The sequence below is a fragment of the Megascapheus bottae genome, chromosome 6, assembly GCF_031878675.1.
Source record: "Megascapheus bottae isolate mThoBot1 chromosome 6, mThoBot2.hap1, whole genome shotgun sequence".
Taxonomy (NCBI): domain Eukaryota; kingdom Metazoa; phylum Chordata; class Mammalia; order Rodentia; family Geomyidae; genus Megascapheus; species Megascapheus bottae.
Genome location: NC_143514.1, coordinates 30717353 through 30861531, shown reverse-complemented (window position 1 = coordinate 30861531; position 144179 = coordinate 30717353). Strand labels below are relative to the sequence as shown.

Here is a 144179-nt window from a genome sequence, read left to right as displayed (position 1 = left end):
CATTTAATAAATAATAAAAAGTTATAATCCACACAGGAAAAAATATTGCTGGCTCTGATTTGATATATTCAAATAATAACTATGATAATCAAATTGATACAATTTTGCTGGCTAAATAATGAAGAAAATAGCAAAAGGTAATGATTTAAAATGATTATACATTTAGAATTTTTGTGTGTGTGCTGGTCCTGTGGCTTGAATTCAGGTCCCAGGCACACAAGCATTTTTGCTCAAGGCTGGTGCTCTACCGATGGAACCACAGCTCCATATCTGGCTTTTTTTAGTTAATTGAGATAACAATGCCAGGATCTTTCTTGCCAGGCTGGATTTGAATGAATGCCCTCAGATCTCAACTTCCTGAGTAGTTAGGATTACAGACATGAACCACTGGTGCCTCGCTGTGACACTTTATATGGTACATTTTTCGTGGTATTCAAGTGTAAGGTATTTGACCTAGTGCTTGCTATGCAGGCACTTCATTTGGGAGCCATACTTCCAGAATATTTAGGTGCTGGTTAATTTTGAAGTAAGTTCTCTCTGCAGCCTGGACCACAACACTTCTGTTTTATTTTTATGCTTCCTGTTGTTGTTGGAATGACAGATTTGCATTATAAACTTGGCTATTGCAGCTGAGATGGGGCCTTGTGGGTTTTTCTGCCTGAACTGGTCTTGGGACCCTTCCACAAGTTTCTAGTGACATAAAACTCAGGACCAGGAATGGATGCCTCACTGCAACTAGATCCTTGTACTTCCTTTACTGAAGGAAAGCTTTGAAATGAGTTGTCTCTCATCTCCTTTGCTGTGCCTTGATTTCCCATATTGTTATAGTATCTCACTTTGTTATCTGATATATTGAATTTATTTGTATTTGGATATTTGAAATTTGATAGGGAAGGGGGGAAAACCAAGATGGGTGTGGGGTGTGGGAGGGAGGGTAATGGGTACCAAGACATGTGAAAGGGTATCAATGTATGTGAATTAATGCACCTTCTATCTGGCAAATATCATGTAACCCTTTTACTAATTACAATAAAAAAAGATTGTTGAATACAAATGTTTAAAAAGTATCTGTGTTATTTTAACATGCTCATTCTTTATCATGTTTGTTCTCAATAGGAGTTCAAGGAGCTAATAGTGAAAATCAAATCAACTAATATATATGAAATAGTAATATATGTTATACTTTCCCCAAACCATTGCATTTGCCTTTAAATGGTCTTGTTTGCTTCTATCTTTCATCATATTTCTCAGAAAATCTCTGTTGCAGCACTACATAAAAGTTTTTATATTTATGCTTAAGAAATTGATGAGCTTTTCTTGTGAAGGATTCCAAAGAGCTCTGTTGCTAGTATGTACTTTGTTTTGGAGAGGAGGCCTACCTAGTATCGATTCACTATGCACTACTGAGCCAAATAGTCTACCTGTTCCCTTCAGGGACAAAGAGCAGATAGATAATTCTGAAAAAAATTAGTGAGGTCAAAAGTTAAAATCTAGTATTAAGCAGTGGATGACAGCTTGTTTTTGTGTGTATTAATGACTGTACAAATTGAGGACTAAAATCTAAGACTAAAATGAAATTTCCAAAGAAAAGGGAGTCATTTATCTTCATCAATAGTAGTAAAATAGAGTGAAAAGAAATGAGACTTTGAGACTTACAGTCATTTTCAGATTTTGTTAAAATAGTTTGAGACATTACAATAACTTCTATACTGGTAAAGAGACGGGCTTAGTAACACAGATAGAAGGAAATAGACAAATTTTGAGCAAGTAAATTTAATTATATTAAATTCAAAATGAATGCACATCAGAATGCAAAGATTTTTTTGTGTATTTTAGCACCACAATAAATGCTGTTTTTAACTTTTTCATGTTACAAAAATGAATCACACAAGAATTCATAAAAAGCTCATATAGCTACATCCTTCAATTCTTGAGAAGATACATTGGAATAAAACAGTATTTTTCAGAAATGATGTTCTTACAAAAATTACCGACTTTTCCAAGATAGTAACTGCATTCCTACTACACACTGCGTAAACATTAACTGCAAGATGTTCCAAGATCTTAATGTAAGCTTTGAAACTGTTCCTACTATCTATACCTCTAGATATAGATCTGGGCCTACACAATGACTTTCTGAATACTATCCTGACAGCTCAGAAAATAGGAGCAAGAATAGAAAAATTAAAAAGCTTCTATACTGTAAAGAAACAGCAGTATAAAGAGAGAGCCTATACACTATTTACCATAGCAAAAATATGGAACCAACCTAGATGTCCCTCAGTTGATGAGTGGATCAACAAGATGTGGTGTTTGTACACAATGGAATTCTATGCTACGACATGCCCCATTTGTCAGGAAATGGAAAGACTTAGAAAAAATCATATTAAGTGAAGTAAGCCAGACTCAAAGGAACTTAGGCTCAATGGTTTCCCTCATTTGTCATAATCAGTAGAAACCTTGGGCTCTCCTAGCAGAGATTTGCAATAGAGCAAAACCTTGATACATAAGGCCATATAGTATGACGCTAAATGAAAGGACCTCTAGGATATAGAAACAAAAGCCATATAATGAATGATTGTTGTCCTTAATGTACTACGTTATCTCTCATCTCTTTTGCTGTCCCTTGGTTATCTCATATTGTTACAGTATCTCACTTTGTTATCTGATATATTGGATATATTTGTATTTGGTTATTTGAAATTGGATAGGGAAGGGGGGAAAACAAGATGAGGAGTGGGGGTAGGGGGGAGGGAAATGGGGACCAAGACATGTGAAACGGTATCAATGTATGTGAATTAATGCACCTTCTATCTGGCAAATATCATGTAACCCTTCTATTAATTACAATAAAAAATATATGAAAAAAGAGAAAAAATACAGCTTATGTAACACACAAAAAAGAGAGAGCCTATAAAATGGGGAAAATATTTTTCCAGCTATTTCTCTGACAAGGGTCATTTGAAAGAATACATAAAGAACTAAATATAAAAAAAATCTAACAAACCAATCAATAATTTTGAAATGGACTGAACAGATAGTTTTAAATGAAGAAGTATAGCTGGCCAATAAATACGTAACATTGAATATTTTTAGCCATGAGAAAAAACTGCATATTAAAACTGCTTTATGGGGGCCGGGAGTTTGGCCTAGTGTTAGAGTGCTTGCCTAGCATGCATGAAGACCGGGTTCGATTCCTCCATACCACATACATAGAAAAAAGCCAGAAATGGTGCTCAAGTGGTAGAGCTCTAGCCTTGAGAAAGTCCAAGGACAGTGCTCAGGCTCTGAGCTCAAGCCCAGGACTGGCAAAAATAAATAAATAAATAAAACTGCTTTATGATTACATCTCAATGTTTTGCTGAGTTGCTAACAAATAAAAAAACAACAAAAAAAGAGGAGGATGAGGATAGGATTTTGTTAGCCTATGCACTATGGAACTAAGAATCAAGATTACTAAAAAATGACTACCATATAATTCAACGATTCTATTTTTGGTGATCAAAGGCTTAAAAGAATTAGTAAGATTAACATGGAAGCCATTTATAGAGTCTAAATAAAAGAGCATATCCATATACAATGTATATTCATACAGATAATATATGATTTGTCAATGTACCTTATGTATGGATGAATATGTGTATTTTACCACATATGAGGAGGAAGTGGAAATATACAGAGAGCTTGATCAGGGAATAACAGGAAGGTAGAAGAATTGAAAAGAGAGAGAACAATGTAGGGATTAAGATGATTAAAATACAATGTACAGAATACCATGATGAAATGTAATGTATTGTTTCAGTAAAAAAATGAATGATTAAAAAACAAAGTATGAGAGTTTGGGCAGGGAATAGAGAGGGTGAGTAGTAATGGTTATGATGTACTTTATATTAATATATGAAAATAGAACAATGGAACCCAGTGAAATTATTTTAAGAAGGGAAAAGAGGATGAAGGATAAAAAGGGAGAGATTGAGATGCTGGGCCCTAGTGGCTCACGCCTGTAATCCTAGCTACTCAGGAGGCTGAGATCTGAGGATCAAGGTTCAAAGCCAGCCCAGGAACAAAAGGACCTGTGACTCTTATCTCTAATTAACCCCTAGAAAATGGGCAGTGGGGCTTGGTTCAGGAGTAGGGTGGTAGCCTTGAGCTGAAGAGGTAAGGGAGAACACCCAGGCCCAGGAGTAATGTGCTAGCCTTGAGCTGAAGAGGTCAGAGCCAGTGTCCAGGCCAAGTTCAAGTCCCATGAACCACACACACACAAACACACACACACACACACACACACACACACACACACACACACACAAAAGTGGAGAGATTGAGATTGATCAAGATGTGTTGATTATATGAATTGAAATAATATTTTCTCTATAGAACTAATACATTACAATTCAAATCATGGTAGAAATTAAAAGAAGGAAAGAAGAATGAAATTTGCTCAGAGGAGGAAATGAGAGAGCAGGTAGAATAAGGTTGAATGCAGATCCTCATACACCATAGGAAAAGAGTATTTCATAAAGGAAAGAAGTGAGGCATAATATCAGTTATTCCCAGAGAATGGGGGAATGAAAAGCAGAATTAAATAATTTTATTATGTAACTTTCAGAGAATAATGTGCTTAGAAGATGAATGACAAGACTCTGAAGTCTGAGATAAATAATATACACCATGCATTTAAAAAAATGCTAGAGCAGAGTAATGAAACACAATAGAGTAAACAAGGTTTTAAGAAAATGACAAGAAGATCTAATGCAAAAAACAGTAAGTAGAATATTCTTTTATTTTCATATTTTCAAGAGATTATAGCCTGAAGATTTCAGCTTGAAGAATTTTGTTTCAGGCACTTTGAAAATCTGACTTGATCTTCTTTTTTCTTCAAGTTATACAGTGAAAATATAGAAGGACTAATTTATTAACCCTAAAGCACAGAATATTTCATTACAGCAGGTTTGAAGACTTTGACTTGCTTTCCTCTTACTTTAGTAGATAGTTTCAGCCAGCAGCTAGATAACTTCAATTGTCCCTTGCATAGCAACTGTGCTCTAATGAACTTTCCATGTAAGAAGTAAATGTGAAGGAAGATGAAATCATTCATCAGGAAAGCAGGGATATATAGAGAAAAAGCAAGATATGTCATACCAACTTAACAAATAATTCACCTCTTATAGCCATGAGGAGACACAGCACAAATTCATAGCTCATAAGTGCCATTCTTATCTTGAGATGTAGGCTTGAACAATAAATTGTGGGTCAGTAATTCTCCAAGGGATGATTCCTGTGTCTTATCAGAGTCATCCTGCTCCAACCTAGATATCAAATTTTTCTCTTTAATATGCTCTCTTACATGCAGAGCTATTAAGTTTTCAAGTTTTTCCATAGTCTGGTACAGAGTTAAGATTGCCATTCATTCAGTTAATCGTAAGGTCATATTGGCCTTATGCCACAAATTTACTATTTTTGCCCCAAATCAATGAGTAACAGTTATATCGTACAGTACAACACACCACTAGTTAGGTGATAGACCTAACTGATAGCATCAAATGCTCCAATTAGTATTGTCATGTTTAAATGGTCTAAGTTGAAATAACATAATTAGTTTGTGCTCAATTTCCAGGAAGGAATTACATTTCAAAAATAAAAATTACTCTGGGCCAGTAATATCTTGCTCACATGTTTGAGGAGAGAGAAGAATATTGCAATGTCTCCAGGGATTGGACGATTTTCCATGTGAAGGAGTAATATTTCTTTCCCATCTCAAAATATGAATTAATTATATGTGTGTGTTCATATTTTTTTGGTCAGTCGTGGAATTTGAATTCTGGGCCTAGACCATTTGTGGGGCTTGAATGTAGGGCTTGAACTCAGGGCCTGAGCACTGTCCTTGGACGTTTCTCAAGGATAGAGCTCCACCCTTGAGTCACAGAACCACTTCCAGCTTTTTTCTATGTATGTGGTGCTGAGGAGTAGAATCCGGGTCTTCCTGCATGCTAAGCAAGCACTTTACCACTAGGCCAAACTCCCTGCCTGACCACTTCATTTTATTTGGTGAATAATTGGAGAGAAGAGTCTCAAGGATCTTTACCAGAAAAAATAGGAGATACACTAGGACTCTTTGGCACAGGTCAAAACTTGCTTAATAAAGACCCAGAAACACAACAAATTAAAGAAAGCTTGGACAAATGTGATTGCATTAAACTGCAGAGCTTCTGGGTGGCAAAGGACATAGCTAGAAAGTTAAATAGAAACCCCACAGAGTGAGAGAAGATCCTCACTAACCATACAACAGACAAGGGCCTCATATCTAAAATATATTTACAGCAAAAACAATTGAGTCTCTCAAAAACAATCCTTAAAGAAACAACCATCCAATTAAAAGGTGAGCTAAAGACTTAAAGAGAGACTTCTCTGAAGAGGAAATAAAAATGGCTTATGGACGCATGAAGAAATGCTTGATATCCCTGGCCATAAAAGAAATACAAATCATGGGCCAGGAGTTTGGCCTAGTGGAGAGTGCTTGCCTAGCATGCACGAAGACCCGGGTTCGATTCTTTGGTACCACATACACAGCAAAAAGCCAGAAGTGGCGCTGAGGCTCAAGTGGTAGAGCTCTAGCCTTGAGAAAGTCCAAGGACAGTGCTCAGGCCCTGAGCTCAAGCCCAGGACTGGCAAAAAAAAATAAGAAATACAAATCAAAAGAACTTTGAGATTCCACCTCACTCCAGTGAGAATGGCCATGTTTAAGAAATCTAATAACAGATGCTGGTGGGGATGTGGCCAGGAGGGATTGCTGCTACACACTTGGTGGGAGTGTAAACTTGTTCAACCACTCTGGAAAGCAGTATGGCAGTTCCTCAAAAGATTAAGCATAGAGCTCCCCTATGACCCAGCAATTCCACTCCTTGGCATTTACCTCAATGTTCAGAAACAAGGGCATATTAAAGCTAGTAGCAAAACGATGCAAATATCAGCATTATTTACCATAGCCAAGATATGGAATCAACCCAGTGGCCACTCAGTAGATGAATGGATCAAAAAGATGTGGTATTTATACACAATGGAATTCTATGCTGCCATCAGAAAGAATGGCATTGCCCTATTAGTGAAGAAATGGAAAGACTTGAAAAAAATCATTAGGTGAAGTAAGGCAGACCCAAAGGAACAAAGGCTCAATGGTTTCCCTGATTTGTAATGATTAGTACACATCTAGGATTCCCCTAGCAGAGGATCACAATATCTCAAAAGCTATTTACATATGGTCGTACAGGATGAGACTAAACAAAATGAACTCTAAGATATGGAAACAAGAGGTTTGTCTTTCTGATTGCTGTACTATGTGCAGTTTTTTCTGTTCTCTTTTTTCCTCATATGGTTAAACTCATGTGGTTACTGTATCTGACTTTGTTACCTGGTGTATTGTACAGATGTTTATTTGTTTATTTGAAATAGGGACGGGAAGGGGGAAAAACAAGATGATTGGAAAGGGGGACAAAAACACAAGAAAGGGTATCAGTGTTTGAGAAGTAATGCACCCACTACCTGACAAATGCATCTGTAATCCCTCTATACATTACGCTGACAATAAAAAAAAGTCTCAAAGACTTTTGTGCCTGAGCTCTCTTTGAACTATGATCTGAGGTCCTGAGTAGCTAAGATTACAGACGTAAGCCACCAGTACAAGGCTTTCAAATTTTTAAGTTCTCAGTTAAGAGAACATATAGGACTATATGTCAGTGAAAAATTGAACAAACTGAATTCCCATTTCCCAAAGCATTGAATGCATGGCATGGTATAATTTACATTGCTGCTTCCAGCCAGTGATTTTGTAATTTTGTCATTTTATGGCAATATAAGAAAAAAGAGAAAAGTATCTTGCTTCCCACAATGCCAGTCAATTTGTGTTTTTTTTTCTGTGATCTGTGAAGTTGAACTCTATTGAGTGAACTATCTAATCAAGAGATAGAGGCTTGGGCTGGGATTGTGACTTAATGATGGAATGCTTGTCTAGCATGCATGAAGCCCTGGGTTCAATACCTCAGTATAGAATTAATAGAAAAAGCCACATGTGGTGTGATAGCTCAAATATTAGAGCAATAAATTTGAAAGGTCAATAAAAGTACAAGTTTAAATTAATGAGATATAAAAGAGATACAATGGCAAGAACCACTTAGCATACTGGGCATGGCGGTTCATACTTACTTTCTCATTTTCCGAATGAAGTAGAACACTATCTCAAACACAAAACACAGACAAATATTGGAGGCATAGTTCAAATGGTAGAGCACTTGCCTAGTATTTGTGAGATCCTCAGTCCAAAACTCAGTGCTATTAAAAAAAACAGGAGACCCCACATGAATGGATACAGAAAACATGGCATGCATATATATATATATATATATATATATATACATACAATGGAATTCTACCTAGCCAACAGACAAGATAAAATAATGGCATTTGCAGGGAAGTGGATGAATCTAGAGAGAAGCATGTTGAGTGAGACAAGTCAAGACCAAAGGAACAAAAGGTGCATGGTATCCTTAATATGTGGCTATTAGGTCCAAGAGTGAGGACTCAATATTGCATACCCAATGCTATGGACATGGTATGGGAAATATAAACACAACTACATAGACATAAAAACTCATGACTCTATAGACATAATATATAATTATGGTTTATAGACATAAATTAACATTATTATGCTTAATGTAGAATTCAAGAAGATCATGTTTATCACATAATCAGATTATATATTTCCTTTTGGTAATACCCTGCTAAACTGCAAAATCAAAGTTGTACTGACTTCATAAGTTAGGAGATATTTGCTTTCCTTTACGCTACAAACTATTTTGTAGTGCTAGAATAATTTCATTTTGAGCTATTTTAGAAAATCTCATAGGTGATAGCATGTGGATCTCTACTTGTGGGGCAGATAGGACCCTTCTATTTAGTGGATAGAGAGATTTTGGAATGGAAAATTCAAGTGTTAAATATAAAAAGATATTCATGTTAGAAGTTTCAAATTTTCCCCTTTTTTAAACTGTATTAACCTTTGGTAAGCTTTTCCCAGAAATTGTCATTATGGACTAAATTTTCAAAATTTTTTGGCAAAAATACTGGTTATAAAATCCTCATGTTATTATTGGAATGTCTAAGATCTGTGATAATGTATTATTTGCAATTCTAATACTGTTCCTAGAGGAAAAACTTCCCAGATAAAATTTGAATGTTTCTTCTTGGATTATACAACCATCTTTGCTGTCAACCTACAGAGAAACCAGCTTCTGCTAGCTAAGTGTGGTTACTGGAAGTAGCTACCAAGACAAAAGGAAGCATAATCAGTAGGAATAAAAATTCAGTGGACTAAAAGACTACAAAAAGACTCTAGTAAAAGTAGAATATCAACTATATGTACTGTAAATATTTTCTCCTGGTATGTGGCTTGCTTGCTCATTTCCTTCATTGAGCCTTTTTGTTTTTCAAGTTTTATTATACTCTCATTTCCACAAATACTGACTACTAGGTTTGAGGCTCAGTACTTCAAAAATACACACATATCTCTGGATTTATAGCGTTTAACTAGGGCTACACAATGAGCTACACGTGTACCATGTGGGATATGTAATTTTCTTGATCTCAAAGTATTAAAAGTGGAAAAAATATCAGAGCAATAATTCTTTTGGAATTCATCTTTTTCTGTGAAATCTCATTAATTAAACCTTAGCAGCTCCTTCATCCCCTGAGGCAAACAAAAACACTGATCTAAATCATATTATGAAGTCTGATTGACAAACCAATTTTCCAAAGGCTTAGGGTTTCTATTAAAGTTTTTCTTCTGGCCTTTGGTCTTATTTTATTTTATTTTTCTGCTGTTGTTCATTTCTAGATGAGAAAATATGCTACTATAGGTCACACACATTTGTTATATGGACCTTAAAACTTCCCCTTCTACTCACAGCTTACAATTTTTCAAAGTATTAACCAGCCCCTAGGTATAATTTCAGCCACTTTTTTGAGGAACCGGTACCAATTTTATCAACCATAGTGAACAGTAACAGTTGGTTCTGCAAACATCACTTTCTGTTGTCCCTTTACTTAAATAATCTTAAGGGAATTCTTTTCTCTTCAGACGAAGCTTATGAATGAATTTTCATTCAATCATTTTGATTGACAGTAGAAAGAATTGTTAGGCTACAAATGACCCAAAATAAAGTAAGTCTCAAGTTTTCAGAGCCTAGTTTGCTATATAGAGAGATTTCTCAGACATATATTTCTTTAGCAGTTCACATTCATTTTTAATATTTTAAATATTGACCTGTTAATCAATAAGCATTCTTGTACATCTAATTAGGGTAGGATGTCATTGCTGAACTTGTGTGGTATTTGGATACAAATTGAAATGAGCTATTACATGATTATAAGTAGGAGAAAGATTTTGAGGTTAAAATTTATTTGACTTTAAGGCATGGAGATAAAATTATTTTATTAATGAGGTGTATAGAAGAACATAAGAAAGGAGCATGAAATCTATGCACAATACTCAGCAACCAGTAATGACATACTAGATGAACTATCATGTTCTTGTACTGAGTATTCCTTGGGAATCTTCTTTCAGGAATCATAGTAAACTCCAATGGTAAAGATGCAGAAGCTCAAAATATGTTTCTCTTTGAAGTTCACTTTGGGAGAATGGTTTGGGCAAAAGTGTAGAATCCTAGGCTCAAATTTTACACATATTTCTCTATTCTTTTATTTATTAATCAAATGTAAAGTGCATATTTATTATGTGCCTGAAACTTAGGTATCGGGGTGACCAAGACAGTTAAGACATGAACTTTACCTAGAAATTACTGTCATTTAAGTGAAACAATAGTTGTATAAAATCTTCCAAACTCAGTCTTTTAAGATCTTCTTTTACAATATGGAGAAAATGGAGGCCTTTATAATGATTCCATTGATATGAATCTCAAAGATTCATACTAATGTATAGTATTACATATGTATAGGAGCAAGAGTAATTTAACCTCAAGAAAATGACTACATGTTTTTGGTAGACACCAAACTCTTTCTAAAGTAAGATAACAGATGTTAAAAATCAAAGCAGCATAGTTATTAGTTATATTTCCTTTCAAAGCAAAAGTGCATTAAGGATCCTACAAAGATACAAAAATACAAAATAGCAACATAATGTCATATCTGACATTTGTGAGGCCCTGTTTTCTTTCCAGTGAAAGAATATGCTAATAGCATGAGTGAATGCATGCTGCAGACAAAACTGTCTATTAGCTTGTCTTTACAGTCTAAAAGTCATGGTTAATTCCTTCCAGAGGAAGTGGGAAAAAGATACAAAAATATTATTGGCTAAAATAGTTAGAAAGGGAAACGTTAGACTTTTATCATTTTTCCCCAAGGTTTTCTAGGTGTGGACAAGTTATAATAGCCAAATTATGAAGTTCAAGTTGCAAAGGGAAGTCTAGATGAAAAATCCAAAACCACTTTTTTAAGTTCATAATTAGTAACTGCAACTCCTTGGTAATCACTTTTTAATAATAATTTAATTTTTTAAGCTCCTAATTAAAGCTCTTTAACAAAGAAATCGCTGAAGTAGCTTCTTCAACTATTGTGGTTTTGTATTGATTATTGAAGAGATTTTACTTAGCATCATCTATATAGATATATACATTTAAAATATTAAATTAAGGGCTGGGAGTTTGGCCTAGTGGTAGAGTGCTTGCCTAGCATGTACGAAAACCCTCAGTACCACATACATAGAAAAAAGCCAGAAGTGGTGCTGTGGCTCAAATGGTAGAGGTCTAACCTTATGAAAACCAAAGGACAGTGCTCATGTCCTGAGCCCAAGCCCAGAACTGGTAAAAAAAAATAAATATAAATAATGTATTAATAGTAATGATACTATATAATATATTACATAAATATATTAATAATGTATTATATTAAACACATGACATACATATGTTAAATATATATTTAAATATGTTAGATATAGATATAGCTACAAATATATAGGTACCTATATATATATTTATATATAGGTAGATACATCTACCTATAGATAGGTACACACAAATATACATATATAAGTATATGTACACCTATTTCTCTCTCCCTCTTTATCTCTTTCTCTTTACACACACACACACACACACACACACACACACACACACACACACACACACACACAGATATAGAAGAAATTGTCTGTTTAGGAAGTGACCACTCCATACAGAATTCCAGTGCTGTATCTATAGTTGCTGCAGCATTTTCCCAGACTCCATGATGATAAGCACATTTATCATTAGAAGGTCTCTCTTCATTTATCATACTTCATTGATCATACTGATTCTAAAGGATGTAGCAGATGAGCTAAAACCATTTGACTACAAGTTGATTCATAGGCTTCTAAAAAGAAAACTTCACTTTGTATTTTATTAGTAAATTGGCCAGTTCATGAAAACTATCTTTTTTGATGTATTTAAACTCAATGCCAACACTAGCCAGGTGCTGAAAGCAGCATTTGTCAAGCAAATGACAAGTAAATTACCAACTAAATAAATGAAAGGAGACCCTGAAACCAGATAGGGCACGGGGGTGGGGGGGGGGTAAATAGAAAGCCCTTAAACAGTGGTAGGATGAGAAAGTAGAAGCCATAAAATAAGAGAGTAGTCAGTAGCCCATCAGGAAATCTTGAGTAGAAAGTTGAAAAACATCTAAAATACCCAGTTGTAGTTGTTTAGTTTATTAAAGAAATAAAAATAAAGTACATCTTCTCCCACAAACCTATTCCTATTTACTGTATTTCTACCCATAGTCTATATCATTTCTAAAACTATACTGTGCTCATGTCTAAAGTGAATCTTTGTATAGTTACCTCTTTTCCATTTTATCTACCAAATTATCTTATCAGAATTTTCTTCTTTCCCTTTTATTCAGTCAATTTTTCCTCTCCAGCCAATCATTGCTAGCAGCAATGACCACTTTTCTAACAGAATTATGTGGAAAACTTTTATGATTGCTGTCTGAAGTTCTCAGTTTTAATTTCCCTTTTTAGTAGTTTTTCAAGATAAACTGAAAGAGTTATGCATGAAATCCTGTATTGCTACCACTAAGCTTTAATAATTATGGATATTTTCCAGTCTATTTTTTACATTAATATTTTCTACATCTATCTTATCTCTTTTTTCTCTTTTAGCAGACTCATGAAAAAAAAAACATTAGACACATTATTTAGTTTTCCACACAAGTTTTCTTCCATTGTACCTTCTGTTGTTAAGGTTGACTATCATTGCTATATTAGTAAGTCCAGTGGTCAAATCTCACATTTTATACTTAGCTGTGTGGTTATTATTATTTGTCAAGTGAATCAGAATACACTATGATGACGGAGATGATAGATTGTGGTCTGTAGATGTGTCTGTGAGAATGATTCTGGAAGATTGTCATCTATACCCTATAGAGGTTCCGTGTGAACCAATCTGTTGAGGTTTCATATTGCACATTGAAGTCTCACTCTTTATAGAACTGTGGGCTGAATCCCATGGTAAGTTGGTCGGTCTATCTATCATCTGTCTGTCTGCCTGTCTTATCTAATCAGTCTGTCAGTCTACCTGCCTGCTTGCCTGTCTATTTATCCACTTATCAACCTACTTTTAGCCTCCTGCTTCTGGAATATTCTGATTAACAAACACTACCATTTTATGAAGTCAGTTGATTTTGTTTAAATCTTTGCTGCAATCCTCCCTCTCTGAGATCCCTCTTACTACTGTTGCACACTTCTTTATAAATGTTTTTCTGGCACTTAAAAATCTTAAAACTGTGACAATCTCAAAACTCATTTTCTTCAATTCTTCTGTCCTTTGGATAGACTCATTCCTGGAAGATATGACCCTACCTCCTAGGTTTAAATATTGTCTAAATAATAATTTTCATACTTATTTCATCAGTTGAGTGTCTTTCTACATGTGTTTCGAACACTTTTCATATGTTCATTTATTTTCTTGGAGGTAAGTTGGCTTGGTTATGTTGTGAGGTTAACTGAATTAAAGCATATTGAGATTGTGGCAAGACATTATGTGTCAGTATATTCATGAGGTTGTTTCCAGAAAAGATGGTCATTTTAATCAGGGAACTTAATAAGGAAATTTATTTTCACCCAGTGTGAGTATGTTCTACCCAGTTGAATTGCTTCTAAACTTTTACCAGAGTAAAAGTGAGGCTTACAGTATTTATAGAAAAATATATACATCTTATAAATCATGGTACTTTAGGGAACAAAGGAGAACCATAAAATACTAATTACATGAAATTGATTGAAGCAAATGTTGGCATAATGATAGATATAAAATTATTATATTCAATAGAGTTTTCAAGAATGGTAAAAGCAGTGACACTGATCAAGATACATTGTATTCATAAACTGATTTGTTGACTGGCAACTCCTGTGTATAGCTACCTTAAGCTAATAAAAAATACTTGAAAACTAAAGTTCTGTCTAAAACTATCAAGCAAAATTGAGATTAATCTTAATCAAAATGAACATATGTATATATATATATGTATATGTATATATATATATATTTTTTTGGTTGTGGGGCTTGAACTCTGGGACTGGACACTGCTCCTGAATGCTTCAGCTCAAGGCTAGCACTCTACCACTTGAGCCAAAGTACCATTTCGGTTTTCTGGTGCTTAACTGGAGATAGGAGTCTCACGGACTTCAGTGTCCACGCTGGCTTTGAACGAGGATCCTCAGATCTCGGCCTTCTCATTAACTAGGATTACGGGTGTGAGCCACCGGACCAGGTGAACATAATCTTCTTTTGGGGTTGGGGGCAGTCCTAGGTCATGAACTCAGGGTCTGAGCACTGTCTTTGAGCTTTCTCAAAGATGGGGCTCTAACACTAGAGCCACAGCACCACTTCTAGATTTTTCTATGTATGTGGTACTGAGGAGTTGAACCAGGGTCTTCGTGCATGCTAGGCAAGCACTTTACCACGAAGCCAAACTCCCAGCCCCGAACATGATCTTATAATTATTTCCACTACTCTTTTACCCACTTTAAATTTTATTTAACCATAAATAGCCCTAAGAGAATCTTGCTATTATATATTTAGATATTATATATTAAGAAACATATTACAACTATGGCTTTATTAATTTTATTTAAAAAATTAAACCACTTTTCAGATATTTTCTTTGTATGGATAGTTTCGAAGTGATAATTTTAATGTGTTCCTGTTTACAGTAAGCTATGTTTTCAATTATCTCAACATGTTAAAATCCTTAATTTGAAATTGTAGAGGGAACTCCATTGCTAAATTATTTATTTGACTCATTGTTTCAAGTAATTGATAAAGAATCTCTAAAACAGATTTTAATAACTTTCCTGTAGTCAGGAAAGTTATTGTCTCCTTTCATTATGGTCTCCATAGTAGACAACAAGCATTGATGATAGCAATAAGAAAAGCATTGCTTTACTAACATTACAGATGTTTTAAAAATGTAGGAACTAGGAGATAGCATACATTTATGAATGAATACTGAGCAGAAGCTTCAAATTGAAGTTTAGTGATGAGTTTTTCTATCTTTGTTGAATATTGAAACTACAAATCTTTATGAGGAATTGTTGTAAATATGTTTTATCTGTGTCTCTCATTATTGGGTTGAAAGAGCACACCACATGCCCCCCCACAACCCATACACACACACTTGCACACATATAACTATGAACAATTGTCTATATAGCATTTTCAGTATTTATTTTGTTAGTTGCTCAATATAATAAAACAAAGCAGCAGAAGAAAAGGTTTTAAATATATACTTAGTAGCTTAGGAAAAAATTCTTAGTCTATGAATATAAATTACATGCAAGTTTGAATATAGTATTTCAAATATCTGTGTTGATGAATATCCTGTATTTGAAAATTTAGAATTGGATGAGATTGTAAGACCATGGTGGCATATCATGGTAATCTCAAAATGTAATACATTTTCAGGATTGAAAGGCCAAATTGGTAGGCAAGTGGTAATAGATAGGAACCCTTCGATGTCCCACTTCTTTAAACCAGAGCACTTCCCACTGTAGCTGTGAATTTACGTAGTAGGCCAAAGTGAATGGGGGAATCATTAGAACCTTTACGTTTTTTGGCTTCACTAAAGTTTAGCAAAGAAAAAAAGTAGAACCATAAGGAAGAAAGAAGGAAAAGCAAGATGAGACAGAAAAACAAGAGGAGAAAGAAAAAAAGACTAGTCTGATCTATCAGAAAAGGATGTTGCCAGAAAACAGAGGACATGCCATGAAAGAGTGTACTACTTGGGTGCAGGCAGAATTGTTTTGGTTATTCTCTGACTTATAAAAACAAGGGAAAGCTTATCACACATCTCAGAGCTATTTCACATCTCAGAAGACTGCCAGAACTTTGCAGATGATAGATGCCTTGCTCTACTATTAGCAGTAAGAGTTCAGAAGGAACCACCACAGGCAAGTGTGAGACACAATAAGTAGTGGGGAGCATGGAATTCTTTAAGAAACCATTTGTGAAAAGGCTGTAAGCAAGTTTGGTGATGAATTTAAATATGTGGAGAGGGAATTCTGGAAAGGGCAAGAATTATCACAAAATACTGGGGCAATGCTATTAAGATCCCATAATCTAAGCACAAATGACCTGGCTTTCACTCTTGCCCTTGGGCTATTGAGGCATGAGATGGAGACATAGCTCATAGGAAGCCACTGACAAAGTGGTTTACATTTCAAAATTCATGTGAATCCTGCTAGGTTTAATCCTGGCTTCACTAACTACTCAATTGGTGACCTAGGTATTTTCAGTAATGTTTCATACCCAATATTCTTTATCCACACAACTGATGCCCAAGAGTTCCTGCCTCATTGGCCGGCTGTACAATCCAGGGTCTCAAGTTTTTGTGGACCTCTTAATGTCAACAACAGGTGCTGTGCAATTAAGATATAAAAAAAGGAGAATGAAAAAGAATGAATATTATAGCCAGGTCTTTAAAAAACTGAGAAGGGGCTGAATTTGTTAGTATTAAGTGAATATCCTTTTCTTGGTTAACTTACCTAACTGCAGGCACAAATCAATTAGTTTTTGCAATAGATGAGGCAATCAGAAAGGGATGCTTGTTAGTGTTCATTTGTTATTATAAAGAATCTTACCTAGACTTGTGCTTGGATTGACATTAGCTTAAACATTATTAAACATGTAGCAAAATATGTAAAACATAGTCTGGTTGCTTGGTAAATGATAGAGGGCTTCTGTCCAAGATTCTCCTATTAATATTCTTAGGGCATTGCTAGCCAGTGAAAAGCAGTACTGTAGTAGATAAGAAATTGTCCATGAAATCAGAACAAATGTTTATTTTATATGGTTGTTAGGAATATTTAAAAAGAACACACATAAGAAGCCTAAAAATAATAAGCTCATTGTAGGTACCTGTCATTGCATTTCTTAAATAATTTCTCTTTGTTGGTTTTCTAAGATATCTGCATCAGTCAAAAACTAAGTACTAATGACAAGTGCTTTGGGGAGGCATCAAGGCATAATGGCTAAGCATTCAGACTCCAGAGACCTATTCCTTGTATTCAAATCCCAGCTCCTCTACATTCTGGCTGTGAGACTGTGGGTAGAATCTCTACGCTTCAGTTCCATCATCTGTTAAGTGGGAATAATAACAGCTCTGGCTCCACAGGATGATTGTGAAGATTCACTGAGTTAATACAAGTGAAACCCCCAGAACACTGCCTAGTGCATAGTAAGTGACATTAATAGATGCTAACTGCTATTATTAATATAATAAAAAGAGAACAAAACACCAGAAGAAGAAATTCTATGAGGAAAGACTTCACAGAAGATGTAACAAGAGAGTGACAGCCAGTTACAACTTTTGTAAGTGTTCTGATAGAAGAGTCATTTTGTTGCTAATTATCACTATCAGTGGTTCCTGTGGGATCATAGGCAAGAAAAAGCTAGGGTAAGGACTGGCATGGCAGTAGTAATAAAAGGAAAAGCAGGAAGCATTTGCTAAGTAGATGCTCATAATGAGTATAGAGTGGGCAGTTTGTTTAAAAACCTATTGGCTTTGAGTCTGAAATCTACCATCCTAACCCTAAATCTACAATATCCTGGTTGCTCTGTGCAGTTATCCAATTTTTCTGCTCAGTTTTACCACCACAGTCCCTCACCATATACCTGCCTCTTCTTTTCCTTAAGTATTCCAATCATGTATCCATTCTAGCCACAGATTACTGCACTTGAAATTGCTTCTGAAATGTTGCACCCATGGGCCTCTGCTTAGTTCTTCAATGTTACCTGTCAGAAAAATACTCTGACCAGTTATTCTAAAACTCTAGCAGACTCATGAGACATTCAAGTTCAAAATCTTACTCTCTTTTCTTTCTTTTTATTTATTTAACTTATCACTGGAAAAATATGCTTGTATAATAGACGTACGGGCTTTATCACATTTATATCTTGTCTACCATTCTTAGAATAGTGCGTAGCTGTTAGTAGAAGAGGGATGCGATATGGATGAAAAGCACTGTGTTATGAGCAGAAGGTAAGTGGAAGTTGTAAGCAGAAAATGTTCAGCTGAATGGGGCTGACACAGTTAGAAACAGACATTTTTGAGGGCTCTCAATGAACGCTCCTGTCCGTGACTATGATTGTTCATGTTTATGTGAAATCTTCCAGCAATAATGTGGCCTCTACTTGATGTGTTGCCAGCCTTTCTCTTTTTATCATTTGTATTTTGAAACATAAGACTAATGCAAGTTAAACAGGCAAATTCAAAAGAAGGAGAATTCGGGACTCGTTTTCAGTTCATTTTGAATTTTTAGCGTTTTGTTGATGTAACATTTGGAATTCATGGATAATAGGTTGGCTATTCAACAAATGATGTTCAGAAAACTAGTTAGCCTTTGGGGGGAAAATGTAATGAAAATCCATACTTCACTGAAATCAATTTCAGACAGAGCAATGAATTTCATATTAAAAAGTAAAATTCTGAAAACAGTTGAAAATGGAAGTGAATATTTTAGAAAGTTTGATAGAAGACAGCTTTTCCATGCATGACATAGAGCCAGAAATGTTAAAGGAATTGGTTGACAGAGCAGCCCAGAAAAGCATTAAAATGCTCTGTTAGGAATAATAGATCTCATAAATAATCTGAGCTACAACAAACTAGCAAAACACAAATACGAATAACTTGATGTATATTTAAGACATATCAATATACAAGAAACACACATAACATCACTTAAAATTTAGTAAGAAGAGGATACTTAGCTTCCTAAAGAAGACAATTTTGATGGCTCACACACTGGTCATCTCAATTCTTTTTCACTTCCTCTTGTGACAGTGCAGCTCAGATTTCACTACCAATGCTGAGCTATCCCCAGCATCATTTGGAACAGCCTGTAGGCTGGGTAAAATCTTACACTTCAGTCTTGGGCAGTAAGAACTGAATTGCGATTTTCTGAGCCTCTTGTAAATTACTTTTCCTTCTAATTAGAAGGTTTTGTAACAATAAAAAATGTCCCTAATATTTTAAGCTTGTACTTTTTTTAATCTATCAGGGAGCATTATGGGCTACTTTGAGGGGAATATGACAAAAGTTTCTAGCTTAAAGACCAAGTGTACATGCCAGCAAGCTGAGGAATTCAACTCCATGTTGGATTTGAGAAACTATTGATCATCTTAAAGTTGAAACAGTATTTTGCACTTTTGAATTCTTTCAACTGACCAAATCAGCTGTCTTTCTTTTATGGCATCCTAGGTAGATATTATCTGTCAGTAGTCTTTAAAGGTTTTTATTAATCCTGAATATTTCCAATACTTGAGCTCACTATCATCTAGAATCATTCAAAAGTGAGTCTCCTGTTTCTGGCAAAACACATTGCCAAGTAGCCTATATATTGAATGATTAAATAAACAAACCTCTAGTCACAAGACTATGTGCACCTGCTCATAGCAATAGGAAAAGAGAAGGAGGGAAGAGTTTGAGAGGAAAGGAAAGGAGTTGAGAGAAGAGAGGAGAAGGATGAGGAGGAGAAAGAGGGGAAGGAGGACAAAGAAGAAAATGTGGAGAAAAAGATGAATCATAAATTATAACCAGGAACCCATGAAAATGGACAGGAAAGAGTAAGTTTTACAAATTTTGTTTTGAAGGCAATCCAAAGCTTGGATAATTTCTTATGAGAAAGGAACAGTAAACTTTCAGCCAAAATACTTCCTATGAGGCTGGTCGTCAAAGCCAGTGTCCCATGAATTCTGAACATTTGCTCTGAAAAACACTTTTAGAATGATAAATCTGTGTTTTTTATGACAACTGTTGACCTTAACAAGGTTTTTCTTGAATATTTTCAAAGGAGAGAGGAGTTTGGTTGAAGCAGGAGGCACATGAAGAGCAAGAGGGACAAAAGTGAAGTCAGGTGACATGAATATCTTCTATTAGCACTGACAAATGAGTCTGAGATCTGACCTTTAGGACAATGGGAGCTACAAGTTTGAGAATTATTTTTGTTGTTGAACTTGAGTCAATGTATGTGCAAGTCAGTGGCTAAAAAAACCACTGGAGAATGGACAGGCACACCCTGGATACTTTTAGTTATGCTATTGAGAAAGTCTTTTTAAAACATGGCAGAACAAACTACAAAGAAATAATATGACTGACAATAGGGTGTCTTAGAAGCTTTTTTGCCTTACATTTTTGTGTATTTTCAGAAATATCTATAGGAAAACTAGGGAGATTTGTTAGAGTTAGAGGTATTATCCATGAGGAATTATGTATTAATGGGCTTTTTACTTATACACATTGCTCAGAAGGCTAAGGAAAAGCATATAATCACCCTCTTACGCACAAGAGATGTATGTTGTATATAATGATAAAGATAATGTATGTAGAGACATCCATTGGGGGTTAGTCTTATCTTTCCATACGCCAATTTCAGATGGTGATAGTTTGAAGCCCATCTACTTGTCCATCCATATCATTTTAGGAGGGCCAATCTGTTTTCATGAGGTACATTAATGGAAACATAACCCATTTTAATGCACTGCTAAAACATCCGGCAAGCACATTCCATATTCCCATCTGTAGAGCGAAAGCTGCTCAGGGCTACTGTGTCCTCAGGATGTCTATGTGGAATCACCATCAGTATTTAATAGAAGCTGGGCATGTGCATCAAGAAGATAATATTATAGTACCTGAAATGGGGAAAGAGCTATATAATATTAGGGCTTTTCTTGTGGAATAGACATAAAAGTGATTGAAATCCTGGTTTTAAGAAAAACACATGTATTCATTTGAACTATCTTCTTTGGTGGTATTTATAGAAATAGCTTTTATTCTTTTTTCCCAACAGCTTTTCTAAATGTGGAGAAAAATGATCTCAATACGATTCAATATAACCTACAAATGCTCAGCCTGCAGTTGTTCCAGGAACTATTCAACTAGAAATAACACTTGCTTGGAATCTGAAAGAGACATCAAGGAGGTCTACCAAAATTTTGTTTTAAACTGACAGAATTCAATATTCTTTTGTGTGTCTTTGTGCATGTGTTTGTGTTTATATGTATTCATGTGTGAAATAATTGTATAGAACATGAAGATTTGGAGGTAAAATAATCAGTTCTCCAATTCAAATAAAAATATCTCATTTTCTAAGTTCTGGGTTTGGCCAGAGAGACTGTCTTTTCAAGGTTGTTGGCTTATAAAAACATGCCATATGTTTTAATCCTTTCTTTTTATATTTCAACTTTTGGCTTAGTTTAATTTTTGAACATGCTTTAATAAAACTGTGAACACTTGAAATGAGGAAATTAAAAAATTCTGAGGATCCTTTTATGATGATGATTAAGCATAGTGGGATGAAATGTAGTAGCTTCTATTTCATTAAAAAAATAACATGATCCAGATTCTCACAAAAAAATTCAATAAGAGTTTGGGTGCAGGATACCAGTATTTATAAAAGGTTGTTTTATTTATTTTGTTTTTTTTTAAGTGAGTTATGTGGGCAAGATGGAGGGTTTCCCTGCATTTTGTCTGGAAGGTGTCAGTAAATATGAGGCTGGCCTGGAAGTTAAAAAAAAAAAAAAGAACAACTCAGGTCCAAATACTGATCAGTATATTAGATAGTCAAAGCATTCACTGAGGAAGTGTATCCTCCAAATCTGCTGTCTTTTATCACTCCCATATACTCTGTCATAAACTGTTTTTTAAAACTGAGATAAATCAACACTTGCTTCTACTAAGGATTGTGTCTTTGCATTTATTCTATGCCAAACTCAAGGTAATTAAAATTTTAAAATTTAATTTTCTTTCTCAAACACCATGTGTGCTGTTTTGATTGTGCTTCTGTAAGGGAAATTCATTTATAAAAAAAAGTCAATCCTATTATTATTTAAATCTATTTAAATTTCAAATTCTCCTGTTACTTATTTGGGAGTTCCTTTTAGTAAATTCAAAGTGAATTTGACCTTGGATATATAAAGTTCCACATTTTTCTTTTTTTGAGATAACTCTTTTTAATATTTTATTTTCACATGTACGCTATAAAACTTAAAATTTAAATTCATATTGATATTTTGTTTTAAAAACTGCCCATTGAATATACCTAAACACACACACACAAAAAACAACCAAACAACAAACAGTTGCATTAGTCTCACTGTTATTTATTCTCCTATCGCTGACCCCTTCCATTTTCTCCACATTCCTTAATTCTAAAAAAAAAGAATTCAAAAAAGAAATTTATTTTCCATTAACCAATTCTGTCTTTTTTCTTTAAAAGATTTTTATTATTATTATTATTTCATTTTATTGTGAATGTTAGTGGAAACTTCAGCTAATCTTTTTCTTGACTTGGAAAACGTAACATTTTCCTTTTCTGCAGGTTTTGTTTTTAAAGTTTTTTTCCAGGAGGTGGCACTAGTGCACTGTTAAAGGTTCTGTCACAACTGTCAATTAAAACAACAAAATGCTACCTAGAAAATAATCTGTAAGAGGTCATGAGGTTTTCACAGGTAAAGAAGGAATGTTTGTAAACAAAAAAATTTTGCATTTGAAAAATCCTAACACTACAAAGATTTAAATTGCTACCAATAGTGTCTTAAACGTTTCCTCCTTATAAAATATTGTAGGAATACTTGGATTTTTGTATGAATATGGGTCTCTGTTGGAAAGAATTATTAGACAGAATCTTTGCCTCCAAAGGGTTTGCTAAGTGTTGTATAAAATATTATGTTAAATCTGCATAAAATCAGAATTAAAAATGTATTTATTAGCATCCATATGGTTGTGTTCTCATTTCAACCCAAGGGAATTGGTGCACATACTCTAGCTCCTATTAGTGTTAATGGGAATTATATGTGTAAATCCCCAAGTCCCAATGCACTGAGATGAAAATCTCCACCCGGATTTTAAAATTGGTATTTGTATTGCTTTTGGTGACTAAGAAATGAAAAGTCTGCTGGTTGCTCTTAACTCTTTGAACTTAGTAGGGGTAAACTGCACCTGAAACAACAGACCCTGAAGTGTTATTTATTCCAGTTAAACATTCAGTTTTATAGGATGATCAATTTAAAGCCAAGAGTTAGAGCGGTTTCTCAGATTGCCAACCCTGAATCCTGGAACCTAGTCATCCCCAAAGAGCTACTATAGCTGTTCCCATGGTAGCAAAGGTTGCTTCTGGGTCTACTTTCCAAGAGGCGGAAAAAAATCTTTTTATGATGCCAATGCAAGCACATTAAAAGCAGTAGAGCTTTCCTCTCCCTCCTGACCATTTTCTCTACAGTGTCTTAGCTTCACACAGTGGGCTGCCTCAAGATGCCTGTTACTCCCTGCTCCTTGGAACACTTCCTAGAATTGGAGCAGGTCAACAGTGGCTCTGAGCCAAGTAGCTCTTTCCAGAATGCCCCAGGCCCAGAGGCGAACAAGAGTAAAAAGTAGCGATAGCATAGTAACCAGCAGCTCCAGACTGACAGTCGTGGTTTGGCACTTAACCAGATGGTGAAGACAGAGTTTTAACTGCTGGGAGATCCCTTGCCCTGCAGACCTAGAAGATTCTTTTGCCCCCCCCTCCCAAAAAGAAAAGAAAAGAAAGGAAAAGAAAAGAGAATCCTTCCATCCTGAAAGCAAGGAACCAGCAGGTGTCTGTGTCAGGCTGTCTTCCCCCTCCCTTTCCTGCCTCTGATTTCTTAAACTTTACCCTGCCTAGGTGGCTAATAAGTAAGATGGCTGGAATAATCTGTGTGGTCTCTATGCAGCTGCATTCTCTGCCTCATGTGGTCCCCAAGGCTTTCTGGCCTTAGTTAAAAGCTCTTCTGCTCTTAAGGACTGACTTCATTTTTCTCTCAGTGGGTAAGGTGATTCACCAATATTTATTGAGTAGTTGCAATGCGGCCAGCAATATTTGCTTATATAAGGGCTACAGAGGAAAATACCCACTCTTAGAATTATTTTCCCTCAAGTCTCTTGATTTGGACTAATCAGTTTTGAATTAAAGTAACCTGCATTTCCTTTTCATTTCTAGGTTAGCTGTATCAACCATTTCTGACACCACTTGCTGTATTTGCCAAGGTGGCAACTGTCACATATCTATCTGGCCTTCCTATTTCATGAACAGTTGTAAAATGCATGACCGAAGGCATGGCCTATCATAGATAGATAATTCCCTTTTGTTTATGTTAGCCTAGAAATTCATTCTCCTTTATAGTTCCAGGTTTTAATTTATAAAGTAAAAGGAAACTATTTTGTTCTTTTGTCATCTCATGCTCAAGACATGATGGAACACTATCATTTTAACATCATGTGTTTAGTACCGACCCACTCCTGATAAAGGAGATAATGGTTGACTGAAAGTGACATTGCCTGTTCAAGGATAGACACATTTTACTGATTGTAGATTATAGAACAAAAGTACCTTTTCCCTTTATATTTTGTTGACTCTAAATTGCAGACTTCGGGCGTCGTTTTTTTCTACTTTCAATATTTTTATGTGTAAGTTAATTTCACAAAAGGTTTTGCTGTGATATTCTTATACATGAATACAATGTACTTGGATCAAATTCAAGAGTTCATTAACCCCCTGCTCTCCTGTTAATAGTATCTAGTAGATTCATTATGTTATTTTCATATATACATATGCAATGCTTTTCAATCATATTTACCCTCCAGCCCTCTGTTTTTTTTTTCTTTTTGCCATTCAACAAAAGCAGTTTATGAATACAATGCATGTTGATCAATGTCATCCCTTTCAGCATTCCCATTCATCCTTCCCAATCCACTTTGAATTCAGTCTGCTATTAAAATTACTTTTCCCCATCCCTCTATTCATGTTCTCTAAAAGGGCATACACTTTTTTATCCACAGAAAAAGGTACTACTTCTTAGCAGACACTTTGCTCAGCAGTATTTACACATACTCTACATACAAAGTAAAACTCAAAGAAAAAGATAAATACATTTTTATTTTAATGGATACTCTGAGTTTATAACTGAATGTTAGAAATTGTCTCCAATTTGAATATAAAAAGCAATGTTTCTTTAACACAAGATTCTCAGTCTACATCTCATTTACCATATTTAAATCCTTAATCCTGGAACTCCAATTCAAATAACAAGTCCATTCAGTAAATTCCAGCTATGGGTCATTGTTCTATGTGAAGTGACAGGTAGTGAAATCACTAGCTGGAGAGATAATGAATATCAAAGGAAGCCCTGGGATTCACAAGTATCCAGAGTTTATAAATTATCCAGTAAAGTCTGGAGCGGTGGCTTATGCCTGTAATCCTAGCTTCCAAGGAGGCTGAGATCTGCGGATCAAGGTTCTAAGCCAGCCAGGGCACAAAAGTGTGGGGACTCCAAGCTAGTGGTGTAGGAGCCCAGGCTGTTTGCCACCTGTGCTTGGTGACTCAGTGCTGGAAAGCATGTAAGCTCCTGAGCACATTCAGTGACACATGCAGTCCCAGCCAGAGGGTGCCTGGCACCTCCCGCCTCTCAGGACACGATTGAGTGACACATTCTGGACAGACCCAATAACTGCCACCACTCCATCTGTATGTAGCCAGCATGTTTTCTAAAATAAAGTTAGATTTGCACTGAGAGTCTGGTCTCTGGAGTCTGTGTTCCCGGGATTATTCGTGGGCTCCATTGCCATTTTATCTCTCTCCTGGACATCCGAGAAGGACCCCAACACAAAAGGACCTGAGGCTCTTATCTGCAATTAACCTTTGGAAAATGGGAAGTGGGGCTATATTTGAGGGTAGGGCAGTAGCTTTGGGCAGAGGGGCTCAGGACAATGCCTAGGGCAAGTTCAAGCCCTTGACCTACACACACAAAATTATCCAGTAAGCAAATATTTTCTAAACAGTGACCAATATAAGCACCTATAGGAACTAACTCATAAACCTAATGATTCCAAATGTCACTGCATCATACTATCTTCACCATCTTGTGAATCCTCTTGGCCACCTCATGAAATCTCTGTTATTTTCATTTTGCCAATGAGATAATTAAGTTTCAGAAAGGTTAGGTTACAAGGGTAATATATATCTTCCTAAGGGGTAAAGGCATCATTTTAACTCAGCATTGTCAACTTCCTGAGATGGAGACCTTTTTCTACACCTTGCTGGTTCTTACTCTTGGGAATGCAAATGATCAAGTCAAATTTTCTGCAGAGAACACTTCACCCTAAGGTGGTGCAGGTGAGACTTCACAGATAAGCTATCCCTTGGGAATGGGGAATAAATTTTCTTGGCACCTTTCATTGGATAATTAAAAAAGAAGTACTGGAAAGTTTCTAGATAGTTTATATCTCATTCTATTCAAGTTGGGAAAATACCTTGCTTTAAAGCTTTGTTTACACACACACACACACACACACACACACACACACACACACAGTGGAGTGGACCACAATGTAGGCAATTTGAAGGAAATGTTTATACTTATATAGGGTGAGATCTGGCCCTTCCCCAACACATATTTTAACATATAGAAAAAAACCCCAAAACATAGTCACATTATAATCTTGCTGTTTCATGAAGCAAAGCTTGATTTGGGGACATACAAACAATAGAGCAACTATAGGAATTATGAGTTAATCCTCTCACAGTCCTTAGCCATAGAACTTCATGTATATAATTGGCTAAAGCGATTCAAACAAGATACATGGACTATGAGAGAATCCAGAGGAAAATGTCAAGAATGATGTAGAGATTCCTGCATTTGCTTTATATAAAAGAATGCAGTTCAGCAAATGGTCTATTTATAAGATGCCATGGGAAAGTGAGAGCCCAACAGGATTGGTCCCATATCTCTTTTACTAATCTCCAGTTCTGGGTACAAAGGAGCGCCTTAGACCATGCTTGCTGAACTGAAAGTCAGGACAGGACTTACTATGTAGTAGGGATTCCAAAGGAAGAGGAGACGAACAGTGCATAAATCAGGAAATAAACAATGCAATGAATATACAAAGGAGAAAGGAAAATGGTTCGTTCTGAGTGGATAATTATTGAAGGTGTCCTAGAGAAGTGTGATCATGAAGTTGGGCTCTGGAAGAATTTATCTTTTCTTTTTTGCCATTCTGGGCCTTGAACCCAGGGCCTCAACACTGTCCTTGGGCTTTTGCAAGGCTGTGGCTCTACCACTTGAACCACAGAACCATTTCTGGCTTTTTCTATGTATATGGTACAGAGGAATTAAACCTGGGTCTTAATACATGCTATGCAGGCACTCTACCGCTAGGCCACACTCCTTGTCCTTCTGAGGGAATTTTCTACAGGCTCTTAATAGAATGAGAATTCCTGATTTGTTCAGGAATTTGTCCTGGTTTGTATAGAATCAGAGAAATAGAAGAGTCCACTATATTTTTGTAAGGTAGGATAGTAGCGCTGCCATGTCAAGTTCATGATGAGGGGTGAAATTGGGAAAACTGACAGAAAATCATGGTGACTATAGACTGAAAAGTTTGCTTATCATGTTAAGAGTATAGTGGTTTATTCTTTAGATTTTAAAAATATAAACTAAATTTTGGGACTATCAAATTTACAGTGAGTAGATAATTTATAAATATTATCTTACTTCATCTTCAAGACTATGCTGAGGCTTAGGAAGTTTAAGTAATGTTTCCAAGATATATATCTTGTTAACTGAATCTTGACCTGCCTGCTACAGATCCATGACTTTATTATCAATAGTTCTTTTTTTTATTTTTATTTTTATTTATTTATTTTTTTGCCAGTCCTGGGCTTGAGCTCAGGGCCTGAGCACTGTCCTTGGACTTTCTCAAGGCTACAGCTCTACCACTTGAGCCTTAGCACCACTTCCAGCTTTTTTTCTGTGTATGTGGTACCAAGGAATCGAACCCGGGTCTTCATGCATGCTAGGCAAGCACTTTAACCACTAGGCCAAACTCCTGGCCCCTATTATCAATAGTTCTCTTAGGACGAGCTGATACCATTAGAACCAGATGATCAGTTTGAGGGATGCAAAAATGCAAGATGGCGAAATAATAAAATTAGTAAGAATATTACAATAGTCCAAAGAAATGATCATTTAAGTCATATACATAGAAGTGACAAATGAAGTGAAACAATGTCAAAGTTAAATGTGACCAGTATTCCCTTTAAATCTGAGGCTATAGATATTGTTATTGCAATCCTCTATTGCATTCCTTTCTGTTTCTATAGACAGTAGCTGTACTTCATAACCCCTTATCAATGAGTAGAAACATGAGAGTTGGTAGGAGGGAAAGTGGGAGAAAATAAGGAAACAAGGGAGGGGCTAACGTAAAAAAAAATGTACTCATTACCTTATTTATGTAACTATAACCCCTCTGTACACCACCTTTATGATAAAATAAAATAATAAAATGAAAGTATTCTTACTTCCAGTCAGTAGGAACATGGTAGTCTTGACTTTGTGTGCTCTTCCCTGCTGTCTTCATGAGAATATGCCCATGATATGGTTAACTACAGATATTCCTCAATTCCCATTTTTTGCTGTTCATGCACTGGCTCTAGCAGCCACACATAGGTTTCCTTCTTCTGTGAACATGCAAGCATACTAACATGGCTAGTTTTTTTCTTCTATTTTCTATGCCAAGACAATAATACCAAATTATAAAATATTTATTGTATAAGGCACTGTGATATGAACCTTAAATATATATGAACTATTTTTAAATCCAGTATTAAATTTCTGAAAAATATTGTGTTTTTCCAGTTAGTACTAATTCAAGACAAGGTATCTTACCCAGTATCACACAATCAACCCTTCTTAAGTATTTTCTCAATCATTCTTCATCCTTTGTAATATTGTATTTCTGTCGAAGCATTTGTTGTCAGTACTTGGCAATGTATTATATACTTATTGTATTATATTGTATTATTATTGTATTATATACTTACTGGTTGTTGTCCATGTTACATATTAAACATGTACATTCAATGAGAACTGAGACTTGACTTATTTGCTTAACTACCTGGCACATAGTGACATTCAAATATTGGTTGGATCAACTGAATGACTGAACTATTGCATATTTACTCTCTGCCAAGCATTATTGTAGATATTTGGTCTACCTCCAAGATCCTTGCTTTTTTGCAATTCACATTAGATGAGAATTTGGAAGGAAGGAACCAAATAGTAATTATCATATAAACAAATTTTTAGTATGTGCAAAGATTATAAATTCTATGAAAGAATAAGGAAGTAAAATGTTAAAAAAAGAAAATCAGAAAATGCTGTTAAGGAAGGTGGCTTCTAGTTCTAAACTATAACTTATGGAGTGACAGTAAGCTGTGAGAAGATGAGGGTGGGGAGTTGAACTCATATAGCAAGTGATAAGTCCCTAAGGCTACAATTTGACTGGAGAATTGTTGCTACTATAGTTGAGTGACAGGTGAAGAAAGTTAGAAGTAGAAATAGAGATGCAGGAAGTCAGAGCCAGGGGAGAAAGAGAATGCCAGTTCAGTTTCAGAGAACTACAGCTTTAACATTGTAGGTAGCTGGTGTTCATGTATATAAGTGACATGATTTTGCAGAATGAATAAATGAATAACAGTGAAAAGAAAAATCTATATTATTCTAACTCCTATTTAAATGAATACTTAGAATTATGTCTGAACAAATTCTCTCATCATGATCAGAAGCCTACATAACAAAATGAGCTCAAACTTTGTTATTGCTCATTTCTCAAAATATTTTAATCAAAATACGAGTTTACAGTTTTATTATATTTTGTTAGGTTGGCAGAGAAAGAATAGTTTCCATGATGTTGGAGTGGGAACTCAGATATGGCATGGGACAATAGATATTAGCAGAGGAATAGCTTGGACAAACTGTGAATTCTGACTATATTATAATACTCTTTTTATCTCTTGTAATCATTGGGAAATCTATTTGTACTTTGCGGCATCAACTTCAGATTCTCTTTCATTAAAGTCACTGTTCCAGGCACTGGGGACATAAAAGTAATTGACCAAGACATGCCCTCAAGAAGCACATAGTTTAGTGAGACAAAACACAAACAAATCACACTAATATTAAGTGTTCCTTGACATAAAATATACATGCAATGGAGGCATGCTGGATGGAACACTAAGTTCATTTTCATTGACTCTTTTCCTGCTGCACTGTCTGGTGATCACTTGTATGATATTTTCCAAGAAGAGTATTCATTGAAATGCTGAAATCAAATACTGAATGCCAAATACTGAATCAGAATGTCTAGAATCTGATTTTTATCATATAACTCTTAATGATTCTTATCTACACCAAAGCCACAAAATTATTTCCACATATTTCTTTTCTTTTCTTTTCCCCCAGTGGTACCTGGTAATGGCATTGAGCACAATTTGTTGCTTTACAGCTCTGCAGAGTCTCTTGGGAAATCCAATGATAGTATTGTCACATGTCACACAGATCTGGAAATTCTGAACTGAAAATAGAACAACAAAGACCCTCAAGTTAATCTTCAGATTATAAATTGATGCTGTAGCTGCCTGTGTTTAGAAGCAAAATATGATTATTGTGAATGATATGCTTCATTCAGATTATTTTTTATTATTTACTGTGATTTGCACTAATTTGGAAAAATCCTATGCTTTTGAGAAAGTTATTCTCTGACCACTGACATGTTGATTGTAGTATTCTTCTGTCACATAGATAAAGGAGCCCAAGTCATCTTGATTACTTGATTGAGGATTTACTGCTTCAACTGATATGTCCTTTGTATAAAGTAAGTAGATGAGGGAGAAAAGAAAATTTTCTGTCTCATCTTCCCACTCTTTCATTAGGGTTCTGAAGATGCCTTCCTTATACTGGTGCTTACCTACAGAATTTATTGAAGGAATGGCTGGTTTGTTAAAGTGAGGCTGGTCACCCAGACCTTCCACTATGTTTTTTTAAGGTCACATAATTATGTCTGTTTCTATAATTATTTATATATTCCCATAATCTTAACCCTCAAGCTCACAAATCTTGTTGGCTTCAATTGATTCTTAAAGGAGGTCTTTCTTTTGTCTCCAAGATTTGACATTTCTGCCTTTAATATTCCTAAAATACTATCTTCATAATTCAATGTGGTAGGCTTACTCGCCAAAGAACAAAATTTCACATTGACCAAAGTAGGTACCAGAGGATGACTGGCAACCTTTATTCTTTTTGTCTACCAGTGGCCTTTGTTTTATAATGCACTCCTCTATATATTTTCTCTTAATTCCTCTTAACTGTCTTTTATAGAATCAGTCTGAGTGGCTTAAGTAATAAACATCGCTCATAATCAACAGGTTTCTGTCATTAGGACAAGCCTGCATCTTTAAAATATTTTTATTATAAAGATTATGTACAAAGGGGTTACAGTTACACAAGTAACTGTACTTTTTTTGTTGTTGTTGTGGTTGTTGTTGTTTGTAGGGCCTGAACTCTGGGCCTGGGCAGTGTCACTGAGTTCTTCAGCTCAAGGGTACCTCTCTACCCCTTGAGCCACATTGACAAACAAAGCCACTTTTGGGTTTTTCTAGTGGTTAATTGGAGATAAGTGTCTCTTAGTCTTTAGTGCCTGACCTGGCTTTGAACCACAATCCTCAAATCTCAGTCTCCTGAGTAACTAGGATTACAGATGTGAGCCATCGCACCCAGCTATGAGTACATTTCTTTATGAACTTGTTACCCCTCCCTTCATTTTCTCTCACTTTCCCTCCCCCAGGTCTCCTCCACCCACAAATTGTTCATTTCCCACCCAATGTCTAGTGACTATCATTGTTGCATTGGTTTAATGTTTGTCCTACCCTTTTAATGATCCAACCAATTAAAATATCAAAATATTTCTTTTTGTTTCCTTGGTAAAATTTCTTACCATGTGAGAAAAATCAACCTCCTAAATCATGCTCTTGAATTCAAAGTTGATGCTGCAAATCATTCCATATTATCAGTATGAGAATTTCTGTTATTTCAGAGAGCACATTATATATTCCTTCTTCCATAAACCTGTTTGATTGAATGTCATCCCTTGCTAAAGATCTTTCTTTCAATTATTTTAATGCCTAGGTAACAGAATGAAGTAGGCCTTATAAGATCAGAGAACTTTTCCAGTGTAGTTTAAATTACCATGTGTCAAAAGGGAACTCATTTGATTTCACATGCATTAGAATCTGGAGTTGTGGTGATATTTACCTTTTTACTTGTGGTTGACTAAAATCTGTGTAAGTAGGCACAGTTCTTTATGTGTTGCTTAATAATGAAAGGAAATACAGGTTCTGTCTCTAAACTTTGTCTCTAGAAAAAAATTCTTATTAGCTCTGAAGAACCAATCAATTCCTGTGAACCTGTGGCCAGGGTCTTGGCTTTTATGTTTAGTTAAGTGTTCTCTTCTCTAGTGACCTCTTTCAGTTTTAGTGTCCAGGGCATGCTAGATACCACAGGTGGCAGAATTACATAATCATTCTCCTTCTGGAGAATTCTTTGAATAGAAAAAAAAAGTGGACTCAACTACTCAACATGCATCCATGGTTATGATGTACTGTGAAGATTATCCTTATGGTACTGGAACCATGAAGTAAAGAGACACACAGCTTAACTCAGAGGGTCATTTTAATAAGGTTAAACTTTGATCTGGGCTAACTTGTGAGCCTGTATTTCCTGAAGTTGGCTGCAACAAATCTTACAGTCCCCATCATGTTCTTCACTAAAATGTTATCATTTACAAAGCAAAAGGTGGAATTTAACTGCTTCTACATCCCTTTTTCCAATTCTGAACTATTCCCAACACAATTCACACTCAGAAATGATGCCACTGGATAGGTGAATCCATTTAAGAAGTCTGTCAGTTTTTTTCTTAGAATCTTGAAATACTTGTGCACTGAATATTCCATCTAGGTACTCAGCAGTCATACTGTAAAGAGCCCAAATTATTCCTTGATCACGAAGAGGTATTGTAATTGATGGTCATAGCTAAGTAGCCTTGCATCATATTGGCTCAGGAAGAGAGCATTGTGTGTGGGTGTGTATGACATCATGTTAGTATATTCTATAGGTTCACCTTTTCCAGCACTCAGTTACTTTTTTTCTGTCGTTTGAGGCTTCAGATACAAAGAAAACATAAGTTACTAGGTACTAGTAAAGTTTCTGACCTGTAAAATTTTCAAGTGTACTGAAATAATGGTTTTATGCCAGGCGCTACTGCATTTGAGTTGGTTTGTTAGGGAGCAGTACAAAAACAAAAGTTGCTGTAAGTGCTCAGTATGATCTTTTACAAAGGGCCGAGAGTATGTTTTCACTGACATTTGAGACACAGTTATTTGAGATGAGAACTATATAGCCTGAAAATAATATTTTGAAATACTGTATTTGATTTTATCCACTACTCTCTGTAATATTGTCAGTGATAATTAAAAAGGTGAATTTTGAAGTCATTGAAGGTTATTAGTTTATGTGGAGGCATATAAAATAAAATCCAGTTGTAGAGAATTTAGCAATGAACACTTAGGAGAAAAACAAGTTTATCTGATTCCAGTATGTAAAAGAGAGCAGGAATGACCTTTTCTCATATATTTTTATTGTTATTAATAGAAGGGTTACATTATATTCACCAGATAGAAGGTGCATTACTTCACATACATTGATAACCTTTCTCAGGCATTGGTCCCCATTTTCCTCCCCCCATGCCCACCCCTCATCTTGTTTTCCTCCCTTCCATATCCCACTTCACATAACCAAATACTGCATATGTACAAAATATCAGATAACCTGGTGAAATACTGCAACATTATGAGATAACCAAGGGAGAACAAAAGAGATGAGAGGTAACATAGTACATTAAGGACAACAATCAATTATTACATGGCTTTTCTTTCCTTATCCTGGAGGTCCTTCCATTTAGCCTCATCCTATATGGCCTTATGTATCTAGGTTTTGTTCTATTGAAAATCTCTGCTAGGAAAGCCCAAGGTTTCTACTGATTATGACAAATGAGGGAAACCATTGAGCCTATGTTCCTTTGAATCTGGCTTACTTCACTTAATAATGATTTTTTCTAAGTCTTTCCATTTCCTTACAAATCTGGCAATGTCATCCTTTCTGACAGCAGCATAGAATTCCATTGTGTACAAATACCATATCTTGTTGATCCACTCATCAAGTGAGGGGCATCTAGGTTGGTTCCATATCTTTGCTATGGTAAATAGTGCTGCAATGAACATCATTGTGCTAGTGGATTTAGTATGTCTTTGTTTCTGGACAATTGGGTAAATGGCAAGTAGTGGAATTGCTGGGTCATAAGGGAGCTCTATGTTTAGTCTTTTGAGGAACTGCCAAACTGCTTTCCATGAATGAGTTTGCACTCTCACCAACAGTGTAGTAGTGATCCCTCCTGGCCACATCCCCTCCAGCATCTGTTGTTATTAGATTTCTTGATCATGGTCATTCTAACTGGAGTGAGGTGGAATCTTAGAGTTGTTTTGACTTGCGTTTCTTTTATGTCCAGAGATGTTGAGCATTTATTCATGTTCTATAGGCCATTCTTATTTCTTCTTAGGAATGACCTTTTTTTTTTAAAAAAGGAAAAGTTTTGGGGGCCTTGAATGATCTTCTAATAAGTTGATATGTTGTCTTATAATACAGAAAAATTCAGATAAGAAGCAAAATGAATGCTTCCATTATGTGGTTCCTGGTGTCTGGCAAAAAAATTGAAGATTATGGGTAAATGTACACACATGGTAGGAGGAACGTATGATATTTTTATTTTAGTAATTCTTGATTCCTATGGTTGAACAACCTTCATAGTATTTCCAAGCATGACCATAGTTGGAAATTTGAAGCGCTTGGAAAGCATGCTTATTTTAAAGGATTTCTTGCATTAATGGTAAGAGATGCAGATTTCAAAATTAGTAGTTGAACCAGAGAAGTTTTTCCATAATATTTTCGTGTTCTCAGATTTTTTTCCCAGTCCATAAATTATATATATCAATCTATATGATGTAGTAGATTTGAAGCTTAGGGTTTTTAAAATTTCAATGAACTATCAATTAGATTTGTAGATATTATTTTAGAGTTAAATTTTTCATATTGGTCAAGTATCAATTAAGTATTTCATTGAATTTATGGAAAGTTTTGATAACTAATAGATGTGGAGATGTTCTGCATATTGTGAAATCGAATTCAAATAACGTATTTTTTAACTTTGGAATTATATAGTTTTGGAGAAAATAACAAGTTAGCATTTTTAAAATATGTTGATAGTTATAGATGTCCTAAGAGTTATCAAAACAGTCCTAAGAGGTATTAAAACTGAATTAGCTGTGTTTCAAAGTGATAGCTAGCTAGCCTTGAGCACAAAAAGGCTCTGGGCCAGTGCCCAAACCCTGAGTTCAAGCCCCATAAACAAAAAATATAATAATAACACAAAAAACCTCCAAACATGACCTAGTGTATACATTTTATGTGATATTATCAAGATGAGTGTAATTCAGAATAGGCTAAATTTTGAGGTGCCCTATCAGTTGTTGGTCAATTGAACCATTGCACAGGGAATGGAACCAGAGTTGAGCAAGAGAATGAGCCATAGGGAAATAATATGTTGAATCCAAAGGTTAGAAAGGGGAGATGGCAAAAGATATGTGTGAAGACTGAAGGATAAAAGTGTCAGTTAATATTAAGAGTGTCAGAAACACTAATATGATCATTGTGCTTCATCTGTTGTTTATCTCTTAATGGCCACCCATTAAAAGATAAACAACAGATGAAGCACAATGCTGAATTGGACATTCTTGGTATGATTGTTTGCTTATTTAGAGTTACCTGTTCTAATTGTCAAGATTTCTGTACCTATTCATTGTAGCAGAATCATGTTCTTTCCTTACATTCTGCATTATATTCTAAGATATTTCAAGTTTCCAAATAATTTCTAAAATTTTTTCATAAAGTTCAGTGTAAGTCTCAACCAATTCTTATTGTTTGTGGATCACCACTATGGTATATTAAATTCAGAATAATTTCACTGAATTAAACCACAACCTTCATAATCACATCTTTTTTAAGTCTGTTGCTCCATTGTTCCTTGCAAGCATCAATCTATTTTCTGTCTTTAAGGTATTTCCTTTTCTAGAATGTAATTTTTCATTGTACAGAATGTTTCAGATGAGCTTTGTTCTGTTAAGAGTATACTCTTAAGGGTTGTCTATGTCATTTTTTTAAGCTCCACAGAACCATTCCATTCTATGGATGCATCACAGTTTGCTTTTGCTGTTCACTGTTAAAATGAAGGCATTTTGGTTATTATGAATAAGGTTTTAATAAATATTCATCGACACTATTGCTTAGACATTGATTTTCAAATCAATTGGGCTAATAACTAGAATTGATGGATCCATAATTGATGGATCTCATGGTAAGATTTTATACTATATAATATATTGTATTAAAATTACATACAATTAAAATTATACATTATATTGCCTTCTTTACTTAGCTTTGTAAGTAGCTTTTGAACATTTTTTTAATGTAGCTACATTTATTTCCAACAACAGTGGACAAGAATTTCTATTGTTCTGCCTTTTTGCCAGAAATTCATATTGGCTTGTTCTGAATGTAGTCATTGTAGTTTCTGTTATCTATTTTTCCTTAATGGTCAAAGATATTGAACAACTCTTTATATAATCTATAATGACACTTATCATTTTTGGTGAGGTATCCAGATATTCTGCCCATCCCATTGGGTTATTTCATTTCTATTGTTGAATTTTAAAGTTTGTATATTTTGAATACAATTCCTCTATCAGATATACAATCTGCATTGCAATTATTTTCTCTCTGTCTTTCTTTTTTCTTTCTTTCTTTTTTGGGTGTGTGGCAGTGGGTTATGGGGCTTGAACTCTGGGTCTGGGCACTGTCTCTCAGCTCTTTAGGTCAAGGCTAACACTCTACTACTTGAGCCACAGTGCCACTTCTTACAATTATTTTCTATAAAACTGTGGCTTGTGTTTCATGTCTGGACTGTGTGTTTCAGAGAGCAGAAAATTCTCTTGTTATATTTAAAAATATCACCAAAAATACCATATAGATTTTTTTTCAAAAATTTCCCCTAAACTCTTTTTGTAATGTTTTTAATTTAGGTCTATATCCATATTGACTTAATTTTTGCGCAAGATGTAATGTCTCTTTCCAGATTTTTCATTATTGTTATACCTGTAGATGAGCATCCAATTGTTCCAGTATCATTCGTTGAAAATATCAACTTTCCTCCTACAAATTGACTTGTTCAGTATAAATATTGATTCTATGTGTATATGTATATATACAAATATATATTGTATATATAGCCATATATACTTGCTTCAGGATTAGTTTACTACCTAGTTTCTACCAAGCAAGAAGTTCAAGGGCTCCACTGCACCCATATAACTTTAGTCTCATTGGCTTCTATGATTGTTAATTGTGTGTGTAAGATTGTTGGGCTATTTTATTAAACACAAATCTGGATTCCATTTTGAGACAGTTTTACAATTGCATTGTTGAAAGGAGATTAGCCTGAAGTATATGGATGGAACTCATCCAATCAGTTCAAGGGCTTACAAGTAAATAATAAAATTTCTAAAGGAAAAATATATTACCTTAAGACTGTATCATCAATACTTGCTTGAGTTTCCAGTCCTAGGGTCTGTACTACAGAGTTTGGAATCTGGGCATCAGCAGTAATTCCTGCCTGCGTTTTCAGCCTAGTAATCTACCCTATAATAATTTTTCAACTTGTTATGTTTGAGAATTGTAAGCCAATTATTTAAAATGTAAATCATATGTGAGTATGGACATATTATTTTTCCAATTATATAAATATGTAGACAACTTTAATTGTGTAAATAAACATATATATTCTAATTAATATAACTATAGTTTTTGAGGACCTACAACCACTCAGAGGTTTAAAAAATTTTTCAGGATTACATTATGCTTAATAATGTTTTTGATATTGTTTTGATCTGTTTAGAAAATTGAGTCTCATTATATGGCTTTTGTTTCACTATCCTGGAGGTCCTTTCAATTAGTTTCAAATTATATGTCCTTATGTATCAAGATTTTCCTCTATTGCAAATCTCTGCTAGTAGAGCCCAAGGTTTCTACTGATTATGATGAATGAGGGAAACCATTGAGCCTAAGTTCCTTTGAGTCTGGCTTACTTCACTTAATATGATTTTTTCTAAGTCTTTCCATTTCCTAACAAATGGGGCGATGTCATTCTTTCTGACAGCAGCATAGAATTCCATTGTGTACAAATACCACAACTTGTTGATCCACTCATCAACTGAGGGACATCTAGGTTGGTTCCATATCTTTGCTATGGTGAATAGTGCTGCAATGATAATGAATGATTGTTGTCCTTAATGTACTATGTTGTCTCTCATCTCCTTTGCTGTCCCTTGGTTATCTCATATTGGTATAGTATCTCACTTTGTTATCTGATATATTGAATTTATTTGTATTTGGTTATTTGAAATTTGATAGGGAAGGGGGGAAAACCAAGATGGGTGGGGGGTGTGGGGGGGGAGGGAAATGGGTACCAAGACATGTGAAAGGGTATCAATGTACGTGAATTAATGCACCTTCTATCTGGCAAATATCATGTAACCCTTTTACTAATTACAATAAAAAAAATAAGCTGTAAGTAAAAAAAGAAAAAAAAAAGAAAAAAAAAAGAAAATTGAGTCTCACTGGGTTGTTTAAGCTAATTTGGTCTTCTTCTCCCTCAGCTGCACAAAGGCTGGATTTTAGGGAAGTTACATTTCCTCTTTCTTTTATTCAAAAGTAAATCATAAATTACATTACATTTAAGTATTTTCAAACATAAATTTTCAAAGCTTTTAGATAATAAGTGTATTAAAATGGACCAACTTCAACTGAAGGATATCTAGGTTGGTTCCATATCGTTGCTATGGTGAATAGTGCTGCAATGAACATTGTTGTGCTAGTGGATTTAGTATGCCCTTGTTTCTGGATGGTTGGGTAAATGCCAAGTGGTGGAATTGCTGGGTCATAGAGGAGTTCTATGTTTAGCCTTTTGAGGCACTGCCACACTGCTTTCCATATTGGTTGAATGAGTTTGCACTCCCACCAACAGTGTAGTAGTGATCCCTCCTGGCCACGTCCCCTCCAGCATCTGTTATTATTCGTTTTCTTGATCCTGGCCATTCTAACTGGAGTGAGGTGGAATCTTAGATTTGTTTTGATTTGCATTTCTTTTTTGACCAGAGATGTTGAGCATTTCTTCATGTGTCTATAGGCCATTTTTGTTTCTTCTTCAGAGAAGATTCTCTTTAAGTCTTTGGCCCATTTTTTAATGGGATGGTTGTTACTTTGGAGATTAGTTTGGGAGTGATTCAATTTTTTGAGTTGTTGATATATTTTAGATATGAGGCCTTTGTCCGTTGTTTGGTTGGTGAAGATCTTCTCCCACTCTGTAGGCTTCCTAATTAATTTACTAGCTATGTCCTTTGCCATACAAAAGCTTTGCACTTTAATGCAGTCCCACTTATCCAGCCTTTCTCTGATTTGTTGTGATTCTTGGTCCTTATTAAGAAAGTTTCGACCTGTGCCAAGGAGGCCTAGTGTATCTCCTATTCCTTCCTGTAAAGTTTTCAGTGTGTCAGCTTTTACCTCCAGGTCTTTGATCCATTTGGAGTTAATTCTAGTGCAAGGTGACAAAGAAGGATCCAACTTTAGTTTTCTGCAGGTGCTTAACCAGTTCTGCCAGCACAACTTGTTGAAGAGGCCTTCTTTCTTCCATTCTATTTTTTTGGCTCCCTTGTCAAAGATTAGGTGGCCATAGGTCTGTGGTTTAATATCTGGGTCCTCAGTTCTATTTCATTGGTCTTCAGGCCTGTTCTTGTGCCAGTACCAAGCTGTTTTGGTAATTATAGCTCTGTAATAGAGTCTAAAGTTTGGAACTGAAATTCCTCCGGCGCTGTTCTTAACAAGTTGTGGTATTTGTACACAATGGAATTCTATGCTGCTGTCAGAAAGAATGACATCGCCCCATTTGTTAGGAAATGGAAAGACTTAGAAAAAATCATATTTAGTGAAGCAAGCCAGACTCAAAGGAACTTAGGCTCAATGGTTTCCCTCATTTGTCATAGTCAGTAGAAACCTTGGGCTCTACTAGCAGAGATCTGCAATAGAGTAAAATCTTGATACATAAGGCCATATAGTATGAAGCTAATTGAAAGGACCTCCAGGATATAGAAACAAAAGCCATATAACGAATGATTGTTGTCCTTAATGTACTATGTGGTCTCTCATCTCCTTTGCTGTCCCTTGGTTATCTCATATTGTTATAGTATCCCACTTTGTTATCTGATATATTGAATTTATTTGTATTTGGTTATTTGAAATTTGATAGGGAAGGGGGGAAAACCAAGACGGGTGGGGCTTGTGGGGGGGGAGGGAAATGGGTAGCAAGACATATGAAAGGGTATCAATGTACGTGAATTAATGCACCTTCTATCTGGCAAATACAATAAAAATGCAAAAAAATAAAATAAAATGGACAAACTTTTGTACCAGGTATATTAGTTATAGTCAATGTATATTATCATGTCCATAAGAATAATATGGTATTATGTCTCACAGCATAGGAAAGAAAAGCTTCCCTCACTATCACATGGTCTTTCCTCATGTAGTCTTCCAATAGGTAACTATTTTTTAAAATTCTCTATTAATTTTTACTTATAAAATGACTTTCTGTGTATATTTCATAATAAGTTGATCATGATGCTCTATGAAAGTCTCTATAATGGGTTTCCATGAACTTATAACATTTTCTGAATGTCACACTGAAAATATACCTAATTACAAAATTAAAATAACAGCTTGTGTTCATTTTGAGCATATTAATGCCACCCAAAGAAATCATCACTGACTTTGAGATAGTATATTACAGACAGCCTATATAGTGTAAAAGATTCAGCCTAATTTTTTAATTTTTGATACTGCTCAGCTTTCCCTTCAAAAGGGAGAGGCATGGGCCATAGCCAATGCCACCTGATAGTATCAGGCCCTGTCATTTGGTTGGTTTCCATGGAAAATATTTTGACATGAGATCTTTCAGTTTTGTATTTCTCTTAAGTTGCCCTGCTGGATGTGTAGGTGATTATGTTTGACTCAGTAGTCTGTAATACTCTCATCTCACTTGGAAGTTTTGCATACAAATCATCCATTAAAAGAGTAGATTTCAAGATACTGCTGAATGCTGGTTTAAGATTTGGTAGCTGCCTTTTCAATTTTGTGTAGCTTCAGGGGAGTCATCCCCGCAAAATTCTTTCATTTAAAGCTTCTTTCGTCTGCTCACTAGTTCATAAATTCATTTTCCCTTAAACGCACCTTCATCACATCCTTCTCTACATTTGTACACTGTTGTAGAGCAGCTCAGGCCTGGGGATTTTCTGATACAGTAAGTAGCAGGAACATATATTTTTCAGTGAGTTGGGAAAATATTTCCCAACTTGTTCTGGTATAAATGAAATCTGATCTTATTGTCTAATTTGTTTAGGTCATAAATTTTGACTCGATGGCCAGGAAAAGAGAAAAGAATGATAGCTCAAGTGACATAATTTTCATCTCATTAAATATATTAAGTTTATTTTAATGAGTTCTTATATTTATAATTTTTTCTAACTTTTCTCATTTTAATTAGTTTTCTTTTCTTATTTCTATTCAGATAAATATGGTAAAATATTGTCTTGCAAATAATATCAACTGCCTAAAACAGTATCAGATGTGAGTATGCTTGGGTAACCTTGGTGAGTATATTTAATATAAAGGAAGTTAGCCAATTTATATTAGTTTAGAAGTAATACAATTATTAACCTTGGAGAATTAACAATATATCATATTCAAATACCACAAAATTGTATGCCCTTTGGCAAAGAGAAGCTATTATGAGGAACTTAGAGTGTTTTTTAGAACTAAACATTTTCTTAACTTGAAAGCACATCTAAAGTTAGAAAGGAAGCAAAAGACACTGGTAAGTAGTTTTACTGACTTCAGGTTTAACAATACAATTTTAAATGTAGCCTTGAGATCAAATTACTTATGAAATTCACCAGGGTGAATATTGGTCTATATATTGAGTATGGCAAAATTTACAATATTGATAAATGGCATAGGAATATGAGCTGTTAATCATGCAATCATTTGTTAATATCTGTGGTAAAGAATCCTTGGCTTTGCTCTGTGTAAAACTACTGAGACTTTCTTGTTGCTATAGATGAATGCAAAGAGATATTATTTCATGTTTAACCCATACTTAGCTGCAATGTCATTATCAAATCAAATATTGCTCAATATTTTACAACAGCTCCACTGATTGCAACAATAGTACTTACTGATAGGTGATGTCTCTCATATCTTACTCTACAGGAAAAATTCACTTTGAGTTTTCAAAGGATTTTGAAGGTTAAATCAGCTTTAAAATGTATTTAAACATTTCATATACATTTTAGACATATTTCTTAAAATATTAGCTATATTCAAAAATTCTATATATTAGAAAATGGCAGACTGATTCAGGTTGATACTGGAGTTGATAATAGATGTGTATAAACTTTACAGAATTTCTAAAAAAATACACATTGAATGTCTTTGTTATTACTTTTTGTGACCTTCAAAGTATTCTAATACTAATGCAGATTTTTAAAATCTAGTCCAAGATTAAATTATCATAGCAAATAGTCATTACCCAGGACATAAAACCTGGGAATTTTGTTGCTTTCATTTCTTTTATTGAATTAATTTTAGTGTGATTTAAAGGCTTTCCAGGAAACAGGTTTGTAAAATTCATGTTTTGTCTGTCAGTCAGACATTATCATGATAGATATTAGCATGTGCATAAAATTTATGCCAGAGTATATTTTCAAAAACCTCAATTATATTTCCCCTAAGGCCTAAGGGGCCTTGTCGTTACTCAATTGACAGGTAAATATATTTCTCCTACCCTGTAAACCTGGATCGGCTTTTTTTTCTTTTTTATTGTATTTTATTGTCAGAGTAACACATAGAAGGGTTACAGCTACATTCATCACGTAGTGGGTGGATTTATTTCTTGAACATTGATACCCTTTCTCATGGTTTTGTCCAGTTTTACCTCCCCCCCAACCCCTCCCAATCACTGGATGGACTTTCTGACTGAGAAGTGCTGTATCAGAAATAAAGTGTATCACTTTAGACAGGAATAAGTAATAAACTTTTCAGCTTCTACAAAAAATCTATTTTTGATTATCATCATTTTATATCTTCATAGGTACATAGCCATTTGGTGATCCTCTGCTAGGACAATCCTAATTATTACAAATGAGGAAAACCATGGAGCTTATATTTCTCTGGGTCTGGCTTACTTCACTTAATATGATATTTTCCAAGTCTTTCTAATTTCTTGGGAGTGGGGGGAAGTAATTCTTTCTGATGGAAGCATAGAAATCCATCATGCATATATATCACATTTTCTTGATCCATTCATCTATTGTGGGGCATCTGGATTGATTTTATATCGTAGTTATGGTAAATAATGCTGCAATGAACATGGTTGTGATGGTTACATTAGTGTGGTTATATTTTTGATCATTTGGGTTAATGTCTAGGAGTGGGATTGCTAGATCATTTTTAGTCTTTTGAGGAATCTCCATTCTGATTTCCACAGTGTTTGAACAAATTCACAGTCTCTCCAAAAATGTAGCAGCATTTGTTTTTGGGCATTCTCCAGCATCTGTTATTATTTTCTTGATAACATCCATTCTAATTGGGGTAGGATAGAATCTCAATATTGAATATTGCTTTGATTTGCATTTCTTTTATGGCCAGAGATGTTGAATATTTCTTCAGGTTTCTATTGGGTATGGAAACAAGAAGTGTGTGTGAGTGTGTGTGTGTGTGTGTGTGTGTGTGTGTGTGTGTGTGTGTTGCTTGCAGTTATTTCTTTTGTCTGTTTTTAATCTTCTGGTTTATTCCCCATGGTTGCTGCTTCTGATTTTCATGCCCTTTGTCTTGTATATATTTTTATCTGAAGGGGCATCTCAGAAACAGTGGGACCAAGGCCTGAACCAATGTAATAGCAACACTGACTAGACACTATGTTGTAAATGAAACTTACAGCTTAGAGGGAGGAAAGTAGAGATTGGGAAAGCAAGAGAAAATGAGAAATGCTGTTCAATAAGAAATGCACTCTTTATCTTACTTATCTAACTGTAACAGCTCTGTATACCACCTTTACAAAAACATAAAGTAGAATTCCATTGTATAAATATACCACATTTTCTTTTTCTTTTGGTACCCTGTGTCTTGTATGTATGTTTGACTGATTTTGAGAAGGGAAGGAGAATAACAAAAAGGACAAAGTGTGAATCAATGTAACAGTGATACTCATAAGACACTATGTTTGAAATGAACTTTACCACTTGATGGGAGCATAGAGAGGAAAGAAAGGGAGAAAAAGCAGCAAGGGGTAACAATGTTCATCAAGAAATGAAATTTACAACATGTCCCAAGAAAAAATATTAATAAATAAATTTATTTTGCTCAATCTTGTAAAGAAAATAAAACAATACTAGGAAAAAACATTATTTTCTTGTTTACATGGAAATTGTTTAGTGAACAACAGACAAGTTTCTATTTACTAAGACTTCTTAGAAGTAGAAAAAATGGTTGGCTAACTAGAGTTATTCAGCTTTTTCAATCTATGCATGCAAATCTACTTGGAAAAGAAAATAACACACAGCTAGCCATGTTTTACCCTTCATTATAGAGAAGTAGAAAAAGTTTATGTTTCAAACATGTGAAATGTTATGAGAATATTGAGTATGTGTTTAATGTTGGCAGACATATTGAAATATTTGAATTTTCAAATTAGTAACTTCAAATCCTATTTTATTTGTATAAAAACTTGTAATAGCTACTGAAATTTGAGTTTTTACACAATACCAAAAAAATTTTATTTTTCAAAAAACAATCTAGAGTGTGTAAATATTTACAAGTCATATAGTAGTCCTTTATTAAAGAGCATTTCTTCATTTGCATTGAAAGTACCTTTATTATTTTTCTCAATTATTAGAACTTCACTTGATTTTGACTTTGAATATACCAGAACTAATTGGTTTTTCTGTTTTTTGTTTTTTTTTTTCTTTTGCCAGACCCAGAGCTTGAACTCAAGGGCCTGAGCACTGTCCTTCGGCTTTCTCAAGGCTGTAGCTCTACCACTGTAGCTCTACCACTTGTCATAGCATCATTTCTGGCCTTTATTTATTTTCTTCTTCTTCTTCCTCCTCCTCCTCCTCCTCCTCATCATCATCATCATCATCATCATCTTTCTTTCTCCTTCCTTCCTTCCTCCCTTCCTTCCTTCCTTCCTTCCTTCCTTCCTTCCTTCCTTCCTTCCTTCCTTCCTTCCTTCCTTCCTTCCTTCCTCCCTCCCTCCCTTCCTCCCTCCCTCCCTCCCTCCTTCTTTCCTTCCTTTCTTCCTTCCTTTCTTCCTTCCTTCCTTCCTTCCTTCCTTCCTCCCTTCCTTCCTCCCTCTCTCCTTCCCTCCCTCCCCCCCTCTCTTTCTTTCTTCTTCTTTGCCAGATCTGAGCTTGAACTCTGGGCCTGAGCACTGTCCTTGACCTTTCTCAAGGCTAGCGCTCTACCTCTTGAGCCACAGCATCACTTCTGGCCTTTTCAGTGTATGTGGTACCAAAGAATTGAACCCAGGTCTTTGTGCATGCTAGGCAGGCATTCTACCACCAGGCCAAACTCCCAGCTTTATACCAGAATTATGTTTTTAAAGGAACATAGTTTTTATAGTTTTATGCTATTCAAATGTTAAGTATTCTGAACAAGATAGGTAAAGTAAACAACATTGGCATGAATATTGCTTGCTTTGTAGAAATATCTGGAAATCTGATAATTTCAGAATGTTTATGTATGTGTGAAAGAAAGAAATACTTGCCATTTTTGTGTAAGTGCTGGTTGTATTTATGTTTAAATATGAAGGTATCCATGCAAACTTTATCCACATGTCAACTAATTTTACTGAACATTGAAGTGATATTTTTGGATAAATTTTGTATTAATACATTACCCTTTACTTTGTCAGATTTTGTTTGTTTATGTGTGTATAAAATAAAATGATATTCAGACTTCAACATCAAAAGTGTTGAACATTTAGTATTCTGTCTAACCTACCACCAGCTCCATGGATAGCAATGAAATTGCAAATAATTAGAGGTTAATTGGGAAGAATGGGAATTGGGGAAAGTAGATTTTGTGGTGGTGGAAAATAGAGAAGTAAATCTAGAAGTTGACATTATTATTACTATTACTCATTCTTGTTTCCCTTGCTTGTCTCAGAAATAACTGGTGGATAAACCAATAATGTGGAATTCCTGACGTTGAACAAAAAAATCATATTTGTATTTTTTATGACTTTGTTTGATTTTTGGTGATGAAATTTCACCACACACTTAGAGTGGTTACTGGCAAAATCAAGGAGTCCAGCCAGGATATATAACAATTAATACTAATCTTGGATGTCATTTGCCATGTGCTAAACATTGTGCTCCTATATTTTGAGTGATTTACTTCTCACAACACTGTGGCATAGGTAGAGATGTTGACTATGTTTTGTAGACATGCACTGGGCTCTGACTTGCTAGGTGACATAACTTACTGCTAGAAAGGGGATTCTAGCCCAGGCAGACTGACTGCAGTCTGACTTTGTATCCTGCTGAAAGGTCGAAGATGTGACAGTGATTGTTTATTTGCACATTCCTTTAGGAGTATCTGAAGAATTGATCTGAGTGGGAAGAGCAAATTGGGGAGCATTTCAGTAGCTCTGCACAGCTGTGAGAGCAAGGAGAAGCAGTGCTGTTTTGAATAATCACTTTGCTCACACAGGTCACATAAGGTCTTTCAGAAAAGCCGTATGTGTTAGATTGAGTGAAAAGATGTAGTTGTTGTGATTGCTGAGTGGGCTGAAGTGACAGAATAAATGACCTCAGCTCACAGTACTGCTCTCCAGGAGCCAGGATGAACAGAAAAGCAGGGGAATTTTAGGGTAATTTAAACAATATTTGCGGTGGTGGCAACAAGTAACTGCTCCTACACAGCAGGCGGAGGTAGCAGGGAGTCTTTCTTAGGGCTCTGTTGTTCTCACCTAAAACTTCCAAAGCTTAACTGATTGCCAGGATAATTACCCCCCCCTGCATACTCAGGGTACTTTTAGATCCACTTCCAAAACATTAGGGAAAAGAAAGAAAAATAATCATTTTCAGGTTGAGCAGGTTGGCCCTTAGATGCTGATACATGGCAAACTGCAGTCCAGTAGGAAAAGAAACCAGATTTCTTAAGGATATGTGGAAAAGAAACCTATTATTTTTCCCCTCTTATTTTTGAGTACACAACATTGTAATATGCTTTATAAGTTTGTATTATTTACAATGTCTCGAAGTGGGTGGTTGAAATTACAAAAGTAGCACATCGACACTGTTGCAGCTAAAGCGAACCCTCTCATTTTCTGTTAATCATAACTATCATATGAGCCTATGCTGTGTAACATCTGAATGCATTTCTAAGTAAAAATGTTCTGTACCTCCAGTTTGATCTTAATGTTCATTCAAGCTAGTAATCTATGATAAATAACTCAAATCCTTGTCACTTAGATGAAAAGCTAAAGGAGACTTAAGGATCTCAAATCCAAGGTATCTTTTTCACTGCATACTAATGCTAATAAACAACCATGACTTGGCCTCAGGGTGGGGAGGAGGTATTGGTTTCTGAAAATACTGAAAATGTAAAACAAGAGGGAGAGGTTGATTTGGGCACATTCTTCATTGGTTACAACCAATTGGTTCTAATGATTTGGGCAGCCAGCAGACATCACAGCAGCGCAAGGAGCTCATGGTGGAAGATTCTACTCCCTTCATGACACCCAGGAAACAGAAGAAAAGGAGAGACAGTGACCCAACTCCTATCAGCCTCCAATGACTTCACTTCTTTCCATTAGACTCTGCTTCTCAAAGGCTTGGGCAGGTGTCAAAGTGGGGACAGGTGAAGGGATGGAGACAAAGCCTAAAATGCCTGAGCCCTCAGAAGCTATTTATTCTAACCATAGTAGTAATAGTGCTTTGCCTATGCATTACCCCTAGGGGGAATTATGTTAACATTCAGCTTTTCAGCAACAAAACCAAGGTACAACATTGTTTCAGAAAGATTTAAGAGTCTTGTAATTATCGCATTAATCCAAATTATACACCAGCTGGGAAATACATAATTCACTCTTAATATGGAATTTTATTCAGCTTCTAACAAGAATAATTCAGGGAACAAAGATACTTTTATGATAAGATCTCACCTTAATGATTTTAGTATGATAATGGAGACAGGAAGAATAATATAGAATATACAGTTGGTTAAAATAAGTTGCCCCATTGAGGCTATGAATAGGAATTGGGGTAGAAATAAACATATAGGGCAGAGAACAGTGGTTCATGCTGGCTGCAGTGGTATATACCTGTTATCTCAGAACGTAGGATGCATAAATAGAGGATTATAGTCCAGGCTTAGGCAAAAATCAATATGCTATCAATAAACAACTAAAGCACAAAACAGCTGGAGTAATGATTTAAATAACAGTGCCTGCCTAAGGAAGGAAAAGGCACTGAATTCAAATCCCAGTATCACCAAGGGGAAAGGGAAGGAAGGAAGGAAGGAAGGAAGGGAGAGAGGGATGGAAGGAGGGGAAAGAAAGGAAAGGAAGAAGAAAGAACAAAAGGGGTGAATAATCACTGCCATTGTAAATTAGTAACTTTTATTGGTGATGACAAAATACGGACTGTTTAGCATTTGTTTGTAGAATGTCTTGCATTTCATACAATTGATATATTTCATATAACAAGTTTTACCCGAACTAGGGTGTAATTAATCACATTGTTTTGAAGAAATTGATCTTAATCATTCAAGAAATTAAGGGACTATTATTTATGTTGCTAACAGCAAGTTTTCACATAGAGAATTTATTTGGTGTTTATCCATTTCATTATTTGAAGGCACAGTTAAGTACTCAAAACTTTGACTTTTGAGATTCTAGCCCATTTGTTTATGAAATAAGGAGATTCTATGTTAGTACTCACTGGTGATTTTGTGGTGTGTTTTAGCATCTGGGGAACTTGTGTTGATATTCTAATGTTTATCCCACCCATTGCAATGGTGGAATGGAAAAAAAGAATAAATAACACAAGGGATAACGGCTATGAGGGGAAAGAAAGGGAATGCTCCTCCACACTACTTTGGGGTTGCTACCTCTCTCTTCCATCTAAGCAAGCCGTGCTAGAAGCAGCATGGAAGCATTTCTAAGTTGGCTTCTGGCATGTAATAATACCTGAAGCAAGAGCCTGGAACAGCCAGACCATGCATACTGATTAGACTTGTGGTCTTAGCAGTCCTGTGGTCAGGACACAGCTGAAGACACAAAGCTTCCACTCAGAGAGTCAAAAAGAGAGAGGAACTCTACCCTTAAGGAAGAAGGAAACTCAACTCATTGCATGCCCTGTGTTTGCAAGACAGTGTGATAAAAGTTAAATCCCTGTGGCTCAAGGGTAACACATGGGTGGAGATGATTCATTCCTTAGCCCTAAGAAGATATTACACACACACACACACACACACACACACACACACACACACACACACACACAAATATACATTAAGAAGATGGAGATGTTTGACCCAGTTATGTTTGTCCTAAGTAAGACATTTCAAAGATAGAAAAATTGCTAAACCATGGTGAGGTTTTTCCACATGGTATGAATAATAGCTCTAAGGAGATTATTACAGAACTATTCCCATAGCATTAACTTCACTGTGGCTGCTTTAACAAATTACCAAACAATGTTATTTAAAATCCTATGCTACTGTCTTACAGGGTAAGTTAGAAGCCCAGAATGGGGAACACTAGGCTAATAACAGAATCAGAAGGGCTGACTTCCTTCAGAAAGCTCTAGGGAAGAGTCTCTTTTCCTTGTCCTTATCAGCTCCCAAAGGCCATCAATAATACAACATTTGTGGCATGTGGATTTCTGCTAATCCAAAGCCAGCGAAGGCTGGAGTCTGTCGTGCTACAGGCATGGGGTCATAGTGACTCTCTTGCTTTTTCTTGCACAGGATGGTCTAGAATACATTACACGTGGGTAACTGAGGACATACTGCTCCATCAAAAGGCCAGCTGATTAGCAACACAAATTCCATCTGCAGTCCTTGTTCTCCTTATCACCTCAGCTAAGATAAACATACATCCTGAATATCCAGGTCTGAGTACATTTCTTTTTCTTTTTGTTATTGTTCTTTTTTTCAGGGGAGGCTATTATTCTGCACACGTAACAGCTTTTTTAATATATTAATTGGACAGTTGGTTTTCAATATTTCATTCCTGTAATACTATCCTGTAAGTTAGGTACTGGGGGTTCATGCCTATAATACTAGCTACTTAAGAGGCTGAGATCTGAGTACTATAATTCAAAGCTAGCCTGAGCATGAAAATCTATGATATTCTGATTTCCACTAACTCGCAAAAAGGCTGAAGTTGAGCTGTGAATCAAGTGATACAGTAATAGCCTTGAGCAATAAAGCTCAGGAGCAGTGTCCTGAGTGCAAACCCCAGGAATGATATAAAAACAAAGACCAAACCACTCTCCCCCCAAAACCCCCAAAATGCATTTGTCCTTTAGAGACAATGACAGTCACTAGCTTATCATAAGAAAAATTAGGAGATATACTCACTTTGTTATCTGATATATTGAATTTATTTGTATTTGGTTATTTGAAATTTGATAGGGAAGGGGGGAAAACCAAGACGGGTGGGGGGTGTGGGGGGGAGGGAAATGGGTACCAAGACATGTGAAAGGGTATCTATGTATGTGAATTAATGCACCTTCTATCTGGCAAATATCATGTAACCCTTTTACTAATTACCACAAAAAAACAAAAAAAACAAGAAAAAGAAAAATTAGGAGATATAATGAAGTTATTATGGATTCTGTAGAAATGTATAACAGCTTATTGGCAAGTAGATTATTTCTTAAGGAAGTGACTTAGCAAGAAGAAGCATGATTGTTTTATTTAGATTACATTTTATTTTCTTGGAGAAAGATTTAACAGACTTTAACAGATAGAGAAATTCATTTTAAATCAAACCATTCAATGCTTTGGTGTACTTGTGCAGGCAGTTACAGAAAATTACATACTTAAAAAAATAAAATGACTGTATCTTTAATGAAATTTGTGAATAGATAGGAACCACACTTTTAAACAGATATGTTTAAATAGATAGTAGAAAATTAACAGAAAATAGATCATGTGAAAACTTTTGTATTTCCTTGTGATTATTATAAAAACATTTTAAACTGTGAACTTTTCTTGGGAGACAAAAATAGCAATTTCATATTTATAATGTCCTTTTAAAAACATTACCTTTAAAGAAATTATTGCAATATAAGCTAGATACTCCTAAAATTAAAAACTTACATATTCAAATATATTAATCTAATTTGACATGGTAACTTCTCAGTACTCTGAAAGCTTGCAGTATCCTTTCATTTTCATGTATGCTTTCATTTTCATGCACTATGTTTCCATTAGAAGGCATAAAATATTGTATTTTGACACTTTTTTATTTACTGATTATGCATTTGAAATTCACCATGCCTATTCATGAAGCAGGCATAGGAATGCCATATACTTGGATCTAATGTTAACTTAAAAACATACCTTTGTTGCTTTCATTTGTGAAATTATCTCTTTACATTGGAAAACAGGATAGATGTAGTAAATAGAAGTCTAGGTTATTTTGATAGAAAATGAAGTTCCAAATAACTCACAAAATGGTAAAAAAAAGTGTTTATTCAATTCTTTCGTTTACCTCAAAAATTTCTCATCCAGTTTGCAGAAAAACAAGTTTATTCAAAGTACATCTTTTTGTTTTATAATCCGTTTCGTGTTTCCTGTTTTATATTCTGTCCCTTCTTTCTCATGCTTTGCTTTCTGGAACAGAGCTCATTACTAAGGTGGTAGGGGACTCGTTTCAAAGGCAACATGAGTCACAAAAATATCAAGCCCATGGTTTCCTTCAGGACATTCATATATTTCGTGTGTTAGAAAAGAAAATCTTTCCTTAGGCGCAGTGATATCACTCCTGAGAAACCAATTACTTTCCAAATATCTGCAGTACTATTTTTGACATTACTATGTCATATAGGAAAACATACTATAGCTATGTGGTATATAATCTTACCTAATAATCTACAGTCCTTATAAGTCAACAGAAAAACTGATTTAAAAATGTAACTACCTAGGAGCTAGTAACTGGGTAATAGAATTAAGTGATGTTTATATGTACTGGTCACCCACAGCTTGGGATTTTAGTTTCTTTGCAGTTGTAATTCTCCATAGTTCTCCATGTTTACCTTAAACATCCAAAACAACAGGGGACATTTTTGAACAATCTATAATACTCCTCTTGAATCTTGAAAAAGAAAAGGAAAAAAGATGTTACATATATTCATGACAAATACATCAAATTGTTACAAAGTCAGAAAATTTGGCATCTTTAGTTTGTTAGAACCTTATAGCTTTTTGTACGTTGGAATAAACTTGAGTAAATATGCACTATAATTACATACCTAATAGTAAGTATTTTTAAAAGCTATTCTTTTCTCTATGAATGCATAATGTTCTGATTAAGTACCAAAAATGCACTGTGCTTAGGCACTAAAAACAGAAGCCAGTCTGGTAGAAGAAGAATTTATCAATTTTACTCTTGACCAAAAAATAATCATAAGAAAATGCTTACCTTTCTGGATAAAACACAGAGGAATAAGAAAATAAACATTCCCTGGAAGGCATTGCTGACAGTGAAGAGGTAAGCTGTCACCACAGAGGCATGTACCACATGCAGAACCCCAAAGATCCAGGTGGTACCAAGGAGAAATAGAAGAGCAAGAGCTCCTCTTGCACAAGACCTAGAATATATTTACAATGTTTCAATTAAGAAAACCAGACATTGCTGGTCACTTGTCATTAAGTCCATAATCCTAGCTACTAAGGAGACTGAGATGTGAGGATTGAGCTTAAAAGCCAGCCAGGACAAGGGAAGTCTGTGACATTCTAATATCCCATTATCTACCAGAAAACAGAAGGTGGCTCTGTGGGTCAAAGTAGTAGGGTCCTAGCCTTGAGCAAAAGAAGCTCAGAGACAGTTCTCAAGACCTGAGGTCCAGCCCCACAGCTAACACAAACAAACGAACAATCATAAACCTGTTATGTTCTATATTCTCCTCCATACTCCTTATATTAGGTGAGAAAAACATTTTCTCCAACTGGTAAAACTACAGAGACCATGGATGACTTGAAAAACTGATAAATGATGCTACAGTTTGTTAGGAACATACTGGGAAAAGACGTCTCCTGAAATTTTGTCCCTATTATGAATATATGACGTTTTAAAAGGAATGACTTAATTTTAAAATATTGTTTATCTGTGATTCTCCGTGTATGTGGCAGGAACTATTAGGAAGAAGTCGTACATCTGTCATCTAGGAAGTGTTCCTAGAAAACTATGCAAAGCATTCCATATGGACAAAGTCAGACCTTGTTCCTGACATCAAAGCAGCCTTCTGGGATCCTTTTAAGGGTAGTAGTGAAGAAGGCATAGGATATAAAACCAGCCTTATGGTTTAATCCTTGTTTTTGTAGTGAAGTTATCCCAGATTTATATTTGAATACCAATTTCTTAAAAAATTAAAGGAAGAACACAGACAGACACACAGACACACACACACACACACACACACACACACACACACACACACACAGAGAAGCTCAAACATATTTTCCATTGATTGTCAGGTGGTTTTAGGTAAAATAATATTCAATCCTTTTCCGTGAGGGCATTGCCTTGAAAATGAGGCAAATGACTTTTATCTCATTCATTCAGTCCAATCATTTCTCACTGCAGAAGGTACTTTTTAGCAGTGTGCCTCAGAAAAGGAGTCATTTTAACTTTATTAAAAACAGCACACTACAAGAAACTGTGAATGCTGAGGACTGAAAGAAAGCAATCGATCAAACATCTGTTAAATCCAAACTATAAATCTTCTGCAAGGCACTGAAACTACAAGAATGTTCCAAGCAATACAAACAGTCAGTTGTTTCCTACATTCCCCATAGTATACTTCAGCATTTCCCGAACAAACCACTTTCAAGATCTCAATAAATCAGTTTAAGAAGAGAAGGTTAAAGAAAAATATCTTGGCAACATGTAAACTAGGAATTATAAGGGAGAAACATGTACTAAGTGCAGAGAAATACTTTACAAATGAAAACCACTAATGCCTAGTAGGACCCTAAAACAGCCATCATCTAAAAAATAAAAACAAAAACAAAAGCAGAAAAAAACAAAAACAGTAATCTCAAAATTTATTTACACTTTAAGTAATCAAAAGTTTGTGGAGATATGGCTCAGTGGTAGAATATTTGCTTGGCATGTGAGAGACCCTGTATCTGATCCTCAGAACAATAACAAATAATGGTTATAGATTTTCATTATTAAAATAAGTCAACTTCAGTGAACACTTACCGTACATTTTCATAGCAACTAACTTCTGGTTTCAAGCCAGCAGTGTGACGAAAAACTTTGTATATGATAACTCCAAAAGCCAAGAGATTCACCTGGAGAAAGATGTTAGTTTCCAAAAAGAAATAATTCATGATAAATTAAATACACATGAAAGCAATAAATAAGCAGTAAAGATTTAAATTAAATAGGATCCATAAATTCACTACATATATATATATATACATGCATATACTTGCATATTATATATGCATGTAACAAACTATAACATAATATGATATATATTACACTATATATAAAACATATATATTCATATAGAAAATTACTCGGAGGCTTTTGTAAAGAAACTCTGTAGTTGATTTATACAATAAAATGATAAAAATCATTCATATACATGCTAGGTATTTATTTTAGAGATGGCCACACAACACGAACACGGGGCAGCTACTGTAACTCCCACCATTTATTTGGTGGGAGTTGTATTCCTAAGGCATAGGTCAGATTTCCATCAATATTATTGGGTCACTATTCAGTTAATCCAGTCTAGGTGATCTTTGTCCTTTCCCTTTTCCTGTGGGCAAATGTAACAGATGCTTTTAACCATCTGTGGTATTGGTCTTCAGCACTCAAAGGGAAGGGAAATGGTGAATTCATTCTGATCATGGATTTACATGAAGAAAATCAGAAAGTTATGAATTCTCACAGAGAGTTCTCAGCACAGATTATGAAAATGTTCTTAGAAGGAAAATAATATCCAAACCACAATATAGCTATACCAAATGTATCAATTAAATAAATACTTATTGAGAGATTATAAATGATATTAATTTTTATTTACATCTCATTTTATCAACTAAATAATGCATATGCAGATTTTAATATTCTTGCATTGAAATGTGTTTTTCCTTTTGTCTATGTTCTTTGAACTACATTCTTGCAGTGTCACAAAATTAATTGAAAGTGTCTTCTAAATATATAAATGTATTTTAAATAAGCTAATATTATAAATATAGTCTATAATATAAACATTATAGAAACAATGAGCATATTAATCCTTTGCTGGCTATATTTTATTAATCCAAACAGGCTTTTCAAAAGCCATTTAGAAATGACAGTAGTTAAATATGTTATATTTTTTTAGTTAAATATTTCTAGTAATTTGGAAGTCTATAGATACAGGAAACTTTTTTCCACATGCTAATTACTTTCATATAGCTTCTCAGAATGAAACTGTATAAAAAAAGCATTTTAACATTATGGGTCAGAGAACTTCATATTGTTACTTCACGGAGATCCTTTGCAATGAAGGGTTTAGACTTAAAAAAATAATTTCAGCTGTCCACTATTTTAATTATATGATTAATTAATTCTAATTACAGTAATGCTTTCATACAAAAATAATTTAACAATTGTGGAGGGAAGATAAAATACATTTAATTGATTAAGTTGACAGTTTCATTCTATTTTTATGTTCCAATAATTAGCTGGAATGATAATTTAATAATATTTAATTTTATAAATACTTTTTAATGATTACTAAAGAAGGATACTTAGTATTTTCTAATAGCTATGGTTTCTTTCTAATATTAAAGACAATTATACTTAATTTTATAACTACATATGTTTTCAAATTAAAAAGTATTCAAAAATTTAATAAATATACATAATGTAATATCAGCCACTAATTGGTTTGAAAATCTTCAAAAGGTTTTTACAAGACATTTATATCAAACTTTATAGAACAACAAATATAGAGCTGCTGATAAAATAAGTTATTGCAAAACTGATCTGCTGCCAATACCTTTCCACATAGAGAATTTAAAATATTTTGAAATTTCTTTGAATAACACTGCCTTTGAAAATACTTTCTTACCCTGCCTGATGTCTTAGTAGTACATGAACATTATACATAACTCCTCTGTATCAGATGCTAAAATACTGAAAAGGAAAGAAAGCATATTCCCTGGGGAAGATGCAGAGCTGGAAATTCATTGTTCTGTGAAGAGGGAAAATGTTTATGGACTTATAAAAATCAGGTGCTTTAGCCTAATAGGGGACTCATTATTATCTCCTGAGCTCGTATTTTTTCCAAAAGTAAGAATAAAAGAGATTAAATAATTTTGTTTTATATGTTTTTGTTTCCTTCTTTCCTTTTTCCTTCTTTTTTGTCTTTCTTCCCTTCTTTCCCTTCTTCCCTTCCTCCTTTCCTTCTTTCTTTTCTTTCCTTCTTTCCTTCCTTCTTCCTTTCATTCCTTTCAATATCTTGGCACTTAAACTCAGGTCCTGTTTGAGCTTTCTGGTTCAACTTTGGTGCTCTACCACTTGAACCACAACTTCCAGCTTTTTGGTAGCTAATTGGACTTAGAGTATTGGAACTTTCCTGCTCATTCCAGTCCCTTCTTTCATAGGCTCTGCTGAGATATCTGTTGTTATTTGGACTGATTTTCCTTTATAGGTTATTAATCTTTTCAAGCTGTCAGCTTTAAGGGTCCTTTCCTTAGTCTCTGTTGATCCTGTGCAGTGTATAACTTGGTGGTGGGATGTTCTCTTCTGGTCTGTTTGGGATTCTAAAGGCTTCTTGTATCTGGATGGGCCTATCATTTCTATGTTCATGAAATTCTCTGCTAGAATTTTGTGAAATAAATTTCTTATTCCTTTGTTGTCTTTCTGTCGACCTTCTTCAACACCTCATTCAGAAGAATGAGTCTTAGAGCTCCTGTAAGGACAATTCTTGTCTCTTGTATTTGTTCTGGATAATTATCTAATACAGAACTAATTAATGCCTTATGAGTGAGCTTTCATTCATTCTCATTTTTCCTTTAAAACAGTTATAGAATACCAACTAAGGGACTAGACTGCTTTTCTAGAAATAAGACCAAGACCTCAGATAAAAACGAAAGATTTCTGAAATTTACTGCTGCATTTTAGAAAACAGGTAAGAGTGATAGAAAAAAAAAAGTTGTCCAAAGCCACAAACTCTTAACTCTTGGAAAAAGCAATATTGTAAATGAAATATACTATTAAATTAATACATGCTTAAATTAATTAAGCATGCTTCTTAACTTCAGTTATATACCATTTTTAAAAATTTAGCACAATTTCTGTTGTTTGGGGTTAAATTCTTTAAGTGTCCTTTTTGAAAACAAAAATTTAAATACGTGAGACAGTGATAGAGAACTAACTCAAGGATTTAGACCTATAGGTATATTGAATCCAAAGGCTTCAAATTCAGACTTCACGATGAAGCATCCCAATCAATCATTTTTTCTTTTCTTAGCCTTTTCTCAATAATTGATGAAGCCATCTATATGCTGATGTCAGATCTCACCAAAAAGAATGAGAAAATTTCTCTTACAGCACTTTTAGAGCTTATTTTAATTTTTCATGTATATCAAATGAAATCTGGCCCATTTAAGAGTATGCCATGATCACAACCTATATGTCCTTTCAAATAGATTTATTACCTTTAAATTAACTCCTCAAGACAAACTTGCTTCTGCCATCAACAAAGGGCAGATTTCTACCAGTGGACCAAGTGCCAGTAAGGAAAAAAAGCCATTCATTTTCAGACCTTCTATCACTGTCAGAAGAGCAAAGCAATTATCAACTGAAATAACAGAATCAAAAATATATATTCTATTAATTGTCCGTGACTCAAATTCAAATCAAGTATAAAGTTTTGCCTTTTAGTTTGTTTTCTGTTGATCACTTCTTCAAGTGCCCTAGTTGTACTGGTAATTTGATGTATGTTAGGCAGAATAATGTTCTTTCCCTCAAAATCATGATGAAAAGGCCAGTTTGCATCTAGAAATAAGGTTATCAATTTTATGATAAGGTATGTACGCATTGAGTATATGTAATAAACTATTGTATAGCATTTATTTTTAACCCTAATACTCCAATACATAATAAATACCAAATTATTAAATTCTAATATTTATTACTGATGTTCCACATGTTTAAAGTAGAGGCAACTATATAAAGATTTGTGTATGATAGATAGTTCAATCTTTCTTTTTGAGGGGGAGGTTATGGAGCTTGAACTCTGGCTGGGGCACTTTCCTTGAGCTCAACTCAAGGCTACAGCCCTATCCCTGGCCCTGGAGGCTTCCCTGAGTTCTTCAGTTCAAGGCTACAGCCCTACGCTTCAGGAACAGCCCTGCTACCCATAGTGATTACCTAGAGATAAGAATCTTTGAACCTTGAGTCTTGAACCTCAGATCTCAGCCTCCTGGGTAGGTAGGATTAGAGGTGGGAGCCACCACACCCAGCTTTTCTTTGTTTTTTTTCTTCTTCTCCTCCTCCTCCTCCTCCTCCTCCTCCTCCTCCTCCTCCTCCTCCTCCTCCTCCTCCTCCTCCTCCTCCTCCTCCTCCTCCTCCTTCTCCTCCTCCTCCTCCTCCTCCACTCAAGGCTACAGCCCTTACCTGGCCCTGGATGTTGTCCCTGAGTTCTTCAGCTCAAGGCTACAGCCCTACACTTGAGCCACAGCCCCACTTCCCATTTTCTAGTGATTAATTAGAGATAAGAGTCTTTGAACCTTGAACCTCAGATCTCAGCCTCCTGAACAGCTAAGATTACAGGTTTGAGCCACCTTCACCAGCTCTTCTTAAAGGAAACATCTTGCACAGTGGACATTGCCTATAATCCCAGCTACTTGGGAGGATATCTAGCCAGGTTGTTCCTGGGCTAAATCTATCTAAACCTAGAACAGAATGGGATTGAGGTGTGGCTCAAGTGACAGAGCATTTACCTATCAGGCAATGGATCTGAGTTCACACACCAGCCCTGCAATATGTACATGTATATAAAGATGCATTATAAGTAATAAATGACTTTCCTCTTAGGAAGGCATAAATTCAATTTGTATTTTCAAGTGCATACCAGGTTATCTTTTGTATAGTAGTTCCATTCATAGAACTGCCAGATATAATCAATACAAATAAAACATGCCAGTATAGTTCAATTTCAGAAATATAATGAACAATATTTTAAGAAAATCCTGCTCCAAATATTTTTCAGATTAATCCAGCATGTCCTCTATTTTTCATAGTTTTCATAGTCATCTTTTATCTTTAGTTTAATTAGAGGCACTGACTTCTTAGTCAAAATTTCCAGGTATGTCTCCTCTCCTTGTAGAGGGATCTCTAGTTGGGTAAAAGACACCACAAAGGAAGAGGCAAAAGGTTTTAAGATGTTCCAAATTTTGTTGGAAATTGAACATATGTGCATATACCAAGGTTGATAAAGTGCCCTGAAATTCTGTAGTGCATGAAAGAGGACACTTGAAAGGATGGAGCCTAGCAAAGGTTATGTCAGGACATGGCATAAATCTTTCCACTGGGAAAATCTTTTGTGTCTGGAAAAATATTGCCAGGAAATAGAAAATAAATTGGGTTGTTACCTACAAAATACCTTTGGTTAATAAAGAAATGGCTAGAAGTAAAAATGATGTTAGCATGGTATTTATTGACCTATTGTCAAACTGATGAAAACATTTCATCATGTATACCTACATGAATTTTGGCAGCCTGAACATCAACAGCCTCATGGCTTAGTTCAGAATTAGCAGCTTTGGGAATTTCTACAGAGTGAACCATAGCTCTCTGCGTAGGTCACCAATCCCCAGCTCAGGAGGGAGCAGACTGCAGAGAGATGTGAGTTCAGTCTACAATTACATGAAAAGTGAAATACTAACTGGAAACACATTGAAACATCTAAACACATAATAGATTCAAGAGACTGAATATCACAGAGGAGCTGAATTTAATAGATCACTCTGGGATATTATAGTTTTCATGGAACTACACTCGCCTCTTGAGATTTGCACTTTAGAAGACAGCAGTGTTCCCCCACCAGGCATTACTTTCAGGGGAATGCAACTGAAGGAATATTCTTGGATAATATACCATTTTGCATGTACTTTATAAGTAGCTGTTTCATCAGTGAGAATCAAGGCAATGATAAGAGTATTTTTGAGCACTAATGTTTACAAAGTGCTCTCTATGCAACAGCCACTGGTTCAAGGGTCTTTTTGTTGTTGTTGTTGTTGTTGTTGTTTTTGTTTTGTTAGTCTTGGGGCCTGAACTCTGGGCCTGGGTGCTGTCCCTGAGCTCTTCAGTTCAAGGCTAGTACTCTATCACTTTGAGCCACAGTGCCACTTAACGGTTTTCTGGTGGTTAATTGGAGACAAGAATCTCATGGACTTTTGTGCCTAGACTGCCTTTGAAGCGAGATCCTCTGATCCCAGCCTCCTGAGTAGCTAGGATTAGAGGCGTGAGCTACTGGTGCCCAACTAGTTCAAGTCTTCTATTTATTTAACCCTCAAACCAACTTTAAATGTTCTATTACCATCATGTTATTATTGTCCTTGATGTTAGTGCTATCAAATTTGTTTCACATTTATGAGAACAAGAGCAAAAGAAGATTAAAGTGTTGAAGAAGCAGAGCAGAAAAATCTAATACCTATTAAACAATTTATGTTCCCAATCACTTTACAAAACTGCCATGTTATAGATGAAGGTCCCGAGAAGGACAAGTATGGTAATAATGAAAATTCCAAGATTTAATTGTGTAGTGATTTGATCGCATGGCTCCTACGATTATTATATTTTTAAAGCAGTTAAAATAGAAATATGACCAGATACTGATGGCTCATATGTATACTTCTATTCATCTATTTAGGAGCCTGAGATCTGAGAATTGTTCAAAACCAGCCAAGGCAGGAAAGTTCATGAGACTCATATTCAATTAACCACCAAATAAAGCTGGACAGGGAACTATGGTTCAAGTGGCAGAGGGCTAGCCCTGAACACAAGAGCTTAGGGACAGTGCCTAAGCCTTGCACTCAGGACTGGTGCATCTGTGCATACACACACAAACACACACACACACACACACACACACACACACACACACACACACACCAAGAGTAAAAGCGATATAGTCAGGTAAGTGCTATTTATTATTTAACTATTTAGTATTAATGTTCATGAAACTTGGGGAAAGTACCAATGATGAACTCTATCAGTGAATTGGAATTAATATATTATTCAATCATCTGCTAGAGATGGCTGTCCTCACTCTTCTCATTGTCAAAGAAAGAAAGACCATGGTACCTTTTCATAGCCTACTGAACAACCAGTGTTTTCTTTGTTGTTGTTGTTAGGTTTTGTCATTGACACTCAAAGAATGATGCCAAATTAATCTGAATAAAGAGCACTGTAGAATTCCAGTTCATATTTTTCTAAGGAAAAGTATCATTTTTAGTGCTTAAAATATGCATGACACAGTGTCCCCTCTTTCCTATATCTTATAGGGTCCCAGGAGTGACACAATCTATTTACAAATATATTTGGTCCTCAACTCTTTCGTTGTCTTTAAACCTCTTGCCATGCATGCATGCTTGCTCTATGGATGTTCATAAGTAACCCTAATATAACAGATAAATTAGATTTATGATACTTAAAGTATATCGTGTTTTAAAATTAATACTGACAAAGACTATAAAAATGAGACAAATTCCAAAGCTAACATTTTATTTTCTAATTCTAGAGTGAGTTTACTTGCCTACTAGGTTACAAGTACTATAGGAAAACTCCCTGCAAGGCAACCAGGTTTTAAAAACCATGAAAATCTAATTTGATTTGTTGAAAATCTTATTCAGAATGGCAAAGTATTGGGAAGATAATGTGAAGTATGAATTTAGATTCCACTTTCAGTTGCATTTAAAAATTATGCAATACTCACTTGAATGTAAAATTTCTTTAAATTCAGTGATACATACTTGATAATCTCTTTTTTAATGGACTATACATAGAACTGCCCTATGGCCTAAGCATAAGATCATGTAAAATGATACTTATTGAGAAGAACTCTATGAAAAGGAAAAAAGGTTGTCAGGCATGGTGACTCATGCCTGTAATCCTAGCTACTCAGAAGGCTGAGATCTGAGGATCAAACTTCAAAGCCATCCCAGGCACAAAAGAACCTGAGACTCTTATCTCCAATTAACCTCTAGAAAATGAGAAGTGGGGCTTGACTTAAGAGTAGGGCAGTAGCCTTGAGCTGAAGAGCTCAGGGATAACGCCCAGGTCCAGGGGCAGGGTAGTAGCCTTGAGCCGAAGAACTCAGGGATATAGACCAGACCCAAAATCCATGACCCACACACACAAAAAAAAAAATAGAAGAAGCTTTTGTTTCCATATCCTAGATTCATTATTTAGTCTCATCCTATGAATTCTCATTGAATAAGTGCTTTAAATTATTATCTGTTGGCCACCAATTAATGTACATTATTCTCTTTAGTGAAATTAATCCTTTCTAAGGAATTTACTTTTAAATGAAAGAATAGACCTCTCCAGATATTTATAAATAAATAAGCAAGTCAAGATGATAGTGCTAGAGTGTGAAAATTGAGTTGTGCATTATGTTTTGCTAAATGCTCTTACTACTCTTCATTTTCATGTGCTACAAATGCATCCGTGATAATTTATTGAGATACATGAAAAGTTTTGTAAAGATTAAAAGATTATTCAAAGATTAAATGAAAATGTGGACTGATTTGTTCTACCAGCATACCCCATGCTTTTTAATTTTTCATATGTCCTTAGAAAGCATCCTCACTATTGAACTAATTTTAAAGGGAAATACTAATGATTTGATTTAGTCAGCTGGCTTATTTCCAATTGGTATTGAGGGATCCAGGGGATTTACAAAGTTTTTTTGTACCTCTCATTTATTTATTTATTTATTTAGCCAGTCCTAGGCTTGAGATCAGTGCCTGAGCACTGTCCTTGGACTTTCTCAAGGCTGGAGCTCTACTACTTGAGCCTCAGCACCACTGCCGGCTTTTTTCTATGTATTTGGTACCAAGGAATCGAACCTGGGTCTTCGTACATGCTAGGCAGGCACTCTACCACTAGGCCAAATTCCCAGCCCATGTACCTCTCATTTATAAGTGGTTGTTTAGTTCTTCTAAAATGTTCTTAGTGAAACCCAACAATGTTATCTTTGAAGGTACTTGAGTTAGAATATAACTCTTATATATAAGTATATATTTAATTATCAATATAATATGCATGCAGTTAAGAATTCACTTTTTAAACCTTTCTAGCTATTTATTATTTCAAAAAGACAAGATATTAATTATTTAGTTATGAAGTATTACAGTCACTCAAATACTTTATAATAACATAGAGGAATATTTGATTATTACAATGCCTAAAATGCCTAAAAATGTGACAAAAATTAAAAGATATAAAAATCATTGATTCTGTTTTTCTAAATACTTAAAATTCAATTGAATAGTGTTTCTAATATAGCTCTAAACTACTGTTCCCAAGTCCCAGTTATAATATTTTTATATCTATGCTATTTGTTCAAGACTATGAAATGCATTCATATGTAGTCTATTTAAAATATAAACCTAGATTGTTAGTTTTCAATGAAAAGACCTTGGAATAGCATTGTTCAAGGACAATTTAATTTGTCTGGGGACAGTTTTGCTTGTCATATCTTGGTGGCTTTGCTAACCGAATCTAGTGATGAGAGACAAATCCCAGATGGTGACTACAATGCACATGACAGTCTTCACAACAAGGATTTTGTCCAAACAAAGTGTCAACTGAACCATGGTTATGAAATCCTGATCCAATATAAACCTTCCATTGACTTGTATATTGCAACGTCATTGAGGAATCACAGTAGATACGAATATCTTATGTTATATGTATTAGAGAAAAGGACATTCTCAAATGTCATTGATCTATTGATAATTGAAGAAATTGTTTTTCAGAATTATATTTAAGTCTCCAAATCTATATATAAATATGTTTCTACCTCTAAGAAGCACTTTGAAACTATTCTCTGGGTATATTATTTGTAATAAGGAAGCATTAGAAACAATTTTGCATTTACAGGGGAGAAGTTAAATATTGCACACTCATAATGCAAAAAGAAAGGTGGAACTGCCTTTCTTAGTGAAAAAAATGGATACAATACATTGTAGGTCATAAACATTTAGTTTTGAGCCTGTAATAACATAGGTGTATATTGTTGATATAACATATACATGCATATGTATGCATGTATATATGCATATACACACAAAGCAAAGATCTGGAAGGATAAAGAGTAATATTTAAGAAATAAGCTGTAAGTTACAAGGGCATAAGTGTAGGATGGAAAGTTCACTTTTTACTTCAGATAGTGTCATAATAGTTGTATTTCTTTTAATATTGGATAGTTTTGCAACTAAAATGTGATATAAATATAAAACATGATATGAATATGCAGATGATATGGAGATATAGCTGTTGTCTGACTAATACGAGATAGACAGAAAATTCACTTTTTAGTAGGTTTTATTAGGCATTTCTAGAAAAAAGAGAATTAGAGAGTATAACAGAAGAAACTATTAAAGAAAAGTGGTGCTCTGGTCAAATCTGAAAAGTGGATAAGAATAGTAACACAGTAGCACTCAATTATAACCATTTTGGTTTGCATTCTAATGAAAGCTCACAATTTTAAAGAAAATGCCTCTTTGGACAGAGTTTAATTAGTGTTTGCTTCAATCAAGCAAACCCAATTCTTCAATTCTGAAAGTATCTGTAAGAAAGTTCAATTTCTTTTTAAAAGTTAAATTATTTTTACAAACTTTTTAATATTTGTATACTTGAATATATTAGCTTGTATAGTTTTTGTTGAAAGAATTCAGCATTGAAGATTAAAAACGTGGAAGAAAATATTATGGAAATTATCATCAGTCTGCAGCTTGCTTTACAAAGATTAGATATCTCTTTCTTCTACAATTCCCTTTTTCAAAAGCATGGCTAGGTCTTTTCATGTGTAGTCACAATCTTAAAATTTAAATACAGTGGTACATAGATAGGATCAATGAGGTCACTGGTTCATATTTCAGATTTCAAGAGACTCTTCATATTAATGAGTCAATACCTGAGGAAATACTTTCATATGATCAATGCAGAAAATGTTGCTATTCAAATATCTAAGTAGTTAACACTTATCAGAATAGATTAAAAGCTTGAATATTTGTTTGAAACAACATACCTCAGGGCAGAAAAAGCCACCTGTGTTGAATCAATTCATTCTTATTCATTTACACATTGTCTCAAAGGCATTTTTACATTATACTTCCAAACTAGGCATGCCCCAGAGTTCTGTTCTTAGAAATCTAGCAGATACCATTTGCTAGTTCTTTTTTCTATGGAAAAAATACAGTAATTCAATGTAAGAATGGAAGTGATTATAAATTGTTCCATGGAGTAGGAGTATGTATAAGTCTTTCTAGGTTTATTCATGGAAAGCCATGAGAGAAATCTTGGCACTCATGTAAGGTCATAAATACTACCTACTAATTATATATTTAATTTGAAGATTCATTTATATTGAATCTTTATTCTAGAAAACAAATATCATTTTATAAAGGTTTTTTGCCTTTGCTGTATTTTAGGATTTTTTTCTGTCAAAGTGTATAGAAACAACAAATGCTATATCATAATTGATACTTATATTAAATCCATCTTGACATAATTAAGTGCTGCTACATAGACACTAATAAACTGAAAGCCAGAGTATCTATATTTAATCTAATATGCATTCTATTGCATATTATTTTTACCTGTGAAAATGCTGGTTATACAATTTGTGTTCATTTTTTAAATAAAAAGTAAAAATTAAAAAGTCATAAGGTGGTCAGTCAAATCACTGGGCATTTCATTTTTTCATTGTTAAAATATTTTTAAAAAGATAATCAAAATACATTCAAACACGATAGAAACTTTAGTTACAAATTTGGAAAAATTTTTCATAACATTGTGCAATGATAAATGGTAGCACTAAAGGTAGCAGAACATTCGTAAGAGATAAGGTTTTAATTGAAAAGGCAGAAGAAAATATCCAAGAAATATAGTTTTCTAACAAGCATAAATGCTGTGATGTAGCGAAACAATGTGAGCACTGATTTATCTAGATAATCCACAGCTTTATTTATTAATCTTAAGAATCTGCACTTAGGTATTTGTACTCTGTTTATCTGCACTGGAACCAAGATAGCAGGCACTAAATGAAAGCCCACGAATGAGTGCTCAAGTATGGTAATGGTAGCTATTGGGAAAACCACAGTCACTGTATGCATCCTTTTATTTTCTGGTCTTGTAGCTTGAACTCTGGGCTTGGGTACTGTTCCTGAGCTTCTTTTGCTCAAGGTTTCCTTTGTGCTCTACTACTTGAGCACACCCACACTCCCACTCCAAATTGTTCTGCATAGTTTATGGGAGATAAGAGTCTCATGTACTTTCCTGCCCAGGCTGGCTTTGAACCCCAATTTTCAGATCTCAGACTCTTGGAGTAGTTAAAAATATAGGCATGAGTCACAGGCACATGGCTTATTGTTTTTGCTTCAAAATGATTCCAAAATACAAAATACCTCTTTCTCTCTCTCTTCCCCCCTTCTCTTTCTCTCTGTTTATCTCTCTTTCATTAACACATAGAAAACATATACATATGCAATGCTTATTCTAAGTATTAAAATGTTAATAACATGCAAACTTCAAACTGATACTCCTCCTGCCTCAATCTCAGGTGCTGGGCTGATACCATGCTTGAATACCCTTTCCTAACCTTCCTGTGTTCCTAGAATATTTGAAGTATTTACATATTGTTGACACTGTAAATGACTATTTACGTTACTGCTCTTGGTACTCCATCAAACACAGAGCCTGTTGGAAACTGCAAGCAAAAATGATGCAAGGCCTATGTGGCCTCAAATAAGAAAGATATATGTTAAGCATGAAATACTGTGCTTGCAATATTTTGCTCTTCTTATATACCAGGAAGATATGACAGTTATGTAGACCCACTATATAATCTGGGATTAGGATGATAAATTTCCTCTTATTGCTTTTGATTTTACTTTCTATAAAACTTTTGTTTTACTTCTCATATTGACTTCAGCAGGTGTGGGAGCACTACCTGTTTTTCTCACTGGTAGGGAAAATAAAAAATTATTGAAAATGCTATGTTTCTTATAGGCGAAGCACTCCTAAATCTAGGCCATTCCTTTTAGAAATTTCCCTTAGCGGGGTATATCTGATCATAATGCTTCTTGTTAATATCTGTTAGAAATTTCAAGGTCAAAATTTTGGTAAAGAATCTATTTGTCTTTTCACTTTAATCTGAACCGGTTTGGGGACAAAAGTAAAAGTACCACTTGACATCATGTATTACAATTCTATAATTGTTAACATGTCAATATTAATAGAGAACAGGAACAGCTTGTTAACCATTCACTTTCATTGAGAAATTGAGAGTTTATCTTCTTTTGGGAAACATAATACATAAAAGCAGAATATAATATTAGGGGAAACGGAAGTGCTTCACCCATTTCTTATGCAGACTGACCTTCAGGCTAACCTGGGAATATCATACACAAAGTCTACCAAAGATAAATAGATTCATTAAATCCAGATGAGAACTGTGTGAAAGTTTGCAGGACTGGTTTATAGATAAGTCCATCTAATGGCTGTATACTTTACTATAAGATATCTTTTCCTTTGCAGAAGTAACTTTAAAAGTAATTTTAAATAAACTTTTCCTTTCTTATTTTAGAGAAATGTTTCCATTTTTTTCTGTCCCTTGCATACATTTTAGCCTTTTCTTTTTCATATATACAATGAAAGTTATCATTCCATAATATTTCTACTTGTACAAAACAGTATCAGACATGGTTTTCTCAGTAGAGACGAAGAATTAAAGGAAGATAAAATATGTCTTCACATGAAATACTCAGGTCAGAGCCACCAGTGAAGATACTTGTGTTATGTAGCCTTAGAATACCGGCACTCAATCAATTTCAACTATTTTAGCTGAAAACTGCCTGGTGGTTGCACTTTATGTACTCAATCAACTGAGAGAATTAGAAACAAACTTCTGGGATGATTAAAACATATAATTCCTGAACATAATTGATTTTACCATGTCATTATAAAATAATGAAATTATGATAATTCTCTACTTTTCAATGCAAATTTTTTCTCTACTGGGTTGCTCCCCTGAAACCATAAAACACTCATGGGAAAAGGAGACAGCAGAAAATAAAATGTAAAAGATGACTAGCTTTTGGTCAAAACATATGGAACAAAGTTGCCCAAAATATTGTCCCAATTCCTCTGGTGGCAATTCATTCCATTGTAGAATCTTGTCAGAGTTCCCAGATTCATTGACAGACTATTATATTCTAAATGGTAGTTGAAAACCTTCTCCACTTAGGAATGCTCTTGAAGCATATAAAAATATCTTGATTTAGAATGAAACATATAATACCTGCCAAATTTGCAGGATTGAAACCACTTTCAGTAAGAATTAAAAGGCCCTCTTCCTTGCTGTAACAGCACTATCAATATACGATTCGTCTGCTCATGAGAAATAGTAGGTTCTTTTCTCTGACGTTGTAATTCAGCTTAAAATCACTTTATGATGATAGGGTATATAAAGATGATAAAACTGAAAAGATGACAGTCTAATCTCCAAAGATGACCGATCATCGATAAAAGATTAAATAACCTAAACATTTGAAATGCCAGATTATCAGTTTGTTGGCATACTCGCAGTATTTCAGGATGAAGAGACACCCCTGATAAGTGAATTTTTTTCATGTTCTGCAAAAATCTATCTTTATCCAAAAGGGACAAATAAATGATAATTGTTTTGAATCTATAAGCTTGTTTGTTTTTCTCAAGCATAATACAATATATGTAAAATATTAATAAATGATATACTGCAAAATGCTCCAAGTGCTTTTTTTACATTATAATGCCTGAATTAAACACTTTTTAACCATAACTCTTTGGAATGTTAATAATAATTTCATATATACGTACAAGAATGATTAGACACGCTGGTCCTATAAAACTCCAAATAAAGTTGTTTTCTGTGCTAAGCCAACATCTGAAAAGTAAATAATATATAAACCCATAAGTACTTTGTATACACTTAAACAAAGCAACATTCTCAAAGACATGCACAGAATATTCAGAATTGTGCTTCACATGCTCAAGAATTATCTTCACTTACACTTTGGTGGTGCCATAATATCTGTATCCCAAAGCTGCTGAAAATCCCACTACCACAGCTGGGCTGAGATAGCCAAAGATATAAAAGTTCTTGTGCAAAAATCCTTTGTTGTAAATGACTCCCACAACAATGAGGTAAAGGTGTATGCCCTCAATGCACATCCACGCAAAGGCAGCTAGGAAGAAGTAATGGAGCAGACCCGCGATGATTGAACAGAAGAGCTAGGAACCAAACAGAGAAACCATGCGCAATGAAAATATCATGACATCGCTTTTGTGTTTCCCATTAGGTGGTACTGTTTCACACCATGATTCATCACATTAACATATTCTTGCTGTAATAGCAATTAAAAAATGCTCTATACTTCTGCCTTTAAAGAACATTTTAATTTTCAATTCATCCTGTGATAAGATTAAGTTACTGTCCTTAAGCAGAGATGTGCTATCTTATGCATGATCTATGTTGCTTAAGATTTTTTTCACATATAAACCATGGTATCTTGGAGGAACATGTATTAACTTAATATTAATTCAAAAAATATATCCCCTCTCCTTTACTCATATGAAAATTTGAGTGACAACACTGAATCTGCAAAACAAATAATTTCTTCTCTTAACATATTCAGCATATGATTGCTTCAATTTTTTAAAGGAGTTTTTCAAATAAGATTTTTATAAGAGGGCTGGGATTTTAGCCTAATGATAAAGTGCTTGCCTAGCATGCACAAAGACCTAGGTTCAATTCCTTGGTACCACATACACAGAAAAAAGCCAGAAATGGTGCTGTGGCGCAAGTGGTAGAGCTCTAGCCTTGAGAAAGCCCAAGGACAGTGCCCAGGCACTGAGCTCAAGGCACAGACTGGCAAAAAAATGATTTTTAGAAGAGTATTAAGTACAGTTGAGATGATTTTCAGTTAAACATGATTTCTGGGTTATTGAATACTTAGAACTGGACGTAGGCTTACAGAAGTACAAATAAGAGCAAAAGTAGGGACAAGCTCCCTTATTATTTGAATGAATTATACCCGTAACTGGAGAGGTAACATAACAACCATCCGTACAACACTTAGTAAAATAGAATAAATTTCAAGAATAGCAAAATTTTATTCTAAAATGTATTGGAGAGTAACATCTAAGGTTGAGAAGCAGAATGATCACTGGAAAAATGCAATTTGAAGTCCATTTCAATGTGGAAATGAGAGGTGATATACAGTATTGAAGGTGGCAGGATTAGATAGCTCTAATCAAGTAAGCACTGCGAAGAAGAATTAAGGAGCAAAGATAATGGTGGGAAGAATCTGAGAAGCAGAGAGGCTCTAAGGGTTATGGACTATGTATAAAATTGGGAAGTGGGGTTGCGGGAGGGAAATTGGGACAAAAACATGAGAAAGGGTATCTATGTGTGAGAAGTAATGCACCTTCTTTCTGTCCAATATAACTGTAACCCCTCTATCCATTAAAATAAACAATAAATAAAATTGAGAAGTGCCACAATTAGTAGTACAAAACATTAAAACGGATATGGAATTTATAGTCTAATGTCAACTCTTTCAGATAGATGCTCTATGGCAGAAGAAAACCTTGATAACTGGTTTTTAGGTTTTCATTCTTGAAATATTTCTAGGAAGAATAAAACTAAAGAGGCACTTAGATGTTTTGTGGTCATAAGAACACACTTCTTCAGACTTTGACTGCAAGGAGTGCTATTGACCCAGAGTGGCTACTGTTACGAACTCCAGTGCTGATGGATCCATCTTTCACAGGCTGCTATAGCCATTGAGTGAGTACAGTAGGTTGCTAAAGCTTCCCTCTTCCCTAGAGATGAGGGAATTCCTCTGACAGGTGTCTTTGGTTCAAGGATTTCCAGGAGGACTTGTTGACAGCTCTGATGAACCTTTTTTAGTATGCTACTGCTCTGTAAAGCCTTTACTTATGTACATATATTACAGTTTGGTCAGATGAACCTTATCTGTTGCTGTCACTTTCTGCAGACTCCCTACCCTCTATTGTTTAATAGCTTTTAGTGATTCTTTATACTATGCTCGTGAATCAATACCATGTATTTCAATAATATTTATACACTAAAAAATGAAAAAAGGAAGTATGACTGAAAAGGCCACAATGGGGGAATGATAGCAGAGGGGGTGTGGGTGGAGATGGACAATGCATAAAAGAATGAGAGTGAATATAGTCAAAGCATTTATATTCTTGTATGAATCTAGATCATTGAAATCTTTTTTAAGAGAGTGAGAAGCTGGGTGCTGGTGATTCTGAAAACTTACTCAGGAAGATGAATTCTGAGGATTTTAGTTCTAAACAAGCCCAGACAGGAAAGTATAAGAGACACTTATTTTTGATTAACCGCCAAAAAGCTAGAAGTGAAAAAAAAGCACTTCCCGCCCCTCCAAAAATAGTAGGAGAGAAAGAATGCAGGAGAGAGATGGAGATGTGAGTGTGCATTATTCCTTCCTTTTCTTCACTTACCCTAAAACTACATGTTGATCTGTGGGTGCTAGTCTATTTTCTCTCACAACTGCCACTTGCAAATTAATTACAGATTTCACATCATTTTAGTGCCTCATTTTGGGAGGACTCTACATAACACAATATGTAATGATTTAATAAGGCCCTAGGTCAATAATCATGAGAAATGAGTATTTGAAGAAAGTGGAGAGAAGAGGTAAAACGAATTCTCTTATTTCCTCCTGTAAGCCCTACATACAGGTTTAGTCCCCTAGGTGAGTTGTATTTCTCCTTAGTCTTTGTTTAATGTCCATCTGAAAACAAAGCAAGTATTTCTTTGATTGGTTTTGGAGCTCTTATTTTCCCAGTAATTTATCATAAAGAAATACATTTTTGATTAGTTGTCTTGATATATAAACTGCTTTGATATTTTAGTAGTATTAAGTTTAAACTTGGAAATTACATTAACTTATAATAACTAAGAAGAAAGTACATTGTGTGCTTGCCCATTAAGCCCTTAATTATAACACATGCTTCTATGACATACATATTTAGAGAAGCAAAAAATGGAGAAAATGAGAAAAGTGAGGGGAGGCTTCTTACCTTATTAGTGTTTATGTTGATCCCAACAAGAAAAACAAGTTCTGCAAGGAATAGGCTACAGCACAGATTTTTGTGAATTGTAGTCCTGGTGCTTTGAATTTCACTGAAGAACCAGAAGGTAAAAATGCATATGGCAAGACAAATCAGTGAAATAATTATTCCGAGTTGAGTGATCCTTGTGAGGATATTATAGTCTTTAATACCCTAAGAGAAAATAATAATAAAGCTATAAGAGAATAACTCAGTTAACTTGTCAAAGGAACTACAATGTGTAATGAACTTTTTAAAAAAATCTTCAATATCCAAAGAAGTATTACATAAATCATGTAACACTTTAATGGTATTGAAAGTAGGAACTTTCTCCCTAAGCATAGTATATATTACTGTGTGGCCTAGCAATGTTATTGTCATCGCTTTTGCGATATTGGAAAGGTAATTCATTATTGTAATGGGAAATGGTTAATTAAAACAGATTTATCAGTGGTAAGTCCAAGTCTTATTTCTGTGGGGCAATTCATCTAAAACACATTAAACAAAGGTAAAAGAAAAAGCTGAATATACAGAAGACCAAAATAGTATAGTTCAGAGACTTTGAAATGGAAAATGTTGGTTTAATTCTATCCTGGTTAATATTTTGTTTTTTATACCAAATGGAAAGTTATTTGCTTCTATCTCAATTTCCCCCCAAAACCGATCTTGTGATTGACATTATTTTAAATAATATACTTAGCAATGAATTCTAAATATTCATGAAAGTTAAAAAATCTAGCCCAATAAAAATTATGATAGTTATAAAGTAAGAAATTGTAAAGTAATTACACACTGTAGGATATTAAAATATACATTTTGAAGATAATCATCTTGGAGTTTTTTTTTTTCTGGGCCATGGGGCTTGAACTTGGCCTGAGCACAGACCCTAAGCTCTTCAGCTCAAAGCTACTGCCCTACCCTTGAGCCAAGCCCAACTTCGCATTTTCTAGTGGTTAACCGGAGATAAGCGTCTCAGGTCCTTTTGTGCCAGAGCTGGCTTTGAACCTTGATTCTCAGATCTCAGACTCCTGAGTAGCTAGAATTACAGGCGTGAGCCACTGCACCTGGCAGATTTTTTTTATGTTTGAAAATCTTATGGATTCTATGTTGATATTAATTACAAATATGATAAATCATTTCCTGGATTTCAAATATTTTGTGGTATTTTGTCATAGCTAAAAAGAGTTCCACTACATATGCAAATTTTCTTAAACTCCATGATATATTATCATATATAAATGACTTTTGAAAGCAGCATTTAAAACTAGTAGTCAATGGATGTATATGTCATATATTATATAGTCTACTAGAAAATGATTGGAGAATTCTAGATTAGAAAAGCTAGAATCAATACTACATATTTCCTAGAAGACAGGGAGAAAAAGATAAAAAGTAAAAGAAAGATAATGTTGAGGTTTCACAAAAATATTAAATATTCATCACATAAAAATGAAACAAAACTATTCTTTAAAATGATGGGGATGAAGAGCAGAGAAAGGAACACAGGTGGGAAGATTTGTTAATGTGAAGGGGAAAATAGTCTTACAATTTCAGAACTAGAAGACATCAAAATCGCAAAATGTGTCAGGTGATTACAACGACATGAAGTGTGGGTTTCATTTGAATATGTTAGCTCACAACCTTCAGAAGACCAACTCCCATTGGTGGCATCAGGTGAGTAGTTCCAAAACACACATTGAGTACTACACTTATCTTTGATCTGAAACCAAAACAAAACATTTTACTGATGAAAACAACTGTGTCCTTTTGCTTTTGTCATGTAATTAATATGAATAAATAAAATAAGGCTGTTTTTCTTTTTCTTCTCTCTTTCTCTCCTCTCTCTCTCTCTCTCTCTCTCTCTCTCTCTCTCTCTCTCTCTCTCTCTCTCTCTCTCTCTCTCTCTCTCTTTTCATCCATACGCTTGTACTCAGGGCCTTGCACTGTAGCCTGGCTTATTTGCTTATGGTTGATGCTATAGTGATATATCCAGTAATATAGAGCCATATTTACTGCCAAACATTTTGCTAATTGAAAATGGAATCATCCTGACTTTTCTGCCTGAGCTGGGATGGTTTTGAGTCTAGAATCTCTGGTTTTGAATTTCTTGATCTTAGCCTTTTGGATAGATAGGATTACAGGTAGGAGCCATGGGTACCCAAATATATTAAGGTATTTTAGGATAGAAATTGAAATCTATATTCCAGTAGTTATATTTTATTAATCTTGTGTTCAGCGTTGTGATAATATTTATTATATTAAATAAGATTTTGCTTGTGCCATTTAAAACAGAAAATGAGCTGGATACTGCCTAAAATCCTAGCTGCTTAGGAGACTGAGATCTAAGGATTGGAGTTCATAGTCAACCTGGGAAGAAATTCCATGAGACTATTATATCCCATTAACCCACTGAAAACCAGAATTGGAGCTGTGGCTCAAAGTGGTAGAGTGCTAGCCTTGAGCAAAAGATGCTCAAAGACAGAGCCCAGGCCATAAATTCAAGTACCTGGATGGATAATGACAACAACTACACACACACACACACATATAGATGTAACAGATATTTATTATATGTTTAATGCATATCATATTGTGCATATAAATACCCAAATGTTTATTATTTCCTGAATATTTATCATTTCCATATGCACTAAAGATGCAGTAAAATATGAGCAATAAGAAAAAGCTAAAATTTTAATCTGAAGAATTTTAGATCTTATTTTTGTCAAGATTATGTTTACTATTTTTTAGGTTTGAGGTAATGTTTACCAAATATTTTTTTCTCCCTCTCCTTTTCCCTCTCCCTCTCTTTTGCGCCCATCTCTTCTTCCCTTCTTCCTTTACTCTCTCCTTGTCTATTTCTTTTTCTCTTCAATCCCCTTGCGCAGTTTCTGAAGTGCTGTTATTACAGATGTGCGCCACGATCCCCAGGATGCTTACAGTATCAAAGTATTTTTTCTTTTAAGCGTTCAGTTTCTGTTTACATTGCATTTTTGCCAGCTTTTTCCAATCTCTGCTTCCTGAGTATGCTGAGACTATAGGTATGGACCACCATACGAGTCCTTTATAGAAACATTAGTTAAGGTCAGGGTTTTCCTACAACCCACTCCTCACATGAATAAATGCTTCAGTTCAATCCTCAGAACTGTGAAAGAAAACAACAAAAAGGTTCAAAACCATTTTGTTCTTCAAGTTTTATTTTAAATCCATATTTTGAGCACCAAAATAAGCAGAAGTTTACTTCTCTGAGTATATCACCATGTTAACTGGCAACTTCAGGAAAACAAGTTACCTTTATGTGACTCAGTGTAAATGTAATGCTTTCAAGTTCATACAGTGTGGATGGCTTTGAGGTGATTGAGGCAGAAACTACTGAAGAGATGACTTGATCTTCTTCCTCAAAATTTTCACCAGGTCCCAGTAAGAAATGGTCAGATGAAGAAAGCAAGGGGCCAATATTCTTGTAATGGAAAAATGCAACTGCAATAGTGCCTAGCAATCAAATAAGTACATTAGATGAAATTCTTGTAAACCAAAAGAACAAACTTAAACCCTTAACACAAAAATGTTACTTTCAGACATCAAATGAAGACTCAGATGGAGCCTACATTGTATAAGCCCATGGTATATTATCAGTCCAGGTTGGCTTTTATACTCTCTGACCTTTCTTAATCAAAACTGCTCCATTCCCTACATCAATTTATTTTGAGAAAAATACTTCCATGTTTGTTACAGTAAATTAAAGTTAGAAAGTTAGGTAAGTCTACACTTAAATCTTAACAAAAATCAGGGTAAACGTACTTGTGGGATAAAAATTTTATTACATCCATGTGCAAATATATGACTTAGAGAGAGAACTGAAGAAAAATAATTACCCATCTATGAAATTGTAGTTGAGAACTGAATGAGCTACAACCTATCACAGAATTCAAACTTGTGCACATTCTGTTGATTCTATTTAATACTGATAACATATGATGATGATGATGATGATGATGATGATGATGATGATGATGATAATGGTAATATACACAATCCTCAGAAGAGAATATGTGGCCTCAAGAGGCAACCACTCACAGGCCAAGATAGCTCATACCTGTAATCCTAGCTACTAAGGAGGCTGAGATCTGAGAATCGCTGTTCAAAGCCAACCCTGAGCACTGAAGTCCAAGAGACTCTTATCTCTTAATTAACCACTAGATAACTGAAAGTGGCGCTGTGGCTCCAGGGGTAGGGTGGTAGCCTTGAGCTGAAGAGCTCAGGAACAGTGCCCAAGATCAGATTCCAAGCCCCACAACTGGCCAAAAAAAAAAAAAAAAGAGGCAACTACTCTTCAGATATAGCATATTAGAACATAAAGCTACAGTTATGAATGAAATTATTGATATCACTTTTAAAAAAGATTATGATAATTCTTGAAACTTCTGCTGCTAAGTAAAAGGTAGCATTTTTTTCTGTATGATTATGTGAGACAGGCATTGTTTCTATTCATGTTCTCTATCTTATCTTGAAAAGTTAACTAATGATATAATGGCCTTGTTTAATCTGATGCACACATAATGTATTTTCCTGATCTGAAACTTTTTTGTGTGTTTACTTTTATTTACTAGTTTCTGTTTTCCTTTGAGACATGAACTCAGAAGTCTCCATTTGAGGATGTCTTCACTTCCAGCTTTGTGTTATTTAATTGGAGGTAAGATAGACAGACTGGGTCTGAACAGGATTTTTCCTATCTCAGCCTCCTCAGTAGTCAGTATTATAGGCATGAGCCACTAATCAACTACTTTGAAAACTTGTCAAAGAAAGAAATGCATATAATTCTAACATGATTATAGGGGTGAAACTATACTTCCAAGTTATGACAAATATTCTAAAATTTGATATGCATAGATCAAAGTCTGATGAAGGACTTTTTAAAAATCATCAAATATTAAGTTTAAGGGGTGGTGAGTTCTCAGATCTTTTTAATTTTAATTTTTTTAAATTTTTGCCAGTTCTGAGGCTTGAACTCAGAGCCTGGGCAACTCTCCTTGGGCTTTCTCAAGTCTAGTGCTTTACCACTTGAGCCACAAAACCACTTCTGTCTTTTTCTGTGTATGTGGTATTGAGGAATCAAACCCAAGGATTAGTGCATGCTAGGCAAACACTCTACTACTAGGCCACACTCCTGGCCCCCATCTGAGAGATCATAATTGGAGAAGATCCAGTTACAAAGGAAGACTCAAGACAAGCTAGGTTTAAAAATTCTCACAATTACTATGATCCTTTCTAAAATTAATAATGATTCTCATCATTTACTCTGGGCAAGAGCTTCCTTAAAATGCTGTAAAATCTCTTTTGATCTCACTTAGAAAAACTGTTACAACATTTGTTCATTCTTAACATTTTGAACTTCTTCTAAACACTAAAATTTATCAGGAGTTATAAATCTCAGTAGTTTTAAGTCTCCTTTCCAAATCGGTAACTTATCTCAAAAGCTAGGAGTTCACCATTCCTTGTTTCTTTCTTTGCAATATTAATGCCAACCTTTTTGTAAATAGCTGTGCTAGAATTCTAGAGATTCCACTTCAGTACTAGTGCATACATTTGTTAAAGATTTTGATTCAGTTGCCATTTTATTTGGGTTTATCTATTTTTTTCTGTTTATCTATATTTTTATTATTATAATCCAATTCTAAGTTATAATCCAAACTTCTGGAAAAGTACTTGGAACATAGAAGTTCTGATTTTTCTTTGCGTAAAATTCTATAACCAAGATTTCTACCACAGACAATACAATGTATTCCTTAGAAAATCATTTGCATTTAAAAATGTGACTATATGGTATTAATGAATTTCTTCAGTAAGTAAAATAACTTATAGACAATATGTAGAAGATGTGATTAATTTGTAACTTTTGCCATTGCTTTTATGTCCCAAACTTGAGGAAAACATTTTTTTTTATTTATTGAGGGCATAAATTACTGTCACTGAGAAATGTCAGTTTGCATTTAATGTAACAAAGCTACCATACAAACAAACAGTATCTATTTGAGGTATTACTTCTGTGACAATTTTATCAGCTGTCACCTTAATAGGTATTTTATCTTTCCCTCAGCTTTGTCATTAAATTTCACTGGTTTAAATTTTTTCAGATATTATCCTAAATATTCTAAGTGTATTTGTTTGGTTGAAATATGGTAATAGATCAAGAGCTAAGGGTTTAATTGAAATGTGGCTTAGTTATCTTCATTTGCTTTATAACCATTTGTTATTTACTTCTTTTTTTTTTCTTTTGTGGGTCATAGGGCTTGAACTCCGCCTGATCACTGTCCTGAGCTCTTCAGCTCAAGGTTACTGCCTTATCACTGGGCCTGGGTGTTGTCCCTGACCTCTTCAGCTCAAAGTTATTGCTCTACCCTCAGCTGAGCCTCACTTTTCTCATTTTCTAGAGGCTAATTGGAGATAAGAGTATCAGGTCCTTTTGTGCCAGGACTGGCTTTGAACCTTGATCCTCAGATCTCAGCCTCCTGATTAGCTAGGATTACAGGTGTGAGCTATTGCACCGGGCTTGTTGTTTATGTCTAAAATAAAATGACAAGAACAAAGTGGAGAGAATAATATTGATGTGTGAAAACAAACATACATCAGTGAAATAACATAAAACAAAGCAAAGTGAAATAAAAAAATTCTCCTGAGAATGCATGTGTATGTACTTTTAGTAATTAAAAAAATCATCATTTAATGATATAGTGTCTCAGAGATCAGAGACATTTGTTTATTTATAACTACCTAGTGTTTCAGAAAATATTCCAACTTATGTTTTCCGTAAATAAAATATTTTTGCCTTTCAACAGTTACAACAAAAAGTCTCTTAATAGCCTTCTACTTAGCATATTGTTTCAAGAGAATAAGGAAATGGTTAAATTGGAATAGTAGTAAGTGCTTCACTTTAGATAATTGACAAGAAAAAGCTGGTTGGGCTGATTTCTTAGTTAATTCTCTCCTTTCTAGTCCTGGTTCTGTATCTTTTGCTGGTAAACATGAAGACAAAAGCATTAACATTACATGTCAGTTTCCAAATCCACCCCACAGTGGATGGTGCATGACCATGATGTAACATTTTCACTCAAGAGTTTTAAAGTTGAGCTTTAGATTAATTGAAGTGGTTATTGTTGAAAGCCTGAGAAATGGAAACTGCAATGAGAAGTCTAAGCCAACTGCTATTGTAAAAACATATTATCTCACAGATGCTGGAGGGGATGTGGCCACTACTACACTGTTGGTGGGAGTGCAAACTTGTTCAACCACTATGGAAAGCAGTATGGCAGTTCCTCAAAAGACTAAACATAGAGCTCCCTTATGACCCATCAATTCCACTACTTGGCATTTACCCAATCATCCAGAAACAAGGACATACTAAAGCCACTAGCACAACGATGTTCACTGCAGCACTATTTACCATAGCAAAGATATGGAACCAACCCAGATGCCTCTCACTTGATGAGTGGATCAATAAGATGTAGTATTTATACACAGTGGAATTCTATGCTGCTGTCCAAAAGAATGACACTGCCCCATTTGTAAGGAAATGGAAAGACTTAGAAAAAATCATATTAAGTGAAGTAAGCCAGACTTAAAGGAACATAGGTCCAATAGTTTCCCTCATTTGTCATAATCAGTAGAAACCTTGGGTTCTCCTAGCAGAGATTTTCAATAAAACCCTATTATAGGCCATATAGGATGGGGCTAAATGAAAGGACCTCCAGGATATAAAAACAAAAGCCATATAATGAGTGATTGTTGTCCTTAATGTATTATGTTATCTCTCATCTCTTTTGCTGTCCCTTGGTTATCTCATATTGTTACAGTATTTCACCTTGTTATCTGATGTATTGTATATATGCGTATTTGGTTATTTGAAATCGGATAGGGAAAGAGGGGGGAAACAAGATGAGGGGTGGGGGTGGGGGGATGGCAATGGGGACCAAGACATGAGAAAGGCTATAAATGTATGTGAAGTAATGCACCCTCTATCTGGTGAATATAATTTAACCCTTCTATTAATTACAATAAAAATATGGAAAAAACATATTATCTCAATTTACTTTGCAACAAATGACAAATCTGATTTAATGGTGACAAGTAAGTACCTAATTCATTCCAGTTAAAGTTTCTCTCAGCTATTCATATCAGAATGAAATTTTCAAATGACTTATAAGTATTCTCTTCATACATATCAAATATTTTTCTACAGGATAGGAAAACCCATGTCAGTTATAGGTATGCATAATATAATTGAATACATGAGTATTGCAAATTCATTGTCATATTATATATAAGATGATTAAAATCCTACCATTTGAATCATATGCTGTTTTTCTCTTTGGAAATATTTTTATGTAATCTCCTTCCACATTCATATGAGGATGGATATGTTTCACGTGATATGAATCAAAAAAGAAAACTTTAAGAGCTGAAACAAAACCATCAAAACAATAAATATTCGGAAATTATTTTAATCAATATATATAATCAGTGTTGTTATATAGAAACAAATTCCTCAATAATTATATTTAAGCTAATATCTGGCAATTAGAAGCAACATATTATGAGCATATTTATAAGTATTAAGTTTTCTAAGTTGAAAAGTTTTATATTGTTCATTTTTCTATAACATCATGGCTTAATCTTTATTGAAGCTAACAAAAAATAAAATATACAAGTTCTCAGGGGCAAAGTTACTAAACAAAGAGAAATAACTATTATGTCTTCAATTATAGTATGTATGAAAGAAATATAACTTTCTACTTAAAGAGTTATTGAACTAAATGATTGAGTGATAATTTCCTTATCGAGTGCATTTTTACTTTTTTATTACAGTAACAGAAAGTTAAGGTATATATATGTACACACATATGTATGTTGTATGTATTTATATATATTCATATATATTATATTATTTATTATATAAACTAAATAATGTATGTATTATACACATATAAATTTATAAATAAAAATTTAAAGTATAATGTATAGAATTAAATATATAAATATATTTATATAGATGTATATCATGTTTGCAACCTTTTTTTTGCATTTTTTATTGTAATTAGTAAAAGGGTTACATGATATTTGCCAGATAGAAGGTGCATTAATTCACATACATTGATTCCCTTTCACATGTCTTGGTACCCATTTCCCTCCCCCCCCAAACCCCCCATCCATCTTGGTTTTCCCCCCTTCCCTATCAAATTTCAAATAACCAAATACAAATAAATTCAATATATCAGATAACAAAGTGAGATACTATAACAATATGACATAACCAAGGGACAGCCTTAATCAGTGATAGAACTTGACAAGATAAAAGGGATTGTAAGTCTACTAAGAGGTTATCACACAAAGAATGTGAAACAGACACATGCAATTGTTATTTTTTAAAATATATCTAGTTTGACTGATAGGTATCCTCAGTTTAATCTAAGTTTCTGATTTTTGAGGGGGCATTTTTGGGGTTTCAGTTCAGGGACCTTTGTTTGCTAAGCAGGTATTTTTCCACTTGAGCTACATTACCAATCCCTTTTTGTTTGGGCTATTCTTTCAAGATGGTGATTCCCTTACTCCTAGGTCAGCCTGAACTTGTGTAGTCCTATTTGTGCTTTTCTTTGGCAATGGGACAGCAGGCACATTTTCCCTAGCCACATTTGCTACCTTGTGATAACAGACTCACACCATCAGGCCAAAACAAGATTTTGAACTTTTAAGAATGACTTGGTGCTGGGTGCCAGTGGCTGCCTCCTGCAATCCAAGCTACTCAGGAGTTTGAGGATTATGGTTCAAAGCTAGCCAGAGCAAGAAAGTCTCTGAGACTCTCATCTTCAATCAACTACTCAAAAAAAGCTGCAAGTGGCATTGTGCCTGTAGTGGTAGAGCACTAGCCTTGAGCCAAAGAAACTCAGGTGCAGAACCCAGATCCAGGGTTCAAGCCCCAGGAACATCAAAAAGAAGAAGAAGAGTAAAAGAATGACTTGTGTGAAGTAGGAAATGTTTTACTTTACGATTGTGAATATTTCATGTTATCAAGAGACAATTCAGAAACTAAGATGTAAATATAGTGTATCAGACAGAACTAATACTGGTCATGGCAGATCTCAACAAATTAGATATGACTGAGTAATAATGATGCAAGAGTAATATACGCAGTGTACTTAAATTCTTAACGGCTTAGAAATAAGAACACGTAAACATACAGAAAGGGAGATCTAAGAATTCACTATTTTCACAGTGATACTTCATTCCTATTGCTTTTGTGATATGAGCCACCAATCATTACTCCTTCTGAAAGACTATGACCAATCAAACCAACGATAGTTCAAATAATTTCCCCATTATGTTTTGGGAATGCCTTATTTGGAAATCACTCCTGTTTTAAAATTGACTTTCATATCTTACCTACATCTGTTGAATTTGTACCAAACTGAGTAGTCTTTTGGAAGTTCTGAGAAATTCCTAAGGTAGCTTGTTCAGCAGTATGCAGGAGTTTTGTAAGCTGAGTCCTTCTATGATTCATTGATAATTTGTCCCAAATCGCAAATGTATTCTTTTGAACCAAGTTATTCATGGTTTTAACAAATTCCTATTTTTTTTAAAAAAAAGCAAGTCTTTAAAAAGCATTGGGATTTCACATTGATCACAAATGTACAGAAAATATATTAAGAATTAAAAATCAACATACTCACAGTGAGAGTTGAATTAGAAGGGGTGGGCTTGGCTGAGACAGTATTATTCATATAACTTAGTAATGGAGATGATTCAGCCAATATTTCTATATATGTAATTATATCCATCAGTGAAAGTTCTGTCCCAGAATTTTTATAGATTTGATGTAGCAAAATCATAGGATCATCTGTATGTCCCATCTAAGCAAAAAAATTGGAAAAATAATTTAAGTAAATGTGTTCTTTTGGAGGACTTTTTAAAAAGAAGGTCTATATGATAAACTTATTCTAAGATTGGTTTTCTTGTCTTAAAATATAAATAACTTGCCCGGCTAAACTTGAACCATAACAATCATCAAATAACCTGAATTTATTGTCAATGGATTAGCAAATAACTAGAATAACATAGAGGTTATTGCAGGAAGACACAGAACATGTTTGAATAAATAAGCTACAAAAATAGTTTTTGAAGTAACATTGTAGTCTTCTGTAGATAATCATATCTTAGCCAATGAACCTATTTTAACATTTGAGCCATTTAAAGCTAATAAACACTTACACATTATGTAACTTGAACCAGATTTTAAATAACTGATGGTATTCCTTTTCTGTGTGATTAGATGTACATGTGTTTCAACTGATAATTACTGGTTGCTTTGAGATTCATACTTTGAGCCACATTACAATTATTTTATGAATACTCTATTTTATTCACTTTTGGAGTTACTCACTTAGAAGTGCCAAATGTAGTTTCATTCAACTATGTCTCCTGAGAATGTGGGAATGAGTCTTAAGCCCAAAAAATAGCTTCACACTTGTATTCAATAACCTTTCTATACTAAATAGACATGATATTGGAAATGAACCTCAGAACTTGGAGAATGAGGGAGTTTTGGAGGGGAAAACCTGGTAGTAAAGAGGGAGGGAGTGACACTATTCAAAAAGAAATGTAGGGGCCGGGAGTTTGGCCTAGTGGTTAAAGTGCTTGCCTAGCATGCATGAAGACCCGGGTTCGATTCCTCGGTACCACATATAGAAAAAAGCCGGAAGTGGTGCTGAGGCTCAAGTAGTAGAGCTCTAGCCTTGAGAAAGTCCAAGGACAGTGCTCAGGCCCTGAGCTCAAGCCCAGGACTGGCAAAAAAAGAAAAAAAAAGAAATGTATTCATTCCCTAATTTATATATCTGTAATGGTAACACTCTGCACATCACCTTTACAATAGAATTTTTTAAAAATCCAGCTAGGAACCCTCTATACATTACCTTGATAATAAAAAATAAAATGAAAGAAAAAAATCCAAATAGGGTAACACATTATACAAAAAATATTTTCTGACCAACATTTTACATAGCAACTAAATTAGTGGATCTACTTTCTATTTTTCTATACATTGATTTTATTTAGTACCTTATTGGTATTTCCATTTGTTAATATGCTCCTCTGTTTAACACCTAGCCATTTTGATTTGTTAGTTGGTTATGGTTTGCTTTGTTTTAATAAATTGAATATGAGTTCTAAAAATGTCTACATACACTGAATGATTTCAAATTAATCATATTGGTGAACTGAAAACAATACTTAGATTTTAGTTTTGAAGGGTTTGAATTCTATGTAAAGTTCAATTGCTAGGTATTCTTTTGAAATATAATGTTATAAGACACTGTAATTGAGACCATAATGGCAAAATGAATTGTAATTGCACTTACTTTTTTTAAGGTTTTTTTAACAGTTGTAGCAACACAGGCATTATCCAAATGGCAATTTTCATTCACATTTTCTAGAGAAAAAAATAGATGACATAGTAAGTTTTTCTTAAGCTGATGTATTTTTCTTAAGCTGATATTACTGATGCTAATGATTTTGATCATCCACTTACATATTAAAAGCATGTTCTCAATATTTAAGTTTCTATTTCAGTTTTAAGGTAATATTTTACTGAAAACTTGAACAAAATTCTCTGAAGAATTAGGAAATGAATTTTGACTTCATAAAACATGATGTCTACATCTTCCCAAAGGGACATAGGCTCATTGGTTTCCCTCAGTTGTAATAATTAGTACAAACCTTGGACTCTCCTAGCAGAGGATTACATAAGCTCAAAACCTAGATACACATGGCCTTATAGGATGAGGCTAAATGAAGGGACCTCTAGAATATGGAAGCAAGAGCCATATCATGTGTGATTGTTGTTCTTAATGTACTATGTTATTTTTCTTTTGTTGTCCCTTGGTTATTCTCATATTGTTACATTATCTTACCTTGTTATTTGGTATATTGTATATATGATTATTTGTTTATTTGAAATAGGAAAGAGAAGGGGGGGGCACAAGATAAGGGGAGGGGCAAAGGGAGGGAAATGGGGGCAAAAACATGAGGAGTATCAATGTGAAGTAATAAACCTATCTGGCAAACATAATTGTATCACCTCTATTAATTATAGTAAAAAAGATAAAATATTAAAAAAACATGATGTCTACATCTTCTACTAAATAAGACAATACCCTTTTTTAATTTATAATGAAAGAAGGTGGGCAGTTTTGTGGAAATACAGTTGTTTACAAATGTGAAGTAAATGCTTCACATCCTTCTTTGATAATACATCGAGCTTAAGAACCAAAGTACCTTGGCAGGATAAGTCTTCATCAGGTGTGAACAGCAACTTTCCTGTGGATGTCTGATAACCATCCTTGCAAATGCAGTGAAACCCACCAATCACATTTTCACATATGGCATGATCTCCACAGACAACTGATTCACTGCACTCATCTATATCTGAAAAATTAATTTTTAATTTAGTGTTCCTATATTTAATGCTCCTTGTAGAAAACATCAAGATACATTGCATCATAGTTTCAAATAAAACTTCACAAGAATGCAAGGAATAATCTATCATTTGAAACAAGGAAGAGCATACTTAGTCACACAGTCATGCTTATTTATACATGCATACATATAAATATATGTATATATGCATGCACACACATTTATACACACACACACACACACACACACACACACACACGCAAAATTTGGCCTACCCATCTTGAATGTATTTAGAATTCTAGTTATGCACCAGTTTCAAGTGCTTTGTCATAGAGATCATTTCTAACTTTAAAGGTTTAAGATTTAGTTAATAAGAAAAGCTGAGTTTTCAAAATAAAATGCAAGCTATTTGTCTTCTGGTTTTAAGCTAAGCCCTAACTACACTTATACATACAATGAAAGACTGTAGCACTTTTTTGTCCAAATTTCAATTTTCTTTCTCTCTCTATATATTACCCTAAACAGTAACTTGTAGCAGAATATATAATATTGAAATTTATCACAATTTATTAGTTTTATTCTGATTATACTTCAACTATGATTTTTAATATGATATTATCATAATGCATAGGGAAAGAATACATTAAGTATAACTAAGTCTCATATTGTCATTTGTTCCTATATTATAACCATAAAAGCCCTGGTTTTAAGCTTATATTATTTATATATTTAATTTAAATATTTATATACTATAGTGAAATATGCCCTAAACTCAGAAATACAGTATAAATGCTTTGCTTGGGTTAGGAGTAATTAAAAGTAACCAAAGGGGAGGAGGAAACACAACCGAAGTATTTAGATTACCTTAAGTTAATGCAAAAATTTTGTGTGTCTAAATTAGCTCTGTTATCTTAAGAATACTATTAGATTAATAAAAGAATATGTAATAATGACTTCATCATCTTTACTAGAGAAAAGAGTTATCAAAGTCCAATTAAAATATCACCTAACTTGTTACCTTAAATGTTTCTAATTTCACACTTAGTAATAAATACAATGAAAAGTATAGGAAACCATCCAACAGACAATAGCAAAATGCAGAATTTACACAATCTTTTGCTAGATTCTTAAAAAGCATCATCAACTAGAGAACTGTTGGTAATAAATTTTAAAAGTCAACTAACAAAGTGAATGAGGGTTAGAAATCTCCTTGTTCTCCTGATCTATCTACTCATGCTCTGTTCTATCCATAAATCCAAGTACACTATCTCAAAAGAATCAGAATCATTACCGTAATGACTTTATTTCACTTTCCCTTAGTTTCACAAATACTCAAAAACTACCACTGCCCCAAAATTAAAGGGTGACACTAAATTATGGGGGGAAAAAATCCAGCTATTGAGCTAGAAAAGATATAAAAAAGCATGACAAGCCGTGCTGAATATTTTAAAACTATTAGTAGCACAGACTCAGGTAATTATTATTATTATTATTATTATTATTATTATTATTATTATATTAGTATTACTATCATTATTGTTATTATTATTATTATTATTTGATACTGTGGATCGAACCCAGGATGCTGCATTTGCTAGGCAAGTGCTATGCCCTTGAGCTATATCCTAGCCCTTGGTAATTATATTTTTATGAAATAAGTGGAGATCCACTTGGGACTAAAGCCAAGATGAGTTCTCATGAAAAGCACTGTGCATCCAACTGGAAAAATACACAATGAAGATCTGAGTAGAGCCATGCAGGATCAAAACAACATGAGCAATATGTCCTTTGTAAATCCATGTTTTATTGTTCCAGATACCATTGATGGATACTGGTAAGGTGTTAATTTTTCTCAATTTTAAGACGAATTGCATTTGTAATATTCATGGGAACTTTGTCCCCAAACCAATCTCTGAATCCCATAAAAAGTATTGCTCTATATATTGCGCTATCCACCCTCGTGGGCTTTGGATTTCAATATCCACAGTGTTGGCTCTATTTCATTTTCTCCCTGTGCTTCACTCACTATTTTGGAGACATCCTTGGGTTTTTCTGTGGTAATTTTAGTCCTCCCACATCTCCTCATTCAGCTTGTAGACATCTTAGCAACTTGAACTCAGTAGGTAGTGCAGATTTTGACTTTACTAAGTGACATCCAATCATAGCAATAGTTGTCTAATATCCAGGGTTTAGAATTCAAGATGAGTATTATGTAAAGTTTGGTCTTTAGACTCAACATTTTCTCAAAGAATAATACTAATCTCCTCAAGGTAATATTTTTCTAACTGCTGTTTAGTATATACTTTTGTTTCTATAATGTCTTGTTAAAATGTAAACACCAGGTTTACTAAATTTGATATAGTCACATTTGGCCATCTTGAAATTTATGGAGCTTAACACAGTAATGTTGGATTTACCAGACTTACCTGTTGTAGGCCAAGGAAGTCAAAGGAGTTTCAACTCTCATCCAAACATTTCTCTACTCCTTCCTTTTGCCTGATGGCATAAGGAGAAGACTAGAGCCTTATAAACATATTCCATCTTGAGATGGGATTAAAAATATGATTGACTTCTATTTTGGCATGACATCCATACTATCTACCCTGGTAATCTCTTGCAGGACCTATATGGACTAAGCCTAATAAATCTACTATTTCCATTTCCTGCAAGAAAAGGGACTGGATTAGCTGAATAGAAGATCTCTTTTTTTAATTTAATTTAATTTTATTGTAAAGGTAATGTACAGAGAGGTTACAATTACATAAACAAGGTAATGAGTTCATGTGAAGGTACTAAGAGTAGTACCTACGAGACAGCAGCTACCTCTTATTCTAACTGGAAGATCAGGATGAGTGAGTTTATTCATGTTTCATGCTTTCTTAATTTTAGAAGCTTGTGAATAGATACATATGGAAATACAGATTGATAATGAGATGTCTTCCTCCATTGTCATTTCTTGGTTGTTCCCAAAGCTAAGAAAGGAAAACTATCCTGTTCTTCATAATTGGTGATATGTAATTATTCCAGTCAGGCTAAGATTGATAGATCAGATTTAAAAATTAGCCCATTTTCTCTACTACAAATTTATTGTCTGAATTTATAGAACAGAACCCTCAAAATTACTAAATACAAACACATATATCATGTTTACATATATCCAACAGAGCAGCAGTTTATCATCTTTTAAAACATAATGGTGTGATAGTTTTGGTTGTATGCTCATGATTTGGGGCTATCACTCAGTATTTCTATTGAATGAGTACTGTCAGGAGTCTTAAATTACAGACTATTTACATTTTTAAAATGACGATATTCAATCATCTTTGCGTGTGAGTGTGTGCATGTGTATGTTTTCTCAGTTGTCTCCAGTTCAGGTTTTCTAAAGTAGAAATTCTTACTTGTAAGAAAGATAGAGACAGAGTACAGATCTTTGTGAACTGAGGGATATTAACTGTAAACCTGATCAGATGATGTGCTCTAGAGACAAGGAACATAGGAAATAGAACAGTTAGAATTGTGTTGAATTACAATGATCAAGATATTATAAAATAGATTTATTTACTAGCACCGCTTTTCCTACAGCCTACACAATGACAAATTAACTATAAAAACTTAATGATGTTACATAACACTGTAAGAAGATTATCAACAAGAATATATAGTCTTGAGGAGAACAAACAGTGTTACTATATATTTCCTGGTACAATTTCACAAATTCCTACTTCTTAAATATATTACAATGGTACATTTCATGAAAATATTTTCCACAGCTACTGAAGGTTATGGTTCAATAAGACTAGCATTATTTTCTTATATATATATACATATATATATATATTTTTTTTTACAATTTAAGTCTTTTATAGTCTTGGAAAGACTGATCTACCACATTGCATGATTCAGTGTGAATTTCAAATGGTCTACGCACTTCAGTAACCTGTGGAACTAACAATAACTTCCTACACGTAAGACTGTGTCCTTATTTTAAGTGTGTGAATGAAGAGTAGTCCTTCACATTCTTGAGGATAAGATGAAGCAAATAAATTCTTTGCTGCTTTTATAATAGAATACATGTGAAGCAAAAACATGTATGACTGGATGATTTCTTTGATACAGACATTTAAATTTTCCTTGAATACTCACAAATTACCATAAATTAATGTGCATATTAGCAGATTTCTTCTTAGCTCACTGTTTAAATTTATCTGGGGAAATAACAAAAGCTTTATTGTGGTGTATATGAACTTGAGTATGCCTCAATTATCTAGTTATTCTTTAACTATATGGGGTATCTACACATAGAGATTTATTTCCAATATTATGTCTACCTTGGGTATGTGATTAAATTATTAGTTTATTTATCAACATTTTGATTATATCATAAAATATTTGTTGTAGATAAATGGATTAATATTTTGCAACCACTATCATTGATTTATCAAAGTAAAAGTTTTGTTCTCCAACAAATTTGCTTTTGAAAACAGTCCTAATCATTTTCTTATACCATTGGATAAATTATTGCATAATATAACATTAGCAAAATTAAGAAGTGAGTAATAATTCTGAAAGTGTTTAATGATTAGGGTACAATCAGAGACTAGCAGAGTTTCTTTCTACATTTATTATTTAATCACTGGAAGAAATAAGCAATAAAAGAGATGTAAGAATTTTAAGTTCAAAGGTTGAACTTACCTATGCAGAAGGTCCCATCATTAGTGATAAACCTGTCTTGATTACTGCTGGATTTAAACCCTGAGGCACACATACAGTAATAACTTCCCTCTGTGTTAGTGCAGTTAGCATTTTCACCACAGGACTGGGTTAAATTTCCACACTCATTATCATCTGTGGACACATCAATTTGAAACATCATTTTGTATAATTTTCATGAATTTCTTCTATGTTCCTATAATTTTTGAGCAATTTAAGGAACTGTAGACATTAAAAAATTTGCCTTCTTTGCATGGTTTATGATGTGAAATATTTGTGGATGCAAAGCAAATCAGGACATCTTAAGCAAAAATAAGTATACATAGCTACTGAATCTATGTATGTGTTGGCTAAATTATGAATTTATAATTTGCTTTACAGCCATTCAAAGAAAATCATAGGTAAAAATTATGAACTGAAATGCTCTTTCTATATTCTAGTTGAGTTTATTATTATTTCCTGGGAAAATTTTGTATCACTGTGTTTATCTTTAAATTTCCTTCCTTCCTTTCTTCCTTCCTTCCTTCCTTCCTTTCTTTTCTGTATACACACACAGGCACAAAAATAATGAGAAATTGTATCATGATACATACTACAATATTCTTATAGATTAACATAAAGGTTATAATCTTTTTTATAAATCAGACATTATATTTTTATTTTCACTCAAATAAGTGAAACAGATCACAATTTATAAGAAGTGAATCCAATAGTCGAGAGAGAAAGAATATTTTTGGGAGGCAGAAACCTTCTGATGGGTTGAGTTGTGGCTCAAAAACCTATGATCAAATAATATTCCCATGCAGTTTTACAATGTGACTTTATTTGGAAAGAAGACCTTTGTAGATCTGATGAAGTTTTCATATCATACTAAGTTAAGTGTGTTCCAATCCACAGACTGGTGATTATATCAAGGAAATAGAGAACAGAGAGAGAAGAAAACATACTACTAAGGATATAGAGACTAAAATAAAGCTGCTGCAAGCTTAGGAATGCCAGGTAGAGTTCATAGTGACTACAAAACTAGAGAAAGGCCAAGACAGATTTGCTGTCTGATTTTTTTTTTTTTAAGGAAACATGGCCCTTCCTAACCTCTTAATACCAGACGTCCAGCCTCCAAAGCTGTAGGTGAGAAAACATCATGTTGTTATAAGCCACCAAATTACTGCTTCTTTTCTTTGGAAGTCCTAGGAAACAGAAGACTCACACTAGACAATATAGGATAGATAAAATATTAGTAAGTAACAAATAAAGGCAAAGAACTGAATGAAAAAAAGAAAGGTGCATACATAGGGAGCTGGAGGCTTTTTGGAACATATAGGAAACCTAATTGGAGAGCACAAGGAAATTATCATAGAATAACTGTTAAAAATAGGTTATATTTGGAAAATGCCTTGAAAATTTACTCTTTACTTTAAGCAAACCAAGTAAAAATTGTTATAAAAGGTGAGCAGTATATGGCATTAAATTCTTATAAAGGCCATAAAGTTGGACAGTCAGGAGTTGGAAATTTTCCCAAATCTCCTATAAATATTAATTCACTAATCCTTATGTAAATTCTACAAGAAGTTTATTATCGTCTTTAACTAAGGAGAAAATAAGTGGAGTTGAGATAGTCATGACATCACATTTATGAAGTTTTGTTTGTTTGGTTTTGTACTGTGGTGTTGAACTTTTCTCCCTTGACATAGCTAACTTACTGGTATGTTGAGCTGAAACTCCCAGTACTTGTGAAGAAATTCTAGTCCCTAGCCTCTGGCCTGGTTTATCCTTTGGTAAACTGAAAGGCAGAACAATATGAGAAAAGTCTTGAATTCTCCCAAGAGGGCAACAACTTTAGACAAATAAGAAAAAGGAGGAATTCTCAGTTGTAAAATAATAGTTAGGCAGATCACTTGAAAGTCTGGCAATATAAAATATCAAAATCTAGAAGGTTGAGTAGCAAGTAATACACTTTAAAGTATCTGAACATTTATAAAACATTATTTAAAACATTGTGCTCAAGTGGCATTTGACAAGGCATTTATATCTTCAATTTAATTTCAATTTTGGAAGAACAGAGGAAAGTTTCTTAAAATAATAATAAAGCAACTTAAATTGTGAATAGTTTTGTGAAAAATTGCAGGAGACTTAATACTTGAATATTTACTGAATAGCTACAAAATTTGTATAACTGAATACATAATATTATATATTATCTATTCTATATAAATAATTATATTGCTCTATAAGCATACATACTCAGAAAGCAAGAGTAAAGATGTCCATGAATACACATAATAGGAATTGAATGAGTTTATTAAAATTAATGGAGAGTGCTCATAAATTGAACATAAGCCCCCAAATCAGGTAAAAGAAAATATTTCACCCACATTGGGTTTGATTTAATCATTTAGTTACTCAAATATTTATAGAGTTTCTCAGTTCCCAAATGTGAATATCTATACTGGGAAATAAGTAAAAATTCATCAAAAAGTCAAGATCTCTGCCCTCTTGTCAGAGTTCACATTCTAAAGGCAACTTAACATGCAGCATATAATTGAGTTTTTATTAAAATAAAAGTTTTCATTTATATTTCTAAATTTGGCTCCCTTCACAGAATACAGAGAGAAGTTTCCATTAAACTTTAAACGAAATTCTGTTCTCAGATCAGTTATTGGTAATTCAGAAAACGATGGGGCTTCTCTCCCTTGTGGATGATTTTCAGAAAACAGATTTGCAAAAACAGAAAGGACTCACTATATTTGTAGTATTGGTCGGAGTCCATGAAAATGAATCACTAACATCCACCTGTTTCAAAAATAAATAAATATAGAAATATGTAAAATAACTCCAGTACAAATTAATTCATTATGGGGAACATGTAAATAGGCAAAAAAACCCACCTGACACTAATTTTTCTGTTTTTGTCCCAACTGTGTGAATTTCAGAATCTGACCATATCAAGAATTTGGAAATAAACCTATTTCCTATTACCCAAGTATTCCAGATTATGTATATGATATAGACACATTCCCTAATGGTCCTATTCAAATCTTGTTCAATAAAATACCACTTATCTAATAGTAACCTCTTCTACTTTCTCAAGATAGGGGAAATAGGTAAGAAATTGTTCTGAGAGGTAATATATAAATATGAATTACTTGAATAGCTTTTAACTTTCCAACAGCCACCTTCATAATAACTAATCTTCAAAGAGAAATTTCCTCTACATAGGCATATTATAGATAAATAAAATTACTTTTGTTCATATTTTAAATATTCAAATCAATTTATCACTCATAGTTCCCACTCATTACAGACTTGTATTTAATTTTTCCTAAGGGATTATGAAATATCCTGTAGATGACAATGTTCCTTGAACAAAACACATTGTAATATAGTTAAGCTGGAGATAATTTTCAAAATGTTAGGCAAAAGAAAGAGTATACACAAATGCCTAGAGGGACATGGAAACAGCTCACTCCAGAAAATAATTTTTATTGAAACCCTAGGAATGAAGGTAGAGGTTGTAGGACATAAGACTGTATAAGTAGGCAGTGAGCACATGCTAAGAATTTGGAACTATAGTTAATGTGTCAAGGGTGACTATTGATACATTTTATTTAGCAGGACAATAGGATTATATTTGCAGTTCAAAACTGTTATTGGAGTCTAGCTATGATTTGGGTTGGTGTGCTAAAACATTACATGACCTGAAGTAGCCAAAGCTGAATCAAGAAGAAAGAAATAGGCTATATGTCAGAAATATTCAGCAACCAGGATGAAAGAAAGTAGACTAAAGGTTGAAACTTGTGTCATCTGGCTGATGGCTAAACTCAGATGATAGGTTAGATAGATAGATAAATACATAGATAAATAGTCTATTTAAATTTTTCATTATGAAGTAACTTCTGAAATTTCACTGTCATACAGTTGAATTGTTTGGAGAAGAACGAAAAGAATTCCAGGTGCTAACATGTTTAGTGGAAGAATAATTCAGTTACCAGGAGTGAAGAAATGCACAAGGAGTTTCCTCTGGGTTGACAGAGAAATCATCGGCTCCTGTGCATTAGGACAAGCGAACTCCTCCCTATTTCCTCCACCTTGCCATGAACCCATTTTCATCCTCCTTCTAATTTCTGTTTCAATCCTAGTTTAAATGAATGCCACTATAGCCACAAGCTGCACCTTGTTTTATCTTTCTGCTTAGTTGTAGTTGTTCGTACAGCATTTTTTCACTTGCTTACTTTTTTCCTCACTAAAATAATGATAAAGTCCATAGTAGAACTGAAGCTACTCTATGAGAGCAGAGAGAAAGGACAAAGACCTTTCAAATATTCTTTTGTTTTTAACATTAACCAGAAGAATCTTTAGAGCTTCGCATAATGTAACCCAACTTATCAGAAAAAAATAGAAGTTGGAGGGTCTAAAATAATGAACAAATACATATATCTAAAATTCCCTCTTTCCAATATATTCTGTGCAATGTTTTCTTGTGACTGGTCATTAGTTACTTATGCATTTATATCAATAATTGGAGCAGTAATATTCACACTCAACAATCTGAGAGAAGGGTACATATTTTCAAGTACTTTTGCTATATGGTAGGTACATTTTACCTAGGTATTATTTCAATAAATAAAGCAATTGAAAGTGTCTTTATTTTTCTTATGCAAAAGTTTGATCTGAGAGGGGGATGGACATGATTTCTTGGACACAATTTTTGTATGTAGACTACCTTCCTGGTTCCAAAGAAAAATTCTCTTTTGAATTGCTGAATGAAATATACTTTGTCCAGTGTGTTTAGGAAAAAAATAATATTCATCTAATGATCTAATGAAGAGAAATGTTAAATGTCCTAATGGTGGCACGTGTTTGTCAGCAAAACAGTAATTTCATTACTTGCTGTGCATAATAAAGTACAATTTATTAATTCTGCAAGATATTCTTGAGTATTCAAAAATCTGAACAGGATTTTAGTTTATATTTGCATTTCCTCAAGTGAAGATAAAGGAAAATAATTTTAAATAGTGAAAATATTCTTTTCTTTTTTTCTGGCATTGCGATATTATTGGCTAAGCTAGAATTGATGGTAACAACTTGAAAGCCACCGGAGCTTAAGGGCAACATCACTCTGGTACACATTTTCCTCCAGACATGATTGTCAGTCTTGCTCTGTAAATTTGAACAGTAAAATGACTATAACCATTATGTAATTCCCTGTGAAACAGGCCCCTCTGTGTCAAAGGTAGGGCAATGTAGAAAGCTTTGTATTTTTTTCCTGCTCAATTCACACTGCTGGGCACATTTGTTTGTAGTAGTCCTGGAAACTTTCTTCCGTTACCCAATACTCTAATGAGCTTAGAAATGTCATCGTGATCTAAAATTTGTACTTCCTATGGTTTGTATCTCTGGTGAATACCATGGTAAATATAAAGGTAGAGAAGTTAAGGGGAGAGAGAGGTCAGCAGAAGGGACAGAAAAATAAGAGAACCACAATGAAGCTGCAATGGGTTCAATCTGTCAAGGAAAGTACTAGAGTTATTGTTCCCATATAGGAACTAATGTCATTACTATCCTCTATAAAAGTCAAGGAAGGGACAGAGAAAAGACAGAATTATATCTTTCTTTTCTTCTTTTTTTGTTCTTGAATTTTTAAGTTCTGCAGAAAAGGCAAATATGATGAACTTGTAAACACATTCTTCACATAGATTTAGTCACGCAGGTAGAATTGATTAACAAGGAAGATGTAAGCATAAATCCAATTCCAAAGATAGAAGTGCAACCCATCTTTCTGTTGTAGACTGTAAAGTGCATTTCCTTGGACATAGATTTAAGCAATTCAATTCAGTGAAGAAAAAGACCAACAAAGTGAAAATGAAAGTAAAGGAAATATGCTTGCAGAGAAAAAAAGTGTTCATAATAATGATTTGCTATTATTTTTAGCTATTTTTAGTGAAAATGTAATTTTTAAACTACTTGAAAAATCAAATATTATTTCAAGATGTTTTTGGAAAAGAAACAATGTGACTGATAATGGATCAGGTTTTGAAGAAGATTTCTGACTAGGACTAAGCAAACAATGCATGCACAGAATGATTGCTGCTGCTGTTTTTTGTAAATGCTTGTTTTCTGCGGGAAATGTAGCGCTTGAGAAAATGTTCCCATTGTATACTGATTTATTATTTCTGATCTTCTTGTCAGAACTATTAATACATACAGATTACAAAAATAAGCAGAATGGATACAAGTGGAGGAGGCAAATTAAAAGGTAGAAGTCATACTTTTAAAATACTATTACCAGCTTCTCTTACTCATTGAATGCAGATACTAGAAAAAAGTGGTCACACATTTATTTCAAGCTATCAATAAATGACTAAAAATGAGTAGTGCTGTTACAGTCTCTCTTGGTTTCAGTGATGGTTATAATGTTGCTTTTGAAAAGCTAGCTTTATTAACTTTTTCTAATCATTGAAGTGACATATAATAAGGAAAATCAAATCATTGATAGAGATAACTTATAAGTTCAGTTGCAAAAACATTTCTAATTCACAAAGAAAAAGAGAATAGTTATCAGAATGTCATTCGCAGGATGCATTGACAGTGGAATCACTTGTGCAAGTATCTGAGATAAAATGACTATGTCCTCATCATTCTTTGATTAGCCCAAGTATTTTTCACTCATCAGGATGAAAGATACTTGTAGAAAGACACAGACTGTTAGTCAATCACTTATGAACAGTGGCAGAGAACTCTTAAAGATAGCATTCTAGACAAATAACAATGTCTTCATAAGCCAAATCTCGTTAGAGACAATTGGAAAAAGTCTGAGCTCTGTGCACTCAGATATACATTTATGAATTAGAATGGACAATCAATAACAATGCCATTGTAAACATGCAGTACTATAGTCGCTACTTGTAAGAAGAGATTGTTTCAAAATCATCCATAGATGCCTCAAACTTGAAAGAACTGAACAGTCTATACATATATTCTAGGTTGTTCTATGTGCATATGTATGATAAAGTTATGATACAGCTATGATACAGTGGCACAGTAGAAACAATTACTAAGCATCAAATATGATTATTACAATAACATACTTTTGATCTTAAGGTTTCTTAACATAATTCATTGAACCTTAGCAATCTTCATCATAAAACAATATTGGATATGAACATACAGATTTTTCTTACGTTGAGAACTTTCATCTTTCCACTTAAAAGAGTAACTTAATAGATCCACTTTGGCATATCTGAGTTTCCAGCACTGTGTATCATTGGATTTGTGTATTTTCGATCTACCCTGACACTGTAGAAAATTAGAATTTGATTCTGAATTCCTAATCAGAACCTCAAGAATAAATTTTCAGGCATTAAAAAAAAACACTGCCTTATCTGGCATGTTACCAACATATGGGTATCTCTTCAATTCTTAGAGGAGGCATTGATTTAAAACACTGTTGTTGCATAATAGCAACAGCAGTATGAAAAATTTATAACTACTTAAAGTGGAAATTATTCTGAGTGTAATAAAGTGTCAGGTGATACTAAAAGATCAGTAAAAGTATCAGATGAACTAAAAGATCAGTTAGAAATTGCATTCCTCTGAAAGTCTTTAGACTTTTACAACTGGTTTTGTAAAGATAATTTAACAAATAGTACAGAACCTAGAATAATCATGATTCCTTATTTTCTGAAGCACTGACTTGATCCAACATGGCATCCTAGAATTCATTCTGTAATTTCAAATAACAATAGTTAAGTGCAAAGGAGACTGATTCTAAAACTTTATGTTTGAAAATGAATGTTCAAAAATAGAGTGATTCCGAAATTACTATAAAATGTACATCTCTATCACTCTGGTGCTTTTCCGGCTCAGAATATACAGTTATTGTAATTTGTGTAGTCAGTATCAATCTTTCATGACAAGCCACTGAAGTCTCAGAGGTATCTCATTTTTATTTCCTCCATTGTTTTTGATCAAAGTAGGTCTTTTGCTTATACCATAAACTTTAGAGTTAAGTTCTTTACATCCCCCATGCATGAATCAAAGGAGAGGGAAAGAAGCCAGGAAATTGCAGGCAATTTCTATCAGGCTGTGTTCCTAGCATCTACTTAAAAATGTTTTTATATTTATTTATTTCCCCTAACATGCCTAATAGCAATGTCATTGTAAAACATAATAAAAAATCTTCCATGCAAGTTATTTTATCTACAATGTTTCATCCATTAGAATAAGATGTTTTTTTTTTAGTAGAATCATTGCAAATTGGCATACCACAATGGCATCTGCACTGTCACCCCTCTTACCTTCACACTGAGCAAGGACAATTTAATAGTTGAGATACTACTAAGCTCACTAAAAGTGTGTTTTCTATTCCTATAATGTTTCCTGTCACGGAATTGAAATTGTTTCTTTCAAGTACCTATTAAAAATGGATTGTGATGCAGTTAAGTATGCTGTGCTGACTTATTTTTGAAAGGGACATTTCTTGGTTCTGATTAATGACCTACTGCAGATACTTTGCACGAAGGAGACATCATTAGAACTCAGCTCTGATGATTGGTATGAAATTAAAGAACTGTGCAGACTTTAAAGTGGGAAAATTAACCCCAGTCCTAGATTTATTTACAGCTGCTTATTCTTTATTTTGAACAAGTCACTTAATTCTATTATGTGTCTTATATTGTATTTTATTGTCAGGGTAATGTATAGAGGGGTAACAGTTACATTCATCAGGTAGTGGGTACATTACTTCCCCGACATTGTTTTTGTTCTCCTTTCCCTTCCCAATCATCTTGTTTTTTCCCTTCCTTTCTCTATTTCAAATAAACATATATACATTATACCAGGTAACATATTAACACTGAGACTTGACTTGGTGCAGAATTACTTCCAGCAATAAATGAGTCAGTGACTGTAAATGGACTTGAACAAGCAAAACTATGATTCCTTGCATTTCTAGCATTAAAAATACAAAATTGTTTAATTTATTTTTATTTTTTATTTCTTTTGCCAGTCGTGGGGCTTGAACTCAGGGCCTGAGCACTGTCCTTGGACTTTTCTCAAGGCTAGAGCTCTACCACTTGAGCCACAGCACTACTTTCAGCTTTTTCCTATGTATGTGGTACTGAGGAATCAAACCCAGGTCTTCGTGCATGGTAGGGAAGCACTCTACCACTAGGCCAAACTCCCAGCCTAAAATTTCTTAATTTATTATGTAGAAATATACTCCATATTTATGAATATCATATGGTTCAGAGTTCCTATAAATGCATATGTACATTTTGGGACATTCTTTTTCAGTTTAAAAGATAAGGTTGTGCATGACTTAAAATGTTTTAGGAATAACTACTATAATTTGCAACTTTTTTATATGAGGACAAAATTTAGGTGAAAAATTAGCCAATGATTTTATTTTTCAGTATGCTAGGAAAACAAGTAATTTAAGTACTATGTGTTGATAGAATGTAAACATTATATGTTAACAGAAGCATTGATAATATAGAGCAACAAACTAACATTTTAGTTGTTTTAGTATTCCTGATAATTATTGGGGATTCTACACCAAATAATTAAATTTATTTGGGGGAAAAATGGTGGAAAATATTTATTTCACAAGTCACCAAAAACTGCAAGAAAATACTTAGTAGAAACAAAACTTAATCAGAATCTAGTTTTTAAGGACCAACAATTGGATTAATTAATATGATTAATGTCTCTAGTTGCAAAGACCTTTCACATGATTTGTTAGCTAACATACATGTGTAAAGTTCTGGGCAAATGTGATTTTTTTTTGTTTTACAAAAGTACTGCATCTGGTGTATCCACTTGCCCAAGTCTTCCTGTAAGTGTGGGAGGTTTGATTGAGGGTAAGATTACCATGGACCTCCTTGCAGCAGGTGTGGGCCTCTCAGCTAGGAACATGAGACTGGATTCACTTGCAAGGCACATATTTCTCTAATTTTAAAGGAAGCCAGACAGGTGGTACCCTTAGGTTTTAGCATTTGCATTTTTCTTTCAAAGATCACATTTGTTCTGCTTCACTCCTCTGTTTTTCTTCCCAATTTAGTCTTCTTTCCTCCTCATGCGCTAGCTTTGATACATTAAAAAATAGATCCCCTTTTTAACAAAGTGTATTTTTATTATGTATAAGGATTTGTGCAAAGGAATTATTCAACATATCGGTTTAAATATATAATGCATATTGAGTGATGTTGCCCATTCATCATTGTCCCTTATTTCTACCATTGAACCCCTCAAAATAGCTTCTTAAGCTAGAAAGTTAAGCAAGAAAATACTTTTACTGTGCAATTTGTTTCTTTTTAAACAGAATTTATTTTTGCTCTCTGTTGCAGGATAAATATCTCATATCCTTAGTATACAAATATGTATGTATACATATATATGTATATGCATGTATATTTGTGTATATACTTGACATATACATGTATACATATATATTATTATGCAAATATATGCACAAGAACAACTATATATTGCATTCTGTTCTGAGAAGTCTTAGTTATTATTTTACTTATAATTAAAATAAAGTATTAGGATTGGATATGATAGACCATGCCAACAATCTAAGCTACTCAGTGTATGCAAGTAAAGAGGCTCAGAATTTGGGCTGGGATGTAGCACAATAGCACATTGCTTGCCTAGCAAGTGCAATATCCTAGGTTCCATCCCCAGTACCAAAATAGAATAGATCAAAAACTACAATTAAAAAAAGAAGCTCAAAATTTGAGACCAGTCTTGGTAAACTATCTCCATCAAAATCCTAATAACACACTTTCCACCTGTAACTCCAGCTATGTAGAGATCTGTATGTAGAATGAGGCTATTTGAGGCCCAACTTAGGCCCATTTGTCCCAAAATATTGAAATCCTATCTGAAAAATGACTAAAGCAAAATTGAGTTGTGAGCCAGACGCAAGCTGTAGGGCTATCACCCAGCAAGTGTTAGGAGGTCCTGAAATCAAACCCCAGTAGTACTGAAAAAAATTGTACTTAGGGATTTTTATTTATAAATATATGCTAAAATTAACATGCTGAACAACAGATTGTGAATGAGGACATGCCTAATCCATTTCTAGTTAGGACTAGATACATAATCAGTAGTAAAAGCAATAATTAATGTAATATTCTTTCCTATAGAAACTTAAAAATTGAGTCTACTTGAGTTTTTCAATACTTAATATTATTAAAAAAAGAAAATTTTAATTTCTATTGTTATTGTAAACATGATATGTAGAGAGATTCCAGTTACATAGATTCTATGTAAAGAGTACATTTCTTTTTGGACACTGTCACTCCTTCCCTCTTTCCCAGTTTTTCCCCTTCAGTCCCCACCCACAAGTTGTATAGTTCATCTTCAAAATAGTGTCCAGAGAGTAGCATGGATCCATTTGTTTACCTTTCTCCTTCCATTTCTATGCATTACAAACTTACAGGACACAGCAAGAAGATCATCACATAGAAGAGCTATCCAATCCTCATATTTAACTAAAGGCCATGCTTTGTAATGCAGAAGACCAAGAAAAGTTACCAAAGAGACAGACTTGGGCTCAACTCTGGACTTCCTCACGCCATAGTTATGGCATGGCTATGGCAGTGCAGTCTTTCTCTGTCATTTGTTTTCTCAAACACTTTTCTATAATTTTTGCTTATGTTGCACAGTTTGCCTGAATTATTATCTGGTCAGAAAAAGAACTGAGGTTGTTCAGCTATCCTAAGATTTTTTCTTCTTTTGTTTTTTTTTCATATATTTTTATTGTAATTAGCAGAAGATATTTACAAGATAGAAGGTGCATTACTTCCCAAACATTGATACCCTTTCTCATGTCTTGGTCCCAATTTTCCTCCCCCCACCCATACCCCTCATCTTGTTTTCCCCTTGCCCTATCCTATTTCAAATAACCTAATAAGTATATATACACTATATCAGATAACAAGGTAAAACACTGTAACAATATGAGATAACCAAGGTACAGCAAAAGAAATGAGAGATAACATAGTACATTAAGGACAACAATCACTTATATGGCTTTTGTTTCTATATCCTGGAGGTCCTTTCATTTAGTGTCATGCTATCCTAAGTTTTCTAATAATACTTGGTATGTTGGCTGGAGAGTCAGGGATTAAGTATGACTCTTTTTGATTTAGACTCATCAAATGGATACAGAATTATGAGCATAAATTTCATTTCATTCACCAAAACAGTTTCTTTTCCAGCTCAATACATTTTTTAAGACATCCCATTCTAAAATGCATGCACAATTTTCATTCAGGCCTTACAATCTCTTGCTGTACAATTTTCCTCTTGGCCTCAAGAATACTCACCAATATGGAACTTAATCCTAACTATACATGTGATCACTGGGAACTCAAAACTGGCATGGAAAGTGCTTTTGATGTTAAGTAACACAAAGCCCATCTCAAAATGGCTGAGCCTCTGAATTATCACACAGAATACCAGGTGTAACAGCAGGAAGTAGAGCACACAGTTGATTAACTAAGCAGCACAACTTAGTCACCAAGGTAATTTCTTCTTTCTCTTCTTTCATCTACAGAGTTGATGGCTTTCTCTTGGGCTGTCTTATTGGTCATAAGATCACATAATTTTTATATTCTTTGATGAGATGATCACAGCATTAAGAGAATGTTAAAAACTAGACTATAAAATCAAATCTCTGAAAGACTTTTAGGAATTTTTTTAGTATCTAATGGTTTATCTGGAATTGCTGAAAGCTAGGAATCACTCAGTGATAGAGTGGATGTTAAAACATCCTTACCAGGAAAATGACAGGAGATTATTTCTCTTGCCATAGGCTGCATGAGCATTTTTCAGGGGCATTTAATCATTAATAATGACAGGACTGTTCATACAGAAACTCTAAGCTGACAAACAGCAGATAGTGAATGGTCTGGGATGTTACATACAACTGTTCTTCCCAGACAGGAAGCTTTGTGTCACAGAGATCAGAGAGTTACCATACTAAAAGACTTGCTAAGATAAATTCTATACTTATATATTTTTTAAAAAAGCATATTAATTCAAGCAACTTAACTACCATCATCAGCAAACAACAATTGTCAGGCCTGGGTTCTCTATACATAGATTCACTGGATACAGGCTCTGAAATAGCTATATGCATTCATCTAGCTTAAACATTTCATTTTTTTCCCTAGAAGTCATTGTGCAATGGGGCTTTATTTCATGTCAATTTATGTGAATAATGTATCTTGATCAATGTCATGCCTTCCATCATTCCAGCCCATCTATCTCAACCCTTTCTTCTCAGGCTTCCTGATAAATAAATATGTGAAAGGGGCTGGGAATCTGGCCTAGTGGTTAAAGTGCTTGCCTAGTATGCATGAAGACCCGGGTTCGATTCCTCAGTACCACATGCATAGAAAAAAGCTGGAAGTGGTGCTGAGGCTCAAGTGGTAGAGCTCTAGCCTTGAGAAAGTCCAAGGACAGTGCTCAGGCCCTGAGCTCAAGCCCAGGACTGGCTAAATAAATAAATAAATATGTGAAAGCACCAAGGTTCTGTAAGGTTCAAGAAAGTTTTAAAATAGCCAAATAGACCTTCTAAAGTGAAAGAAAATAATAAAGTTAATTCAGTAAATTGCTTTTTATAACATATTAGATAATTATGAAAGCATTGATGTGAAAGAATTAAATGAATGAGATGCAAAATGATGAAAAAAATTAAGATCCTGAAGAAATTACAAGCTGATTGGAATTTCCAAGAGAGTAAATAAGAGTTGGTATTTTAAGGGCAGATAGAAATACACTTTCAGAATTAAAGACGAGAATGTTTAAATTCAGAAAATACAGTTGTAAATAAAATAAATATGTAGAAACACAAATTTGGAAATAACATAATAGCATTAAAGAGATACTTCAATTCCCAGATGATATTATAAACAGCTGTGGCTAAAGGACAAATGGCTTATAATGAAAATATATATAAAAACAGTTGAGGATACTGTTCTTAATCAGAAACTTCTAGGAAATAATCTATGCTATATCTTCAAAATTCTTAGGAAAATATACCTATTAACTCATAACATTGTAATTAAAATAAGAAAAAGTCAACGTGGGCAAGCAATAAAAATTATATTGAACCTTGGAGCAAAAAGCAATGACTCAGAAGGAATATTGAACATGAACGAATTGTGAGAAATGAATAAATATGCAGGTAAACCTAAAATGGTAAAATAAAATTATACTTTCAAAGAAACAACAGAGTGCAGAGAGTAGAACAGAAAAATATTTTCAAGTATAAAATAGGTTGTGAGACATTTTCTAATTAAGAAAAAAATGAAATATTTAGTGACTAGAAACCTCTGAAGAAACATTCAATGATGACTTCATGTGACTAGGTATATATATTAATGATAGAATATTTTTCTTACCAGGTGTTAGGTCCTGGATTTAGTCTACACATGCACACACACACACACACACACACACACACACACACACACACACACAAATTGAGAAAATCAGCTAATTAATAGATTAAACTAAATAAAAGTACCTAATACTGTAAAATAACTCAGGAAAAGTGCATATAACAATGAAATAAAGACTAAAATACTGTGTGAACCATGGGAGAACAGGCTGTCAATACCATTACTTCTGACAAAGGGAAAAATAGCATAAGCAATAAAATCAGCTTAAAAGAGAAAGGAAGAGAAAGTGGTAGAATAATAACAAATTATTGTAGCAACAGATGAATCAGTGCTGTGTAAAATCAAAATGAATGTTTTAAACTCATCTGAATACTCTTAACTATGTTTATGTATTTCTGCTTACATATGGAATTACATTTAAATTAAAATTAATTACAATTCTTTTTGATCCCTTTTAGGTTTTTTCTTCGGTTAATTCCTGGTAAAATGAAAGTTGGAACATTTTGATTAAGTGAGTTGGAAAGATGCAATAATCCAGATGAGCTGGTATAACAGTTCTCTGTTTATCTGTCTGTCTGTCTTCTATTGCAATATTCTCTTGTTTAGATGTTTGTGATAATAATGTTTACCTTTTATAAAAAGTAAAGAATCATAGGGCCTGGAGTTTGGCCTAGTGGTAGAGTGCTTGCCTAGCATGCACAAATACCCTGGTTCGATTCCTCAGTACCACATACATAGAAAAAAGCCAAAAGTGGTGCTGAGGCTCACGTGGTAGAGCTCTGGCCTTGAGAAAGTCCAAGGACAGTGCTCAGATCATGAGCTCAAGCCCAGGACTGGCAAAAAAAAAAGTAAAGAATCATTCTAAAATATATTTATAAACAAAAGCATAGTTTATTAGCAGTTGATCAAATTACCATTAATAAGTATTTCTGGCATTTTCATTTTGCCTGTGCAACACATAGAATGTGTTTCTCCCAGCAGTTATGCTTATATCATAGTCTCTCATCTCCTAGTAAGAGTTAAGATGAAAAACCAGAGAGATTTATGTACAAAAATTTCCTTAAATGTCAGATTAGAGAAATAGCAAAATTCAAGAAATACGTGAGAAGTGTGATTTACATTGAAATTCTTTTTTTCTCATATATATTTTATTGTAATTAATAAGGGTTACATTATATTCACCAGATAGTAGATGCATTACTTCAAAAACACTGATAACCTTTCTCATGCCTTTGCCCCCATTTCCCTCCCCCCACCCCGCCCCACATCTTGTTTTCCTCCCATCCCAATCCAACTTCAAATAACCAAATACATATATATACTATATATCAGATAACGAGGTGAAATATTGTAACAATATAAGATAACCAAGGGACAGCAAAAGAGATGAGAGATAATATAGTACATTAAGGACAACAATCACTCATTATATGGCTTTTGTTTCTATGTCCTGGAGGTCCTTTCTTTTAGCATCATTCTATGTGGCCTTAAGTATCTAGGTTTTGTTCTATTGTAAATCTCTGCTAGGAGAGCCCAAGGTTTTTACTGATTAATGACGAATGTGGGAAACCATTGAGCCTACATTCCTTTGAGTCTGGCTTACTTCACTTAATATGGTTTTTTCAAGTCTTTCCACTTCCTTACAAATGGGGGGATGTCATTCTTTCTGACAGCAGCACAAGGTGATATGTGAATGAGAGGAAGCCATAAAGGAGGCCATAATAAAGGATTTACAAAGAAAAATGGACGAATTCATAGAATCCACAAACAAAAAGCTGACCCAACTCCAACAAATGTCTAATGAGAGTAAAGCTGCTGAGCTAACCACTCAAATGGAAATCAAGGAGTTAAAGAAGTCTGTACATGATCTAAAACAAGAGATTCAAGGCATCAAAAATGAGCAATTATAAGGAAGGGAGATGAAGAATAAAGTAGAAAGTTTTGATAGCAGGTTAGACAATGCAGAAGAGAGAATTTCCAGGGTTGAAGACAATCTAGTTGTTATAGAGAAAGAACAGAAAATGAGTCAAAACAAATCTAGGAAATATGAGAGAACGCTTCAGGAGTTCCAAGATACAATTAGGAAGCCTAATTTAAGGCCAGGTTGTATTGAGTAGGGCCTGGAGAAAGAGGTCAATGGTATTGGAAATATACTTCAGGGAATCATCTCAGAGAACTTCCCAAATATCCAGAAGGGCAGGCCCATCCAAATACAAGAAGCTTTTAGAATCCCAAACATCCCACTGCCACATTATAATCCATACAAGATCAATAGAGACCAAAGAAAGGATCCTAAAAGCATTCAGGGAGAAGAGAACAATCACTTACAAAGGAAAACCAATCAGAATAACCACAGATTTCTCAGCAGAGACCATGCAAGCAAGAAGAGATTGGAAGGATATATGTCATGCCCTGAAGTCAAATAACTACCAACCAAGAATACTGTACCCAGCTAAGCTCTAATTCATAATTGAAGGAACAATAAAAACCTTCCATTCCAAGGAAAAGTTACAACATCGCATAGCAACCAAACCAGCATTACAGAAAATTCTCAAAGATGTTCTATGAAAATCAACACAAATGTGATACTGACAACAAAATGGCACCTAAAAATAATACATTGAAATTCTTATAGTGAAAACATGACCAATGGCTGGCTTTTTGACAAAACTCTGCAAGAAAGATACCAAGATATTGCCACCTTCCTTCCTCCCTCCCTCCCTTCCTTCCTTCCTTCCTTTTTTCCTTCCTCTTTTGTTTTTGTTGCTTTAGGAATTTGGATAAGGCCTCTCCATATCTATGGTAGCACTTGAGTAGTTTTTCTTCTCAGAATCTCCTACTTTTTCCAGGGAATAAGATGTTTTGTGACCTTATTTTTGCCTCCAGCACAGCTGAAATTCCAGGTGTACTTCATTATTAACCACATTCATTGCCTGGACACAATTCTCTTGTCACAATTCTCCAGTCACAATTCTCTTGATCTCCACTTCCCAAGTACCTGAGATTAGAAGCATGAGCAACCATACTTTGCTTATTTTCTCTATCTCAGACTTTCTAAAGTCGAGGTATGAGATAATCTTTTTCAACTAAAAAAATAAAATTTAAATCCAAATGGAAATTATGCAAATATTTTCCATATTATTGACAAATCAAAACAACGAGTGGCTGGTGTCTTGCTTTAAATAGCTATAAACAATCCCATTTTTAACCCTCAAAGGTGGTCAAAGATGTGTGTGTGTGTGTGTGTGTGTGTGTGTGTGTGTGTATGTGTGTGCGTATACATATAAAGAGATTGGAAAAGCCTACAAAATTGGTTTTGATCATAAAGTAGGTGTTCTGTAGCAGTAAAATGCTTTGAAGACACTTTCATCTCAATATGTCATGAAATAAATATAGATGAATTGTGAAAGATCCTATCCTTTCAATAAGAGATTTTGGAAGGAACTTTAAATACTATTTAAAATTCCAGTTTTAGATGAAGTTTTTAAAACAAGAACTTCAGTTTAAAATGGTGCACATGATGTAAATCTCATCATCTTTCAGAAAACACAATGATTACCAGCTCAATACATAAACAAAAGAGCATCCAACACAGTATATAAATGACTAGCCACCATGGTAACTTTCAGTTTGAGTCATTTTCAAGCTACAGCAAAAAATACTGGGTTCCAATGGCTCACTCCTATAATCCTAGCTAGTCAGGAAGCTGATATCTAAGGATCATGGTTCAAAGCCAGCCTGAACAGAAAAGTCCATGAGACTATATCTCTAACTCTTAAAAAACTAGAAGTGGGGCTGCGGTAGAGTGCTAGAGATAATAGCTAAGGAACAGCACTAAGGCCCTGAGTTCAAGACCCAATATGGATGAATTCACACACATACACACACACACACACACACACACACACACACACACACACACCCCACATGTAAAATTAGAGTGAAAGTATGTATCCAAAAATATATTTAAAGATTCCCATTCTTAGGAAAAATGGGTAATATTCCTTCATTCATTTATATTTTATACATTTCCACTTTAGGATATTTAATAATTATAGATGAATGTAAAGAAAACTAATAAATAACTACATGAATTGAATTCTTGGGTCGGGAGTTTAAACTGGTGATAGAGTGTTTGCCTGGCATGTACAAAGTCCCAGGTTTGATTCCTCAGGACCACATACCTAGAAAAAAAGCCAGAAATGGTGCTGTGGCTCAAGTAGTAGAGCTCTAGCCTTGAGAAAGCCCGAAGACAGTGCCCCAGTCCTGAGTTCAAGGCCTAGGACTGGCAAAAAATGAATTCTTACTTTGAAAATGATGTATGATGATAAAAATTCCATCAACATTATTTAGAATCAAGTTTATTTTCACCATATTTCTAAAACTTTATGATTGGCTGAGGGACTTATTTTTATGTCTTCCCTGTCCATTTTCCTCTCCAGTGTGTGTGTGTGTGTGTGTGTGTGTGTGTGTGTGTGTGTGTGTGTGTGTGTGTGTATGTGTGCATGTGTGTGCATGTGTGCATGTGTGTGCTGGTACTAGGGCTTGAATTCAAGGCCATGAGCTGTTGCTCAGCTTTTCACTCATGACAGACACTCTACTACTCGAGCCACAGTTCTACTTCTATTTTTATTTTTCTAGTTTAATCGGATTTTTTATTCTTCTTAACTGGAGATTGCATCTTCCTGAATTATCTAGGATTACAACACACTGACACTGGATCCTGATGCCTTATTTTTTTATAGCAATAAAATAATCATCTCCTAGGGCATATCACAAGATTTCTCCAGTTTCCAATTCTTGTAGAAGATAACATAGTTTCCAAAATGCAGAAATCAAGGAATACCCAGTTTTCCCATGGATAATGGTCAGGATCTTACATAAGATGGTAACTGACTGACTGTAGATTCATGAGCTCTCATAGAAGCACTTTAACCACTATAGCAACATCTATTTGTTCCTGGCATTTACATTTCTTTCTCATTCACAAAAGCTTCCATCAATGCAATGACTACTCTCTCCCAGCTTTTTGTTGCCAGTTTCCAGTTCAACACTCAGATTAAATATTGCCTCATGATGAATATTCTTTGAATACTCAGATCACTCAAATCATTAAGTACTCATTTGTGTAATGTTTTTATTGTTCCTTTTTCTTTGTAGAATCAAGATAGGCACCATATTTCTTTATATTTAACCTAGTGAAGTACTGTAGGTGCTACTCATATATATATATATATATATATATATATATATATATAAAATTTGTGGCACAAGAATTAATAAATGACAAATTATCATGGATAATTCCAAGTTGATTTAACCTTATTGCTTTACATTTCAAAAAATTTAATCTATATTAACTGCAGGGTGGATCTTTAGACTAACAATAGGACATTATTTATCATATTACTTACAACATTTTTAAAATGGCAACCTCATTTGTGTCCTTATAACTCAATAATATTGGAAATTTTGGAAGATATTTAAATGATATATTAGAATTATAAGTTAACAACTTTAAAAGCAGAGCAATTTAAAATATAACCTAATCCTTTCTTGCCAAATTACATGGCAGAAATTGTGAAAAACAAATGTAATTTTATCAGTGGCTTACGTAATTTATTTCAGAACATTTTAGAAAAGTTAAATTGATCATCCATTCCTTGATAATTTTTTTGAGATGAGAGTTTGGAAAAAAATAATAGTAGGTTCATTGTTAGGAGTCTCAGATAGGAATTTCTGTCATTTCCCAAGCACTTGAAATCTGTTTTAACTTTTTAAAAGGATAAAGTTGGGCTATATGTAGAAGCTGATGCCTGCAGTCCAAGCCCTAGGAAGGACAAGGCAAGATGATTAGGATTTCAAAGGTAAATCGACGACATAGCAAGATTCTATTCCAAAGAAAGAAAGAAGGAAAGAAAGAAGAACATAACGTTGATATTTAGTTTCCAAAGGCTATCTTTCTATTATTAGTTAATTTATTTCATGTTTACATCCTTACTTTTTTATTTTTTGGGGGGTCATGGGCTTGAACTCTGGGCCTGGGCGCTGTCCCTGAGCTCTTCAATTCAAGGCTCCCACCCTACCCCTTGAGCCATAGTCCCAATTCCAATTTTCTAGTAATGTAATTGGAGATGAGTCTCATATACTTTAGTGACATTTTAACATTTTATGACATTTTAACTCTTTGTAATTTCTTATCAACAAACATGATTTGGATTTGTTTACTTACCTTAGTCCACTAAGAGTCCACTATGATTGAAGAATTGGTGCCCAGGGTGGTACTACTGGGAGGTAAAGCATGGAGGGAGGCCTCAGATCATGGGAGACAGTGGATGCTTAAAAGAGATCAGGGGTTTCTATGAGAAGGCATTGAGAGAGATTTACTCTTCCCACACAATTTTATTCACCATTTGGCTTTGAACCGCAATCCTCAGATCTCCTGAGTAGCTAGGATTACAGGCATGAGCCACCCCACCCAGCATTCTTACTATTTTTAATAGAGAGGTTTCTGTATTATTTGTTAACTTTTACATTTACTGTGATAAAACACTCAGGGTAGCTAACTTCATACAGAGATGAAAATTACTTCACTCGTACTTTAGGAGTCTCAAGAGTATGCTACCTGATTAGGTCAGTTCTGGCGAAGAATGTCCTGGCAGCAATAACAAATGGTGAATATAAGTGTGTGGGAAGAGTAAATTTCTCTTGATGCTTTCTCATCGAAACCCCTGATCTTTTTTAAGCATCCACTGTCCCCTAGGATCTGAGGCCTCCCTCCATGCTTTACTTCCCAATAGCACCACCTTGGGGTGGTACTTCAATCACAATGGACTCTTAGGGAATTCAGGTAAGTAAACAAATCTAATTCATGTCTGTTTATAAGAAATTACAGAGATAAAATGTCATAAATATTTAATCATCTTGAGTTGTCATAAGTTGGGTCCTCACCCTGACATGTTCTAGAATTAAATCAGAGTCTTTGCATATTTTCATTCCAGTCACTTCTTTCTTCAGAATAAGATGTTACATCTATGAATTTTGAACTGTTATAGAAGCAGAATCACCATAGAGTAGTTTTAATCATCCTCCATGGTTCCCATCAACAAATATAAGTCTTTTCACCCAGGCATAAAAGTGATGGTAAATGCTTTCATGGTAAGTTTTTCTATAGACGGTTTAAAAACCTACATGGAAAACAGTATGGCAGTTCCTCAAAAGACTAAACATGGAACTCCCTTATGACCCAGAAATTCCACTACTTGGCATTTACCCAATCATCCAGAAACAAGGACATACTAAAGCCCCTAGCACAACCATGTTCATTGCAGCACTATTTACCATAGCAAAGATATGGAACCAACCTAGATGCCCCTCACTTGAAGAGTGGATCAACAAGATGTGGTATTTATACTAAATGGAATTCTATGCTGCTGTCAGAAAGAATGACATTGCCCCATTTGTAAGGAAATGGAAAGACTTAGAAAAAATCATATTTAGTGAAATAGGCCAGACTCAAAGGAACATAGGCTCAATGGTTTCTCTCATTTGCCATAATATATACACCTTGGGCTCTCCTAGCAGAGACTTGCAATAGAACAAAACCTAGATACATAAGGCCATATAGTGTGATGCTAAATGAAAGGACCTCCAGGATATAGAAACAAAAGCCATATAATGAGTGATTGTTATCCTTAATGTACTATGTTATCTCTCATCTCTTTTGCTGTCCCTTGGTTATCTCATATTGTTACAGTATTTACCTTGTTATCTAATATGTTGTATATATGCTTATTTTGTTATTTGAAATTGGATAGAGAAGAGGGGAAAACAAGATGAGGGATGGGGCCGAGGGAAGGGAAATGGGACATGAGAATGGGTATCAATGTATGTGAAGTAATGCACCTTCTATATGATGAATATAATATAACCCTTCTATTAATTACAATAAAAAAAATAACCTACCTGGAAGTTAGATGGGTTACTTGAAGTATAAAACCACAATTAGTCTTTGAATAAAAATTGCACCTTTTATTTAATCCTTAAACTCTACAAAAAATGTTTCCAGGGTCCATGTATGTGTATATATATATATAAACATATATGTTCATTTATATACAAATAATTATGGAGTATCTACATATATAACTATCTTCATAAACATATATATATATATTTGCAATAACATTTATATCAAAGTATCTTGAAAGTCATTTTAACACTTGCAAAACAATAATCCAAGGAAGTTTCATATATAGACCTAGTTATAATTTATCCAGATTTACATAGTTTTAAAGAGCTAACTTCAGTGAATGGTGGGTTAAAGTTATGCAAAAGTAACTAGGTTTTTATATTCTACAAGTTTGCTCAAGTTTTCATGTAAACCCTATTGTTTTCGATTCGTGTATTTGCTAATAACTCTGGTAAGTATTCATACCACATATGCTAAGTGATCTCAGTGTTCTTGTTTGTAGAAAGAATGTGGACAAAGAAGTGGCCATTATTCTATATGCAGTATTTGCATAGAAGCTTGCAAAATGATCTTGAGTTGGTTTTCCAAATTTTTGAGGGGTGAGCAGAGAGAGTTTATCATAAAAAATTTTGACAGACATGACTGGAAGGTTGACATTAGTAAAAAATTCTCTTTTCTGTTATATACTATTTGTTTTTATCTCTCTTTCTCCTCCCTCTCTCCTCCCTCTCTCCTCCCTCTCTCCTCTCTCTCTCTCTCTCTCTCTCTCTCTCTCTCTCTCTCTCTCTCTCTCTCTCTCTCTCTCTCTCTCTCTCTCTCTCTCTCTCTCTCTCTCTCTCTCTCTCTCTCTCTGTTACTGGGGTATGAATTCAAGTCCTTGTGCTTTCTCCGCTTGTTCATTAAGCTGGTATACCATAATGTAAGCTAGACTTCCATCCTGATGTAATACTAGTTAGTAGCCTTTTCTTCCTGGGTTCACCTTGAAAGTTTATCTTCCAAATTTCAGCCCCAGAAGTAGTTAGAATTAGAGATGTGAACCAGAAACTGGCTATATGATGTTCTTTAATCTTCAAAATTATTTTTTGAGATTGCGGCCAGTAGATGTAGAACCAAGACTGAATCCCATAATAGTTCTGAGGAGGTCTATGTTTTTATGGCCTTGTCATTGTGATAAATGAATTCTACTTCCTACTCTTTGTACATAGGGCTGTTTTCATCAGGGTTTGGTTGATGTTGATTGAAATGATTAATATTTATATTCTAAGCCTAAAATGTTGATGTCCATATCTTGGTCTTAGATCTCCAACTTAAAATTTATTCTATTGGAACCTATTCTGAAAAAAATAATGATAATTTTAGTTTTCAAATGTACCACAATTTTATTTTCAATTCTGTTCTCTACCTGTATCATGTTTACATAAGATAATTTCACTAGCCAACACAGGACGTTACTGCAACTAAGAAGGCATTAGCTGTAGTCATGTCTTTGGATCACAATTAGGGAACATTGGACTCTTTTAGAGAATTGTATCATTAACAATCGATAAGGTTTAGTTTTTAATTTCTCAACATAGTAATTTGTATTATAGACTCCTATCTAAAATTTTGCTTATATCCAAATGAACACTATACTTATTTATTCTTAAAGCAAAAATCTGAGTTTTTCTTCAAAAAAGGATTAAGAGGTTGTTGACTATTTAAAAAAACGTTGAATGCTTCTGCTGAAAAATTTCAGGCATAGTTGTCTACTAATAAACTGAAATTTCAAATCCAAAACACATTTAAATGATTATTCTTCTCCACATGGTATTCCATTATGAAACTGCTGCAATGAACATAACATTAGTTCAACAAACATAACACTATAATCAAGCATCTGTTTGCCTTCCTGCATTGCATACACAACAGAGACTTGCTGTACTTTTTCAAAGTATTCTTAATAGGTTTCTGTGTTTATAGAGGTCCAGAAATAATCTTTGGGATTTATCCTCCATATGGCACCAGGAAACTTGGTTTAGCAACCATTCTGACATACTGACACGCACACACACACACACACACACACACACACACACACACTCACCATATATTTATATACATATATATATGTATGCATGTGTATGTGTGAACAAAACTTTTATTTCAGAATATCAAAATTTTCCACAAGGGCAAAACAACTAAGCAAATGTTAAAACTATCTTAGTTTCTGTGTATTAGCATCAGACTTTGAGTTAGTTGCCAGCACGTTAACTTTAATTATCAAAAATGCAAAGTCTTTGCATTCTTTCTAAATTTTGATCTTAATTGTTAAGCTTGACCTCAATTATATATTTGCTATACAGTTCTGCAAGACCTAGATGTGTAATTCTGCAGTGCAGAATCAACAAAGTGAAGTCCCAAGATATACTGACCTGTATAGGCTGACTGATGGCCCTGCCAAAATGTACAGAGGTCTCTATTTCTATTCTGATGCTGTATATACAAAAGGCAAATAAAATGAAAATGTTCCATGTAGATAACTAATTTTAGTAATGAAACTTGGGGGGCTGCATATTTTATAAATTTTACAATGTTTTTTAATTCTTCTATGAGAGCTTTTTTCCCCTATACAAATACAGCCAGAATTAAAAACTAGGAAACAGCTAGCATTTAGATTGTATGAAGTAGATTGACATTTAGGATGTAATATACATAACAGTTTAAAATTATATGGTAAAATATAATTGATTCGACCAGGAGTGTGTGCTTGCCTGGCATGCAGGAAGCCCTAGGTTAAATTCCTGGGTACCACATACTCAGAAAAAAACCATAAGTGGCGCTGTGGCTCAAATGTTAGAGCACTAGCTTTGAGCAATAGTGTCCAAGGACAGTGCCTAGGCCTTGAGGTCAAGTCCCAGGACTGCTCCTGCAGCATATATATGTATATAATTGATTCAGAAAAATTTGACTTATGTTTCCATCTGCTCAAGAATGCATGCTTTCTCATTTATTATTTTGTAAATACCATTCTTAAAATATTAGAACATATAAAATACCATATTTTATCTTTGATATAATAAATAAATGATAGGATTCCACCTTCAGTACAGGAAGACAATGGATTATAATGTTTGTTATATAAACCTATCTTTTAGATAGGGGGTGATTTGTCCTCTTTCACCAACTAAAACATCCTTTCTTGTAATGGTAATGAAGTGATTTTACTTGGGAGTTAAATGTGAAAGAATAATATGGTTCCAAGTAATTTTGGTTTCTTAGTCTAGTCAAGACACATTGCCAGATATTTCAATTAATGTGTACCAAGGTCACAAAATCAATTTCTTATCAGCCAAAAACACTCATAGAGTAAATTTTATTTTCAAACCATAATCTCTAAATTAAATCTGTGTACCTAAAACATGCACTGCAAAAACTCAGTCATTGGGTTTTTCTCCCTGATTGTATTTTCACAAATGGTGCAAGGCTTTGTATGCTATATTTAGCCTACAATGTTTGGAATAGATTCTAATCTTCTTAAAGAAAGTCATTATCTCTTTCCATAGTAAATAAAGGACTAAAGTGTTAATTTCCTCCTTAGAATAAGTACAAGGTTTAAATAGTTCTAGTATTCTGTCTTCCAATCATTTGAAAATTTAAAACCAGTTTAGGGAAGGTATGTAATAATCTGGATTTCTAGGTAATATAAATTATGTGCCTGAAACTTCAAAAAAAATCATGTTAATATGGAAAATAGCATTACTTTTCAATAAATCCCATAAAAAAGGACTTTGCAGGAATTGAGCTAGTCTGACCAATGACATGCAATGTAATCACATTTTTAATGAAAACTCTTTGACTTAAATATAAAATACCATCACCTATTTCAGATGCTGAAGTTCTTTCTCTGTATTCCAATTGTTATCTACATATTTTTTTCTCCCCTTCGTCATTCTCACAACTACACAGGAAACTGCAGTCACTGAAATTTAGAAACTTATCTCTACTTTTAATAGTCATGGTGTAAAATAGTTAAAGAATATAAAATATTTCAAAAGTTATTTTTAAAGTTCTTTAGTATGTTCATATTTAGAAAAATTTCAATTTTCTTATACATTTTAAAAAAGTTTTTAACAATCCAAATGTTACATTCACTTATGTGGAGGTGTAAAATTCAATACACAGTGTTATTCTCTCATGTGGATAACTAACACATTATACAAATGTACTGTAACTGCTGATCTTTGGGAAAAATTTAGTGTTTAATGGTTGATTAAAAAGCAGGATATAATTCTCATATTGTTACAGTATCTTACCTTGTTATCTAGTATATTATATATATGTTTGTTTATTTGAAATAGGATAGGGAAAGGGGAAAACAAGATGAGAGGAGGAGGTCGGGGGAGGGAAATGGGGACAAAAACATGAGAAGGGGTATCAATGTTTATTAAGTAATGAATCTTCTATCTGGTGAATATAATGTAACCCTTCTATTAATTACAATAAGAAAATTAAAAGAAAGCAGGGTATAAAATTGTACCTGACACAAACAGGAAGTAGAAAATTAGTTGAGATTAAACATTCAGAGCTCGTCAACTGATTTTCCACACATTGTCCTAAACCTGTGAACTTTTAGTTGATTTTAGTACTATTATACAGAAAGAAAATAAATGCATGCTTGGGGAAGTAAGAATACATTTTTTGTATTAGACAAAACTATTTTTGTAGAGACAGTATCTTTTAATAAGTTTTATACTGAGAATACAAAAATTCTGACCTGATTTAGAAGTATGGAGGAAAAGAATCATTTCATTTCAGTGTCTAGTATTATGATCTAGTATTCTGTTTTTGTCTAATTAGTTTATAATAATGAAATATTTTTTGGAACAATTATAACAAAATGAAGTCTTTTATTTTGTATATATAAATGTATAAAAGATAAAGTTTCATTTTCAATACTTATTGATAAATACATACAGCTTCACCTACACTTGGCTTTTGTCTTAATGCAAAAGCTTTGGAAATACTAATATGATTAAAAATAACTATTTCACTTTTCTAAGATCCACACTTTCTAAGATTTCCTCCTCTATACATAACCCTGACAATAAAATAAAAAATAATAATTCCATGCATATTCTACAAAATTATGAAGACTGATTGCACATCTTGGCTGTAATAAACTATGCTGCAATGAGCATGTTTGTGCTGATAGCTTTAATGTGGCCTCATTTGTGGTCTGTTAGATAAAGGTCCAAGAGTGGAATTGGTGGTCATAGGGAAGTTCTATGTTTAGTCTTAAAAGGGACCTCCATACTGCTTTCCAGAGGGGTTGAACAAGTTCACATTCCCACCAAAAGTGTAATAGAGTTCCCTTTTGGGCCACATCCGAGACAGCATTTGCTATTGTTAGTTTTCCTGATAATGGGCATTCTAAAAAGTTCGATGTTGTCCCTTCTTGAATATTTGTTGTTAAACATGACATTTGAAATGTGGTATATTAATCAGTGTTAATATAATCTTAAAAAAATACAATTGCCAGCCAGGCACTGATGGCCCATGCCTGTAATCCTAGCTACTCAGCAGACTGAAATCTGCGGATCATGATTTGAATCCAGCCTGGACAGAAAAATCCCTCTGAAACTTTTATTTCCAACTAATCATTCAAAAACTGGAACTGGTAGAGCACAAAGCGAGGTTCAGGGACAATGCCCAGGCCTGCATTCAAACTCCCTGACCTAAAAAAATGCAGTCGAGAAGTATTATTTGTTGTTCAATGAACAGCTTTCTTTAAATCTGGCATGTGAAGAAATGTGTCTGGAAGAGATCTTATATATGAAATTAGTTTTCATTCGTTCTTCTTTTCTTCATTTAAGATATAGTCTAAATAATTCTAGAGAGTTTTAAATTATATAAAACTTTACGTTTGAGTTCATGCACATTGTTTAGGAAATTAAGTATCTTTGCATAAGACTTCATCTGAATATAGTGTAATAGGTTCAAAGCTATAAGAATTATACTGATTGGTATGGTTAGAGGTGTGGCTGAAGAGATAAAAACCTTCAAAGCAAATCCAAAATTTTGAGTTGCAACCTCAATTCCAATGAAAGTTACTGAAAAAAAAATGAACTAGTCCTTGTTTTAGTTTGAAAACATTGACTGACATTCTTATTTAAAAAATAATGATACTGGTGATTTTAAACCTATTATCCTACCTACTTGAGAGACTGAGATAGAATTCTGGTTTGAGGTCAGCCTAGACAAAAGGAGAGAGAATGAGGAAGATTCCTTTCTCCACAAGTGGTTGGATTCAGTGACATGCACCTGCCATTTTAGTTTTATGAGTACAGCTGTGTACTCAGATAAAAAGAGTTTTCCTATCTCAAAAGCAACCACTGCATAAACAACAACAAGCATCTGGATGTATAATGTAGCAGCAGAGTATCTGCTTAGCAAGTATGAAGCCCTGAGTTAAAAGCCTAATACTGCTGAAAGAAAAAAAAATTAATAGCTGAGATTGTGTGTCTTGAAAAAAACCTCCTCATTAAACTAAAATTAAAGCCAGGCACGGTGGGTCATGCCTGTAATCCTAGCTACTCAAGAGGCTGAGATGAGGATCAAGGTTCAAAGCCAACTGGGGCACAAAAGGACCTGAGACTTTCATCTCTAATTAATGTCTAGAAATTGGGAACTGGGGCTTGGCTCAAGGGTATGGTGGCAGCCATGAGCTGAAGTGCTCAGGGACAGCACCTAGAACAAGTTCAAGCCTCATGACCCCCCTGCTAAAAAAATTCAATGTTGGTCTCCCTCAGTGGACAAATGGTTCAAGGTAACGTGGTATATATACACAATAGAATTCTACTCATCCATCAGAAAGAATAATATTGTTCCATCTGTAAATAGAAAATTTGGGAAAAATTATATGAAGTGAAGTAAAACAGAGCAAAAGAACCATAGGCTACATCGTTTTCCTCATTTGTGGTAATGAAAATGTGCCTACAAATCTACACATAAACATACGTCACATGTGAATGCACAATGGGACATGATTAATTATACAGGAATTTAGTCATTCACATACTGAAGCCAAGGAGGATATGAATAGGAGTGATGGACAAAGCTTCAATAGCTCTGTACAGATGATCATATAAAATAATATTCTGTGAAATGAACTCCAAGAAAAGGAAATAGGAGACTTTAATTAGTTGCTATCGTTGCTTTTGCTTCTTTTTCCTTTTGTTTGTTAGTTAGTTTGTCATTGGGAGGGTAAGGGAGAACATATAAAATGTACAACAAGGGTGATCAAACACAATAGTGATATTCACTATACACTATATGAAAAACGAACTGGGTATCTTGTGGATGAGGATGGGAGTGAAAGACTAAGAGAGAATGACTTATGGGAAGACACTTCATAAAGGAATTGTACTCATTACTTATTACCTGATTCATGTAACTGTAACCCTTCTGTATATCAACTCTACAGTAATAATAATAATAATAATAGTAACAACAATAATAATAGAAGATTGAAGGCAGGGGTAGTGTTCATAGAGATTGGGGAGAATGTTGAAAGGGGTAACATTGACCAAGTTTCCTTGTATTCAAATAATATTTGTTGAATGGCAATACCTTTGTACAACTACTTAGAGATAGAAAAATATTTTTTTTAATTTAGGCTTTGATGTATGTTTTTGCACCTGCCCCTATATATATTAAGCAGCTCTCACTTTTATAGTTTTCAGAAAGAAATCACTCTTAATGTGTAGATTCTCATGGCCAACCTCTGATTCCTTCCCTGATCTTATCACTCCCCCCACTACTCTCTCAATGACTCTTTCTCCATCTGTTTTTGTCTTGGTACTAAGGTTTGAATTCAGGGCTTTGAGCATGCTAAGCAGGAATTCTACCACTTGAGTTATTTTTCCAGTCCCCAATTCCATCTCATTTCACTTGGCTTAATGGGTAGATAGATAACAGTTAAACAGTTATACTTCATTTGTGAATTTCACCAAGATATTTTACAAGCATTCTAATTTCAGGGCATTTACTAGGTAGGGAGTTTTAATAATTTTCTGATACTATTACAGAGGAAAGAGTAAATAGGGTGTATATAGAATGAATATGATTTATTTTTACTTTAGTTGGGTTTATTTTCCTTATTTGTAAATTTACCTTGCAGAACAATTTGAAGCAATTCTTAACCCACAAATTGTTATACTAGTCCTTACTTCAGAGAGTTACAGGAATTAAATTCACAAATATGTGTAAATTGCTCAGAATTGTATCTAGTTTAAAGCAAGCAATAAAATTAACCTCAAATGTACTATTTTTCTTAAAGTATAAATCTAAAACTTGCTTTGGAAAAAATAACTATACAGTAGATGAATAGCAGATCAAATTTACTGCAAAAATCATGTCTGTGAAGTAGGGTGGTAAGGGGGGATTGGTAACTAACACTTTTAGAAAAAAAGAAGAAGAGTAAAGTCTGAATACTAAAACATACAGAATAGCATAGTTACAATAACAAAGCAAGCCAGGTGTGGCAACTCACACCAGTAATCCTAGCTCCTTGGAAAATAGAAATCAGGAGGTTTGAGACTCAAAGCCAGTCATAGCAAAACAGTTGGAAAGACCTTATCTCAACAAATGAAAAAACAAAGCCCAACTGAGTCATCTTTCTGGCTTCTTTGTTCTATATCTGGCAGATAGCCTAGAATTTTTCAGCCTTGACATACAGTCTCTTCCCTGTCTCTTCTCTACCTCTCCTTCCCTCTCTTCTCCTCTCTCCAGTACTGATGATCAAACCCAGGGCCTTGTGCACATATGATGTGGCTTCTTTCTAAATTTAATATCTTAGCAGCTACTGAAGATAAGATTAAACTGTAACTACTCGATGCCATAGGTTTTATGTTCATTTTGCATGCAAAATAAAAACTAATTCTATAAAATAACATTAGATTTTTATTACATTGATGCTTTACAATCATCACTTACTATAGGGCACATGTTTATACTAAGATTATCTTGTCTACTGAACTTGTAAATTGATATTTAGCCTAAAGTAAAAGGAGAGGTGATATTTTTACTTGGTTAAAAAAAAATCTTCATCCTAACTGAGATGGTATTTCTGGTGTCTACCTTGAAGATATACCCTGAATATCATTTAAAGTAGACTTAATACAGAATTATGGATAACCAATGGCTGAAATTACAATGCAGAATCATTGTGTTCATTTTTAGTAATTTCATCACTGTGCTATTAGTTAATAATACTTTCCTTGTTTTAGACATGCAATGAATCCATCACAATGTTAGTAATTAGAAAATGATTAAAATATCTAATGCTTCTATGAAAAGAAATATTTTATGATGTTTCATCATACTTAGGGTAATTTATCATGGGAAATTAAAAAAATTATATGTTCATGATAAACCCACTGAGTCTTAAGAAATACCTAATTATTTATCATTAATTTCATCACTGCCTTGTAAGATCAACAAATGTGAACTTTTCTAAAACTTTGCAACACTGACATTGAAAAATCAGTTCTGAGAAATTTGGCCTTTATAAAACTCTGGAACTGACCAGCAAATTCAAACTACACAAGCCCTTTGTTCCTTTATTCTTTTTGCGTTAATGTTTTCAGAAGGGTTTATTGTTTTACCTCTTTCAAGATACTGATTAAATCTGTCATTTTACAGAGTGAATTTTTAAAGGAATTTCCACCAAATTATTATGGTGTTTTTTTTTCTCTCCATTGCACAACGCTTCTTGAGAATACAGGAAAGAGGTCACATTTTTCTAGTACAAAGAAAATAATTTTGTGAAATTGGCAAAGTTATTTGATATACTTGGATGAAGTTCAGAGAAATCGTGTATCCTGCAATGGAAGTCTTAAATTAATTGATATTTTTCCCCAAAATAAGTTACAATCACAGTCCTATGCCAGAAATACCCCAAAGTATAAGACTTGAGCATGTCTCATACATGAATAGCTAGAAATACATCACAGTTCTTACTTTTCCAAATATTTGGTAGTACCAATCAGGAACTTCTGAAAATGTAGAAAAAATATTCACAAAATCTGAAGGACTTTTTTCATAGCATGTATCATATATGAACCAAAAGTATATATAATACATTATTGAATTGTTAAAATATGTATTTCCAATTATTCAAATATCTTAGGTACTACCTAAAAATCAAAAGCACCTCACTGTTTGGATTTCAAAAGGAAGAAGCAAAATAAAAAAGGAGGACATAAACAAGGAACGGTGACAGGTAGGAAGAAAATAGGTGCTGGCCAGATTTCTAATCATCATCCCTCTACTAAACTGGTAAGTTTTAGTACCAAAACAATGTAAAAAAATGTAAAAGGGAAAGAAAACTTCCAGATTAACTATGAGAACTAGCAACATGTGATGAGACCTGAAATAAATATGAGAGGAAGCCCAGAAAAATGAGAAGAACTTACTGTGAGACAATGGTTCCCTATGGTGATTTGAACTAAGAAGTTTTGGTCCATTCTTCATTCTGGGTATGTAATTTCCCAGATGCTCAAGGTCATTTGTGATCTCCAACATATTACATGCTATCTTCTGAGTATGTGCAAATTTTTACTGTGATGTCATAAGGGCATTCAAGAAGTTAATAGATGATCAAGCATTTTATATTTGAAATATTTGGGTTAGGTCTGTTCTATGTGTATCTCTGAGTATGATACTTAAAGATGAAATAATGCAGAAATGCAGTACTAAAAGAAACAGAATTCATCTATATTTACATTTCTTTTGTGGAAATGATAACTTCATTAAATATTGAAATCTGTAATTATTACTTATAAAATAAAGTTTAGAAAGTATTGTTAATTATGTGAACTGATGTGTAAATATACACAACATTTATCTGTACACACATTCTGCATACTTCATATTTATTTTGGTATCTATTAGTTTGCTTATTTTGATGAGCATTTTTTTTGCCAGTCCTGGGCTTGAGCTCAGGGCCTGAGCACTGTCCTTGGACTTTCTCAAGGCTAGAGCTCTACCACTTGAGCCTCAGCACTACTTCCAGCTTTTTTCTATGTATGTGGTACCAAGGAATCGAACCCGGGTCTTCGTGCATGGTAGGCAAGCACTTTAACCACTAGGCCAAACTCCTGGCCCCTTTTGATGAGCATTTTTTAAAAAAATTATTTAGCAATCAATTTTATGGAAGCAATCATTTGTTCCCAGCACTTTTACTGAATTGTTTGAATTATTACATCAACCGCATTCTGAATCTACAGGTCAGTTATTCTGATTCTTCGGCTGCTTCTGTGACATAGTCTGCTCTATTTATACTAGTGTCAGATTGTTCTCTAGTTTATAGCATTTTCCCAGTTGAATTCTACAGCTTATGGTTATATTAGATTTTGATGCATTTGAAATAATGGAAAACATATCTTCCCCAGTTTTGCTATCACAACCTAATTATTTTCCTTGTGTCATTGTTTCATAATACTTGTCTTCCAAGCTATGCAAAGATGTTAATACATATGTAAAAAGCTGTCAATCTTTTGACATTCCTCTCTTTACCTGGAAAAATGGGTTTTCTCTTTGATTCTATGAATCTCTCAACACAGCCCCATATAGTGTTATCTGACAGTAGGTGAACTATTTCTCACATTCATTTTCAGACCCATATACCCTCCCTATATGTTTCCATTTATTATTCCTGACTTCTTAGAGTTCACTTTATTCTGAAGATCAATGGTGAAGGTCATGTTACAGTCACCATTACAATATTGTGTTTTATAGAAATTCATAAAGAGGATGAGCAATCTCCCACTTCCTATATACTAATGAGAATTTTATACCACATAACACAAATAATAGCAAGAATAGTATGTTTCAAAACTAACAGACCACTTTGAAAATTAAAATATCATGAACAACTTCAAAACATTTGACTACCTTACCATGTTCTTTCACAGAATTTTCTACTTCCTCAGTTTTCCCCTTCTTTCCCTTCCTTTTCTTTCTGTCCTGACTTCTTTGTTTGGTTCTGGGGTTTGAACTCAGAGACTTGCACTTGCTAAGCAATTACTCTTCTACTTCATTCATAACCCTAAGTATATTTTGTTTAAATTTTTTCTTTTTCTTTTTTTCTGATCTGATCCGGTTTTGCATTTTTGCCCTACGCTAGCCTAAGAATGTGATGGGCCTAACTATGCCCCCTACATAGTAAGAATTATGGCTGCATACCATAGTTGGCTTTCTGTCAGGACTGATTCACCTATGTTTTGTGTGTATGTGTGTGGATTATGGGGCTTGAACTCCGCCTGGGCACTGTCCCTAAGCTCTTCAGCTCAAGGCTATCACCCTACCCCTGGACCTGGGAGTTGTCCCTGAGCAATTCAGCTCAAGGCTTCTGCCCTACTCGTGTGCCAAGCCCCACTTCCTATTTTCTAGAGGTTAATCGGAGATAAGAGTCTCAATCAGTTGTGCCTGGGCTGTCTTTGAAATTGATCCTCAGATCTCAGCCTCCTGAGTAGCTAGGATTGCAGTCATGATCCACGAGCACTCCCCTTATTGTTTTTATTGTTTTGTTAGCATAGTAAAAAACAATACATTTGCCATCTTGACTGACTCTTCAGCTAGTATACACTGGGATAGAAATAATTCAGGGACTACTTGGATGGGGAAAGAAACATCACACTACTTTGAAATGTGGTTACTGCTGTTTCCTTTTACCTGTCTTTTCTTTGCTACTTTGTAAACCTCGGCAAATCTTTCCTATTAAGGAGGTTTCATCTTAACTATCATTCCCACCTGGAAAAGTTCTCTGAAAGCGCACTTCAAGTTCATTTGAATATTTATCATTTATAATACACATGGCAATCATTGTTGCGGTTCTCTGGATTTCCCTCTATACACTGGAAGTCAAGGACAGTTCCTTATTCATGCTCAGTCTGAGGGCATAGGGGTATCTTCTTTTCATATATATTTCTTTTCTTTATTAATTCTCTTTTTTAAATTTTATTTTAATGTATTGAGGGGTTACATTATATACACCAGATAGAAGGTGCATTATTTCTCACGCATTGATACCCCTTCTCCCTTTTTTGTCCCCATTTCTATAGGGGTTTCTTCTAAGCATACTTCTACTTCATTTTCCTTCTTCCTTCCCTTCCTTCCCCTTCCACTTCATCTTTCCTTCCCCTTCCCCTTTCGTTCTCCCCTCTATTCTTCCTTCTTTTTCCTTTCCTTTTTTTTCCTTCTAGGATCTTCCTACATCACAATCCCTCAGCCTTATTCTTCTCTGAGTGTATTCTCTGCCTGCATTATAAGTTGGTTTCTCTCCATTTTTTACACTTACAGAATGTATCATAAAATCTCAAAACTTTTAATTTTGTCCTTACATTTAGCTAGTAAAATACCAAAAATATCTGAGGACCTCATATATCAGTATATACTGGACTTCAGGAACCTTCTATTCTTGTTCTCAAAACCCTGACTCTGCTCTTTGCTCCTGGGCTTGCAGTTTGAACAGAGCTATTGTTAATGTTCACACCAAAAAGCAGATCTAAGAGCAAATTAAAAATCTATAATGAAGTACAAAAATTTTGTTATAAGGAGTTCAAAATCATTCATTATTTGCTTTTTATTTTTCTCAATAGCAGTAGTTCTAAAAGTGTAACCTAAAACATTAACTTCTGGAGGACAGAAAAGCAAGCTCACCAGTTTAGTTTTACATTAAGATCAAAAGAGATAATAAACATTGTTTACCTTTACAGATGGTGACACCATTTCCTGAATACCCCACATTGCAGTAGCAAGCTTCAGCTCCATTGCGGATTTCACATTTTGCATTTGGCAAACAGGGGGTTTTTGTGCAATTTTGAGTATGGGAATGATTCAACAAAGTGCAGAAACACACTAAATAAAATAAAGAAGACAAAATAAAAACTTTCATCCTCCAAATCATTAAGTTAAAGTTCAATAAATATAGTTCTTCTTTTCCTTTCTGTCTAAGCTTACCTACTAAACAAATTTCTCAAGGGAGTATTTACCTGTACAATAGCACACAAAAAATTAAGCAAAATGATTAAAGCTCTTTAAAAAATTCAAACGTTACTTAGAAAATTTCAAGCAAAGAAACTACAATAAAAATTCCAGCTTCATAACAAAGGTAATTAGAACCATCATATCATGATGATCCAATATCAATTATCACTCTCCACTCTGAAGTGAAATACTTTTAAAGGCAGTAGCTGATTGTAAAGCAATTCTGTGTCCTCTGAGTATTATTTATATATTTATTTTCTAAAAAAATCTATGATAAATAGGATATTAGGTCTTTTTCAAATTCAAATCTCTGTCTTTTTTCAAAACAATATCTTCAGATCCAGGAGAAAAGATGGAGTCAATTCTGGATAGTAATTCTTTAATTTGTTTTCCCTAACAAACTGCTCTTACTTCTTTCTTGTATTTGGAGAAATTAAAGCATAATTCAACATACTGCCTAAACACTGATCCTTCAGAAAAAGGAAACATCATCCAAGTACAAACCAACGAAACTGAAAGGAAACAAAACTTTCCTCCGGAGTTGCTGAAAATAAGGTTGGAAATGAGATTTGGTAGACTGCGAGGAAAAGATAAGGAAAAGCATAGGATGTTCCTTGCCTGCTTGGGGAGGAACAGCTATCAATCATGAAATCATTGTTCCAAAAACAGTCATTTGACATAAATTGTCCTTTTATATCAAGAGCTTCTTAAACATTCAATTCTGGACCTCAGGCCTACATTAAACTATGTATTTATATACCATCTCAGCCAGAATTCATTCCCCTGAAGAGATGTCTTTCATTTTCTTCCTGCAAACACCATAATAATGATGGCATAAAAAGTGAATCTTAAATCTAGGCGGTTAATTCCTTTAAATTTCAGGAAACTTCCCTCAAGTGGTTAATGGTTTGGATTTCCCAAGTTTTGGGGAGAGATCACAAGGAGGGTCAAAGTCTGGGACCTTGAGAGCTTAAGGGACTTAAGAGGAACAAAAAGGTAACAGTCCTGCACTTAGAATAGTAAGCTGCAGAGTTGAAAGGCCAAGGAGAAAAACATCCTGAGTAATAAACACTCAGTTGACTTTCCTCTTAGCTTTTGCCAAACACTCTAGCCACTTGAGCTGTGTAGAGTAGGAACTGTCCTGCTCCCTACAAAGGACCACCCTCGCAGCAACCTGAGGGGCCTGGGTGCCAGGCACTCACCTAGGAGCGGGAGGAGTTTCATTGGAGGTGGCCTCTCTGGCGCTGGCTGTGGTGGTGAATGGCTGGGCTGGTTTGTGGGCCCTGTACCCAGGATGACTGGACAGGCGGGGCGACAGGGTCCCAGCTCTGTTCCCTCTGACGCACAGGCTTCCTCCAGACACTTTCCGGCCTCTTTTGTGTGAGAGTGTGTGTCAAGCCCTGAGACTGCTGGCCTTGTCCGGCCTCCAGCAGCTTTGTCCAGGCTCCATTCTTGCAGGGTGACCACCAGCATGCCTGCAGCAGACTCATCCTGAAGTAGGAACCCCAGGCTCAGAGTGCAGCCTGTGCTCAATGAGCAGAATTCTCCCAAAACCTAGGCATTTCAGGTGCTTAGTACTTACCTTGCTGGGATTCGAGCTTTTAGGAGTAACGATTAGCGCTGAGGATAGAATAGCTATCATAAATAAATTAATAATCAAACCATCCAAACAATTCAAGTAAACAAAAATGCCAGGTTTTGAGAACAAAACAAATAGAAAACTATCAAATGTGCTTTTTCTTTTTCAAACAAAATTTGAAGTAAAACTGTCTTTATTTTTTTTTCCTTATTTCCAGAACAATTTTGTCAGACTTATACATTTTCTTTTTGTATTTCCTTTTGTGGTTTGGTTTATAGAAATGTCACTTCAAGGTGGAACATAGAGATGATTCCAGCTAAAGTGATAAAAAAAGTAGCTGACAGGCACAATAATCTTCAATGACAGGAGCAGATAGATGGTTGCCTGTTGTTGGGGAGTGCTGGAGTACAACTGTAGAAAGGCACAAAGGAAAAACTTGGAGGTAATGGCAATATTCTCTCTTGACTGAGATGGTGAATGCATGAGTGTATGTGTTTATCAAAATTCATCCAACTGATAAACTCAGACCACTGATGCATATAAGTTAGAGAAATTATACTGTATGTAAGTGTTAATGAAGTGAGTTTAAAGAAAAGTGCTTTTTCTTCATGCCCTGCCTCAGCTCAAGCCATTGTAACCAGTTGGGTACGACTTTGTCACATCTTTATGTTTAATTTATCAATTAATTTAATATTTAATTTTACATTTCATTGTGTATGGACTGTGTATCTACTTTGTACAGACAGTATTGTCTCAGCGATGAACAGCTGTGGCTCCTGGACTCGATGGAGTTACCAAAATAGTGGAACAACTAAAATGAGTCACAATGACACAAGCCACAAATGCACAAATACTTAGGTAAAGACACAACTTGCTTGCTCCTAACAGCTCCTAGACCTCTTCTAGCTTAAAATTTGAGATGGTCAAAACACTGAATGGAACTGACTCTGCAGTAGATGAGTCATTTGATTCCCAGAGTAGTATCTAGTGTAAGTGTCTGGCTTGGATTTCTAGACAGACTGCTTTGTTGTAAGTCCATGCTATATTCCTTTTACAATGGCAGTAGTCTCTAGAAGGTACTTCAAGAATGTGGAACATTAAATAGTAATATTCAGGAAGGTTAAAGGGGGGGTGATTTGAATGCCTGTGGAAGCATAAAATATTTTTTTTGCCAGTCCTGGGCTTGAGCTCAGAGCATGAACACTGTCTTTGGACTTTCTCAAGGCCAGAGATCTACCACTTCCGGCTTTTTCTATGTGTGTGGTACCGAGGAATTGAACTCTGGTCTTCCTGCATGCTAGGCAAGCACTCTACCACTAGGCCAAACTCCTGGCCTGCATAAAATATTTTTGATAATTATTTTCCTTTTTGTATTGTTTATTATGTTTCATTTGCCATTTATTTCAGTAAGGCACATTTTCATAAAATAAATAATAGATTTTTAATTTTTTTATTGTAATGTATAGAGGGGTAACAGTTTCATTCACCAGCTAGTAGGTGCATTATTTCTCACACCTCTTCTTGTTGATACCTCTTCTTATGCTCTTTTTCCCATTTCCCACCCCGGACCCCATCCTAGTCACCTTGTTTTCCCCCTTTCCCTTTCTTATTTCAAATAATCAAGCATATACATGGTCAGGTATAGTAACAATATGAGATTAATCAAAGGGCAACAAAAGAGAAGAGAAATAATATAAAATATTAAGAACAAAAATTACTCAAAATAAAGCTCTTGTTTCCAAATCCTAGAGATCCTTTCATTTAGTCTCATCCTATATGACCTTATGAATTTAGGTTTTGCTCTATTGTAATCCTCTGTATTGTTTCTTGTTCATACAGTGGAAAAATTCAGACAACAGTCCAAATGATAGATTTTAAGACAATATCAAACCTAAAAGATCAAGAAAAGACTAAGAGCAGTCCCAGAAATAGCCAACAGGTTCAACATGAGTAGGAGTGTTAGGAGTAGGAAGATTGGAACAGAATCTAGAAAGGATTAAGTAAAAGCCAAATAAATGGATGATCTGGTAAGGTAAGGTTGGTAAGGTATCAATCTGATTTTTGCCTGGATTGTAAAGGACATATTTGAGTCTAAGTCTTATAGTTTTCTAACTGTATGAGTGGCAAGAAGTCAGAACCATTGACAAAAATAGGAAAGCCAGGATAAAGATTAGATTGTAAAAGAGAGATTTCTGGGAATTTTGTTGTATTAAATTGAAAGCATTAAAATACAGTGACACCATTTATGTGATGTTAAATGTTGTAAAATTTCTGTATACTGTATCTACATAGAACTTGTCATTGGAAAACCTAAATTTAGAGATATATTATACTCTGAGACACTGAAATGTACTATTTTTTTTAAAAGATATTATCCTGAAACATGTCCTATACCTGCTACATATACTTAACCTTCAATTTTATCCCCCAAATCATTTATATACCTTATCAAGTTTATTTATATACCTTATCAAGAAAATATTAGCACACAAATAAACATAGTGTTTAACAATGCTTCTAAGACTAAAGATAGTTCACTTAAAAATATATTGCTTGAAGAAGTCTATATTTTCTAAGGAATAAATAAATATGAAAAACTTTTTTTTTGTTTTTGTTTGTTTATTCTGCCGGTCCTGGGGCTTGACCTCAGGGCTTGGGTCCTTTCCTTGAGCTTTCTCATGACTACCTTTCTACCACTTGAGTCACAGCACCACTTTTGGCTTATTATGTGTATATGGTACAGAAGAATTGAATCCAGGGCTTTGTTCATGATAGGTATGCAATCTACCACTAGGCCACACTCCTGGCCCAAGAAACATTTTTATAGCACAGTGTACAAGTAAACACAAAGTGTTTACTAGTGCTTCTAAGCTTTAAGATATTTCATTGTAAAAAAAAAACTTGCTTGAAGAAGTCTGTATTTTCTAAGGAATGGATTAATAAAAGAATCATTTTATAACATGAGGTCCATTGTCTTTAAGAAATTACTTTAGAATTTTTCAAGCCAAGGCTAGTTTTTCATGAAAAGAAATGCATGTTTGAAAAGCGATCATGTCAAGGTAATATCAAAATGTAAGTCTAAGATTTAACAACAAATTGCTTCTAGTTACCACGGGAACATATTAAACTTTAGAAGATACATCAGTCATTTAAAACTATAGTCACTTAGGCTGGTAGTTTGGCCTAGTGGTAGAGTGCTTGCCTAATATGCATAAAGACCCGAGTTCGATTCTTCGGTACTACATACATAGAAAAAAAAAAGCTGGAAGTGGTGCTGAGGCTCAAGTGGTAGAAAAAGTCCAAGGACAGGGCTCAGGCCTTGAGCTCAAGCCCAGGACTGGCAATAAACAAACAAACAAAAACAAACAAAAAAATATAGTCACTAAAAGTATAGCATGTAGAAGTTCAGTGACTTTAACTTTCCTACCTGATGTGGCTTTCTTGTGTGTTCCACCTTGTAGTGTGAGATCTTATGAAATCGATGATTAGCGATCAGGTATTCATAGTTTCAGTGTTCAGCATAGCTAAATAAAAAATTAGTACACAGGATTTATGACATTTGGGTCATATGGATCCTTCCTATCGTCCTTGTGATAGTATCCAATTCTCACACAAGGTATAAGGGATCGCTGGGGAACACAGGACTGTGGTGTTACAAAGTGGATTTCTCTCATAGAACTTGAAGATCACAAATCCAATGTTGATGTCTTTTGTTGATCCATATGCCATCTCCTTATGATAGATGCGCAATAAAGAACAGTTGGTTGATTTAATAAACTATGTTTCTAAAATTGAACAAGAAAACTTTGTTCAAAGGCATTGTTTTACTTTGGATTATGGCTGGAGATAATTTGCCTCCAAAGTCTTTTTAGCGTTTTGGATGCCCTTGGTGATCTGAGATCCAGAAATTCTCATCATTTACATTTAATTTAAATTTGTAATAGAAACTTAACAGTTCCAAAAGTGTGCTGGAAAACCGTGCATTTTTTGTGTAGAATTAAATTTGTGCTCTAACTAGTCAGCAAGGAGATATTGAATTGTTCAAATTCAGGAATCTTGGTTTTGCCTCTATGGAATGTATTAATGCATGCCAACATTTTCCATACAAAGTAAATTAGAGTTTTGATATATCTGCAAGAATTTCATCATGTAAGTATAGAAGTCAAGTTCATGTTTAAAAGAACATTTAAAAAGTTGAGTTTACGAGGACTGGGAGCATAAAGGTTTGACTAGATTTCTTGAAAGCAATTTTCTCAGTCAAAGAGAACACACCAAGCTTCTGGTGATTTGCAAAGTTGTATAGATGGGAGGAGACACAAGTTCCTTCCCCAGCAGGTTGTTCAATTGTTTTGTGACCTTCAGAAAAAGCACTAAATCTTTTTGTTATTCTGTTTAACATTTGCATGTGTCCTAAAGTTCTGTTTGTAAAGATTTATAAACTAGCATTCACATTTAGTAAAACAGATTTTTTTCTAGCCAGACATCATCGATTAAAAAGAGGTGATACACACAAACACACACACACACACACACACACACACACACACACACACACACACACACAGATGGAGAGAGCCTATATCTATACTGTTTGCCTGTCCATTAGATTTTCAAATTATTTCATTATTAATTTCATTAATTTATTTACTTTGATTTGGGGCTTTTTCAAGTTATATAAATATTAAACTGACCTCATTTTTAAAAGGGCAGCATTCTTTAAGCATATCATATTAAAAATCATCTTCCAGTTATTACTATTACAGTTTTAGCTACGTGTTCAGTATATTTTGTCTCAGATTCATTTAAAGTTGATAGTTTGTTGAATTATCCAAAATAATGTTTTGAGAGAATACTTAATTCATCAGGACATACAAGTAATTTAAATTTATTTCTTTGGGTTTGTATTACATTTTACTTTTGATTAAAAGTCATCTCTGTGTTCTTCAATCATTAGTTCATTATATCGTCTTACAAATCACCAAAATTGCTCATCTTTTGGGAAAATTAAATATTGAAGCTACTTATGAAGAGCAGTTGCCATCTCTTGTATATGAAGGTACAGGTTTGAAATTCAGGGCCTGGGAAAGTCATTGTTAACTTATCACCTTGAAAACATATACCTTTATTATTACTCTTTGCTTCCTGTTCCATCAAATCTTTAATTTCAGACAAGATTTATTTTTCCTTTGTTATTTGTTTTATTATTATGTTTTAAATTTTATTGTCAAAGTAATTGATAGAGGGGTTACAGTTACATTCATAAGGTACTGAGTACATTACTTCTTGAACACTGTGTTATCTGTTTTGCTAAGAGCTTTCTATACTGCAACTGGCTTAAATAACAGAAAGCTATTTGAAAATATAAATAAAATATAAATTGAAAACAATGAGCATCACACCTGTGTATTTATCTTTATTGTCATTGTAACTACAAATAAAGATAAATGGTACTATCTCCAAATAATTGCAAGTATAATTTTGCCCATGATGAAGTAATTAGATAAATATGAAGTTGCCAATAGTTAATCTTCCAAAATATTCAGGAATATTTTTACGAATGGACATCTACGAAAATAATCTTTTAAAAATGAATATTGTTTGTGAAATGTAAATGGAATTCTTTAAGGTACTAAGGATAATGTCACAGAAAAACATCCCAGAATTACTATTTTGTGACAAAAATATAAAAGCTCAGGCCAGAATCAGAAATAATAAAATTTATTTTTCTGATGGCTTGACCCTAGTGTTTGGTATCTATAACTTTATTCATAAAAATACATGCTTAAACTTAGAAAAAATCATATTAAGTGAAGTAAGCCAGACTCAAAGGAACTTAGGCTCAATGGTTTCCCTCATTCGTCATAATCATAGAAACCTTGGCCTCTACTAGCAGAGATCTGCAATAGAGCAAAATCTTGATACATAAGGCCATATAATGTGAAGCTAATTGAAAGGACCTCCAGGATATTGAAACAAAAGCCATATAATGAATGATTGTTGTCCTTAATGTACTATGTTGTCTCTCATCTCCTTTGCTGTCCCTTGGTTATCTCATATTGGTATAGTATCTCACTTTGTTATCTGATATATTGAATTTATTTGTATTTGGATATTTGAAATTTGATAGGGAAGGGGGGAAAACCAAGATGGGTGGGGGGTGGGGGGGGAGGGAAATGGGTACCAAGACATGTGAAAGGGTATCAATGTATGTGAATTAATGCACCTTCTATCTGGCAAATATCATGTAACCCTTTTACTAATTACAATAAAAAAATAAAAATAAAAAAAATACATGCTTAAGATTGGAAGCTTTTTAGATTACAACTGCAGTTATTTGTAAAAAAGTAACTGTAAAAGATTAAAGATTATATTAATCTATTGTTAATATATGTGACCCTTAATCTTGAGTTAGATATTCTATTTCATAATGTTCCTCATTTAACCTAATTAAGTTAGAAAATAAAAATAAGATTCTAGAATCTGTAGTGCATATTTTCCATAATATAGGCACTTTCAATTTTGGTGATAAAAAAGTAATATCTCAAGTGTTCATTTCCTGGACTGGATTAAATAAAATATTGATCTTTCGTTAAAAGACTAATAGCTTTCACATTTAGTCATATTTGTTATAATTATTGTTCATTTTGTTTTTATTCCTTATAGAATGCTATCATTAATAATGCATCTCCTCATATTCCCTACAAACTCATCATTCTGAGAGTTATACTTGAAAGAGAAAGCACTTTGGAAAACTTCATAATAGTAAAAACATATCACTAAAATTGCAAGCTCTCTGTTGATTATTTTCCTTTTTTGGAAGCTGAGATTAATTTTATGCATTGCTTTTACTTTCAGAGCTAAGATTGATAAGGTTGAAGAGACACATCTTGTTTACTGTCTTCTGTGGTGCATTACTACAGCTTTTGAGAGAAACCATATGATTATGGTCTTAGAGGTTGTTTTTTAAATATACTAATTTTGTTCCATTTCCTTACTGTCCTTGTCAATAGAATGGCTAAGTATCATCCTGTTATTTTGTTTTGGTCTTTTATTTTCCAGAAGGACTTATAAGGCTGTCAACGGTATAAATTAATTTTGTACATCTGTCATAATAAAAGGCTCACACCTAGAAAACAGTCATATTTGAATTTAAAGTGTATCTCTTATTGTCATATGCAAAACTTTTATGCCACAAAACAATGTAGTCCATGTGAGTACTGCCCAGCACTGAAGAAGTCTAGCAAAAGGAATGTGTGCAGATACAAATGCTTTAATGTATATTATCCAACACAGCCTATTAATATATTATTCAAGTATAAATCATGTGACTCATCCAGTAGAGGTATTGTCATTAATAGTGTATATAAGGCATACAATAATTAAGGTGCTGGAAATAACACAATGTAAAAATTTTTTTAATTTCTTTGCTTTAGTTCCAAATCTGTGTCCTAATTCATGCTCATCATGCAGTTTTTATATCTCCATTAGTTTCCTGTGTCTAATAAATGATTTGTGAGCCCAATTCATTTTGCTTTAGTTATTTTTCAATTTTTCAATTAGCTATCTGCATTTTAAGGTAGAGATATCTTGATGACAAACTATGATGATCCTCTATATCTCTGTCTACTTCATTAAGTTCCAAGTTAGAGGATGCTCAAATCTACTGTACAGATGGTATAATTGAATTGGAACTATTTTAGCATGACCTGATGAATCCTGAATATTTTTAATTTTTCCTCACTAACAGTCTCTTTAGAATCCTATACAGTGCATGCCAAATATCTATTGTGTTTTGTCCCATGGATCTTGTTTAAGAGACTTATATCCAAATCTGCCAATGACATGGTTGTTATAGAACCTCAGTGTAGCTCAGAGCATCTTGAGTGATGGAGAATTTGCAAGAAACCTGATCAAACTGGCTAAAGATAAGTAGTTTATCTTACTAGCTCTATGAATTGATCAATTTATTCATGAAAGTAGTAGAACCCTTTTAGTAATGTCTGATCCCATCTCTTAAAGTCTTATCATAGAGATTACAAAAGAATATAGTCTTTAAGGTAAAGAATTATAATTGTCTATACATTTATATTACTTATTTCTAGTGTCTAGGGATCTCAACAAGATTAGAACCAAATAAACTTTTTCTCAGTATTTATTGGGAGATATTTATTACTGCAACATTTCATACTCAAATGGATTGTTCATTTTGAGTTTCTTTGCAGAATTTGGACTTTTTAATTTGTTAATCAAATTAAAATAGATTAAAATATGACTGTTACATGAAACTACTCTGTGCTATACAAGTGGCATAATTGCTCATGAAGTCTTCCTTGGCATACTCTGACTTCTATTAAAAATAATGACAATCCTTTAATATTACAAAGAAATCCGTAAGGATTTGGCTCAAAGGTTATTGAAATGTTTCCAGAATCGACATGGCAGTTTTTAAAAGTATTTATCCAATCAACATGAAAAACAACAATCCAGCATGGTACAATTGATAATGGAATCTTTATTAATTTGTAATTATTTTGGTGATTTTGTAATAGAATCCGGGCTTTGAGTGAAGCAAATGTGTCTTATTGATAAGGTCTTTTTGCTTAAATAGTTGACATCGTAAGTGACATACTTTAAATTTATAGCTTTATTATTAAAATAGTTCTAATTTTTCTTTCAAATTCAATTTATCAGATAATATTGGCTTCCTTTCAAGAGGGAATGTGAATAACATTTTGATCTTTACAAGTAGTTCCTTGATAGTTTTATTTATCAAATACATTAACTCTTGTTACGTGCCCAAATTTCTCCTTTCCTCTTTCCTTCCCTTCCCTTCCCTTCCCTCCCCTCACCTCCCCCCTCCCCTACCCCCCTCTCCTCCCTCCTCTTCCTCCCCTCTCCTCCCCTCCCCTCCCCTCCTCTTCCCTTCCCTTCCCTTCCCTTCCCTTCCCTTCCCTTCTCTTCTCTTCTCTTTTCTTCTCTTCTCTTTCCTCTCCTCTCTTCTTCTGTATCTCTTCTCCTTAGTCAGTCCTTCCTTCCTTCCTTCCTTCCTTCCTTCCTTCCTTCCTTCCTTCCTTCCTTCCTTCCTTCCTTCCTTCCCTCCTTCCCTCCCTCCCTCCCTCCTTTCCTTCCCTCCTTCCTTCCTCCCTTCCTCCATCCCTCCCTCCCTCTCTCCCTTCCTTCTTCCCTTCCTCCCTTCCTTCCTCTTTCCTTTCCTTTGTTCCTTCTTTTCCTGTGCTGCTCCTGGGCCTGAACTCAGGGCTTGGGCACTGCTCCGGAGATGTTGTGTTCAAGGCTGTGATTTATCACTTGAGTTACTGCTCTACTTCTGGGGTTTTTGATTATTAGATGGGGATAAGAGTCTCATGGATTTTCTACCTGAGTTGGCATCAAATCTGAGTACCTAGGTTTATTCACATAAGCCACTGATGCCTGGTCAAAATTTTTTCTTCATTACAAGTAATGTTTTGCCACTCATATTACTTTAAGAACTTATCAATATTGGTAAGATTCATGAGGTTTTGATGTTGTTGAGTAAACATTATGAAACCTTTGAAGTGCATTTTTCAACTATTAATAAAATAAAAATTTAATATTATGGTCTATTAAGAAGCAGAATGAATCTTTTTGAGGTTGAGACAAAAATTTGGGGCTGAAGTAAACTAAGTCAAAGAGTTAGTAACAACCCATCTCAAAGAAAGGTAGGACTATTAGTTGACACCAATAGTGAACCTTTTCCCAGGCATTTGTGAGGAAAAGAAAATGGAAAGCAAGGAATGACTGGATGTATGGATCAAGTATGAGAGTGTTTGTGTAGCAAGATGAGGTGTTCTTCTTATGAACACATATGTTTGCGGGGAATCTTTTGTATTGTGATGATTGTTTATATTCTTCTTTCCGTCTCCCTAAATTCAGTCTCCAGGACTGGCAAAAAATATATAAATATAAATATACATGAATATATAAATAAATATATGATGTCTTAAAGAATAGATTGACAGTGTAAAATCATGAATACCTGTTTTCTTCAGATTATTTCCCAAGGCTCAGAAACCTTTTTGACTCTGTATAAGACAAAATAATGGTGTAGAAACAGGTTTTAAAATAACTCCAAATATGTTCATTCCTTTATCTTCAAATGTCTGTGGGATGATAATCTTGAGATCTTTAAAAATAAGATGTAGTATTTTCCTAAACTTCGAGCTTTGTAACTTCTGTTACAAAGAAATGATTCTGTGTCCTTTTTTACAATTTTATCATGGATAGATGGAAGTGTTATACAATTTTAAACTGTATCAGTGTCAATGATTTTTAATAATCTAATTTATGTTTTTTATTTAGAGTAGAACTTGTACTTCTAAAAGGAGATTTAAAACATAAATGTACTTGCCTACTTATACTTAATTGCATAAATAAGAAAATACTTATACACTAGTAATTAATTTGTCTTTTCATATTAATTATTCTGCACATTCAAAATTCATAAATTAGTTACACAATTTTCAGATTTTATAAGCTAATGGGATTCCATAAGACTATCATAATGTTATATATTGATTATCAAATACAGTGGGAAGTACTAGAATGATCACAGACACTTTTATTACACTAACACATTATTAAATAAAGATAACATAAAATTGTACATATAGTAATATTTACAATAAAAACTACCAGGAAATAAAATGCTCATAATGTCCTAGTTACATTAAAATACCTGGTGGACATTTATCATATGTGAGGAATATGTACTATCATTTTAGAAATAATCTGTATATGGACCCTATCTACCTGTTAATGGTTTTCTGGATAGGGAAAATGAAATTGATACAATGTATGATTATTCAGTCATAATTTGAAATGTGATTGAAACAGGACATTAGACTTCCTGACTCAAATCAAATATGAAAAATAGTTTATGATCTCACATGTGGAATCTAATGAAGCCATACTTTGAGAAACACGGTTTAATGGTGGTGGTGACTGTTGGTCATAGAATAACTGCTTCAGTTACAGAGGATGAGAAAACTCAGGAGAGCTAGCATAAATCAAGAAAACTAAAGCTAATAACACAGCTCAAGGCAACTAAAAATTGTGTATTCAACTCATACAGCCTGCTTTACTTAAATAATACAACATAGGAAAGTATGCATAGGCTATGTGCAAATACCATATCATTTGACATAAAGAACATGACTATCAATGGATTTTACTACATGAACAGGACCTAGAACCAGTCATTCAATAATGCCTAATGATTGATAATATTTTCTGACAATAGGTCTTAGGTATTCTCACCGTAGACACACAGAAAGATGTAACCATGCACAGTGATAGACATGTTAATAAATTTTATTAAATTAACTATCAAAATATCATATTTTATACCTAAAGTACATATGATTTTTATTAATTAGGCTTCAGTAAAACTGAAAAGACACAGTAATGAAACATGCACGCAATGCCATTTACCAATAAATGACAATGCCAAGAACTCATCCCAAAGCCTGTGGTTGCACTGTCAAATGAGTAGTCTAAAATTGAATTGCATATGACCCATAATAATAGGCCTATTAAACACTCAAAATTCAGTACAAGGGCACATGTATAACTACATTCATAACTTTGGTTTTATAGATATACAACATTGAAAGTGCTATGTACTAATTTACTCCACTTTTAATATTTATGTTCTAATATTTTGGTTTTGCATCTTGATGAATGAGATCTGCCTCTTCCTGTTGGAGAAACAGGAAAACAAACTTCCTCTTTCCAGGAGTGGCCTCAGTGAGTCGCCAAGTAGCTTGGCCAGGAAAAGGTCAGTTATAGAAAAATCGGGGCTGTTGTTTTACATGAAATAAGTTGGTGTTCTATTAGGCAACTTTAAGCCATTTTGTTCAGCTTAGCACATCCACTTCTTTTGGTATGGCTTTTGACTAGTTTTCTAACTCACGCGCATATCATGTTCCACATCAAGTACATTCCACGAAATGCGCTAATGTGTAGAGGTTGGAGCAAATAGGTCTCAAGCTGCATTTTAAGGTCATTCCTGACACTGTCCTTGAGTAATCCTGCTTTTATGGTCAGGATCCAGGTGTCACAATCAAACCATTGTTCCTTTCTTGTGTGAATGCTGTGGAGAAACTATACACTATGCATGGTGACACAAGCGTATTTCTATTTTTGGTATTATGTTTTTGTGGGTTTTTTTTAAGATTTTCTTAGCATTGATTTTTACATCATATTTCAAATTTCATGTCTAACATATTCAGGAAGGGATTCTCTATTAAAAAATCACTGGCACAAAGACTTTAGCTGAGGGTTTGTATGTCATAGGTACTTATCAATCTATATAATATAACATTATGTTATATATAACATTATATAGAGAGTATATATCTGTATATAGAATATGTGTGTGTGTCTTTAAAGTATATATATACATACATATATATATATAGAGAGAGAGAGAGAGAGAGAGAGAGAGTGTATGGAATATTATGTTTAAACCTTTCACCATTCTGTGATAAACTCACTTGGGTTTGGGTGTGTGTGTGTGTGTGTGTGTGTGTGTGTGTATGTGTGTGTGTGTGTGTGTGTGTATGTAGATATCTAGGTAGATATATACAGATATACATAGAGATTAGATAAAGATGACATTATAAGTGACTATATATACATATATATAACATCTCAAACTAAAGTTATCTACATGTTTTAATTATTTCCCTCATCAAACAAAAAAACAACAACAAATAATCCCCCCCAATAGATAAAACCTGAGACTGAAACCTAATGTTTCAATTCAGAGCAGTTCCATATTCTTCCACAGCCCTCCAATCACTTTTGGCTTTTCTCTCTCATAACAGAGAAAATTCATTCTTAGATTCTGTGAATTCTGTTTTCCCAAATCCATCAAAGATCAGTTCCCTTTTTGTAGACAAAATCTCTTTGGTCCTAGTCTAAGCAGCCAACTTCTGGGTTCCTCCAGCATTCTCTTAATTGGACTTCCTACTCTCCATGTTAGGAGTATTAGGACTGGCTGCTCAACACAACACCGTGGCGATCCCTTTATAGTGGACAGCAGAGGACATTACTCTGCTTAGAACTATCAGCTCACTCACAAGGCATACAGTCATATGTAGTTATTTCTACTGCTCTAACTATACTACCTCTGCTTCTCAGCTCCAGTGCTTCTGATTTAAGGCCAGTGCTAGTCTTCTCAGATATTTAGCATAACATGGGTGGCTATAACCAGAGTCAAAAATGTTGAAAACGAAATATATAGATGCCCCTCTTTTTGGCAGAGATAGAAATACCAAACCTGAAATACTAGTGTTGGTATAGATGTAGATCAAGTAAAAAATGTGTATTTTTAGTATATTCTAGCATGGAAATAAAGTAACCTGTCACTCAGTAATTAATTCTATTTTCAGAGGCTGAAGTCAAGTTCTTAGACATTCATTCTGGAAGTCAAAACAAAAATGATCAAAGCAGCTCTGTTTGTAAAGCAAACAGAAAAAAAAACATTGGAAAACAATCTATGTGACTGTTGTAAATAAATGTTCCTAAATAAATGTTAATAAACAAGTATATTATTCACATCAAACAAAATATAACAAAATAAAAAATGGCTATATCTTGAAAACAGCAGAGAAAGAAAAAAATAATGTTGAAGGTAACATTTAGCCAGCCACCATTTGTGTAATTCTCCGAAATAAAACTGCATTGAATCCTATGATAGAGGATTTGTACAGATAAAATTAAAAAAAACAAGGGAATTATGCACAAAGAAACCAAGTTAGTAATTTCTTCTGGGTGAGAGAAGAGAGTAGCACTGGTAGGAACATATATTCAGTGCCCCTCAGCTATGAGTTTATATTTATCTACAGGATAGATAAATATGCATCCACTCAGGAGAGAGCCAACACATATGAAATATCAGCAAATATAACATTTATGTGTATATATATTTTTGTTGTATTCTTTAGATAAAAGTTATTTAAACAAATTGTCCTGTCATTTAACTATTGAAGCAACTTGATTCTTGTTTGAATTACAGTGAGCCAGGCTATTTTCATTCCCTATCAATATAATTCCCATGATTAATTACACAGGAAGATCAAGTAGTTTTAGTTCAATAAATTTCTCACTTTACTTTTTATTGGAATCATACATTTTCTTAAATTTAAAACCTTTAAAGTAGAAACTATAATGTACATTATAAATATTAATTCATTGGCTCTATAAAATTTTAAGAGAACTTGTTAATCTTACTATCCTAACATAAATTTTAAAATGCCATTTCTTATAAAAGCAAATAATTGGAATGAAACTAGTTATAAGTGGCTATAAGCTTGTTTTCAGATAATTGTTGAATGAATTATTAATCATTGCCAATACATTGTATGAATTAATGTGCTAAAAAATACAGCCAGAAAAGAAGGGAAAATGCTTTCATAAAATTCAATTCATGTTCTACAAAATTAAGAAAATGGAAGAGGTGGTTTGGGAGGGACGGGGGAGAATGAGAAAAGGTGTGACATTGATTAAGATGCATTGTATTCAAATACTATTTTGTTGAATGTCAACTACTTTGTGAAAATACAAAAAGATAAAAATAAAATTTTAAAAATAAAAGAAAGCTAATAAATAAAAT

At 34.2% G+C, this 144179-nt stretch overlaps 1 protein-coding gene across 3 annotated transcripts; it reads right to left on the bottom strand.

Moving 5' to 3' along the window:
- Positions 1-51662: 51662 nt before the first annotated feature.
- On the bottom strand, positions 51663-129222 carry Adgrl4 (adhesion G protein-coupled receptor L4). Of its 3 annotated transcripts, XM_090334545.1 has the most exons (16): positions 129147-129222; positions 127666-127815; positions 91513-91665; positions 86680-86829; positions 85764-85834; positions 84081-84260; positions 83794-83977; positions 81698-81814; positions 76652-76851; positions 74906-75079; positions 73330-73533; positions 70265-70485; positions 70072-70138; positions 55177-55268; positions 53392-53560; positions 51663-53064 (listed from the first exon to the last, which is right to left on the bottom strand). In XM_090334545.1, the coding sequence occupies exons 1-16, from the start codon at positions 129166-129168 to the stop codon at positions 53002-53004; spliced, it is 2217 nt and encodes a 738-aa protein (XP_090190671.1). In that variant the 5' UTR covers positions 129169-129222; the 3' UTR covers positions 51663-53001. The 3 variants fall into 3 exon arrangements, with proteins under 3 accessions (XP_090190671.1, XP_090190672.1, XP_090190673.1); XM_090334546.1 differs by lacking the exon at positions 81698-81814; XM_090334547.1 differs by lacking the exon at positions 91513-91665.
- Positions 129223-144179: the final 14957 nt, after the last annotated feature.

Excerpts from the sequence above, each read along its gene's own strand:
- Adgrl4 (XM_090334545.1), bottom strand. The coding sequence starts at position 129,168 with ATGAAACTCCTCCCGCTCCTAG. Across the intron at positions 76,852-81,697 it reads AACAGCATATGATTCAAATG|GCACTATTGCAGTTGCATTT; the intron begins GTAGGATTTTAA and ends TTTGATTGCTAG. Across the intron at positions 70,139-70,264 it reads TATTATGGCACCACCAAAGT|ATGTTGGCTTAGCACAGAAA; the intron begins GTAAGTGAAGAT and ends TTTACTTTTCAG.